At 38.9% G+C, this 127,411-nt stretch overlaps 1 protein-coding gene across 2 annotated transcripts; it reads right to left on the bottom strand.

Annotated features, from left to right (window-relative positions):
* Positions 1-6,205: 6,205 nt before the first annotated feature.
* FAM169A (family with sequence similarity 169 member A) lies at positions 6,206-69,994 on the bottom strand. Of its 2 annotated transcripts, XM_036745881.1 has the most exons (13): positions 69,975-69,994; positions 37,311-37,445; positions 34,272-34,371; positions 33,730-33,815; positions 25,036-25,207; positions 23,503-23,682; positions 20,465-20,593; positions 19,835-19,941; positions 18,436-18,490; positions 17,548-17,698; positions 13,407-13,572; positions 10,727-10,912; positions 6,206-7,581 (listed from the first exon to the last, which is right to left on the bottom strand). In XM_036745881.1, the coding sequence occupies exons 2-13, from the start codon at positions 37,440-37,442 to the stop codon at positions 7,036-7,038; spliced, it is 2,010 nt and encodes a 669-aa protein (XP_036601776.1). In that variant the 5' UTR covers positions 37,443-37,445; positions 69,975-69,994; the 3' UTR covers positions 6,206-7,035. The 2 variants fall into 2 exon arrangements, with proteins under 2 accessions (XP_036601776.1, XP_036601839.1); XM_036745944.1 differs by lacking the exon at positions 10,727-10,912.
* Positions 69,995-127,411: the final 57,417 nt, after the last annotated feature.

Raw genomic sequence — 127,411 nt, 5'->3', positions numbered from 1 at the left:
AAATATTGTTAGAACAGTTAACTCTTTTATTCTTTTGGGTTATGGATTTAATTGTAAAAAGACTAAATATGTAAAAAAAAATCAGTAGCAGATTAGTAACTGAATTAGGGTGTCAGTATTTTAAGTTTTCAGGATCTAGCTCCAGTGCAATGAATTTGCCATAAGAACTAGAAATGGCAAAGGATAAGATTTTTAGAAATCAGTCTCTAATCCGTGTTCTTAAGGAGCAAGGTTGGATAATCATCTCGTTAATCATGTCCACCCACCTTTCCACATAAATCTGAAGGAAGCTCTTACTAAATCTAAACTACATAAATATTAGATATGCCTAAATATTGGTTATTATGATCTATGATTATTATATAAAAATCTTAAATGTTTCCTGGTACCATTCAATTATATAATTATTATTTAATTCAACTATTTACTTAACTCCCTAGGTGAAAGCTCTTATAGATTTTTGCCTGGGGAAACTGGCCGCCTTGCCAGCATTAAATCAAACTCCTTAGGTCTCTTTGCTTGGGCCAAAAGCAGCAGTTCAACTTAGAATCTTAGGATATTTTTGTCAAGCTAACCTGGAAACAGATGTGAATTCAAACTGTAATTGATCCAGCTCTTTAAGGAAGTAGAGGAAAAAGTTATCCAGAACTGGGAATTGACACCATATGTGTGGGGGGGGGGGCAGAGAGAGAGGGGGGAGAGAGAGGGATGGGGAGGGGGAGAGGGGAGAGAGGAGAGAGGGAGAGAGAGAGATGAATTTGTGGATAATAATCTTTTTTTTTCTTTTAAAGTACTAAGAATACTAGGACTTGGAAATTAAAATGTTACCATTTACGATTATAAATCGAGTTAAGCCAAAATCTGTCTGAAGGAAATAAGAACAACATCTGAGTGTGCCCTCCTATCAGAATTGTGTGTAAGTTGATTTGCAGGTTTACAGCAATTGGCCAGTGTTTTTCTAGGGGTCTAAATGAACTGTCACATATTCCCTATCTATGTGGGATTACAGAACTAATTTCTAGTGATATGTTTTATACCAGGCTGGATTTAAACTTTAGGAGTAGACAAAAAGGAAGAAAAGGATATTGAGTAAATTTTTAAAGGCCTGGTAAACTTTGTTATTGTGATATGGCTAATTTAATTGAGTATGTATATATAATTTAATTGAGTGTGTATATATATATTTTGGCTTAGATAAACTGCATCTCCTCCCCATCATAAATATCTTTTGACTAGAGGTAGAGGTGGGGTTCTACTTAGGAATTTGTGATTAGAAATTCATTTTGTTTTTAAGACTTTAGGGATTTTTTATGTTAATTAAAGACAATTTATACCAACTCCGTTTTGATGAATTCCAATTCTAAAGATTTATTTTTGCTTTAAGATTGAATAAGAGCTATCTGTCAGTTTAGAGGTTTCCAACTAATTTACTTCTAAAAGTTTAGTGATTATCTTTTTAACATCAGAATAACTTTTAAAGCTGTTTTTTAAGAAAGGGAAATATTTTTAGAAAGAAATATATGTTTAAAATTTTTTTACAAAAAACTTCTGTGATATTTTATAAGGCCTACTAAATTTTATTTGTAAGCCAATTTGTTACAATAATTTGATGATCTTGATAACTATAGTGCAATTAGTGAGACTTTATTGAGGAGAAAGCTTTTTTGGGACCCTGAATATTATTTTTTTTATGAGGCAATCAGGGTTAAGTGAATTGCCCAGGGTCACAGAGCTAGAAAGTGTCAAATGTCTAAGGTCATTATTTGAACTCAGGTCCTCCTGACTCCAGGGCCAGTGCTCCATCTACTCTGCCACCTAGCTGCCCCCAGTACCCTGAATATTCTTTTTGGAATTTCATTCTTAGGTCTGTTGTACCCTTGAACTTGGCCTTAAATGGGAGCTTTAAAAAAAATGTCAAGTCAGCAGCTCAATGGAAACAACACCTGAGATCTAAAGCTAGTGAATATCTATATGTCCTCGGGAAGAAGGCAGGGAGGTTGCTTTGTGAAAGCTAAGATTGTACTCTTCTTAATTCATTTTCCCATACAAGAAATCTGTCCACCTGCTTCCATATGCCAGGATACTTACAGTGGTGTAGGCCTAGAGGACCAGTTCTGATGCTGTAATAACCATATCCCTGCTTATAACTCTTAGCAAATTTCTATTATCAGGGTAGAGAAAGTAGAAGTTTGCTATTGCAATACTGAATCTATTTTTAAAGCAAAATCTTTTGTGTAATGTTGAACTTAGGGATGAACACTTACTTACCATGAGTACTAGTTATATCAAGATAAGTCATGATTTTTCATGATGAATCTCTTACTGCTACCAATGTAAGATTATAGTCAATACTTGTGATCTAGGATATGTGATTCCTGAGAGCTGAACCCACCTGATGCTCTGATTATTGGAACTTGCTATTTAAGACCCTAAGGGGCTATAACTGATATTATTCTGAGTCTGACTCCAGGTATGACCCTCAAGGCATGACCCTCAAGGCATGCTACTGAGCCAATGATTCTATGAGGCCAGCAACCCAATGGGGTTTATATCTATGAACAGCAGGTCAAGTACTTATGGGAAAGGCTAGGTCCTAGCCACTAGAAGAACAAATCTTGGCATGACCTGAGGTAGGATTCTCCTGATTCAGTTTCCCTAATATTGAAATTCCTCTTGAATGGAAAATATCCCACCTGGCTGACTTTAAGCCTGGCTCAATGCAATTGGCTATCTATATAACTTTTGCCTGGAGTTGACTTGAAGTCAGGGAAGCATTTTCCCCTATTCTTTTGTGGCAAATTTCTATGATCATGTCAGATGATCAGTATGAACACAATATTAAATCTTTATCTTATAGGCTAATACTGGAGCACATCCAAGCTACTATAATAAGATGCAGGTGTAAGATTTGAGCCTATAATTTTAGTCTGTTATGTGTGTGTGTGTGTGTGTTTCAAAATATATAAGGATGACTGGGTATTGATTCAACAGTGTATAGGACCAAGCTGTATTCTATTAATTATTGACTAGATCAGAAACATCTTCCGTTTTGTTTGAAGGAAAGAATTTGGTGCAATTTCCTTAGAGAATAATTTATGGCAACTTATTTGATATGCACTGTTTTGAAATTTAACACCTGATATATTTATATATGGAGACTTTTGTTACAACTGAAGTTAATCTGGAAACTTTTAAATGAATTCACTTTTGCATTAGAGTCCATCTTCTTATAAAAAGTGTTCTGTTAATTCCTTAGCAGAATCTTATCCTCCTATGCCCATCAATTGGGAAATAGCTAAACAAGTTGTGGTATATGAATGTAATGGAATACTATTGTAATACTATAAGAAATGGGGAGCAGACAGACTTCATAATAACCTGGGAAGACTTACATGATCTGATGCTGAGTGAGGGGAGCAGAACCAGGAGAACATTTTATACAATTATAGAAACACGGTATCTGTGATGACTAACTTTGATAAACTTGGCTCTTCTCAGCGATACAAGGTTCAAAGATAGCTCCAAAAGACTCATGATGGAAAAAGCTATGCACATCCAGAGAAAGAATTACAGAGTCTGAATGCAGATTGATGCAAACTAATTTGCTCTCTTTTTCTTTCTCTTCCTTTTCGGTTTAGTTTCTTCTTTCTCATGATTCATTCCATTAGTTATAATTCTTCTTTACAACTTGACTATTGTGTAAATAAGTTTAATGCGAGGTACATGTAGAACCTATATTTGATTACATGCCACCTTGGGGGGGGGAGAGGGGGGAAGGAGAGGGAGGGAGAGAAAATTTGGAACCAAAAACTTGTGGAACTGAGTGTTGCAAACTAAACAATAAAAAAGAAATTTTTTTAAAAAAGAATCTCATCCTCCTAATGGGGGAATGAATAATGCCAAAAATAAAAACTGGGTTCTAATTTTCTGTTTGTATCTGAGTTTCCTATATATAAAGATGACAATTGCCCAACCTAAAATTTTAAATTGCCTAGTCTAAAAGGTTTCAAATTTGATTTTCTAAATAACAGACATAAGTTGAGCTAACTCTCATTATTTGACCTGGTTATTGCCAAAGTAAATTTAAAATCTTATTAAAATCAATTTTGTAGGTAGAGAAAAGCATCTCTACAAATAAACTGAACCAGAAAAGAAACTGCTCTGAGGCCACTCCCAGAGTGCTGCATCAGATGTTTCCAAAGAAGCAGAGGAACAAGACTTTTTGACTGCTGTACCCATTGAGCCTTTTTACCTGTAAGCTCTACCTTACTTATCAATCTACTTTTGATTTTGTCAAAGCATCCATCCATCCTTACATGGTCTCCCAGCATACGTCCCGTATTTAAAAACCCTTGGTGTCTTATCAGTTAATGATTCATTGAGGCCGTGCCTCTCAATAGAATCAAATGGGGGAATGAGAGAAATGATTATTAAAAAGCAAGAGTTTCCCCCTTTTTTCTAAAGTCCAGATTTTAAAAGCTCAGTCTCTTAAAGGACATCACTAGCTAATAATTAGATTGGACTAACTTTCTTGTTAAGATCCCACCCTATTGTGTTCTGCTCAGGCTTGGATGGGAAATAAATTCTTTTGAACAGACTGCCCAAGGTTGGGGTTAATTTAAGAAATAAATTACTCAAAGTTTGGGTCCAAGCCCTCATTGTAATATTCATTCTCATTAATTGTTAACCAATCAGGGTTGTTTCCCAACCTGGGAAACACCTAATTCTTCAAAGGGTATATAAACTATGAGCCTACCACCATGATGGTCTTTGGTCTGAGAGAGATAGCCAAATAACCACCCTTTTATTAATAAATGTGCTGGCCTTATTAATAAAATTATTAAATTACCCAGAAACTGTGTCTCTCAAACCTTTTTAATTACCACATAACTATAGAATGGGTGCTGCTTATCTTTGACTGACACACCATTATTAGTCTTAATCATTCAAGATTTTTTATTTAATAACCATTTGTTAAGAAAACAGATAAATGGCCAAAAATTTGGCTCATTCCTGTTCAATAAACGATGAACATGAAAAAGGGTAGAAAATATTCAAAATCCAAAAAGTTCAATAGTTGACTTGCCTTGAATATCTCTGATCTCTGCGATTTTAGATTCTCTTTCTAAAATATGAACCCCCAAAGGTAAAAAGTCATTGAGTTTAATCAACATTATCTAAATATAGATAGAAGAAAGCCTCCCAACTGAACTTCAGTATCTCTTGTAATGATTCAAAATCAAAACATAACCTAAACCCAGATGGGTCAAATGGCTTTTCACATTCACTATACAAGGGTTCTTGCTTTCTACATGTGCATATTCAAGACATCATCGATAGGCCAAAGAGTATTTAATATGAGGTTTGATATTTTAAGATTATTTTCATTTCTAATAGAAAAGGTTAAGATAACTAAGTCACGATTTGGGGGTGGGAAACAGTCTTAACTCTAAAATGAATCGGCAATCGGTCACCACAACACCATCTATCTGCCTTACAAGCCTTCAAGCAGGACAGTGGGACATAAGCAGGGCCAGAGTGAGGGCTGAAGCTTCCAGCATCCAACTCTGGCATCCATAACAGATCCTACAGCCCTGCTCACACCAAAGTCAGCCCCATTCTGTAACTACAAGACATGGGGCAGGTGAGTAAAACTCATTGAGGGACAAAGACAAGACCCCAAAATAGCTACCAAGGACTGTAGGCCAGAAAAAGGCAGAAGGAAGAAAATTTTCAGATAGAGGGAGACTCAGTCTAAACGTTTAAAGAGGTGATTGGAAACCACGGGGACACTAGGTTAGAAAATTTCTGTAACTAGGTCTCCACAGGCAAGTCAAGGGACCTCATGACAGTGAAAAGATTTCTCTGCAACTGAATTCATATGATTTAATAGTGGAGCAGGAAAAGATATGCTACCAGCTGGGCTGGTAACTGGACTCAATTAATGGACTCAGGGGTGATACTTAAGCCCTAATGTTTTTGTCCTGACACATGGGACAAATCTCTACCTGACACAACCGAAGGTATGATAACTCCAGTGAAATCAAAGATAAGGTCTTGAAATGAGGTACACAATCAATAAGTGAGAAATTTTAACATAGCACATGATTGGGGTGAAAACTCCCTTTAAGGCTCTTAGCAGCTGATAAATTCAAGCGTTAGGGACCACAAAAAAATAATTTATAGCAAAATAACAAATTTAATATAATTTAAATATAATTTGTTTACCCAACACCAAAGGATTAATGCTCCTATCACTGGGAGTATCAGATCACAACACAGAAGAATGACTCAGGAATTGATGTGTGTATCTATACACCAACACAAATGGAAGAATAAGCTTCCATGATTAGAATCAGAAGTCAGGGTAACACTATTTACATACCTTTGACTTAATATAGTTTTATGGTCATGCTGTCAGCTACCTGAAGAGATTACCTTTTCAATTCTATTTTAGTGATATTTTTAGATTAGTTGTTGCCATTTTAAGGATTCCTATCTTTTAAAAACTGCTTGGAAATGAATTTTGCTACTTAAGAGTAAGATTGTGAAACATTTTATTTTGTATGAAAACTTCTTAGTATAAAAGTATAACTTGTAGTACAAAAGATGATTTCTGTGATAAGCAGTGGAAATTCTGCTACCTTCACAGCAGCCTTTGTATTTATCATATAGTTAAAAAAAAAAGTAATGGCCATTTATCTCCACCTGCTAAAGATGAAATCATCTTTTTTTTCCCCTAAAAAAAGATAAGATGAAATCACATTCTGATTTGGTGATCCAAAATAGGAATGTGGGGGGTTTAAAAAAAAAGTTTTTCTATATAGTGCAGAAAATGTCTAGAAAAACTTAAGAATGGTGAATTGATTCCTACAAGAGGGAAAAAAAATGCATCATAAATAATTCTGACCTGAAATTATGGAACAACAAATGTGTTTATCTTATCCTATGTGGTTTTGTTAACTGCCATATTATAAAAAACTACACTGACTTTGTTACAAAGAGGATTTTCAAGACTGATATTTCTCCCACCATTCAAGCTAGCTTGGCCTTTTTCTTGGTGGCTCCTTTGTACCCTTTGGCCTTTCTTCTTAAATTCCGCCTGTCTATTACTGGTACTTCAATTTCTACCTCCTCAGAACTGCTGTCCGCAGCCTTCTCGGTTGATGGGGTGAAATGATCTGGAGGCTCCGAAGATGCTTCAGACTGTTCTTCTGACTGATTCTTTTGTCCTGTATTTTGGCAATCTTCAAGTTCAACCACTACTGAGGAACTCTGAGAAAGGGCTGTTGTTGCTGGGTTTTCCTGAGAATCAGGGACTATTTCCTCCCCCTGATCTTCCAATGAGGAAGATGTATGGGGTGACACATTTTCAGAAACAGATTCTTCTGATGTTTCACCTACCACAGAGTTTGAAAGACCATTATCAGATGGTTCTTCCTTCAGCGTTGTGGCAACACTATCAGAACCTACCAAAGGAGGTTTCTTTTGTGGAACTAGGAGAGATTTTTCTTCGGCGCTCTCTTTTTCATCATGCAGGCTTTTGTCCTTCACCATTTTGGAATCAATCACATCTGTGGCCTTGTGGGGGGAGGGAAGGAACAAAATTAAACACTAAATAAACGGAAAGATCAATTCAGATCTAAGAACTACAATTCTCAGATACCGGTGACTCTTAAAGAGAAAGCTGAACTCCAGCACTTCTCCTTCCCACGCCCCACCCCCATATTTCTAGAGCCTGAGGCTTCAAACTTGGCCACCACCCTAATTTTCTCAAAAAACTGCTGGTTCAGAGAAATGGAAATATAAGGGAAGCACCACAAAGAAATGGTATCTGGAAACATGAGTTTCAAAAACAGCCGTTATAACCACAAAAACAAGTCAGAATCTGATTCTTTAAGATGGGGTAAAATTTCACCCATGTGGATTATAATTTGAAGGAACTTGTAGGAATTTGAAGGTAGGCTCAAGCTTAAGTTCATCTCTGCCCTACCTACAAAGAAAGGATTTGTTAAGCAAAATAAACTTACAACCAGATGGCAGAGGGAACCTCTGCATCTATAACCAGAGGAAGAACTGATAATAGAAATATGTATAGTATTTTTACACGTACATACACACACACACACACACACACACACACACACACACACACCCTATTTGTGTCTAATGGCAGCCATCTTTAGGGCAAAGGTGGGGGGAAGGAAGAAAAAGAGGGAAAAAGTTACACAATAACTTTATTACGTATTTAAAAGGAAAAGAAAGTTGTACATAATAGATTTGCAGTTTTGTGTACAATCATCTTTTTTTTTTCTGTTCTACTATGTCATGGAAATGCATTTTATTTTTTAAGTTCATAATAAAATAAATAAAATTTTTAAAAATTAGTTGACAACAGGGGCAGCTAGGTGGTAGAGTGAGTAGAGCACCAGCCCTGGAGCCAGGAGGACCTGAGTTCAGATACAACATTAGACATGTGACACACTTACTAGCTGTGTGACCCTGGGTAAGTCACTTAACCCCAATTGCCCTGCTTTCCCCTCTCTCCCCAAAAAATGAAATAAAAAATTAGTTGACAACACATTTTTCAAGCACCTCTTTATATTCAGAGGATATTCTATTTAAGAAATTTTTTTTCCTGATCTTTTAAAAACTAGTCTCTTAAGGCTTTCTCCTAATACTTGGTCAATACTCTGTCCTAAGTATTCCAAAGTACTACTAAGTTAAACAAAATTCAGCTTGATTCAGCTTTCCGTAAAGATTTTTTTTTTACAGGTACAGCCAGGTGGCACAGTAGATATGGCGTTGGTCCTGGAGTCAGGAAGACCTAGGTTCAAATCCAGCCTCAGACACTGCCTATGTGACAGTGGGCAAGTCCCTCAACTCTTGTTTGCCTCGGTTTCTTTATCTGTAAAATGGGAATAATCATAGCATCCCAGGATTATTGTGAAGATTGAATGACCTAATAATTGTGAAGCACTCAGCAAAGTTCCTGAATGTAGTAAGCGCTATATAAATGTTACCTATTATTACTACTGGTAATCCAAACTGGCAAAATCTCTAATTACTGGTTTTCCTGCATTCATTATGCTTTATCCACTAAATGTATATTCCGTTAACCATGTTATTTTGCATAAATATGCTTTTCCTTCAATTCAACATTTATTAAGGATCTACATGGTATTGCAGTGCTGGGGGAGCAAACACGAAAACTAAACAGTGTCTGCCCTCAAGGAGTTTATGTTATATTGGGAGGATTCAATATGCACAAAAATAAGTGTAAGGAAAACTGAAGATGGACAGAACGCTAAGTGGAGGGAGGATGAGCTCTCAAAGAAAGACAGAACTGCTGAGCTATCAAGGAAGATAAGGTTTCTTGGAGACAAGAGTTGAGGAGAGAGCGCACCCTAGACAAGGTAAATAGTTGTGAGGATGCTTGGAGGTGGAAGATAGGGCACTAAGTTTAGGGAACGGTACAGTCCGGTCAGAAAGCAGAGTTCATAAAGGGCAGTAGTTATATGAAAAAATACTGGAAGTCCTGGCAGCTCACTTCACCCTCCTCCTCTGTAGAAAGGGGGATAATACCTGCAGCCATATCACAATCATGGTGTTGTTACGAGGATAAATGAAATAATATAGAGGGTGTCCCAAAAGTCTCAAGGTCATTAAGCTGTTTTAGCTTAATTTTATGAGCTATTAAAGCTCAAAACAGCACTGAGACTTTGGGGACACCCTGTATGTAAAGCACTATGTGGATTTTAGCTGTTAAGAAACAGGATTGCAGTGATGATCATCTTTGGATTTGATTTTGTCACTACATTAGCCAGGATATGACCAAAGCACAGGGAGGAGACCATGGTGAAGGAATACCACTATCAGGAATTTCTCTAGAACTAACACAGGAAGTCCATAGAAACAGAAATTTTACTACAGTGCACAAGGATCAGTTACAAATGCCAAATACGAGTCAATGAGTCATACTGAATACGGCAAGTGTTTGTTTTTTAGCTCTTTGCAAAATGTTGACTGAAACTAATTTAATGCCCATTCCATTGTCTTATACATACTGCCAAAACAAACGATGCTCAAGTGCCAGTAGAATTTGTACACTCCTTAAGGACTTTTTAATGCGTCTTTGTATTTCATGGCACCTAGCACACATAGTAGGTGTCTTTTAAGAGATGATTGAACTGAAATAAATTAATAGAACTCACCAAAATGAAAGAAGAGTAAAGGGCAGGTCGGAGCCAGATTATGGACAGACTTAAGCACCAGGCTAGTTAAGGTAAATTAAGAGCTGCTGAAGGTTTCTGATTAGGGCAGTGACATGTCAGCTCCCACTCTCAGAAAGATTGTTCTGGCAGCTGCATGAAGGATTGATCAGACAGGAGAGAGACTAGCAGTAGGGAGACTGAGTAGGGGCTACTATAGTAGCCCAGACAAGAGGTGATAGGGTCTGAACTCTGAAGATGGCTGCTCCCCTGGAAGAAGGGGAAACACAGAAAAGATGCTGTGGAGAAAGAACTGACAATGCTTGTAACTGAAAAGCGATCACTATTATTCTCTGGAAATGTCAAAACACCTGCAATCTATTTTCTGGGCTGACTGATACTTTAAAATTTAAAAGTTAATGCAAATTCTGAATCAACACCAACAGCATCAGAAACACATGATGGTTGTGAGCTCACTTCCTTATTAGTAAAGGAAAGTTAGGTGTTTCCCCTACCTGATCTGGTGCTGCATCCTCAGGAGCCTTTGTAGATTCAACCTCGGGTGGAACAGATTCTTCACTGGAATGACCAGGTGGCCATTTTGAATTTCCATCCAAAGCATCATGAGCAGTGTCCTCTTCAGGTGAAAATATTATGGCATCTTCCATGACCTCACCGTTCAGGGGTTCTAATTCAGATTCCTGTAGCATTATTAATTTTTTTTAAGTGAAAGCATACACAATTACAGGCTATCTTCCTAAAAGTAGGGAAGGACCATCCTGATAATTCAGTTTAAAATAAACTGTTCTCGTTACATCTAACATTACTAATTAATCCACAAGATGTTCTTATGAAGTAACTAGGAGGAATTTTATATCCATTTTTAAAATGAGATTAATGCCTTCTAAAAATCAAACAGAAGCAGAGCTAGGCTCCAAAATGGGACCTCAAAAATGATTCAGGGCAAATTTAACCTTATCTTGATAGTGACAGCGAACTATTAAAAGTCTTTGAGTGAGATAGCAATACGATAAAAACTGAGTTTTAGAAAAAGCACTCCATTCTGCACATTGCTTTTTGATTAGGCCAGTTAAGATATTACAGTAAACCAACTGTCAAGTGATAAGATCCTAAAACAGAGTGGCAGTAAGTAGAAACAGAAATGAATGAAATGTTTGAAAGTAAAAGCCATAATAGAACTTAGCAAATGATGAAAAATGGGAGATGAGGTATAAAAGTATAGCAACATTTTGAGCCTGGTTAAGAAATGTGGAAGCTGAAGACACGTAGGCAGAAATGAGAGGTTTAATTTGGGACATAAAATGTCCATGAGGCAGCCAAGGGTGAAATGGGACATGTGTCTGATTCAAAATCAGGGGCATAATAAAGTTCAGCACTCATCCCTTCTACTCATTTAACCCTCATAGGCCTCACTTTACTTATTTGCAAAATGAAGGGGTTCCAGACCAGAGGATCTCTAAGGGGCCTTCCAACTCTAAATCTTACCATCCTATGATTTGGGCCTGGAATGCAGGTCAGGACTGGAGACAAAGATTTGGAAGCTATCTACATAGAGCTGAGATGAAGCCAGAAGAAGAGAGACATTTTTACAAACCAAGAAGGAGGATTTAAACTGTAAAAAATGACAGGAAAAAGACAGAAGAGAATGTGGAGAGGAAAAAGAACCGTAAGAGTATATTGTGCCAGGTAGCCAAGGTAGATAAGTAGGTGGCCCACACTTGAAAATTAAAGACTGACTAGAGACCACTAGCCTTAGCAAGATGGAAGTCTAATATAATTTCAGTATAGTGGTAGGGATGGAAGCAAGATTTCAAGGAGGAAAAGAACGGGGAAAGATGATACCATAGACTACTTTTTCTAGCAGTCTGGTAATGAACACAAAGAGAAATAAGATAATAAAGAAAAAAGACATAAACCAATGAAAAACTTTCCCCAAGATAATGAAGCTTTCAGCATGTGGTGAAGAGGAAGAGAAAATTGTTAAAGAAGAAAGGGCTGGTACTGGGGGAAAGATTGTGCAATAGTCTATTATACCCAGTGTCCAAGGTATAGAGGAGGAAGGGTCAGCATAAGACCAACTGACATCTCCTTCCTCTAAGCCTGCCAGAAGTGAGGGCAAATAGGGTAAGGAAAGTAAGAGGGAAGAAACAAAGAGAAGGTATACAAGATGACAAGCAAAGATGAGGATAGTGAAGGGAGGCCAGGTTTACAGAACTGGCAAATGATGTTTGCTTTTTATAGCAATTTTTCCCATGTTTAATTACATCCCATTCCTTCCACCAAAATAAAGACACCAATGAGGGCTCAAAGTGTCTGATGGCTAATATCTATATTCCACAGAAAAGTTGTTAGCATAAAAATGCATTATTTTCAAAAGCAGCTTGGAAACAGACTCTCATCTGTTTGCTTAAAACACCTGGTATATACCAATATTTCAATAACTAGTGAATCACAAAACAATAACCTTTTAGGGTCACATGATATTGGAGTTCAAAACAACTCTTCAGCGATGATGAGAATGGGAAAACTTACTCGTGAGTCATATTTCAAAATTATTTTTCCTCTATTTCAGTCAGATTTAAGGCCTCTAGGTGAGAGATCTGGTTATCAGCCTAAAACGTGACAACACCTCCTTCTGGAGAAAGGGCTTCCTTTTACAACAATGTCCACTATCATTTGACATGAATATGTGCACACACATAAACCTAGGCACTGTTCTAATGTATATTTCAAATTTTATATAAGATGTATGGAAATGTAATTTTGTAAACTAACTTAGATTATAAATGCATTTGAGGATCTCACTACTCAAATAAATCCTATGGCAAATCTTATTAGAAGTTGTGTAATTAACCCTCCCAACCTTCCCCCCACCCTCATTTTTCTTTTGATTTCATTCAAATCTTCCATGGTAAAGTGTTGTGGGTTTTAGTTTGGGGTTTGTTTTTGTTTTTTTTGTTCCAAATGAAGCAACCTCTATTTCTGCCCCCTTATTAAGTTGTATTCATTTTATTATATGGATAATCAGAATTATCTATCTATATAATATCATATGGATATGTAATTCTATTATATGAATGAATAACTGCAAACAGTAGAACTTAAGTTTATTTCGTCACTGCATTTTATTAAGAGGAGCAAAATAATTTGGACTTTTATGTTGTGGTCTCATACCTCTTCATCATCTTTCTTCTCCGGGACTGTTTTATTCAACCCTTGTGTTTCTAGGATGTGTTGTTCTTTATCTTTTTTTTCCTGCTCAAAATCAACCACTCTCTCATCTGGTTCATCTTCAACTAACTCTTCTGAGCTCTCAGATGTATATGCAGTAGATTCCAGTCTGGGGAAGAAAGTTATTTTTGTTTTGTTTTCTTAGAAAGGGCGATAGAATAGAGAGATCTTAAGAAGTGGACATGGCCTGAGAAGCCAAGTAGTTCCACCCCTCCCTTCCCCATGAATGGATGGATCCTCTTCTACAAAACTTCCCATAAAGTCATCATTCAACTGTTGCCCATAAATCTCTAGCAATAGGGGACTCACTACCTACAGCAAAACAACTCATTCCATTTTTTTAACTTCTACTTGTTAGCTTTCCTTTTTCTAACACAAACAAAATTTCAACCCCTATAACTTCTATACATTGATCCTAGCTCTGGCCCTTTGCAACCAAGCAGAAATCAGTTCTTAGAAAGTCTTCTATATGCCAAATTACAGCAAAAGGTTGCAAAAACAAGGAAAACAAAGAAGATATTGTCACTGGACAAAATAGTATATGAATGTAACGGAATTAAAAATAGTATATAAGTGTATTAGAATAACAAACAACAAATGTGAAGCATGGGGATACCCTACTGGAGCTGGTACTGACACAATAAATGTGAAGCATGGGGATACCCTACTAGAGCTGCTACTGAATGAAGTAAAAGCAGAATAATACAAACTGTGACTAAAATAACATAATAACAAAAATGAAAACAATACAAAGTATTGTAAGTAACTGTAATGACCAATATCTAGACCCATCCAACAAGATGGCAAAACATACTTCCTTCATTCTGTCAGAACTGAGGGAGAAAAAGAGGCGATGGAAAATTAAACCACATCCAGAGAAAGAACTATGGGAGTCTCAATGCAGATAAAAGCATACTACTTTTTCCCCCTTTTTAGTGGTTTTTCCCTTTTGCTCTGATTCTTCTTTCACAACATGACTAACGTGGAAATACGTTTATTATGATTGTACGTGTATAATCTATATCAGATTGCTTGCCATCTTGGGAGGGGGAAAAATTTGGAACTCAAAATCTTATAAAAGTGAATGCTGAAAACTAAAAATAAATAAATGAATTTTGCAGAATGTTCAACACATTGCCAGACTCAGTCTACACTGATAAGTTTTGCTTAAATGGCTTTTCTATGTTAAAAGCAAGAGTTCAATATTGGTGTGAAGAAGTTGTGTGTACTGGGAGATGGGGGTGTGTGCACACTATCAGGAAATTACTATTATAAAAACAAAAGCTATCAATAAACACCTCCCCCCTTCCAAGTCCTTTCCCTTTTGACAAAATAATCCACACAATAATCACTTAAATATTAGAGGATAACAGTTATGTCTTTACTATCTTCTCCCTCCCCTCCAGCAAAAATTCCCCAAGTTCCCTCAACTGATCTTTGAGATGGCTGGATTTCAAGGTGCAATTCATTCAAGATCCATCCTTCCCTTGGTTAGTATTCAGGAAGCTCGACTGCTTAATAAAAAATTCTTGGAATATACTGCCTGGCAGGCACTGTCTGTCCTCAATTGTGTGCCGATTTTGATGGAAGGAATAGGACCTAACTGAAGGAGGGGGGTGGTGGAGGAGGGAGATTGCCATAAAATGCAAGAATGCTTAGTCATTTGTTAATAGCTTTGACCACCGCTGGCCCACCCACTCATTCTGAGGAACACAGGCTGTCGCCGTATCTCCCCATTCTATGTAGCAATGTGTGGGTTGGTATATAGTGCTCTTAATCAGTAAATCTGAGGCTCTTCATAAAAGACATGATAAATGCAATTAAACTGCCTGCCTGAGAGCATAAGTACTCTCGATAGTCTGGTTTTCTGCTTTCTGGCTTGTTCAGTTATGTCAATGACCATTTCTAAAATATGATGCCCGAAACTGGACACAATACTCTAGATGAGGGCGAGGCAAAGTACTCTGGAGCTGTGCCCTTCCTCATTCTGGACACACATTCCAACAGCCCTGCCCAAGATTTCATTAGCTTCTTAGACTGGCATACAACACTGTTGACACACACACACACAAATATTAAGAAAATTTAAGCATTTAAGAACACACACATACATACACACTTACATATATATATATATATATATACACACACACACACGTACACAATGCATACATATATGTATGTATTCTTAAATGCTTAAATTTTCTTAATATTCCTATATATACACATATACACACGCGAAATTATCAACTATTTTCATAATAAAGTACAGAAATATTTTTTGAAAATCTGAATGGTATCATGAGTACTAGAGGATCTTGAGAATTAAGGGACTCCTACAGCAGTAATTCATTGAAGTAGGAAAACATAAGAGCCATAAAATAAAATGGAAATCAACATCTTTAAAAATAGCCAGTTTTCTTTTCCATCAGTCAAAGTATATGTCATTATTAACATATTTGTGGTAGCAAAGTCAGGAAAACAAGATAGTTCATGGATTAAGGAGTAGATAAAAAATTTGTGGTTCATGAATGTAATAGAATATTACTGTGCCATAAGAAATAATGAAAAAGAATTCAGAAGCATGAAAGACTTATAAGAACACCATATGAACTGATGCAATGGTAAATAGAAAACTAGGAAACCAATTTATATAATGACAACAGTGTAAATTGAAAGAACAAAACAAAAACAAACTCAAAATGAATTCTATGAAATAATGACCAAGCTTAATTCCAAAAGAAGAAATGAGAAAATGTTATTTTGTGTTCTTCGCAGAGGTTGAGGGGAAGGAATGGGGATGGACTATGGGTGTGGAAAATTGACTGCAAAGACTATCAGATTTGGGTAATACTGTTAATTTTGTTGGATTCCTGTTTTTCTGTTGCATTTTAAATCTTTGTTACAATGGATGGCCTCTGGGGTAGAGAATGGGGAAGCATATAAATGGAAATGGAAGAAGTTTGTTCTCATCTCTCTTTGGGGTTAAGCGTGGCCACTATAAATTTTTTTTTGAGGCAATCAGGATTAAGTGACTTGCCCAGGGACACACAGCTAGTAAATGACCAAGGCTGAATTTGAACTCAGGTCCTCCTGACTTTATGACTGGTGCTCTATCCACTGTGCCCCTACCTGCCCCACGGCCATTATAATTTTGAATGCTTTGGTGGTTATTGTTCTTTACACTGTTGCAGTAATTGTTTTCCTGGTTCTACTAACTTCACTTTATATCAGTTCATATCAACCTTCTCCATATTCAACAGGTTCATCATTTCTTAAAGCACAGTGACATTCCATTATATTCAAGTCCCCTTTGCCTTCAGTTCTTTACTATCACAAGTGCTGCTATAAATATATATATATATATATATATACATATATATATATATGTAGCCTTTCTTTTTGTTTATGGACTTCCTTGGGCACATACACAAGTGGAACTCCTGGATGGACATTTCAGAGACTTTCTTCACCTAATTCTGAACTGCTTTCCAGAATGGTTGGACCAATTTACAGATCTTCCCGAGATTTCACAGTTCCAAATGGGCAATTGACCATTCTTCGCCATCTATGCCAATTTCCTGGGTACAACTTCAGATTAGTTTTGATTTGCATTTCTCTTGTTAGCAGTATATTTGGTGCATGAAAACTATTTGTATCCTTTGACTTATTGGAAAGTGGATTTGGGTCTTACATACTATATTTCTTCTAGTATTTCCCTATTAGATTGTGAGTTTCCTGAGGGCAGAGATTGTATGTTGCCTCTTTTTGTATTCCTCAGTGCTTGGCACACAGTAGGCTCGTAATAAATGTTTATTGACTGAGCAGCAGCATTTAATATTTTTAAACCTGTGAATTCTTTAATTTAAGGGAGCTCCTGGTGAGGAATTCACCACAGTTGATCAGCATCTGCTTTGCAAGCTGAAAATCTTTGAGAGCCAGGGCATTTGACGGATGAAGTGACAGCCCCAATATTATTCAGCTAGTATCTGTCAGAGGTAGGACTCAAATCCAGGTTTTCATGAGACCAAATATCTACTGTGCTCCATACATATATAATGAAAGTGTGTGGTTCGTCCTTTACCTGCTTACTGGAGCCACAGATGAAGCCTGGGGAGTGTTTTCATCCGCATCTTGAAGAGGATTAATTTCTGAATCATGAAACCTCTTTCCAATCTTTGGACGCTTCAAATGAATACTTCTTGTTTGAGCATTAACAGGTGTGTTATCAAGTCCTAAAAGACAATAAGCCTATCCTAAAGCAGACATCTAGGATGACACACTTCCAGCACACACTGAAATACAGCAACTAGATTTTGTTTATATATTGACTCTACATTTCTCACATTCCTTACTTTTGAATAACTAACTAGGCATAAATGAATAACAAAGTCAATTATATCAATAACATTAATGGTTGGGGGGAGGGAGGGAAGGGAAGAAAATGTGAAACTCAAGAAAGTGAAGAACTAAGTATTGTAAATTAAAAATAAAAAACCTAATTAAAAAAAAACATTAGTGGTTTACCTTACAAGGCCAATACTTCATGATTTCCAATTTTTTAAAAAAATCAGATTTTATTGATGGTTTTTGTTTCTTATATCACACTACTTATCCCAAGTATCCTTTCTCCCTCTCCTTGCAGAGAGCCATCCCATGTGACAAAGTGTTGTTTTTTTTTTTTTTAAAAGAAAGAAAAATTAGCACAACTGGTTGATAACCAACATGCTTCTAAATCCCATTTCATTATTTGGTATCTCCAAGTTGGGGGATGAGTAGGGCAGATAAAGCATCTACAAAAGAGGAAGCAGATGCTGAAAAACATTAACTGAACGACCCAAATTCATATTCGCTAGTTTAGTGGTAGAGACAGAATGAAAGAACCTCCAGATCCTAGGAGAGATGAAGAGATGCTGAGAACACAGGAGGGTCTCAAACATTTGGTAACTGACTGACCAGTAATATTTCTTACCTTCAGATGTACTTGCATTGGTATCTGAGATATCTTTTCCTCTTACAGGATCAACCTAAAATAGAGTGATAGATTAGATTTCCAAACGTTTTTACCTAGATTTTCCTTCTTTGAGGAATATTAGTTTCTCCAACTGCAACTGCTTTATATATGTTGTTTTATCTGTAGCTTTGTGGTTACGTATAATTGCATGTCAATTTGTTTTGTTCTAAGACAGGGGTGAGGAACCTGTGGCCTTGAGGCCAGATGCGGCCTTCTAAATCCTTGAGTGCAGCCTTTTGACCGAATCCAAATTTTACAGAACAAATCCTAAAGGTCACCATGTGGCCTTAAGGCCACAGGTTCCCCACTCCTGTTCTAAGATATACATAATTTAAATGGTTATGATATTCTATCAACTTTTAATAAACATTTTATCAAGTCATTCTGCTATGAAAGTTTTTTTCTCCCTACAACATATGCATACATGTATGTCCACACTCCCACTTCCAAGAATCCTGAGTTCGACTGTTAGTGGATTTCAAAAAGCTACAAGGAACTCTTATTTTCTTTCTTTCAAATTAAGCATGAAATATCTAAGAAAGCTAAGTCTATCCTAATATAAAATTTAGCATAAAAATTTAAGGAATATTTCCAAAGGAGCTTCTATGTTTCTAACTCAAACAGCAGTTTTAATCTCAGTTATATAGATATATGGCCAAATACCATATAACTTAGTGTTAAAGCCATAGTAGGTACATGTTCCTAATGGGTTAACATAATATTAAAAAAGTAATAACTGTAACTTTGTATTTTGGTTACAGAACAATTTAGAGCACAGACCAATACAAAAAGACCCTACAGGTGACCTAAACTGAAGAATTTATCATTTCTTATAAATGTTGAATAAAAAGACTGGATAAATTCATAGAATCTCAGAAGATGGAAGGGACCTTTCTCAAAGGCCATCAAGTCCAACCCATATTAAAACAAAAATTCACCCTATACCTTTTCTGGTAAGTCTTAGCTTTCAAGACCTTTAATGAAAAAGAGGTGACCATCACTCATGGGCACCCATTCCAAATGCAAATTAATCTCTTATTTTGTATAGTATGTCAACTCAAGTTTACCTCCATTTGCTTTTCTTAAAGCAAAGAATGTTTCTATTTCTCAATTCCACTACTTTCTCTTAGGATAAGATGTAAGCACACTATCATTTCTGAACAACTAAGCAGTGATAGTTGAAAATCTGTTAAAATCTGTTATGCTTTCCTCCAAATGACCATTTTCACAGAAGATACAAGAAGTATTTGCTGAATATACTACAACATTCACAACCATAAGCTGCTTTGAGTTTTTTTTAATCACATACACAAAAAAATCTTTTATTTTAGAAAGAAATGTGAGCACCTACAGTTACCTGCATTTCAGTAGGCTGGTTTTCTCCACATCCTATCTCATCTTCGGGAGTAGGTGTAGAGTGACAGTCTTCATATGTAAGTTTTCTCACTGCAGTTTGAGAAACCTCTGTGCTTAGAAGAATTTAAAAAAAGAAAAGCAAGCCCACTTAACATATTTGGTTATAACATCACCATCACAACCACTATAATGTTACATATAATATTTGGTTACAACAACCACCCAATCCTCAGGAGTTCTTTTCTGCAAACTCTAAGTAAAAGAAAAGATGCCCATAAGGATTCTTATGTAGGTATTTTGCACTTTGAATTCCAGAAGAATTCATGAATTTGTGAATTCCATGGAGACTGTGCCCTTGGATCCCAGATGATAATAAACATACTTGTTTTAAGTTAAGCACCCTACCTCTTTTCTCTACTAATTCCTAATTAGCATATTGAGTAGTTAGTTGAAAAGATGAATTTGAATCATTCAGGTGATTATCAGCAGCCTTAAGGTTAATACATAAGAACAGTGAAACTTTAGAATATCTTTGTAGTATCTGCTGTTGTACACACTGTGTATTATATAACCAGTGGACATTTGCTTTCTAACTACAGTGGGATTGTAATCAACTTATAAAAATTCTTACCTGCATGTCTGAATGCTTCTCTCTGCAATGCATGGGTGATGGGTATTCTCTGATGCCACTGTCCAGATCCTTCAACCTCCCAAAGAAGATCATGATCCCCTGGGTACTTCTCAAAATACTGTCTACAAGCTACAAAACACATGTACAATGGTTTTTCTTTTCTTTTATATAACCCAGACATTTAAAAACGTGACTTGGGAAGAATATATGCTAGTGAAAATAATTTAAAAAAAAACAATTTAAGTTAAAAATGCCAATGATTACCCTTTCAATGCTTAATGGTTTCAACAGAAGATAGCCAAGTACAAGTGGAAGTATGCCATAGTAAAAAGAGCAATGGAACTGGAATTGGCAAGTGGTTATGATATTTAATATAAACTGAGAAGATTAAATTGGTTATGTATCATTTTTTATTGATCCTATTTATAGTTAATTGATTTTGTCCTGTAACTGCCACAAACCATAGTTCTTTGAACTTAGTTCAGAAATTCAACTGCTCTGTAATGAGTTATGTTTAGAAATCCAGTTCTCTTGCTAATCACTGTTCTAGTCTTGCCTCAAACAAATCTGCTGTCTTGAGAGAACTGGAGTGGATACCAGGGAGTCTGGTCTAATATCTTTATACCACCAGGTTATCCTTCAAGGATGTCTTGTTTGCCATCCAAAGAAGTCTGGTCCACTATCTTTAAGCTTGCAGGCGAACTCAAATAATGAACACTTCTTAGTCACAAAAGGGAAGGAATGGATTATTACTAGACTTCTAACCAATCATACTGTTCTCCATGCCTCATAGCTATGTAACCAGAGTCATATTGTCCTCAAGCCTACAGCCAATTGTATAATTTCCCCACCTACCCTGTTCTATTCTTTGTTCTAATTTTAAATCTCACACCATATAGCAGGATAAGGTCAAAATGAGTACGTGATTTAGACATAAAGGATGATACCATGAGTAAATTAGGGGAACAAGGAATAGTTTATTTTAACCTGTCAGATCTATGGATAAGGGAAGAATGTGACCAAAAAAGAGATAGAAAGTATTATGAGATGTAAAATGGATAATTTTGATTATATAAAATTAAAAAGAGTTTGCACAAACAAAATCAATACAGCTGAGATTAGAAGGAAGGCAGTAAACTGGGGAAAAGTCTTTGTAGCAAGTATCTGTAGTCATATGAAAAAGGGCTCTAAAACAGTATTGATTAGAGAAATGCAAGTTTAAAAAACTCTAAGTTACCACCTCACACCTATCAAATGACAGTAAAGAAAAATGACAAATATTGGGAGGGGACAGAATAATTAATTGGGACACTGATGCATTGTTAGTGGAGTGGTGACCTGATCCAACCACCACTACCACCGCCACCAACATGACCACCACCCCAAAAGGAAAAGGACCTACATGTACAAAAATATTTATAGCAGCTCTTTTTTGTGGTGGCCAAGAAGGGAAGTCCTTCAACTGGGAAATGGCTGAACATGTTGTTGTATATGAGTCTGATGGAATACTACTGTGTTCTAAAAAATGACAAACAGGATGGTTTTAGAAAAACCTAGAAAGATTTACATGAACTGATGCAAAGTGAAGTGAGCAGAACTAGGAAAACATTGTACACAGTAACAGTAACATTGTGTGATGACTGACTTTCATAGACTTAGCTCTTCTCAGCAATGCAAGGATCTAAGACAACTCCAAAAGACTCATGATGGAAAATGCTATCCACATTCAGAGAAAGAAGTCTGAATGCAAATTGAAGCAGACTATTTGCTCTTTTTTTGCTGTTGTTGTTTCTTCCTCGTGGTTGCTCCGATTGATTCTAATGTGAAAATGTTTAATATGAATGTGGATATATAGCCTATATCAGATTGCACACTGTCTTGGAAGGGGGGAGGGAAGGAAGAAAATTTAGAACTCAAAATCTTATGGAAGTGAATGTTGAAAAATAGTAATTTAAAAAAAAAAAAAGACTTACATGAACTAATGCAAAATGAAGTGAGTGGAACCAGAACTTTGTACACAGTAACAGCATTATTATATGATGATCAACTGTGAATGACATAACTATTCTCAGCAATACATGATCCAAGGCAATTCCAAAGGATTCATGATAAAAAATGCTATCTACCTCCAGAGAAAGAACTGATGGTGTCTGAATGCAGATTGAAGCATACTATCTTTCACCTTCTTTATTTTTTCATTGTGGTTTTTTTTGGTCTGTGTTTTCTTTCACAGCATGTCCATTAATATGGAGATGTGTTTTGCATGACTGTGCACGTATAACCTATATCAAATTGCTTACCATCTCAGGGAAGGAGAAGGGGAAAGAGAATTTGGAGCTCAAATTTTTTTTTAAAAATGTTAAAACTGTTTTTATTAAAAAAATAAAAAGACAGCAGCTTACAAACTGACTTTATTCAACTTACAATTCCTTATCTATTACGATTCCTTAATTTAAAGAAATCAAGATTAGGATGATTAGGGGCTGAGAGGTGGGGGGAAAGTGAAAGTGGCACAGAATTTTCTCCCAAATAATGAGAACTGGGGGAGGGTGGATAGAATCACTGTAGGAAGAAGTTTAGAGCACCTGTTGAGCCCCCGAGCTCCAGCTGCCATCCCAAAGGTCAACAGACCTTGGGATGGGCATTCCACATTTGATCCCCCTCCTGCCAGCCAAAGTAGTGCTACGGTCCTTTCTAATAGCAAGCAGATGGCCTGCCTTAGGATAAAAATATTTTCAGTGAGAGTGCATTTCTGATATTACAGTGGAAGTCAATAAGAAAATGTCTCATTTTTATAGACCTGCTTTATAAATTATCTTTGTAGAATGCCAGTGAACTCTAAAAAGCTGTTTTAAAATATAATAATGATATGCTAGGGAAATAAATTAAGCTCTGACTTCCCAAAGAACCTAGTATATCATAATAAATCTTTTGAGAGAAATTTAAATTCTAAATGTTAAAATTGAGATTTAAGAGATGCTTTTAGTGTATAAAAACTTAAATAACACAATAAAAACTTCAAAAAACAATTCATTTACCTGTATGCATTAAAGAAGATAGTGGAAAGCGTAAACCAAGTTTGTCTTCTGTAAAGGAATCAACAAAGTCTTCCAGCATCAGTAGCTCAAAATCTTTTCCACGATGTTTCTTTCTTACAAACATTGTGTCAAGTACTGGAAGCTGGTAACTTCGAGTAAGATAGGAGGTACATATGCTTCCTGCGATCATAAGAATGGATACCAATATATCACTATTTTTAACCAGTTGAAGGCTATATATATATATATATATATATATATATATATATATATATATCATCTGGATCGAGATCTAGATTTAGTATAAATTTATTGAATACAATGAAGACAAAGGAGTTTTTAATTTAACCCCAAAGAATCAGCAAACTGAGAAATGCAATTGTCACTCAAAGGCTGGCACACACCTTTGCTAAACAGTGATTATTATATTGGTCTTTCTTTATTAGAGAGCATATCCCGTCAGAATTAAGGAAATGTCTAGGTACATAAGGGAAAGATGGCTACAAAATAGTTCTTAACCACAGACCCATGCTATCCAAAGTAAGTTAGGAGACAATATCCAAAGCTCACAGAACAAGAGTTGTAATAGGTAGAAAACAAAGTGTTTTTATGAGAGGGAGTAGGAACAGAAAAAGGCAGGAATGGTGGGAATGAAAAGCTCATGGAAGAGGGTTTCTGAGACAGGGGGACCAAGAAACTGCTGGGGACAAGGGGAAAATGGAAACTGGTGTTTACTAATCCCTGGGGCCAACGACTAAAAGAAATTGTAAGGAGAAAATAATTCCCAATGTTAACTAGAAAGATATGCTTTTTTAGTCTGAGAGAATGAACAGAAAGAGGAAAGACCCGAACCCAGGGTAGAATCTTGGACTGGTTCTTTTTTAAATTTGGTGTATTTCATTTGTTAAAAGTTAGCTCCTTATAACACAATCAACCTTTCAATTCCCATGGGAATTGCTCTACAGCAATACCACACAAAGCATGTCCAAACTCACCACCAAAATGGAGACATTTTGAAAGACATGCTAAATTATTTAAAGAATATCTTTTATGGTATAAAACTGTTACAACAAAAACACAAGTATAGAAAATATTTACCTTCCCAGACTTCAATATCATGTTCCACAAACAACCTTTTGCATGTTCCCGCACCCACCTGCATTTGCATTTGTTCCAAAATGAAGCAAATATTTGGTATATATGGCTTGGCTTACAATTTTTAAAAATGGGAATGTAGTATAGGAAAAAGTTTCCAGTTAATAGGGTGTGGAATTCTACCTGAATGCTGATCCTAATCATTGTTCCTAATTGAAATTCAGAAAGTGAACAAACTAAATGAGCTTACTTTAAAAAAAAAAACTTGCCGATGAAAAAAAGATTCCTATTTTCAGTTCTGTGGATTAGTTAAAAAAAATGCCCCTAGGAGTACTAAATAAAATCACTTAGAATCCAAGTGATTAATTTAATAACATTTTTGTATTAATAGACCAACCTACTTAGGTAGACATAAACAATATACTTTAAAATACTCACCTGTAGGTTTAACTGAATAAAATCCAATGGCTTCACCTTTCTTCCACAAAATTTTAGCATAATCCGTACTGCTATGGCATAGGAAGGGAACCTCATTTCTTTCCATTTCCCGTTTTCTATAAATAATTCGATTCAAAACATACAGCACCACTCTCTCCCCAAGAGTGCTCACCTAAAGGGAAGATCAAACACCAGTTCTAACAGATCAAGAGTGCTGCTGCTGACCCTGCTCTTGGCTCCCACTCCTTGGAATTTACATCAATGCTAATAAATTAAATAAGAGTCCACAATGAATGCTGCATACCTTGTCAGGTGCGGTCACTATGTCAGCTGTTAACTTTTGCTTTGTAATAAGGAAGTGTTAAATTCCCAAGGGATGATGTTGGGAAGATCTATCCAAAAATGATTATGAAATTTTTTAAAAAAGGCATTAAAAGCTTTTTAAAAATACTCATTGTATTTCACTAAATTACAAATACATTATCCATCCATCCATTCTAAATACCACCTATTTAAACAGACTAATAGCACCAGCTACATTTAGAGACCTGATTCAAGAAAAAAGTTTGTCTTAAGTATGTCCACCTTCTTTAGTAGCCAGGGTCTTCATCTGTCTTCTTGCTTGTCCATCCAAGGGTCCCTATATTAGCTGTCCTTGATGCTCTCAAATCTTTTCCACCCCTGCTCCAACCTCTGTGTTTGAACAAAAATTTTGTGTGCCTTCCCATGAAGATGTAGAACTCTAGGGTCTCACCAAAGTAAGGACTCATTACAAATTAATTCGTGTTGGTGTTAAGTACTGCTGTGAACGGGTAGGATGCTTGCCCTCCCCATTGACATCACAGTGGCCTTAAGAGGACTTTACCACCACCCTTAATATCTAATCCAAAGAAGTGGTTCTAACAGTAGGAAACTCAATTTAGATGAAGGTTGCACCATGGATGGCAGCCTGGTAGCATGCACTTTTTGAACAAGCAGACTCTGTATTACTTGTCAACAGATACCATGTAACGAACATCTAATCCTTGTCAAGATGGTGTGCTTTGCTAGACACATTATTATCCTTTCCTACAGACATGCCAAATGGCTATGTCCAAATAGTCTAGCTCAACTTTCTTCAGAGGACAAGAGATTTCTTTAGAGATACTGACTGAGAGGCAAATGAATAGAAAGTATAAATAACTATAAAGAATAAATGAATAAAAAATAAAGAGGCAAATAAATAACGTCACCTGCCCTAATAAAATGACACTTAAAAAGCCTCTCCCCCATCAGAACGTAAATGCTTTGCCAGTAGGGATTCTTTCATCCTCTGTACTTGTATCTACAGCACACAGTAGGTGCTTAATAAGTATTTGTTGAATAAGAGTACAAGACCTTCCAACTCAGAGAGTGACATTCCCTGTCCTACAAGCAATGTCTCCATTCCACCCTATACTCCTCCTACCATTCCTGGGACCATGGTTGTAGTTACCAATCTATACCCAGAAGCCATGTTTCTTTTAAACTGTTAAAGATGACTATAAATTGTCCACAGCCTCCTACCTAAGGGCAACTACTACAACTACAAACAGCTTTGACCCAGGGCCACCTTAAACTTCCTCCCTTCTGTACTGGACCACTCCAAACCACTTGCCCTCAAGACCAGCCCCTCATTATTAGACTTTTATTTCCTCCAGAGACTGTGTACAAGCTAAAAGAGAAAATGGGAGGACTGGGCACCTTTTATGGAAATAAAAGAAAGTGAGAGGCAGCTAGGTGGCGCAGTGAGTTGAGCACAGGCCTGCCCTGGAGTGAGGAGGACCTGAGTTCAAATGTGACCTCAGAAACTTGACACACTTACCAGCTGTGTGATCTTGGGCAAGTCACTTAACCCCAACTGCCCTGCCTTTCCCCCTCCAAAAAACAAAAGGTGAGAGGCAGGGAAATGGGACAGACTTAGAGGAAACGTCTTAAGAGCAAGTAGGTATACAATACCGAGTGATGTGTCCTTGTGACAAATACTTCCTCTCTGTAAAAGGACTCAATTATAGTAGCTTAAAAAAGAAAACTAAAAGAAGATAAAGCAGCTTAAAGCATCATTATGACCCCAGGCTATCAGAGAGAATGATAATTTCCTAAAAGCAACAGAAAGAAAGAGTTTAAAAGTAAAAATAAGGAAGAAAAAGGATTCTGAAGTAGCAGAAGAGAATCCTGTCTGTGGCAGGAAGTTGGAGGTCTGAAGAACATGACTTGATACAGAGAGGAAGGAAGGCAAAAGAACCTGGAGCTTTCTCTAAAGGGCCTAATTATACATACACCACCACCATCGACTCCTGGGGCATCCACACCTTTGATCCTTCTCAGACTTTGTTACAAGATTCACAAACACAGACATTATGGAGAGAACACTAGTGTTATAGACGTGGGTGGTCATGTGGGGAGCAGCTTATACCACTTCTAAAATACAAACCGGTTTGAGTCCTTCTCCCCATTCAATTCTGGACCCACCTCCCTGCCTATTTGTAATATCTGTCCCAGGTATAGAAGCTGACAAACTAGTATCTCAGTATGAGGACAAAGTACTTTTTTTTAACCACCCTTTTGATTTCTATTCTGTGGATTGTGAGGCTATTCTCTTGAGTAATCATGGATCTCATTGAGAAAGACTTTTAATGATCTTGGGTCACCGTCTAGAGGGAATCCCTCTTTCATTTGGAGAATATTCCTCCTGACAGTGAACCATGCTTATGAAGTGGCTAAGGTGCCTAACGGGCCCATGTTTCAACTCTATGTCCAGAGCTCTTTTATTATATCAGGCTTCATTTGAAAGCCAGGATAGCTGGGGGTGGAGCCAAGATGGTGGCTGGAAAGCAGGGACTTGTGTGAGCTCCCCACCACATCCCTCCAAAAACCTATAAAAAATGGCTCTGAATAAATTCTAGAACTGCAGAACCCACAAAATAGCACAGGAAAGCAGGGATCCAGCCCAGAACAGCCTGGATGGTCGCTGAATGAGGTCTATCATGCACGGAGTGGACAGGAGCGGAGCTCAGCGTGGAGGCAGCAGGACCAGCCAGACCAGGAGCCGGGCAGAACAGGCCCTAGCTCCCTGAATCAGTGAGCTGTGGCAGCTACCAGACTTCTCAACCCACAAACACCAAAGACAACAGAGAAGGTTAGTGGGAAAAGCTGCGGGGGGGACAGAATTCACGGTTTGGCCACCACCCCAGGGGCAGCAGGGGAGGTGCAGCTACAGAACTACAGCTGCAGTTACTTCCAGCCCTAGGCCCAAGTGGTGGGAGGAATTAAGTGGCGGATCAGAGCAGGAGTGAAGAGCCTGCTGAAGATTTGCGTCAGGTCCAGGTTGGTGGTTCTTGAGGAAGGAGGAGTGCTGGGGTGGCAGAGCTGGCTATATAGAAATAGCTCTGAAATCAACGGCGCATACCCTCAAGCCTGGAACAAAGTACTCTTTGCTCAACAAGCAATCATACCCCCACGAAAAACTCAAGGATCAAGTAAGTTGGCTGGGAACATGGCCAGGCAGCAAAAATGCACCCAGATTCAGTCTCAGACTTTGGAATCTTTCTTTGGTGACAAAGAAGACCAAAACATAAGGCCTGAAGAAGTCAACAAAGTGCAAGAGCCTACACCAAAAGCCTCCAAGAAAAACATGAACTGGTCTCAGGCCATGGAAGAGCTCAAAAATAAGTTGGAAAAGCAAGTTAGAGAAGTAGAGGAAAAACTGGGACAAGAAATATGAAAGATGCAAGAAAACCATGAAAAACAAGTCAACCACTTGCTAAAGGAGACCCTAAAAAATACTGAAAAAAATATTGAAGAAAACAACACCTTCAAAAATAGATTAACTCAAATGGCAAAAGAGCTCCAAAAAGCCAATGAGGAGAAGAATGCCTTGAAAGGCAGAATTAGCCAAATGGAAAAGGAGATCCAAAAGACCACTGAAGAAAATACTACCTTAAAAATTAGATTGGAGCAAGTGGAAGCTAGTGACTTGATAAGAAATCAAGATATTATAAAACAGAACCAGAGGAATAAAAAAATGGAAGACAATATCAAATATCTCATTGGAAAAACCACTGACCTAGAAAATAGATCCAGGAGAGACAATTTTAAAATTATTGGACTACCTGAAAGCCATGATCAAAAAAAGAGCCTGGATATCATCTTTCAAGAAATTATCAAGGAGAATTGCCCTGATATTCTAGAGCCAGAGGGTAAAATAGAAATTGAAAGAATCCACAGATCGCCTCCTCAAATAGATCCCAAAAAGAAAACTCCTAGGAACATTGTCGCCAAATTTCAGAGCTCCCAGGTCAAGGAGAAAATACTGCAAGCAGCCAGAAAGAAACAATTTGAATATTGTGGAAAAACAATCAGGATAACACAGGATCTGGCAGCTTCCACATTAAGGGACCGCAGGGCTTGGAATACGATATTCTGGAGGTCAATGGAGCCAGGATTAAAACCAAGAATCACCTACCCAGCAAAACTGAGTATCATGCTCCAAGGCAAAATATGGACTTTCAATAAAATAGAGGACTTTCAAGCTTTCTCAGTGAAAATACCAGAGCTGAATAGAAAATCTGACTTTCAAACACAACAATCAAGAGAAGCATGAAAAGGTAAACAAGAAAGAGAAATCATAAGGGACTTACTAAAGTTGAACTGTTTTGTTTACATTCCTACATAGGAAGATGATGTGTATGATTCATGAGACCTCAATATCATAGTAGCTGAAAGGAATATGCACATATATACATATGTGTATACATATATATACATGTGTATCTATGTATGTATATGTATAGGTGTGTGTGTATGTATATATATATATATATATACATACACACACACATACACACAAAGGGCACAGGGTGAGTTGAATATGAAGGGATGATAGCTAAAAAAATAAAATCAATTTCAGGGATAAGAGAGCAATATATTGAGAGAGGGAGAAAGGGAGAGATAGAATGGTAAATTATCTTGCATAAAAGTGGCAAGAAAAGTGGTTCAGTAGGAAGGGAAGAGGGGGCAGGTGAGGAAGAATGAGTAAATCTTGCTCTCGTTGGATTTGACCTGAGGAGGGAATACCATACACATTCAATTGGGTATCTTACCCCACAGGAAAGAAGGAGGAAGAAGATAAAAAACGGAGGATGATAGAAGGGAGGGCAGACGGGGGGAGGAGGTAATAAAAAACAAACACTTTCGAAAAGGGACAGGGTCAAGGGAGAAAATTCAATAAAGGGGGATAGGTTAGGAAGGAGCAAAACAGTTAATCTTTCACAACATGAGTATTGTGGAAGGGTTTTACATAATGATACGCATGTGGCCTATGTTGAATTGCTTGCCTTCTTAGGGAGGGTGAGTGGGGAGGGAAGACGGGAGAGAATTTGGAACTTAAAGTTTTAAAAACAGACGTTCAAAAACAACAACAACAAAAAAAAAGTTTTTGCATGCAACTAGGAAATAAGATACACAAGCAATGGGGCACAGAAATTTATCTTGCCCTACAAGAGAAGAAGGGAAAGGGGGATGAGAGGGGAGTGGGGTGACAGATGGGAGGGCTGACTGGGGAACGGGGCAACCAGAATATACGCCATGCTGGAGTGGGGGGAGGGTAGAAATGGGGAAAAAAGTTGTAATTCAAACTTTTGTGAAAAATCAATGCTGAAAACTAAATATATTAAATAAATTTAAAAAAAGAAAAGAAAAAAAAAAGAAAGCCAGGATAAGGAAGAATACAATGAGAGCACCTCTTGCTGCCTTTGAGATCTAATTACTAGGCCCAGACATACTACCTTAACAGAACACTAAAAGATCTGGCAGGTATGACTGGCTGAGATACTGTCTGTGACTTTTAAAAGATCCCAGAGAATGGGAGAAGAGATGCCACAGAACCAGAGATGGGAAAGGCTGTCCTCATTTTCAACAAACTGTCGAGAGTGAAGGGTGCAAACCAGAGGCCAGACAGACAGCCTCACCTCAATTCCAGGCAACATTCTATTACACATTATCAATGGTGTAAGAATATTTAGAAAAGGGAGTGAGGGGTAATAAAGAGCCACCTATAGGACATCAAGAGTAGGCTATCCTGTACCGATCCCACCTTCGTTTTTCGATGGGACACTACACTGACAAATCAGGAAAATGCTGTCTACATCATGTACCTGTTGTGGTTATGTAGACAATTAGTTGTGCCCGACTCTCTGTGATCTCATTTGGGGCTTTCTTGGCCAAGATACTGGAGTGGTTTTGCCATTTCCTTCTCCAGCTCATTTTACAGACAAGGAAACTGAGGTAGACAGGGTTAAGCAACTTGCCCAGGGTCACAGGTAGTATCTGAAGCTGGATTTGAACTCAGGTCTTCCTGATTCCAGGCTTATCCACTGTGCCACCTGCTTTGCCATTAACATAGACGGCATACTTATCACAGATACAAAATTTAATTCACAGTTTATTAAGCAGAAATGTGCCTAAGCACACCACTACGCTACTAAGCGCTGGGAATACAAAGACAAAACTAAAACAGTCCTGGCCCTCCAGAAGCTTTTCTTTTATTTGGAGGTGGCAACAAAGGGGGGAAGGATACATATAGAAACATGTACACGGATTAAATCAATCAGTTTTGGCATGACATCTTCTCCAAAGGGATGTGCAGATAGCAACCTTGATCTCTTTGTTCAGTCATTCTCAAAATTCTAAGGAAAACTGTTCTTTTGCTTTACTCTTTCTGTGAAGAGTCATCTTTTGTTTCTCAACTGCAATAAAATGTGATTTGGGAACCACCTTACTGGGGGTGAGGGAAGGAATTATTTTTTTCCTGCTGATGTAGTAAGACGAAGTCTGCTGGTCAGACCTTTTCCCTAAATAAATAATGTCTTTGACGGATCTGGCTAAAATACAAGTAGAATGTTTTCTTCTACATGAAAGAACTATTTATACTAAGGCATGATAGGAAAGGTATGAAGTTTTCTAATAGGGAACCTCAAACTATCAAAATCATAGGAAAAATGCACCAAATTACTAATAATTAGAAAAATTCAAACTATACAACTCCTGACGTTCTGCTTCACACCCATCACACTAACAAAAAAGGAAAATGACAAATTATTGCAGGCTCTGAGGGAAAACAGAAACATTAATGCACTGTCGCTAGATCTATGAATTGATTTAGCCCTTCTAGGAATCAATTTGAAACTATGCCCCCAAAGTCATTAAGTTGTACATATCCTTTGACTCAGTAATATAGCCACTAGGTCTATCCTCCAAAGAGACCAAAGGAGAAATAGATTCATATGGAAAAAAATGTCTTTCTGTAGCAGCAAAAAAAAAAAAAAAGGGGGGGGGGGGCCAAGAAAGTGCTCAGGGGAATAGCTAAACAACTTATGGTATATTAATGTAATGAAATAGTACTGTACCATAATAAGCAATGAAATAGATGGCTGCAAGCAAAGCTGAGAAGATTTGCAAGAGTGAAGTGAGCAGAAGCAGCAAATTTTATACAATACCAACATCATTCAAAAATGACTTTGAAAAGGTTGAGGAACTCTTATCGATGGAATGCCCAACTACAATTCCAGAGTACTGAAGACAAGGCATGCTAACCACTTCCTGACAGAGAGATGATATATTAAAGATGCAGAACGGGAGGCACAATGGGGCAGCTAGGTGGTGCAGTGATACAGCACCAGCCCTGAAGTCAGGAAGACCTGAGTTCCAATGCGGCTTGGACATTTACTAGCTGTGTGACCCTGGACACATCACTTAACGCCAAATGCCTCAAAAAAAAAATTAAGAAGAATGAGAAATACTTTTTTGGGCATAGCTATGTTTGGAATCTGCTTTGATTGAGGTTTTTGTTGTTCACTCGTTTTCAGTCATATCAGACTCTTCATGACCCCATCTGGGATTTTCTTGGCAGAGACACTGGAATGTTTTGCCAGTTCCTCCTCCAGTTAATTTTACAGATGAGGAAACTGAGGCCAACAGGGTTAAGTGACTTGCTCAGGGTCACACAGCTAGTAAGTGTCTGAGGCCAGATTTGAACTCAGGAAGATGAGTCTTCCTAACTCCAGGCCCAGCACGCTATCCCCTGAGCCACCTAGCTGCCCCTAACACAACGAAATGGTTGGAATCTGCTTTGCTTGACTAGGCAAATTTATAATGAGGTTTTTTTCCTTTTCCTTTGATTCATAATGGGGAGTAGGGGGAGGAAAATACATGCTTGTTAACTGAAAATAAATTTAATTTTTAAAAAATAAAGGAAAGAAGGCAGGAGATGAAATGTCACATAGAATGGATGTTGAGCAACCAGAAAGGGAGAATCAAGAGAGCGAAGGGCCTCAATCCTATGCTCTTGGGGGCGCGGGGGGGAGGGCGGAATGGGGACAGAAGCAGGGAATGGGATCACACGTGGCAGTTATTTTCAGATATTTGAAAAGCAATCACAAAGAAGGGGTGGACATGCCCTACCTGGGCCCGGAAGGCAAAACTGGGCACAATGGGTTTAAGTTTCCAAGGGGCAGCCTTTGATTCTTTGAAAGCAAAGATTTCCCAAGATTCTACTCAGATTGAGCAGGGGAGAGAAGATAAATGCCACTGATGATAATCAGTCTACATCAAAACACTGCATGAGGAGAAAAGGTCTTAATAAAGCAACATAACTAGAAAATTTCGAAATCTTGTTACCTGCTGAAGCCCTTCTCTAGAAGGGATTGACGTTTTCACAATGTCATCAACAGCCCACCACTGATCAGCGAGGTACAGAGCCACAGCTTCAGAGCAAACCGATCAAAAAGGAAGGAAGCACAAGAGTATTATTAATAATTATATCCAAGGTGCTATTTATTGTATTTACTGTGGCTATTTAGTTATAGGGCTTTTTAAATGTTTATCTCTAAGACCATTAAAGAAACCCAAAATCAAGCCATGAACTACAAGTTCTGTAAATATTTTTTTTTAGAGTTTTAGCCAATATCTTCAAGTTGGCTCATTTGAACACTTGGTAAAACAAAGCCATAGTGGCCAGCTCTGCTCAGTTAAGGAGAATAATTTCACACACTGGGCTAAGGCATAAGGAAGTAACCAAAAAAGGAATAGGAGGCAAGTGAGGGTTTCTCTAAATTATGGTCAGAAATATACTGTTTACAAATGTATATATAACTAGTTGTAAATGTTTCTAAAAGTTTAGAGAAAAATCTATTGGTTTATAAAAAACAAACAAGAGATACCTGTGAAGTAGTCCTCTGGTGCAAAAAGAGCAAGAATTTTGTGGGTCTCATCACCACCATAAAGAGGCACGAAGCCAACAGTTGACAGGCTGATTGGAATCTGAAAGAAATAAGAATGGCTTTTATTATGAGGAGCTAAGGGGAAAATACAACAAAACCATACACAGTCATAATGTTAAGCTATATACTACATCAGTGAACATTTGTTTGTGATCAGATGGGTAGGTGGCAGAGTGGATAGAACAAAGAAAACTTGGAGGCCTGAGTTCAAATCCTGCCTTGGACTTTAACTGGATAACCATGGGCAAGTCACTTAACCACTATCTGCATCAGTTTTGTCTGTAAAATGGGATTATAGCACCTACTTCACAAGTAGGATCAAATCACTTAAAATTGGTAGAGTGCTTTGTAAACTTTAAAAAAATGCTATTATTACAAAGAGGTTATCTACTCAATTTTAATAAAATTAACCATTTTTCTCACATTCATTCCAATTATACAAGGTCTTTGAAGAAGTACAAAATCAGGGAGAAAAGTTTATAAGAAGCAAAACATTTCATAAATAATCATAGTTTGTCACTAATTAAACCCCAAAAAGAAGTTAGGGACAGAAAGGAATTTTTTAAAAATAATAAGGTTAAATAAATGAATGCCCTTTTTCCAGCATAATGAATATTATCAACCTAGCATCTCTTTTCGTTATCCAAAGAGGAATTCCCCAAGTGACGGAAAATATTACCAGAGGATTCCAATCACAGCAGCACACTCCCTTAGGAGTCAAACACATCACCAGCTGCAGCCTGGATCTCCCACCCTCTGCAACGTCCCTGACAGGCAATCATCCAGCCTCTACCTTGAACCTCCCGTGACACAGGCCTCCACCTCCTAAGGTGGCCAATCCACTCTGGCAATTCTAAATAGCCTAAATTATTAGGAAGTTTTACTATACCTTGGCCAAAATCTCTCTTCAAAAACATATACCCCTTTTTTGCTCTAGAGTCAAGCAAAACAAGCTTTCTCTGAATCAACCCTTTAAGTTTGTGAAGACTAAGAACATGGCCCTGGGCCCCAAGGCCTCCATTTAACAAGGAAGGGCTTAACAGTTTTTCCATTCATTTCCCATTGGAATACTTCTGGACTTCTCTGGAACTCTCCAAGAAGCACCCCACCCTACCCTCCAACATACACTCACACACACACACACACACTTCCTCTTCCTTTCCAGCTTCCTTTAGATTATAAGCTCCTTGAGAGCAAGACTTAGTTATTATTTGCATTTGTATCCCCAGCTCTTTGCACACCGCTTGGCATACACTAGGCACTTAATAAATGTTGATTGATTTGATTGATATACCCAACTGAGTCTAAGTTTACGGAAAGAGCACAGGGCTAGATGTCAGAAGGCCTGAGGGAGTACCATCTTTGCCATGTCCAGTGTGACCTAGACCAAGTCACTTAACTTCTCTGAGACTGTTTCAAAATAATCCTCCAGCCTACTTCAAAGCACCATATTATAAGGACCAAATGGGACAAGAAATGTAAAGTGCTTCATCACTATTTCAAAGATTTAAAAAGGTGTGAGAGATAGTTTTGGGGTAATGTGATCATTTTACTAATAAGGCCAGCACATTTATGAAGAAAAGGATGGTCCTTTGGCCAGCTCTCTTAGACCAAAGACAATCAGGGAGGAGACAGGGAGAGGAGAGACAATTCACAGTTTTACCCTTTGAAAAGCAGGTATTCCTCTGGGTGGGAATGAACCCTGATTGTTAACATTTAACCAGAGAAAGAATACTACAATGACGGACTGAGAGTGACATCCAAGTCACCCTTGGACAGAGAGATTATTTCTATGCCCAGACCACCCGAATCTTCAACCTATCCTTATTTGGCATAGTTCAAGCGTTTGCCTACTGTGCCTTCCTCCGCTGTATCCCCTTCCTGCTCTCAAAGCACTTCTACTAGTCAATGCCCTGTCCCCTACATCACAGTTTCACAAAAACAGGCATGTGCTGGAGTCAGCTCTAACTGGCTCCCAGGAGCTAACTGTTAGATTTTTAGAAATCAGCAAACTATAAGCCAAAGCTTGATTTATTATTCTCTGTTGATTGTCTAGATTTAAGTGATGTGAGAAAGTGTTAATAAAGCGCCTTAAAGTGTGTCATGTGTACATATTTTATTCCCTAGTATAGTCCTGGCTGGCAGGGACTTTAGAGATAACCCAGTCTGGAGCCTAGGTTAGTGAGGTTAAAGGTTCTGCCCAGATTTACACAGATGGTAGGAAACTTGGCTTTAGAGATCTGCTCTACCAATTTTTGCTTCTTCTTTTCCCCCCACTTTATCACACACCGTTGTTGTGCCTGGTACATTCAGTTCAGTCATTTTTTTTTTTGGCCATTGTCTCACTCTTCATGACCTCATTTGGCATTAGAGACCTGGTCTATCAATTTTTGGTTCTTTTTCCCCCCACTTTATCACACATTGTTGTTATGCCTGGTACATTCAGTTCAGTCATTTTTTTCAGTTGTGTCCGACTCACCATGACTCCATTTTGGCAAAGATACTGGAGTGGTTTGCTGTTTCCTTCTCCAGATCATTTTACAGATGAGGAACTGAGGCAACCAGGGTTAAGCGATTTGCCTTCGATCACACAGCTAGTAAGTATCTGAGGCTAGATTTGAACTCAGGAAGATGAGTCTTTGTAATTCCAGGCCCAGCACCCAGTCCACTGAAGCCCTTATCGCACACTGCCACATACTAATTACCACTTTGCTTTTATTTTCTGATGAGGTAAGCTCTTTTTTAAAAATTGTGAATATATATTTTTTAAACATCCAAAATTCAGAAGTTGAGTTTGTTTTCTTTTTAAACCATCAATCTTATAGCTCACAAATATCTAAAAAGTATCAAAGATTTACAATTAGCATTTGAAAACTGTAAATTAAACAATCTAACACCTTCTGAGGGATACTCCTTGGAAATAGTTTCACTTCTAAAGTCATTCATTATTAAATAAAAACCAGGACTAGAACACCTTACCAGATTATTGAGAAAAGGAAAATGTTCTGGGTTCTCTGGGTCCCCACACCTGAGATCTAACAAGTAATCTTCTCCAGAACTTTCTAATTCTTCATGACTACAGTTATTCAGCATGTCCACAGGAAATGCCATTCCCTTAAAAAGGAAAATAACACGGATTAAAATTTGTAAAAGCACCAAATTACCAACTATAAATCATGGGTTTCTTTTAAAGGCAGGAAGAAAAAGGATAGCTCATTTTTGCTATAACTTTTTTTTTAAATCAATGAGGAGTTTCTTTGTCACAAGGGATGGTTCAATGGTTAGGGAAGTAGGGAGCTATCCATTCAGACAGAAAAGTAGTGTAAAAACAAAAGTCAGATCCAATTCTAAGAATAAAATCAGAGTATATTCTGAAAACTTGGGCTATCGAGTCAGAGGACCCCTTTACAATATGTCATGCAGCTTAATCAATCAATAAGCACTGATTAAGTGCTTAGTAGGTGCCAGCCTGGGTGCTAAGATCTACAAGAGCTCCTCGGGTACTAATGTGTAAATTTAATTTCTACTGTAGCTGATGACTCAGGGAAGCATGGGCAGACTTAGAAGCAATCAACCTCTGGAGCAAGATAACTAAGGGTGAAGCTCTTCCCTCAGAAGATAGGGCTGGAACCTCAGAAAAGGCAGCAGTTTCAAGTGTTCTAAAGAAATGATGAAAATACACAGTTGCCGCAGGGAAGAAAAAAGAAGGAACTTCAGAGACTCCCAATTTCCTCTAGGCTAGACTATCAACTCTTCTATTAGCATTCAAAATCCTTCACAATCTTTCTCAAACCAATTTTTCCAGATTGACTTCACAATTTTCCCCCTGAGGCAGGCAGGCATTCCACATTCCATCAAAAATGATCTGCTGGCTATTTATTGTTCCTTCCCCATAAGACATTCCATCTCCCCTCTCATTAGCTGCTCTATGTCCAGTGTCCCCCTCCCTAGCTTCCTTCAAGGCCGCAAAATGAATAGAGTGCTGAAACAGGAGTTAGGAAGACCTGAGGCCAAAGCCAACTGTAGGGTCTTACTGGTTGTGTAACTTTGGGGCAAATCACTTAAACGCTCAGCCTCAGTAGCCTCATCTGTAACATGGGGGTGATGACAATAGCATCACTTCCCAGTGTTGTAAAGATAATATATTATGTTTGTGTTTTGCAAACCTTAAGGTGATAGATAAATGCTAGCTACTATTATTATTACTAAAGGATAAGCAGTATTTCATTTGTACATATTTTCTACTGATTTATCTGCACTGTTATTTCCTTCCATAAAAGGTCAATTCTAGTGCAGGAGTGGGGAACCTGTGGCATAAAGGCCACATGGGGCCCTCTAGGTCAAGGGCGGCCCTTTGCCTGAAAACAAACTTCACAGAACAAATCTTTTTATTAAGGGGATTTGTTCGGTGAAGTTTGGATTCAGTCAAAGGTCCTTGAGGACCTAGAGGGTCATATGTGGCCTAGAGACTACAGATTCCCCACCGCAGGAGTAGAGACTATTATGTTTTTATACTCCCAGAACTCTTAGTAACCTCATGAATTTGTCCATAGGGTTTTCTTGGCAAAGATACTAGAGCAGTAAGTGCTAATTGCTTATTATTATGACTTTTAAAATTATTACTTTGTACTCAAACAGTGGCACCTCCTGCTCTTCTTTTCCCCAAAAAATCAAAGGACAGAGTTCAAGGAGTGTGAACATGACAAAAGATCTGAGTTTCCTGAAGTACTAAACACTCCCTCTAATCATTAAGTTACATGTATTTCTATTTTATAATTATGTTAAGAACTTATTGAAGCTCTATACCCTGATGCTCAGGTCATACCTTGGGGGAGCTAAGATGCAGAGACCAGTGAAACAGTCATCCTCCTTTTAAAGGACAGACAGTTTGGAATCAAAATCATCTTGCCACGTTAACAAAAGAAAGCAGCCAGCCCAAGCCATTGCCTTCCCTTGTTTGGGCAAAAACATTGGGGGTGGGGGGACCTGAATTGTTACTATGCCCCCAATCCAGAGAGCTAGAAGGTAATGAGGTATCTGTTAAAGGTAACGGCTAACCGAGCAGATGCCTAACACCTATCTTCACATAAGGGCAAAAATAGAGGAGACAGGAAGGGAGGTGATCTGTAGAGCAAATATATGTTATCATAATAAAACTCATTGCGCATTCTGCTCTCTTTTATATGGTTAAGCTTCTGTGTTGCATGACTGCAAATCTGTCAGGTCAAATGCTTGTCATGTATTGTTTTTTTGTACAGTTCATGAGATAAACCAACTGGCCCAACTAAATTCATACTGAATGACAAAAGCTCACTATAGCCTTAGGCAAATTAACTCATCAAAAGTATTTATGTGGAATGACCAGTGAAGTGTAAAAGAATGTCCAAATTAATTTTTAAGCAGGTGGAAAACTCATTAGAACAAATCTGAATCTGGTAAAAATTCAATGCAGGACCTCTTACATAAGAGCATTAAGATGCTTACTAGCTTTATTATATGCTTTACATACAAATCAGCCTTTTGTTTTCATCTATTTCCCTTGAAAACACAGCAAGAAAAAATTTAATTCCGTTCTTGGGTACATGTACCACAGAAGGTACACAGGAAGATGGAAATTAAAATCCCTTTGGGATGTCAAAGATAGAAAGGTCCCATATACACCAAAACATTTTTAGCAATGCAAACTGGAAACAAAGTAGACACTCCATTGATTGGGGAAAGGCTGAACAACTAGTGAGAAATGAATGTAAGAGTATTTGCTGCACAGCAATGAATAAAAACGCAGAGAATCCTGTAAAACGCATTAACCAACGCAGAGTGAATTAAGCGGATGCAGGAAAACAGGAGGTAACATAGGCAGTGACTACTACAATATAAATGGAAGGAATAAAAAAGGAAAAAGAAGTTAGTTAAATGATAATAAGCCCAGCCAGATAGACTAATAAATAACTTAATCATATATTTGCTTGAAAGCAAGCAAGACAGTACTGGCCCTAAAAAAGACTGCATTGCAATTGGGGAAGACAGAAGACTAAGGGGACCAAACAGCTAAGAAAGGGAGTTAGGGAGAAGGGATGCTGTGGGGATGGGTTGGAAAGTGGTAGAGATCTAGTTCCAAGCAAAATAAGGTAAAAATACACTTTCAAAGTCCAGTGTCCCAACGGTAGAATCTAAGTGCACCTAGGTGGTACAGTGGATAGAGCATTAGACCTGGAATCTGTGACCTCAGACACATCTTAGCTGTGTGACCCTAGGCAAGTCACTTAAGCCTGCTTGCCTCAGTTTCCCCATCTGTAAAATGAACTGACGAAGGAAATGGCAAACCACTCCAGTTTCTTTGCCAAGAAAACCCCAAATGGGGTCAAGAAGAAGTTGGACATGACTGAAAATGACTTGAACAAGATGTTTGGGAAGTGGTCAAATGGAAGAATATATCTCCTTCCCTTCATTGGAAAGATGAAGTTCCTACAGATGGCAAAAACTGTTGATGAGCTAGTTTTGCAGAACTGCTTCCCCTCCCCCCCTTATGCCGTAAAGAATGGCTCAGGTCGAAGAGACAAATGGGGACACATTTGGAAATGAAGATAGAAAAGATTTTTTAAAAAGAAAAAATATTTATTTTTCAGATTTGTTGTATTAAATGGCAGGAGTCACTCACTTCCAGGAGTCGGTTACACACTAGGAAAAAGAACTGTTTCACATATCAATTTTTAAAAAACTATCCCAAGTTTCATTTAGTTTATTACTGTTTCTCTATTGAGCTCTACATTCAGAGGTAGGTCCAGTCACGAAATTGAGATGCAAGAAAGGTAACAGGGTTTAGAAGTAACACTTGGCCCAAAATCAGGAAACCTGGTGTGGCAAGAACTGCCTAAGATGGTAATCACCAATTGACACCCCATTGACCTCATTGATGAGGGGCATCATTTCTAACACCTTGGAAAACCCTACCCCACCTTGGCTCAGCCAGGAACCAGGATTTGGAGAGCAGCTTTCTGTTGCTAACAGGACAAGACCTTATCAATAAAAAAAAACAAAAAATCTGAATCTTTTAGAATGAGTTAGCAATGGCCCCCAAATATTTGTCATATTTGTCCTACAGCTTGAAAAGGCAGTAAATACAATGTTGCCTTTAACAGTCATGGCGGTGGGGTGAGGAGGGAAGCTAAAGAAGATTATATAAGCCCTACCAATAGGAAAGCTAAGCGTATGTGAATTTACCAGGCTACAAATTATGGGATGGGCTTTTGGGAAGCCCTGTGTGGCTTCCCTTAACAGAAGATACTGGAGTGGTTTGCCATTCCCTTTTCCAGCTCATTTTACCAGAGGAAACTGAGACAAACAAGACTTGCCCAGGGTTACTCTGCTAGGAAGTATCTGAAGCCAAATTTGAACTCAGGGAGATGAGTCTTCCTGACTAGCCCGGCATTCTGTGCACTGGCCACCTAGTTGACCCTCTTGCTCTGGACAAGTGGCCTCAATTTTAGCACTAAAGTCCTCTGCTGAGACTGTCCTTTGCCATGTTCAAATAACAAAGAGTGATTTTAAAAGTTGCAAGGTTTAATATTTTTACAGTAATCCTACTTTCCTCATACTCTGAAATAGCTTTAGCAATGGCTAGAAATTGAGGCAGCTGGGTGGTGCAGTGGATAGAGCACCCACCTGGAGTCGAGAGGACCTGAGTTCTAATCTGACCTCAGACACTTGACCCTGGCTGTGTAACCCCAATTGCCTCCAAAAAAAAATAGCAGTTATCTAAAAATTTATAGACACCTACTGTTTAATAATTCGTTTCTCAATTCAGCAGGCCCTAAAAGCAAATAATCATTCCTCAACCATTTAACTTACATAGTCAAAAGAAACAGATTGAAGCCAGTCTGAAGAAAAAGCACTATCTATGACCCAATAGAGAGCTAATAGATTTGTTATGAAAAGTGCTACTACAGGTCTAATTAAAACAGCATTTAGTTAAGTCAGATACGGGGTATCCCAAAAGTCTTAAGCTTAATAAGCTTAAAACTGCATTAAGACTTTCAGGACTCCCTGTATTACACTATGATAGTCACCTGGGAAATGTTTGGATGCCTGATGCTTAACAATAATTATAAGACAGCCTAAAAATGTCACAAAATTTAATGTTACTAAAAATCTGGTCTTGGATATAGCTCTCATATTCATAATTTATCAAAAAAAACCCTATTTTTCCCTATGAAGTTAATATTTATATCAAGCTAGAAAAAAAATATTCTTTCCTTAATTCAGAAAATGGAACTTAAAAACAAAAACCATTTTTTTCCACCTCTTAACACTTTTCAAATTTCTATAGCAGGTATCAGGGAATTCCCTCTACTAACCCAGATCAGATGTCTTAAGAAAGGCATACCTGTCAGCAGGACAGTGATTGTGGGTCAAAGATAGGCAGCTAGGTGGCGCCATAGTGCATAGAACACTGGGCTTGGGAACCAAGGAGACTTCCTAAATTCAAATCTGGCCTCAGCAACTTCCTAAACTGTGTGACCCTGGGCAAGTCGCTTAATCCAGTTTGCCTCAGTTTCCTCACCTGTAAAATAAACTGGAGAAGGAAGTGGTAAACCACTCCAGGATCTTTGCCAAGAAAACCCCAAATGGGGTCACGGAGGACACAAAAGAACAAAACATCACCTGTCAGTAGGCACCACAAAGTTAGGAGGCTAAACTGAAAGCAAAGAAATTTATTAAAATGCTAAGTAAGATTGCTGATTGCAGCATCAGTTTACCAGCGTACAGATAGATGTAGTTTTTCTGATTTTTCAGACCTGCTTAGAGTGCACAGCCCATCAGAAGCATTCTGTGGCAACGCAGGAGAATGAAGGGGAGGCAAAGGAAGAATCATTCGAGGGAAAAAGGGGGGCTTCCAGGGGAATATCCCCCATGAAGCTGCTAAGATTTGTTAACAGAATGAGAAGAAATTCCCTGTTCACAGGCAGAAGACAAGGGTGGGTGACCAAATACTTTTACAATAATGAAAGAAGTCCTTTTGGACAAAACTGCAGGTTATGGTAACCATTTCAACAAGAGGCCAAGTGTATCTTACCCAAGAACAACAGATGGTGGTTACAATAGTGGATGACATCAATGGTTTTACCACGTCCTTGCACAGTCTGCTTTGCTTTATTTCTCCTTCAAAGTTATTGGGGACTTTATCTAGTATCAGGTCACCAAGTGGGTGGGGTGTACGTATGGTTCTACATCCAAATATCATGATTGTGGTTCCAATTTTTCCACCAAATAGACTAGGGTGCTGAGCTTAATTTGCCCTTCCAATTATGCTTCTGAAAAAGATACAGCTAGACGATGCCCAAGGCAGCTTGGCGGATAGACTGCTCAGGAAGACCTGAGTTCAAATATGGCCTCAGACACCATGTGACCCTGGGCAAGTCGCTTAACCTTGTTTGCCTCAGTTTCCTCATCTTTAAAATCTGACTGATTTGAACATACACATGTTTGAAGATGGAGGTAGATTCTTCTTTCACAACATGACTAATGTGGAAATATGTTTAATACCACTGTACATGTAGAGCCTATATATAAGATTGTTTGCCATCTTGGGGAGGGGAGAGGAAAAGGAGGGAGGATGAAAAAAAATTGGAACTCAAAATCTAATGGAAGTGAATGTTGAAAAGTATCTTTACATGTAATTAGAAGAAATAAAATACTATTAAGGGGAAAAAAAATAAAGATGGAGGTAGCTAGGTGGCTTGGTGGATTGAATGCTGGGCCTAGAGTCAGGAAGACCTGAGTTCAAATCCAGCCTCAGACACTTACTAGTTGGGTGACCCTAGGCAAGTCACCTAACCCTGCTTTGCCTTAATTCACCAGAGAAGAAAATGGCAAACCTTTCCAATATCTTTGCCAAGAAAACTCCATGGACAGTATTGGTACACTATGGTCCATGGCATCACAAAAAGTCAGACACAACTGAACAACAAGAAGACGGTTCCTATGAAAAAGATCTCAGAGCTTCCAGTGAGCTATAAGTTCAGAGAGTTAATGTGATCTGACAAGCACAAAGCTAATTCTGGTCTGCGTTACGGCAGGCACCATAACCAGAAGTTCCACAATATTCTTCTGCTTTGTTCAGGTCACCTCTAGAGTACGACATTTAGTTCTAAGCATCAAATTCTAGGAAAGACAAGCTGAAACACATCTAAAAAGGGGTGATCAGAAAGGCGAAGGGACTAGAGAACATTCCATGAAGGAAAACTAGTTGAAGAATTGGGGATGTTCAACCTGGGGAAGAGAAGACTTTAGTGAGGGCATGGTGGATGTTCTCAGGAAGCTGAAGAGTTGTAGTCCAAGAAGGCTAAGATTTGTCCTGTTTGGTCTACAGGCACAACCAGGAATGAGAGGCGGGTGGTGCAGGGACACAGATTTAGGCTTGATGTAAAGAAAAAGTTCCTAAGAAGTAGGAACTGTTCCAAAGTAGAAGGGGTTGCCTAGGAGGGGGAGGGAAGGCGGATCCCCTTAGGAGGCAGAGGCAGAGACAAAGGCCATTTGTTGGGGCTGTAACAGGGAAATCTTACTCCAGGGCAAGCTGAACTAGAATGACCACCTCTGAGGTCCTTCCCTGCTTTTAGATTCCCCTATGAAAGAGAATGCGAAATAACACAAATGCTCTAAAACAAAGAATACCAAAATCTTTGGAAAATAATAACTTACAATCAATATAGCTTTGCTTTACAAGACACCTATGAGAGAGAATAATTATTATAAAGATGAACAAAAAGTGAGGAAGGTTAAGTCACTTGCACAACTGAAAAGGACTAGGAGCCAGGCCTTAAAGCTGGATCTTCTATCACTAAGTCTAGTACTCATTCCACTAGGATACACTGTACAATAAGGTTGGTTTTTGGTTGCTTCTTTTTTTTAAAAATCCTACATATTAGGACAGTAAAGTCTCACTTATAGGAAAGCACATAAACACTTAAGAATACTCAAATTGTTGATGTATACAAATAACATTCTATCAAAGCTGGCAAAAAAAATCATGTGTATCAAATGACATTTTGCAAATATATTTCACTTAACCATGGGAAGTATTGGCATAAGCAGAGGAATGCCAGCAAATGTTTAACAACTGGCTCTCTAGAAGAAAAAAAATGTGCCTATGGCACACTTTAAAATTTAATCTGAATCATTAACATTTTTCTCCATCACTTTCTTAAGTCTAGACCAGGGATAGGGAACTTGTGGCCTCGAGGCCACCATGTGTCCTAGGTCTTTGGGAGCCGCCTTTTGACTGAGTCCAAGTTTTACAGAAAAATCCTTTTCTTAAGGGGATTCAGGCAAAGGGCTGCACTTGAAGACCTAGAGGGCCACATGTGACCTTAAGGCTGCAGGTTCCTCATCCCTGGTCTAGGCAATTAGCAAAATGATAAATTGAGGGCTGATTTCTAACACTTAAGACAGATTTTTGAGGTGTAAATACAAAGAAAATTTAACAACCAGCTGTCAAGATTCTAACTGGCTCCAATAAACTCCTGTATCAAGGAAGAAGTAGCTGGATAACAGAGGACCCTAGTCCCCCAAAGAAAAGATACTAGATAGTTTTGCTGTCTGTGAATAGCAAGTATTTTTTTTCCAGACAGAACACCTCGCACACCGCCCCCCAAGTCCCCCTCTCACTCCTTCAACCAATCACCACAGAATATTCTCTAACCCTTTCACCACATCAGGCCCCATCTTTTAAACAAAGTCTAACCTGTCTTTCCTAAAAGGATGCCTGGGATTGAAACACAGGATTGCAATCCTGTCATTCTCGGCCACTTAAGAATCAGCCAATGAATGGCCTCGGGCTTCTTGAGAAGCCCTGGCAGTCCGTGGGATAATAAGATAACCTTGCTCCACGCCCCCAATGTCAAATATGCTCTGTCCCCCAGATATCGGGGTTCCTATCTAGCCAGCACTGCTGAGACAGGTTACAGTGGCACCAAAAAAAAAAAGCACAAAACAAAAAAACTAATCCCCCTCCCACCCAGGTTCTCTTCTGTTATAAAGTCAAAGGGAGTTATAAGATTTTAACCATCATAGCACTAATCATTTTTAAAATAATAAGTGGGGGATGGGGGGAGAGGGAGGAAAGCGAGCGAATAAGCCTTATATAGCTTACTATGCAGCTTTATATACTCTGTACCAGGCACTGTGCCAAGCACTTCACAAACACAATCTCACTTGATCTTCACCCCTAAGAGGTGGGTGCTCCATGCCCAGTTTACAGAAGAGGCTGAAGCAGACAGAGGTTAAGTGATTTGCCTAGTCTTACACAGCTAGTAAGTACCTGCAGTCAAATGTGACCTTAGGTCTTCCTGTGTCCGAGGCCAGTGCTCTACATCCACTGTGCAACCTAGGGGCCTCAACAACTGACCCTTATATGTATGTACAATTGTGCTTTAAGATTAGTGAAGCCTTTAAAATACATGACCTCACTTGTTCCTCAAAGCAACCCTAAGTACTACAGATATTATCCCCATGTATAGACAAGAAAACCGAGGCTCGGAGAGATAAAGTTGTCACAACTAGAAACTCTCCGAGGTATTGGAATCCCAACCTGGATTTCTCCTGACTTGAAGCGCTCGGTGCACTCTTCACTGTCCACTACAGTACAATGACAAGCAACTACTGGGCACAAGGCATTGAGTGTACAAAAAGGCAAAATAAAGAACAAGTCCCACTCACACGGAGCTTACATTCTACTGGCGTGAATAAACTAACAGAATTTGGTTTGAATTGTCTAAAGATTTCATTCCAAGATATGTGGTTCCCCGATTGATCGGCTTCATAATTAGGACAGTTCCACAGACTGCCATACCCAGACATGGATGCTAGATCCTTATCTTACTGAATATAAACAATTAGCAGGATGTCCAGAATCAAACCAGCACTATTGTAGTTACACTGGCATGGGCATTACGATGGACGTCCAATAGATAACAGATATGGTGAACATGCATAATATTAATGAGAGAGAAATGCACTTTATACCTGGACAGCCCTGCATTTATCCCTTGCACATGTGATATTACGGAAATGAAAATAACCCCCTTTATCATGAAGACGTCAGCAACTACTGCATGACCTAGATTGCTGCATATTATTTATGTAATCACTTGGAAGCAGCTTACAACAGCTCAGAAAAGCCAAATCAAAACGACTAAACCCAACACCCCATGCAATCCCATCCTTTCCCTTTACCCAGGCTGTTCAACATTACATAATTAATCTAAAATTATCTTTCTCCTAGCTCCAAGGATACCCAGACTTTTAAGATATATACAGTGTTTCCAATTTTACAATGCTTTCTCTCTCACTCAAAGTCAGGAGGAGTTATGTGCATGTTTAGCAGCCTTGGATAATTTTAGGGCCATTTTAAAAATTAAAGAGTTTAAACAGTAAACGCATTGTTTATAAACATCTTCAGCCCAAGATCACAGGGATTCATTTTTAAGAAAATCAAATTCTTAACTGAAATGCAAAGAAAATAAATGCTTAACTATTTTACAGCAGAAAGCCTAGCTCAAAACAAGATAAAAAAAAGGGGCATTTCACTGCTGAGCATTTTGTACTGGGGTGCACAAAGTCTTTATCAACTTACATAAGTACAGATACCTACATTCTAAGACTAGAGTGGTTTCTCAGATGTCTGCCTGCCTACTGCTATTTTCTGGTCTATCATCAGTAGTTTCAGTGGTGTCTGACCCTTCATGACTCCACTTGGGGCTTTCTTGACAAAAGATCCTGGAGTGGTTTGTCATTTCCTTCTCTAGCTCATTTTACAGATGAGGAAACTGAGGCAAACAAGTGACTTGCCCAGGGTCATACAGCTAGTAAGTATCTAAGGCTGCCTTTTGCAGAACCAATTATCTATTTTTCCTTCCTCCCACTTCAGCTGTGCTTAGCCCCTACTTCCACTCCCCATCAGCTTTCATAGTGATTCCCACTCATCACCATCACATGAACCTGCCTATGCTTTCCCAGCTAATCCCAGCTTCTTTTTCAACTTCTTTTGCCAAGAAGGAGCTTCTCCTAGACTTCCGGGGAAAGGTGATAAGCAATATAACAAGGCCTTACCACCTGTAACTCTGGTCAATGATGCTCCAAATAACACCTTGAGTGCTACTCATGGGAGCATAAAACCTTGGAAGGAAATGATTTGCCTCAACTGGACATCTGCAAATTAAACCAACTGAGGTTCTACTTCATACCCTAGAAATTAGCAAAGAAAGACAAAAAACAGTGGGGGAAAACACTCAGGGGAGGAATTATGGGAAGCCAGGGACACAATAAAATTGGTAAGGCTATGAATTTGTCCAATAGCTCTGGATAAAAATTTGCAATTGTACAAGAAAAGTGACTAAACTATTTGTAACCTTTGACCCACCAGGTCACATGAGCAACAAGACTAAGGCCTAGACATTTTCCTTGGATCTCTCTATAACCCCTCAAAATCAGAAGATAAAGCAACTTCAAAGATGTCTCTCTGGTCTAGAATACCCATAATACAAAAGAGTTAAAAAAACAAACCTCAAACCCAGGAACTAATGGTTCACTGACCCTGAGCTCACTCAGCACACCTCCCCCACCTCAGTGAAGGATAGTGAGGCTGCACTAGCAGACCCAAGGACAGGACACAGACTTAGCCAAAACTCAACCCTTCAACCCAGTCCCCTTTCCTTTTCTCCAATGCCATGGACACTGGCCATGGAAATTAGCTCCAGGTTCAAAAGCCAGCTTGGTCACAGCCATTCAGGATCAAAAGCCTGCCAGGGACAACAACCCAGAAGCACCAGTGCTGCAAGACTTTTAAACTGCTAGTTAGAGGCCAGAACTGAGAGAACAGCACAGGTCCCCAGGACAGGATGCCATGTATGTGGGGAGCTATGCGGCACTCCTTCAAGGCTGAGACAAAGAATGCAGCACCCAGATGGGATCAAGTGGAGTCAAGTGAAGCTGAGACAGGCTGGTGCCAATTGCCCAGTATGAAAAAGGTTGAGATGCTTTGAGATCCAGCCCACAAGGAAACCAAAGAAGGAAGGGAGTCAGGAAGGAATAGGAGAAAAAGCCTGAAAGTACCAAAGATTTCAGGAGAAGAAAACTCAAAAGACCTTGAACATAAACGGATAAATCAATGGGAAAAACAGTAATACCAGAAGGAAATATGGCCTCTAGAGCTAGTAAACAAGTTCAGGCATCTATCAATAAATAATGCAAAATAAAGGAAAATGATCCAACATTTGATGAGACAGAGCACCCTGTGGAATTTGAGGAAGACAGAGAGCCATAATGTTACTCTTGAGTGGTATAAAAGAGAAATGAGAGTTATGAGAGCAGAATTTATGTCCTACGCAGCAAAAACAATGGTCAGAATAGAAAAAAACTTAAGATCTGCAATGGCAAGCTTCACCAAAGAAACAAATTACAGAACAAGATTGTAAGAAGGCAAATACACAGGACAAGCTAGAAGAGAAGCAAAAAACAATAACATTAAAAGAAAATATACTCATTATGCAAGCAAAACACTGAACTCAAAGACAAGATGCACAGAGACAACCTAAAGATCATAGGTCTCCTATAAGAACAGGATAAGTAAAAAAAAAACAAAACAAAACCCTAACACATGTCAACCCAGAAGTTTGGTTAAAAGAGGCAAAGAGGCTAAGTGAAATATAAATTCACATTGTTTTATTCCCTTACAGCTAGCAGATGCATGATCATGGACCCAGAAGAAAACTTCTGACTGATAAAAGAATGAACAGCCTTAAATACATTTTAGAACAATTCAGGATGTCTGTATCCCTCAGATTTATGATCTCCATATGTATTTAACCATAGCACGAGAAAGGAAGTTTCTTGGTTGAATTAGTCATAATTACAATAAGACAAGACAATTGAAAAAGGGTCAGTTGAAATTACGTTCCCAGGATGTGTGTTTCCCCTATATAGCATGTGTCCATAGGATACCAAGATAAGAAAAGTCCCACTATTCAAAACAATGTCTTCTCCTAGGCATCCTGTCTTTTAGTGGTTACAAATGGAAAGAATGATCCTGGTCAACCTTATCTGGTCTTAAAGTTACTGACACAGGAAAGGGCATTTTTAGAGCAAAGCAAAGAACATCTGGTTGATTAGTTCAGGCTTTGGCCCTTATTGGGGTTCAAATGATCTTAAATGATTATCACACCATAATGAAGGAAGTAATAGAAGGGAACTGCCCAGAACTTCTAAACATAGAAAGTGAAATTCTAATTACAAGAATTCACAGATCTCCTCCAGAAAAAAAAACAAAACCCAAGACTACAAATTCCAAGACAAATTCCAAGTGGTTAAATTTAACAATTCAACTCAGAAACAAGTTCTGCAAGCCACCGAGAGAAACACCTTCAAATACAAAGGAAAGGATATTCAAATAATGTAAAAACATTCTGCAACCACTAGAAAAAGGTTTATTCTAATGATGTGTTCAAAGAGCAATGGTGCTCACTCAGAGTGACCTCGCCTGCAAATCTGAGCTTAACCACACAGGACAAAAGATGGATAATATGGAAGAGTCTGAAACATTTTTAGAAAGAAAACCAGAAATGAAGAGATCATTTGCCTCTCAAACACCCCAAACAACAGAGATGCAGGAGTGAATAATAAATTCAGCAGCCAATGAGAGCAACAGAGAGAGTGACAGACTTCTTTCTACATGAGACAGAGGTGAAGGTGGAAATCCCGAAGAGGTGACAGTAAAGAGAGGAAGATGGAGACATTATGGACAGAATATAGTGACATCTTGTCTACTAGTGAAAGCTTCTTTTGTAGGACTACATTACAACACGGGAAAGGTATATAAAGGATGGCAGGGGAGTAGGGAGGTAAGAATGATTTGTGGGGGTGAGGGTCAAATGAGAGGGAAAGGTGACCTCTGTGGTCTCAGAAAAAGAACCTGGGGGGGGTGAGTTAGAAAGTGGGGGAGGGAAGGAAGGAGGCCTTACTTTGGAGGTGAGAGAAGATTCCATTAAATGCTCCTACAGGTGAGGAGAGATGAGAACCTTATACTGGATGAGGCCTGGGGGATTTGGTGCTTGAAAAATCTATTTGTTCTGGGGAGGAGAGGGAGTAGAAAGCTGGAACTCTGCAACACAGGCAGCTGGAGGAGTGGGAGAACACAAGACACCAGGAGGAGATTTCCAGACTAATGTAGAAAAGAGAGTCAACAAGATCAGATATAAATCATTAGTAGACTGAGTAATAAGGGATGTGGTGGGGGAGGGGCCCTACAATGGGGCAGTGTCTTTTATGACACCTACAATAATGCACACTGTTCCATAGGTGAGGCCCAACAGAAAAGGGGGATCCATGGAGTGAGCTCTACAAGGCAGTGGCAGAAAAGTGTCTAGAGAGGAGAGCCTAGAATGAATACCTTGGAAGCTTCCATCGCATGAAGAAGACAGGGATCATTTCAGGAGTGATGAATCAGAGAATGAAGGTCTAGTAGACAGAAAGAGAAGGTGGATAATGAAGAGAGAAAAATATCTCTTGAAAAGAGAATAAAATGAAATGTAAAAACTAAGGAACCAGACTAGCTGAAGGAAAGGCGAGGAAGGGGAAATATCAAATAAGGGGAGGGGGTGGGGTAAGGGGAAGAGAACCAATGGGAACAGCCCCACCTTAAAAAAAATTAAAGTTAACTTTTGTTATTCAATCATTTTTCAGAGTGTCTGACTCATTGTTACCCCATTTGGGGTTCCCGCGCCCACAAAGATACTGGGGTGGTTTGCCATCTCCTTCTCCAGTTCACCTTATAGATGAAGAAACTGAGGCAAACTGGGCTAAGTGACTTGACCAGGGTCACACAGAGAGTGAGTGTCTGTCCAGATTTGAACACAGGGAGATGAGTCTTTCTGACTTCAGGCCTGGTACTCTATCCACTGCACCACCTATTTATTTAGTAAAGTAACTAAAAGAACATAATACTATGTTTACAGCAGAAGAGGGAACCAGAAGCTGTAAAGTTTCTAAGCAAAGTGGTCAAATGGGAAAAAAATCTTTGCATCAAATTTCTCTAATAAGGGTTTGGTATCTAAGATTATATTTAATAAATTATATTTAATTATATTTAATTATATTTAATAAATATGTAAAATATCCAGTCCCCAATAGATAAATGGTCAAAGGATATGAATCAACAGCTCTCAAAAGAACTGCAAAGTATAACCTTTGACCCAATAATTTCACTAATGGCTATATAGCCCAAGGATGTCAAAGACAGAACATTCCATTATGTACCAAAACATTCACAGCAGCACTTTCTGTGGTAGCAATGATGGAAACAAAGTGCCCATCGATTAGGGAATAGCTGAGTATGATATAGTGTATGAAAGCAATGGGATATTACTATGCAGGAAGAAATGACAAATGAATTCTGAGAAACATGAAAGATGTAGAGAGAAATAAGCAGAACCAGAAACACAATATCCAGCATGACTCCAACTATGAAAATTAAGCCAAGCTCCAAGAAACTGAAAAACCAATAATGGGTCTGAAGAACAAAAATAAATTGGTGTAAAATAAATACAATAATAAAAAATACCCTATCCCTTTCTCAGCAAAGAAGCAACAGACTATGAGAGGAGAAAAAAGCACCCATACATTGCCAGAAGCAGCCATGGTTCAGCTGATTTTCTGTAATGTCTTCTTTAAGAAAGAATAGTAAATGGAGAAGGGGATGGAGGAATGCCCAGAAATCCAGAAATAACAGTGACATAAAAACAAAATGTATCGATTTTTAAAGGTATGTTTCATCCTGATTTGAACCCTTACAGTGAGCACCTTCTTTCCATTCACATGAGCACAATAATGTAGACCCTTATCACTTGGACTACCACAGTAGATTCCCAAATAATCTCCATTCCACTAGCATCTTCTATCATTCACTAATCTATTCTTCACACAATGGCCAAATAATTTCCCTAGGTACAGGCTGGAGCATGCCACTACCTGCTCCAGAACCTTAAATGGTTCCCTATTACTTCTAAGATAAAATATAACTGCTAACTGGGTTCTAAAAGCCCTTCTGAAAACCACTCTAGTTTTCTCATATCACTTTCATAGTTCACACTTGGCATACTTGCTTTTTCCCTGAAGTCCACATTGTCTGCCTATCTCACAATCAATAGTATGTAAATTCCTTGAGGAAAGAACTAATTCATTTTGGTCTTTATAACTCCCGTACCTATAGCACTGTGCCTGGCACACACTAGGTGCCTAATAAACCTCAATGCTCAGCTCAAGTTCCTCCCACTCCGTAAGACCTCTGATTACTGCTAGCAGTTAGCACTCTCATTTGTTTTTTGGATAGTCCTTACTTCTTGCCCCTCTATTCCCTACCCTGTGTTATATTTCCTTATATACATGTCACAGAAATAAATTCTATACCTATTAAATCTTACCAAATATTTACTAAGTTTTTATTTATATCAAAATATTAGCAAATATTTATTAAAATCTATATATGATCCTATGATCATACTCCCCTTCTCAAGAACCTTTAACAGCTCCCCATTGGCTAGAAGATAAAATATAAATGTTTTACCTTGGTATTTAAGGATTTCTATTCTAGACATTTCATAGAATCAGGGACTTTGGAGGGGACTTCTGAAGCCATCAAGTCCAACTCATACCCTAAAAGGAATCCCAACTATACCAGACCAAACAAGGGCTTATTCAACCTTTACTTGAAGACTGCCAATAAAGGAAACCCACTACCTGCAGAAGCAGCTGGATTACAATTCTGGACAAGTTTTCCTGGGTTCAAGTCTAAATTTGCCTCTTTGTAACTTATACCTACTGTTCCTGGCTCTGCCCTTCGGGGTCAACAGGTCAAGTCTAATCTCTTCCACACAGAAAGACCTTCAATATTGAAGAGTTATCAAGTACTCTCCCAAGTTTTCTCTAAGCTATAAATATCCTCAGTTCTTCAACTGATAATAGCCTCCCTCCTCGTGGATTGCTCTCTAGCTGGCCAATATCCTCCTTAAAATGTGCAAGGAAGACCTGAGTAAAATACTCCAGGATCAAATGAGCTAACATGTAAAGCATTCTGCAAACCTTAAAGCACTATATAAATGCTACCTATTATTAAAGATTTGGCTAGGTGGCCCAGAGGATAGAGCTTGGAGTCAGTTAAACTCATCTCCCTGAGCTCAAACCTGACCTCAGACATTTACTAGTTGGGTGACCCTGAACAAGTCACTTAACCCTCTTTGCCTCAGTTTCCTCATCTGTAAAATGAGCTAGAGAAGGAAATGGCAAACCACTCCAGTATCTTTACCAAGAAAACCCCAATTGAGGTCATAAAGAGTCAAAAACAACCGAATGAGAGAAGCATGGAAATATCTATACAAACTGATGGAGAGTGAATTGAGACAAGAAAACAATACACACAACGAATAAAACAAAGTAAATAGAAATACCCGCTACAAAAAATCAAAAGTAAATGTTGCAAAATAACAAAGAACAAGTATACCTCCAAAGAAGATATTGAAGACATACCACACCCACCCCTTTAAGAGATGGAGGAGGTCCATGGGTGAAATATTGCACATATTTTTAGGCTTTTCTGATGTACTAGTCAATTTTGCTGACTTTTTTCTTTTTCTTTTTAAAAATATTACATGGCATGGCTCTCTGAGAAGAAGAGGAAGGAGAACACTTGGGGAAATTTTGGTGATTTTTTTCTAAAAGACATCATTGAAAATTTATTTTAAAAAATAAAGCCTGGGAAAACATATAGGAATTGATGCAAAGTGAAGTGAGCAGAACCAGGAGTACACTGTACACAGTAACAGCAATATTGTAATGATGACCAACTGTGAAAAGACTTAGCTACTCTGATCAAGACAGTGATCCAAGTAATTCTAAAGGACTCAAAAAAAATGCTATCTCCTCACAGAGAAACAACTGATGAACTCCAAGTGCAGTTTGAAGATACTTTTTTCACCTAATCTTTCTTGCTTTTTTGTGGTTTTGGGGGGTAACATGACTAATATTGAAATGTTTTGCATGATTTCACATGTATGATTGATATATTATTTGCCTTCTTACTGGGTGGAGGAGGGGTGGGAGAGAGAAAATTTGGAACTCAAAATTTTAATAAATGTTAAATAAATTTTAATGAAATTGGAAAGTATTCAATGAAATACAAATATTTAATAAGAAAAAAAATAGAGTAGAAGGTAAAATGAACTCATGCAGAGTGAAGCAATCAGAATTAGGGAAATGACTTCCATAATGACAACACTGCAGAGGAAAAATATCTTTTAAAGACTCTAGAACTCTGATTGATACAATGATAAATCAAAAGTCTAGAAAACTGAAGATCAAACATACTGCTGCTACTCACCTCCTGTCAGAGAAGTGGAAATATTTAAAATGAAGACATTATTTTCAGGTAGGGCCACTGTGGAAATGTGTTTTGCTGGACTCTTCATGAGTTGTTTTGGGGGGATTCTTGCATTCTTGGGAGGAGGGGAAGGGTAGTTAAATGGCGGATTATAAATGCACATAAAAATACACAAATGTATTAAAACATTTTTAAAAGACAAAGACTAAAGAAATGTGGCCTGGATTAAGACATAAAAAAAAAAAGTGGAGAGAAGCAGGAATGTTACGTATGGGAAATGCCAAGCAGGCCAATTTGGCCAGGCTGTAGAGTGCTCTAGGGGGAATAATGTGAAATTAATCAGCAAGGACAGGTTGGAACCAGGTTGTGAGTCTGAACCACAGGATTTAACACTCAATTATGTCATCCTTGATTCTGTAATTCAGAAGGACAGACCTAGAGCTGGACTCCACTTTAGGGGCCACCTAATCCAACACCCTCATTTTACAGAGAAAACTGAGGCCCAAGCAATTAGTTATTAGTCCAAGGTCAGAGGTGGGATTTGAACCCAGGACTCTGACTCTAGAGCCAATGTTCTTTGTACCATCTGTACTACTTCCTAATAGCTTTCATGTGTAAAATGGAGTTAGAGAGATGACTTGGGTTCCAATCCCAGCTCTGCCTTGTTTGTTTATATGACCACTGGCAAAAAATCACTTAAACTTCTCTGGACTTGAGTTTCCTCATTGGTAAAATGAGGTGTTAACTAGATGGGCTCTGAGGTTCTTTCCAGCTGTAATCTATGAACCTAGTGCCCTGCACTCCCCAACCCCTTTCCTGCCTCCTTTTGGGTGCTGCTGTCTTCCCCTTCAGACTGTTAAAGCTCCTTGAGGGCAGGGACTATCTTTCTTTGTATTGGCTCTATCCTCGGAGCTTAGCACAGTGCTTGGTAACATAGTAGGTATTTGTTGCTGCTGTCCTTTCAGTTTGACTCTCCGAGACCCTCCCCCATTTGGGGTTTTCTTGGCAGAGATACTGAAGTGGTTTGCCATTTTCTTCTCCAGCTTAATTTAGACACAAATTTTTAGTTTTGTATGAATGTATCTACTATTATCTTATTCTTCATGTTTCTATATCACATTTGCCTCTGCATTCTGTTAAATAGGCAGATCTTTACAGATGAAGAAACTGAGGCAAAGAGGGTTAAGTGACTTGCCCAGGGTCAACCAGCTAGTAAGTGTCTGAGGCAGGATTTGAACTCTGGTCCTCCTGATTCTGGGCTAGCTACCTGGCTGCCCCAGTAGAGATTTAATAAATATTTATTGGATTGGGTTAGTACAGTGCTGGACAGAGCTGTTAAGTGCTTAATCAAAACTGTTGATGACCTTTCATTTTAGTTGAAAAATTAATCTAATTCTCACGAAGATCACTCAAATAAGAGCTTGCCTTGGGCAAGTAAAAGAAAATTTCTAAGGATTATTTCACTTCCTAAATATTTGGGGGAAAAGAATGGAAAAGGAGGAATTTGAAATCAAATGGATTTTTTTCAGTTTGCAAGGGTGAGCTATATCATGCTGATGTTTAAATCATGAAAATTCAAGCAATAAGTTTTATAAAACCATGACTCCTACCTTTTCAAAGCAGTTAGGAAAAGAAATCCTTTCCCAAGGCTGAGCAATTTAAGGAAAAACTTACTTTTTTATAAAAAGGAAGAGGAAACAAAAAGGGCAACAAAACACCACTGACAAGTCACCAGAGTCAGAGACCACCCAGATGCTTCATCAATCTATTTATTCCAAAATGGAGCCCCAAAGTACAAAAAAGCAAAGACACTTGTATTTGCAGCTTCATTGCTGAAAAATGTAATCCTGCATATGTAACAGGATACAGAGAGAAACATGATGTAGAAACACAAGAGTAAGATAATAGTAGATACATTTATACAAAACTCAAAATTTGTGTCTAAATTAAGACTAAACAGGACTTTGCTACTGTTGCTGTAGAGTTGTTTCAGTTGCGTCCAACTCTCCATGACCCCACTTAGGGTTTTCTTGGCAGAGATACTGGAGTGTTTTGCCATTTCCTTCTCCTCCAGCTCATTTGACAGATGAGGAAACTAAGGCAAACAGGATTAAGTGACTTGCCCAGGGTCAGACAGCTATGACGTGTCTAAGGTTGGTTTTGAACCCAAGTCTTCCTGACTTCAGGACCAATGTTCTATATCCACTGTGCCACCTAGCTGCTACTAAAAGGAATTTTTTTTATAAGGAAAGGAAAGCCCTATTTTGCCTAAGTATGGATTTTCACAAGTTTGTGGCAAATTACGCCTACATGATTAAAAAATTTGTAGCTACCATAGTAATAACAAAAATTCCAAACACTAAATTACATTACATGGAATAACCTTTTGAGTCAGATGCAATGTATCTCCCCCCCATGATATGAATTCTCTATTTTCCAACTTATCTTATCTTAGGGTACCCTTTTCAGGTAGGGCCATTGCTAGAAATTTGGACAAGAAGACTAATGGTAAAAATCTAACAATAATATGCTATATGACATACTACATGACACAACTGAACAATGACATTTAGGAAACAAACTAGAGATATTTTCTCAATGTAAAGGCTGGTTGTATTCTAGACAAGTTGGTTGTAAATGAAATTTCCATATAACAAACCAGATTTCTCTACTTCCTCCATCTTATGAGTAAAGCAGGTGGTCTCCAATCCAGCAAAGAACATAGATATGGCTCTTTCCCAATTGGCTGGGTTCTCTTTTACTCAATCCTGAAAAACAATAGCTGAGATTGGATAAGACTGGCCCCAAAACTAATTAGCCCCTTCACACTCCCTCTCCTTCTAATCAGGGGCCTTGCATGGACCAGAAGTAAAAGAAATCAATTTAGTAGCACATTTGTGAGAACACCTCAGCAACTCCACCCAGGACATGGAACAGGTTCCTGATTTCAAAAATGTTTTAAACTAGAATCACAGATTTAAGGTTGAAAGGTACCTCAGAGGTCCATTGAGTCCAATTCCATTGTTTGACATGCGAGAAAATGGAGGTCAAGATACACTGAGTGACTTGGCCCAGAGTTACCCAGCCTGTAATTGCCTAAGGCACCGTTAAAACTCGGGTCCCTTTAACTGTTAAGTTCACTGAGCTATTCACTACACCATGTTTTCCTTCGTTTATTGAAGCGTTTATGTCATTGACATACTAACGATTAAAAAAAACCAGAAGTCTATTTGAAAAACTGTCTCATTGGCAAAGGCAATCTGAGTTCCAAACACCATAAAAAAAGGTAGTTAGGGGTCGCAGGTTGGTACACTGACAGAGTTTAACTACCTTCAGGTTAAGCATGTATCAAAAGCCTACTATGTGCAGAACAAAGTACTGTGTGATGTGAGAAAACAAAACTGAAGAAAGACAAGGTCCCTGCTATTTTAAGGGAATTTACATTTTATAGATCAAGGGCTTCTTAAAGCACAGGTCTATTTGGTTTGCTAGGTGAGCTCTTAAGTTTTGGATTATCATATTACTGCAGATAAATAAAATTTATAATTTTAGTACAAATTTTACCTACTCAAGCACAGAGTTGGTAAAGGGGTAGGGAACTGACAGTTTTAAATGGAGGTAGGGAAGCGATGGTCCAGGTGATTTATAAATCTAAGTGTTCATTGTATTCACTGCCTAGACAGCCAATCTCATAAAATAGTATTCATTTTTCTTATTAAAGATAGTGTCTAAACTCTTCACAGTTTATGATAATTACCCAAATATAAAAAAGCCATCATTCCAAGTTAGCAATGTCTTCTTAAAACACCAAATACAGAATAATAGTCACTTCAAATAAAAATCTCAGTTCTCAGCTGGAAGAGACTAATCTCAGTTACTTCAATTTATGCATTTTTTCATTATTTTGAAAATGTAACATTTTTGTCGAGTTCAACATCCAAAAATAGCCATAATTTCTGCAAAATTTGCATAATGTAAAATTTCAAATGATATTCCAAAAAGTGCTATTTCTAAAAATAAAGAAATGAAAATTTTGAGGTTACACAGTTCGATATAAAATTCTTCACTATCTTTAAGTCATCAATCTTCTACTCTGTCACACTCAAGGGAAGCAAAACAAACCTGACCAAATTCTGTCAACTTGCCAGCTAAGACATTCGTACAACAAAACACTCTGGGATTTTTTCCTTAGGAATTCTGCTATAGGAGAACTACTCACAATTAAAATATCCAAAAATAAACTTCGCCAGATGTCAGATGTTGCATTCTAGTGGAATTCTAGAAGCTAATTAGCTTAGTTTTTGAAAAACTTGCAAATATAAATATACCAATACTGTATTACAGTGCTTCTCAAAGTATGGTCCAGGGAACCTTTAGGGGATCCACAATGTCAAAAATATCATGTGCCCAAGATTTTTCATTTGTAATACTGTAAATATCAAGATATAATCCATATCAACGAAAACTCTTTAGGGAAGTCCTTAATAATTTTTAAGAGTGCGTAAGACTCCTGAGACCAAAAGCTGAGTGATAAACACCTGAAAGATTATGGCTCTTCCTTTGCCAAGGAATACACACAAAAGGAGATTCATCTCTAATTTCGAGGTTCCTAAGCTAAAAACAATTAACAACTGACATTTATATAGAACTTTGAAGGTTTACAAAGTGTTTTATTTGATTCCCACAACAATCCTATAAGGAAAGGTGCTAGCCCCATTTTACAGAAGAGGACATTAAGGCTCATACAGCTACCTAGTGAGTCCCTGAGGCAAGATTTGAACTCCAGGGGCAGCTAGGTGGCACAGTGAGTAGAGCACGAGCCCTGGAATCAGGAGGACCCGAGTTCAAATCAGACCTCAGACCCCTGACACACTTACTAGCTGTGGGACCTTGGGCAAGTCACTTAATCCCAATTGCCCTGCCTTCCCCCCTCAAAAAAACAAAACAAAACAAAACAAGCAAGATTTGAACTCCAAGTTTTCTGACTCCAAGTACACAATTTAACCACAGCACCAGTTGGCTCATAATGGAGGTATGGCCTACTTACTTCCTAAACCTGGAAAGCAATAGTTTAAAATTTAGTAGACTATCTTTTCTAAGCTTCCTTAAAGATGGGATTCAGGACTTCTCAAATAGTCACCTTCCAATTATTCCCCAAAATCCAAGTGTCTTCACTATCCAAGAGTCCCACCACCACCACCTGTCCCAACCAGCCTAGAGCTGGACACAGCAGAGTAACACTAATGAGTGTCATCTTGGATTATATTCCAGGGCTGGGCTTATGGCTGTTTCCTATTAGCCATACTAGTTCTTCCCACATTAATACAGACAGCAATTACAGTATTACACAAGAAAATAAAATCACATCTAAGATCAGATACTAAAACTCACCAATTTCATGCCCTTTGTCTTTCTTTCAATTGTAAACATAATGCTTGGGATATAGAAGATGCTCAATAAATGTGTGTCCACTGACTAACCAGATGGCCTCTGAGCCCCTCCCAGCTCTAAATTCACCAATCTCATCAGTTCTCTAAGGGAAATGCTATATACATCTGAGTTACTATTATTTTCCCAGCCATTTACAAATGACGCTCCATCTCAAAGACAGTTGAAGAAAAACATTTCCAGATCCCACAGACAATGCAGTAGCACAGATTTAATTACGTTATTCTATCACATGGCATACGATGAAATGGTACGGCTGACAAAGCATGGAATTTAGTGGGAACAAAAAGCTTACAGATGCAGAAGGTCCTAGCCAGGGCCAGGCTTTATCCAGGGAATACCTGGGAGGCCAGGGCAATTCTAAGGCTGTCCTTGTTACTAGTTAAGAATCACATGAGGTAACATAGGTACAATGCTGTACAATGCTCAAAGCATTACATAAAGCCTCGCTATCAGAGTTATTACTATTTAAAGACAGGCCTTTCCTAGGTTATTTTTTTCTGTTCTTCCTCTTCTTTCTTTGAGTATTCATTGTTATGTGGGATGGCTTTCTAGGTGGGACTGAAATGCAGGTGATGTAAACACAACAAAAAAATCAATAAAAATTTGTTTTAAAAAATAAATCCACTTTCCAAATATAAAAAATAATGCTTTTTCACTCTATGCTAAGAGTTAGGGATAGAAAGACAAAAAATCAGGAGGTTCTCATCCCTCAAAGGTGGAGTGGATAGAATTCTAGAACATCTGATTGCAAATCCAGCCTCAGATACCTATCTGTGTGACTCTGTGATTCTTAACAACTGTCTGCTTCAGTTTCCTAACCCGTAAAATGGGGATAATACATCCCTTATCTCCCTGGGTTGTTGCGAAGATAAAATAAAGTGTGATAATATTTGTAAAGCAATTTGTAAATCTTAAATATATAAATGCTATCATAATCATTATCCTCATCATTATTTTCTACTCTGAGAATATGATGGATATGAACCATTGTCCTGCAAAAATAGACCTATTTTTTCATTCCCTTACCCCTAAGACTCTTTATAAATCACCACCTTCTCCAGTACTCAATGTACCTTCTCTCATGCCTCCAACACAACAGGCTTGAAGGAGTAGGCATCCTACTTCTGGTTTCTACTGCCAGACCGTCCCTCTGTTGCTTTGTTCAGCAAACTTTCCTCTTCCAAGGTCCACACCAATTCAGATATCATAGATATATATAGATAAATCACCCTATCCAAATTCTGGTAGCATGACAACCCCCAGATCATTCTCCTTCCTTTGTCAAGGAGTTCAATATTAGGCTTGGTGTTCCTCTTCACTATACTGCCTGCCTTTATATTTGGAGACGTTGATATATACATGTGATACCTCTACATACTATGGTTTCCCAGTTCAATCAACCTTCTCAACTCCAATGACCTCCACCTTCATTCTATCTCAACCACACACAGAGACAGATGGTCGTACCCTTGATAGTATCAACCACAAACAGTCCAACTGCAAAATACGGAGTGCTGAAAAAATCTTTTGACCATAACCTGCCACCCTTCTGTCCTATTCTATGCCTCACCTATTCTTAGTTCTCATCAAAACCTCTCTGGTCATTCTACCCCATCAGCCCCTATTCTAGTCTCCCTTTCCTCTCTTAGAAATCTTTGGGCTGGAAGAACCAAGACGGTGGAATAGAGGCAGGAGCTCATCTGAACTATCCCAAATTCCCCTCTAAACAACTTTAAAAATAACTCCTCAAATTGAATTCTGGAGCTGCAGAACCAACAAAAGCTCAGGATGAAACAATTTTCCAGCCCAAGACAAGCTAGGATTAGGAGGTTGGCAGGAAAGTTGTCACACTGAAGTGGAGCATAGCACAGGCAGCAACAACACAACCTCTTCAACACTAGCAAGCCTTAGACACAGTTGTATCAGCGGCGTCGGCAGCTTCAGAAGCTCTCAGCACACAGACTGTAAAGGAGTTGGACAACTGCTCAGAAAGAGATTACAGGGGACCCTTTGCTGGCACTGGGTTCAAGATTCTACTGCATTCCTCATCTGTAGTTCCAGGTAGCAGTCCCAAGGTGAAGAAGAGCACTAGGGGGTGCAGCCACAAGGGACCAAGGGCCATAGTCACAGTTATAGGGCAGAGAAGAGTGCTTGTAGTCCCTCGCAAGGCAGCAGGGACCCTGGTCTCAAAAATCCACTGAAGAGATGAACCCCTTAAAAGTAGAATTGGCCAAATAGAAAAAGAGGTACAACAGCTCACTGAAGAAAATAATTCCTTAAAAATTAGAATTGTGCAAGCGGTAATCTATGTGAAATATCTCACTGGAAAAACAACTGACCCGGAAAACAGATCAAGGAGAGATAATTTTAAAATTATTGGACTACCTGGAAGCCACGATCAAAAGAAAAAAAAAAGAGCCTACACTTCATCTTTCAAGAAATGATCAAGGAAAACTGTCGTGATATTCTAGAACCGGAGGGTAAAACTGAAAGATTCCACCCATTACCTCCTGAAAGAGATCCCAAAATGAAAGCTCCCAGGAATATTATAGTCAAAAATTCCAGAGCTCCCAGGTCAAGGGGAAAATTTTGAAGTGGCCAGAAAGAAACAATTCAAATACTATGGAGCTACAGTCAGGATCACATAAGATTTAGCAACTGCAATGTTGAAGGATCAGAGGGCTTAGAGGAGCTAGGATTAGAACCAAGAATCACCTACCAGCAAAACTGAGTATAGTACTTCAGGGGAAAAATGGATATTAAATAAATGATGAAAAAAACCAAAGCGAAATAGAAAATATGACTTCCAAATAGAACACTCAAGAGAGGCATAAAAAGGTAAACATGAAAAAGAAATCATAAGAGATTCAATAAAGTTAAAACTGTTTACATTCCTTTATGGAAGATGATACTTGTAACTCTAAGAACTTTATCATTATTAGGGCAATTAGGAGTATACATAGACAGAAAAGTGTAGGAGACAAGAGATATTTGACTGCCTACCAAACTGAAGGTCTACAGAGCCATTATGCCGATCTCATTTGTTGTATGTCTGTGAAACCTGGAAAGTCTTTGAGCATCATGCCAGAAAACTGAATTGCTTCCATTTGAATTGTCTTAGGAAGATTCTGAAGATTACCTGGCAAGATAAGGTACTAAACACTGAAGTCCTTTGTCAAGCTAACTGCCAAGCATTCAACCTCTGCTGTAGAGAGTCCAACTCCAATGGGCTGGCCACACTGCTCAAATGCAAAACCTACATTTGCCTAAAAGACTATTTTACCGAAAACTCACACAAGGTAAGTGCTCACATGGAAGTCAGAAGAAGCAATACGACACTATGAAAGTCTTTCTGAAGAACTTTGGAATGATTGTGAGACATGGGAGACAGTGACACAGGACCCCCCCCCACCCCCACCCCAGCATGGTGTGCCTGTGTTGAAGAAGCTATTGTGCTCTATGAGCAAAGCAGAATTGCAGCAGCTCAAAAGAAACGTGAAATGTGCAAATTTAGAGACATCTCCCCTCATATGGACTACTTGTGCTCAACCTGTGGTAGAATCTTCCCAGCTTGCACTGGTCTGATCAGCCACAGCTGGACACACTGTACACCTTCACCTTGACAATAGTGATGACATTTGGGTCCTATCTGAGGAGGATGGACAACAACCCAACCAACACAGAGTACATGGGTATGCGCCATTTGAGATGTGACTATGATGGGATGATTTCAAGAAATGTAGGGTTATAAAAGTAACCAGCTCAACTTTAAGCTGTCCTCTACTCTTGCATCTCCTGCCCTCTTACCTATTTAACACTACTCATCCCTTTCCATGTCCCAACCCTAAACTATTCCTACCAGGTGATTTCCCTGCTCCTACATGAGATGCCAACCACCTCTGAAGGAAGTCACACAACTGCTGATGACATCATCTTATTTCAACTGGATCTTCACTGCTATACAGAAATTCTTTTTACTCTTCCCTAAATGACTCCTGTTGCACTCTCTCCACAGGTGTTCGAAATCTGCTCTCCTCAAGCCACCTACCTACACATCACCACCTCCCTTCTTCCTCCCAGCACAAACCATCACCTCATGCCCAGATATCCCCCCTATAAACAAATAACCCTTCACTTGACCTGGCCATTCCCTTCCTATATTCTGCCTACCTCTATAGCTATACCCCACTGGAAAAAAAAAAAACTTGTCTACACTCATTGGTTCTACTTCCTCTCAATCCACACTTCTGGCTTTGAATGCCAATGTTCTGCTCTAAGTCAATGATCTTTTCCTAGTAGCCACTTTTCTTGATCTCTCTGCAACTATGTGACACTGAAGACCATTTCTTCCTCCTGGTTACTCCCTGGGTTTTTTGTGACACTACTCTCTCTGATCATATAGGGCCTACTATGTGCCAGGCACTGTGCTAAGCACTTTATAAATATTATCTCATTCGATCCTCATAATAACCCTGGGTGCTATTAATATCTCCATTTTACAGTTGAGAAAACTGAGGCAAAGTTTAAATGACTTGCCCAAGGTTGCACAGCTAGGGTGTATGAGTAATATCTATAGTAGTAAGTAGTATCTGAGGCTAGAATTTGAACTCAGGTCTTCCAGACTCCAGGCACAGTGCTCCATCTACTTCACCACCCAGCTGCCTCTCAGAAGGCTATCTCCAGGTGAATGATCCTTGACTCTACATATCTTTCATCTCCCAAAAACTCCAGTCCCACATCATCCATTGACTTCTAAAAGTTTTCAACTGGATGTCCCACTGACATTCCAACATTTTCCAAAAACAGAAGTTACCCTCCCTTAACTTCCCTATTTCTTTCAGGAATACCAATGTCCTTTTAGCTCCTCTACAGAGAAGGATTTGGAGGCATCCTCAACCCTTTCCTCTCCTTTGCCCTCCATATCCAATCGGTTGCCACCTGCTGCTTCTATCTCTACAACATCTCCAGAATTCATCTTCTTCTCTCCTTGATACCACCTCTCAAGAACCTCTCATCGCCTCTTCTCTAGATTATACCTATTTCAATAGCCTGCTAACTGGTTTGCTTCCAGTCTCTTCTCTCTATAATCAATTTTCCACACAGCTGCCAAATTGATATTCTTAAAGCACAGGTCTGACCATGTTATTTCCATGCTCAAGGAGTTCCAGTATCTCCTTATCACCTTTTCAAAAAAAAAAAAATACAAAGTTCTACATCTGGTATTTGAAGCCCCTCACAATCTAGCTCCAACTTGGCTCTCTAGACTGAATCCACATTACTCCCACACTCACATACTCAAGGGATCTAGCCAAACTGCCCCTGCCTCTGCACAGGCTGTCCTTGACGATGCATGGAATGCTCTCTCTAGCTCCTTCAAGGCTCAATTTCTTCTCCAACAGGAAGCCATTCCTGATCCACCAGATACTAGTGACAGCCCCCCCCCATTACTTTATTACATCTAAAATTTAATTTCTTTAAGGAATTAAAGGGACTGTTTCATTTTTTATCTTTATTCGTAGCATAATGACCAGCAAATAAGCATTTTATAAATGCACAGACTCATTTCAACAAGCAACAAGTATTTATTAAACACCTACAAAGCATAAGGCAGTAGGTCAGAGTTTTGGTTTGGTTTTTTTTTTGCCTTCCAGTAGTTTATATTCCACAGAGGTATATAACATGGGGGAAATAGAAGATAATTTGAGGAAAACATTAACAATAGCTATAGGAGTTGTTTATTCTTCCTTCCCGAAGAGGACCATGACATCTGGGAGGTGATGCCATGACATGCAACTGAATTGGATTTAAGTAAGGGAGGGCTGTGCAAAGTCACCAGCCTCACTCTCTCCTCCAAAGCCATCTGAGTCCAGTGGCAAGATATAGATCAGGAATGGAGATGGCCCCGAAACAGTGGAAGACGTTGGCCTTTTTAAGCTAAGGTCTTTCCTAGGTCTCAGTTTGACTGAGACAACACTGATTCAGTGATTAAGGCTAGGTAACAAACCCAGATCACTCTGGCTCTCAATGATTGGCCAACAACAGGTGCTAGCCCAAGCCTCATTTGGTCATTGTTTGGTCCCTGATGGCTCAGAGCAGAGTGTTAACAGCGATTATTTTGGTTTTGGCCAGAAACCAAAAGGGTCTTCCCTTCCCAGATTGATTTTTTTTTGACTAGGTAAAAGGGGCTCTAGGAGTATTTAAGAACTCAAAGAGGAAACAGTAACAGAGATTATCTAAAAGGAGGATAAGAATTCTGAGAAACTGAGAGGAGGAGGAAATGCATTCCAGGCAAGAGACAAATGCACTGAGGAAGAAATGGACAGCTAGGTATTAGTCCAGTATGTCTATAACATACTGGAAATGAAGAAAGACAAATGAGAAATTTGGCTTGAAAGATGGCAGGCATAACTAGATTTTTAACTAGATAGGGAGCCATGGAAGATTTTTTGATCAGGGGAGATCAGACCTGTCACTTGGGAAAATTATTTGACATCTTCATATAAGAAAAATGGAGATTGGAAGCAGATGACAAACTAGGGCACTATTCCAACAATCCATGCTAGAGAAGGGATGAGGGACTGATTTAGTATGGTATTGGATAGGAGATGTTTAAGAGCTAATACTAATCAACAAGACCCTGCAACTTGGAAATGGGGGGAAGAGGAGGATGAAGTAGAGGAAGGCGACAAGGATAACTGACTCAGTGGTTATGATCTGGGATGGTGATCTCATGAGGAAATAACAACAAAATTTGGAAGAAGGGCAGGTTTAGGGGAAAGGTAGTCAGTTCTCCTTTTTAGATATGTTGAATACAATTTTATATATTCCCACATCAAATTTCTATTACTATTTCGTTTTTATCTGGGAAAGAATACCATTTGTAAGAACTTAGACAATATAAAAACCTCTCAGGAACCCACAACCCATGAGCTATTAGAACTGTCCCTGCGAAAAGGTCAATGTGGCTACTCGTAGCTTATTTATTATTTCCTGGGTTGCTAATAAGATGGCAGCTTCTAATAATAAATCTACAAATTTTCATCAGAAAATTGTAGCATGTTAACTTTGTATTTGGAAGTCATCACAATGGAATTTTCCCCAACTCCTCCCACTTCCCCCAACCACTAAAACCAAACCAAAACGCATCTCAGTAGGTTCTATCCTATCAGGAAAGAATTTTCCTCATGTAAATACTCCAGAAGAACACCAAGATACCGTATCACCTACAAAGGTCAACTGTGAATCTTTATAATGTAGAATAACAGAAACTAACAGTGCCTGGAACTGACTCATTTTGGTGAATCTTCCATAAAACTAACCTACACAAAACGTAGACAATTATGCAACAGCCACTAATCAACATTGTATAATTTAAATTGTGTGCACAATTCCAATCCCACATTACCAGATATAATCCAAATTATGGCCCAAATAAACAATTTATCATCTCCTTGGTAGCCCAATAAATTTAAGATAAGCATATAAATAAACAATACTACATTTAAACAAAATTTTCTGGAACCAAGCAAATGGCACTTGGTGGGTTAATAGTACTAAGACACATACATAAACTTTTCCTTGTAATGGTCCCTAAATTTGGACCAGTTAATTTTAATTCTAATCCCACTCTCCTCTTTCAGGAGGTAGAAACCAAACCTCCAAACCCCACCAAACCAGAATACATTCATTTAATTCTATTTTTAAGAAGACCAAAGTCTGGGGGAGTAGGGAGAAGGAGACGATAGACTTGGAGGATAGAAGAGAAAAGACAATCTACATCCGTTTCCTGTATTCGGACTGCTTTAGCTGAGCTGAGGAAGGAATACTTAATCCTTTCTTTCCACTGGCAGAAATAGAACTATGACCCCCAACTCATAAATTCATCCCTAAAGCTATCTAGCTTTCCTGAGGGACAGGATGATCCTGACAAGCCATCTCTAAGATTGTAAAGAAGCAGTCAACCAGCAAGTCAACAAGCACTCATGAAACGTTTAGTACGTGCCAAGCACGGTGCTCACTGCTGGACACACACACACACACACACGGAAAAAAAAACAAGTGTGGTCAAGAAGTCACAACCCGGGGGGGGGGGGGGCGGAATTCAACGCTTTGGATCTCCAGTTCCCTTCCACTAAGCCAAGGGTTCTTGGTCCCTTTCCGAAGTGTAGTGAAGGTGATGAACCCCTTCTCAGAATGTTTTTAAATGCACAAAATAAAATGCATAGGATTACAAAGGAAGCCAATTGTATCAAGAGAGAAATCAACATACTTTTAAAAACAAGCTCACGAACCCCAGCGAACCCTTGGGTGACCAGCCGAGAGTATTTAGAGGTGACTGATGGGGTAAGTAGCCTAAAGGACCACACGGCCAGCCCTACATCCCCAAAGGACTGAGACTCGAAGGGTACGGTGTGTTTACCCCCTTCACCAAGTCGGAGTGGGGGGGGGGGGCAGAGAGAAGGGATGCACGAGAGGGTTACTAGCTGCAGAGACCCGGCTAGAGGAGCGGGATGAAGAAGGAGAGATTCCCTCACACAAAATGGTGGAGCTTCCACGAAGCTGGGAGCACCTGGGGCCGGACGCACGGCTGCCCCTCGCCTCCCACGCTGGGGCTGTCTCCCGGAGCTCGGCCTTGACTGCCCGCTCGCCGCGCCCGGGGCGTGGAGGACGCTTCCCGGGGACCGGAATGCCGAGGCTAAGGACAAGGCCAGGAGAAAGTGGGGGGAGGGTTTGCGGGCCCGGCGAAGGAGGCCACCCCGAGTCTCACTTACCTCGGCTGGGCGCGCCCTCCGGACGCACAGGAGAGGAGCCAGGGAGGAGGCGGAGCCTCGGAGAATGAATGGAGCTGGAGGCGGCTGCGCTGCAGCAGCGGCGGCGGCGGCGGCTCCGGGCAGGCGCGCCCCAGGCCGGTGGCGATCGCTCTTCGCCCCGCAGTCCCCGTCCTCCTCCTCCGCCGCGGGGGAGGCGGCGGCAGGGACGCCGAGGCTCAGCGGCTTCGCTGCGCCCGGGGCCCCGTTCTGCGCCTGCCCCTCCTCCTACTCCCAGGCTGCGCCCACAACTGTGCCCGCCCCCAACTCCCCAGCTGGCTTAGTTCCACCGTCTGTCTATCATTCAGGTCGCCCGTCCGTCCGTCTGTCTGTCAGGCAGCTTGTGCCCACCGCTTGCCCCCTCCGCCAGCCACTGACGCACACTCTGCAACGCCCCCAGCCTTTAAAGTCGTTTCTCCCCCCACCCCACCACTACCACCGCCACCAACCCCTCCATCGCCTCCCATATCTTTAATCCCCTAACCCGCCCCCCCTCCACCGCGATCACGGTCATGATCACGAGGGGATGGCAGGCGCAGATACATTCCCAACCCCCACGCATGAACCCGCCAGTGGGAGCCACGGACTGGGAGGAAGGGAAAACTGGTACAGGAGAGACTTCACCATCACTACTGTGCCCCTCGGCTCTCGGAGTAGCTGTCCACACCAGGAACTGTGCAACACCTACTCCCCACTCCCTCTTCACCCCCTAGCTCTGGGCTGCAGCCTTGGACGGGGGAGGGGTGACTGACCAAGGCGTCGGCGCAAAAATACATAGAAACATATTGCATTGGCTGTTATGCCTGATTTGCATATTATTCGTTTCAATGTCAACATGTCAAGGATGTCCATTCCTTCTTGCTCCTGCTGCGCAAAAATAGATACGAACGTATTGCATTGGATATGCCTAATTTGCATATTCTTCCTTTGAGGTAAAAATGTCTAGGATGTCCATCCCTTCCTGCTTCTGATGTTTCGCCCCACACCTCCCTCCCAGGTCTCCCAGATCCTAACTGCTGTGTCATAACTGACTCCTCTGGCAGGGAAATGTCTACTCAGGAATTTACCTAAGTTTGCCGGGCCTTTCCTGCTAAGCTGTCCCCAGCCTTAATCTCCGGATGGGGAGAGTCCTTTCTATCTTCACCAGTGGGACGAGGGAAGACACAAAGCTACTGGAAGACAGCCACAACTTTAATCAGAATGGGAGAAGCAAATCCAACTTTCATCTTGGATGCAACGTGGAAGAGAAATCTTGGGCTACATTTGCGTTTAAGAAGGTGTTGCAACAATCTGCTTGCAGCTACTCTAGGGGTGTAAGACCCACCAGCAACCAGCACACAGAAAGCTGCCAACACAGGTTCTTTTGATCTGTTTTATTAAGGAAAGCAACGTTAAGGGGTTAACAATCTTACTTTAATCCAGCATACAAATATCATTCACTTAGTTCAGGGGGAAAAACCAGCATCCTGAACTTCAGAGCAAATACAAATTACAAACATCAACAGACAGACCTTGCTCGATTCAACTCTCAATGCATAGTCAAGTCCCAACATTGCTGGAGGACTCTTAACTACAGCTGCCCGGTGTCTCCACATCTACACATCTCCAGGACTAAGAGCCCCCAGCAACTAGCTCTGTTCTTTCTTTTTATACACTCTTTAGCCATCATTAAACCTCATCTGAGCCACCAGAACTCAGGGTCCTACTATTGGCTCTGGTCTTAGGGATTCGCCTTAGGACCCCAAAGGGCTTCACGCCCACATAGGCTTAGCATCTAGTAAGGCTCAAAGACAATTAATCATTTTAAAACAGTAAGAAAGTCCCAACTTAATTGATATTACAGAAGGCTGAAAATACTTTCACTTCAAAGAAATCACTCCAGCCCTTTACTCCATACTTTCAAACTGATCTTTCCTCACAAAAGGCCCCTACATTTCTTCCTAAGGGCAGAGGAACATTGTCTTCTAAATATTATTCTTGAAAAGAAGGAATTTTAAGAAATACTCTTCAAGTAAATAATAATGATCATGATAATAACCATGATTTTTTTCAGGTAACAGGTTTTATTGAAAAATCCACGTGTGTCATACTTAAATTTTATTTTTAAAAATTTATTCGTATGTAGTATGCCTACAGAAAATTAACTTAACCTGGTGTCAAACTCAGTGGACTGAATCTTACCTTGTAAATGTCCTAAACTCTCTGCACCAGGTTTCCCTCGGACTTTCTCCACAGACTTTCAATAGTTATGCAAAACAATTTATCTTGTGAAACCAGGGAATGTCTACCCCCTACCAACTGCAGCCACTTTCCCTCTGCCTAATCTCCCCCACCGGCAGGTCGGCCATTCCCTGTCTTAGTACCCTATAGAAGCCCTGTTCCCAGTCCCTCCTTGGGTACCCCAGCCCTTGCTGCGTGACACCCCAAGCTACAGATCACTGGCCCTGGTCAAAGACCTCACTTTTGCTTTATTGGCTTGTTTTCTCTTGAATTCAGGTTGACACAGGCATCGAAAAGCCTCCCAAGTTTTCAGTCAGTTTGAAGGTAAATTCTTTGTCCTAAACTGGAAAGAATTTAGGATTCTTGACTGTATTTCAAAGGTCAAAATCTTAACTTTCTTCGAATATTTTTCAGTGACTCCAGTAATATAAGTATTCAAAAATATTTGTTGAGCGATAAATATTAATCCAACTCTTTCTGAGTTTTGTATTTTGTAACATATTTCTGTGTATACACACACTGTACAACTTTTAAATTTGGAAACAGACCTCCCAAATATGCCATTTTAAACTTTTCTTCTTCAAGACACTACCCACTAATAAACTTTAGTTAGGAGCAATTTTGTGATCTCACAATTTAATATTTATCATTTTTTAAAAAGACAGGGAATGACAGTATAACAGACCAACTAGTTCTGACTTCAATATTTGGGGCTCAGACTGAATGACCCTGCCTCTGTGCACCCATATCTCCAGCTGTAAAATAATCATAATTTCCATCAAAACATTTTGTAAGATGCTTTGAGGCACTTCAGAGAAGAGCTTTATAATGATTATTTTTCTTTTTATTGCATGCTTATTTTCACTGTTCTTGCGTTCAACTGAAAAGCAGAAGTGGAGGAAAAGGGCCTTTTGGGATCTTCCTTAATGATAGTGCCTTCTCTCTGATTATCTCCCAGATGTACCCTATCTGTATCTTGTTTGTACATGATGGTTTCCATGTTTCTCCCATTAGACTGTGGGCTTCTTGAGAGCAGGGACTGGATTTTTGCCTTTCTTTGTATCTGCTGATCTTAGCATAGGTCCTGACACCTAGGAGGTGCTTCTTGGTTTGAATTGTTGAATACCCATTTAGCTGTCTGGTATATTGGAGCCCTTTTCCCTGAGATTATCTCAGAGTCAGGAGAAAAAAAATGAGGAGGAGGGCAGTTAATCGTGAAAGTTATTTTCACAAGCAAAAATGCAGAGAGTTTCTGTGGTGATCCCTAGGGGAAAGGTGTTGGGGAAGCTAATTGAAAAAAAAGGAAATCATGGGGCTAGCAAAAAGGCTTTAGACCAGAGAGAGCCAAAAGGTTCATTTTAGGGGTGGGATGCTCTATCAGAATGACTAAAGTGTTAGAATTTAAGACAATAAAGACTTTGGCTCAGTTAAAAAGCCAGAAATGAGATCATTTGGAGGATTACATAAAAGTCTTAATCAGGATTGAGAGGGGTGGGAATGAGATCAATTAGGTCTCCCTCTGGTAATTGTCCTGAGCCCTCTTTTCTTCTGCCTTTATCCTGCTTCACTAGGTGATCTCATCAGCAATCATATATTTAAGTACTGTTTCTATGCTGTTGATTCTCAAATCTATCTTGCCCCAACTTTTCTTGTGACCTCACTTTGGAGTGGATGTCCAGTATACTTAAACTCAGTATGTGCAAAACAGGACTCATTCTTTTTCCCCTAAATCCTCCCTCCTTTTGTTATTTAGTCATTTCCATCATATCTGACTCTTTATGAGGTCTCTTGGGGTTTTTCTTGGCAAAGATACTGGAGCGGTTTTCCATTTCCTTTTCCAGCTCATTTCACAACTGAGGAAACTGACGCAAACAAGGTTAAGTGACTTGCCCAGGGTCACACAGCTAGTAAGTGTCCAGGACCAAATTTGAACTCAGGTCTTCTCTGACTCCAAGCCCATTACACTGTGCCACCTCACTGCCCCCTTCCTACCTTTCCTGTTAGATTAGAGGGCAATATGCTTAGGGTAGACACCCCTCTTACTTCCCTTGGCAGAATGAGAACAATTTGCTCCAAAGGCCATGAAAGCAGCTGAAGCAGGCAATGTGAAGAACTTAGAACTTGGTCAAACATAGAAGATGCCAAGGTCATCCACTGCATCCTGGGCCATCACCAGTCATCTTGGGTTTTATCTTGCCACAGGACTTGGATGACTCTGGAAGAGAAAGTGAGGCTGACAGCTTTGTGTAACTGTCTTAAATCCAATTCATGAAGGAGCCAAGATATCATTGTGTGATGTCATTGGTCCTCTTCAAAACTGAAGAACAAACAACAGAGGGGGCAACATCATCTTCTCAGTCCCTCAGGTTAACAACATAGATGTCATCCTGGATGCCCACTTATCTCTCAGCCCCCATATTAAAGCTGTTGCCAATGCCTGCCAATTTCACGTTTGCAACATCTCTCAAATACTCTCCCTTCTCTCTTCTGACATTGCTACCAGCCTGGTGCAGACAATCATCACCTCACACCTAGAGCCTGCTGGTGGGTCTACCTGCCTCAAATCTCTCCCCAATAAAATCCATCCTCCATTGATCCACTAATGCAATTTTCCTAAATTGAGGATTGGATCTTGTCACTCCCTCCCAGTAAACTCTAGTGGCTTCCTATTGCCTCCAGGATCAAATACAAAATCCTCTGTTTCATGTTCAAAGCCAATTCTAATCCCATCTCATCTTACTCCCCACAGCTAGTCTTCCTTCCACTGATACTGACTGGCCTCCTGGCCCTTGAACAAACAATCTCTGGGTTCCTAGCATTTTGTCTGGCTCTCCCCTATGCCTGGGATGTTTTCCCTCCTGAATTTTGCCTACTGACCTCCCTGTCTTCCTTTAAGTCACAACTAAAATCTTACCTTCTACAGGAAGCTTTCCCCAACCCCTTTTAATTCCAATGCCTTCCTTCCATTAATTATCTCCAATTTATCCTATATATAGTTTGCTTTGTATATATTTGTTTGCATGTTGTCTCCCCCAGTAGACTGTGAGCTTCTTGAGGACAGGAACTATCTTTTGCCTGAGGCTCTTAATAAATATTTATTGATTGAAATAATATTTGTATACTTGATAATACAAAAAAAAGGTAAGGAAGAGAGGGTCAAGAAGTGTTTCTATTTGAGCTCCACACATGCAAGAGGAAAAGGGTAGGTAAGTGAATAAACTTAAAAGCAATGTTTAAATGGAGAAAAGGTAGAAGGAGAAGAAATTAGGGTAAAAATCTTTAAAGGGTCATGGGGCAGGGCTTTTGGCACAGGGATCTGTAGAGTTGGTCCATTCCATTTAGAATCTGTTGTTGGTTCTACTGTTGGATTTATTTATAAAGAAAGGGAGTGGGGGAGAATAAGGGAAAGGCAGAAACACATACAAAAACTTCCAGTGGCAATAAAATGTAGATCCCTATTAAATGTGAAATGCTTGACAACAGCTATTTCTTTCTTTTTTAAAATTTTTATCTTGGCATCCCCAGCTCCTATTAGACACTGAATGAATGAATGTTTGATGCTAGATTGAGATTAGAAATTCTCGCCATTCTCCTTGACAGAAAACAACCTAACGAATGTAGGAAAGCTCGTGGAGCATGCAGAAGACAGCAAACATGGTCATGAGGTACCTCGAGCTCATGAGGATTGCTGAAGGATCTTGGAATTTTCATGCTGGAGAACTTCTAGGGGAAGACTTATATGGGACATGATAGCTATTTGATCTCAGGGGTTTTCTGGAGGATACTCAGTCAGGGTCAGAGGAAAATGGGAAGACCTCTATGAACTGAGGGAGGTCAAAGGGAGCAGAACTAAGGGAATAATTTAACAATGATATAGAGAAAAACAACTTTGAAAGACTAGAACTCTAAGCATTGCTATAATAAGCTATGAGTCCAGAAGACTGAAGAAACACACGACTTACCTCCTGCTAGAGAGGTAATAAATGCAGAGAGAGACATATATTTTTGGGCCTGGCCAATGTAGGAATTAGTTTAGTTGGATTATGTATATTTATGATGAGGGTTTTCTTTTTTTTCCTTTTTTTAGTTGTTGTTCACAAAGGGGTGGTCAGAGTTATACAGCTAGTAAATATCTGCACCACCTAGCTACCCACTTGGGAAGATATTGATGAGTTATCAGATGCCTTTCTCACAAAGGATGAGAAGGCAAAGTTCCTGTCCTGTGCTATAAAGTTAGAGAATGAATAGAACATGGCCCAGAATGGCCCACATTGGAATTATAACAGTGGGAGGAACTGGGCAACATTCAATAATGCAAAAATCACCCTCTATGACAATCCAGAGTAGGTGGTATAGCAACCAACAGACTGAAGAAAATTCCATGACACTACACAGAATTCAGATGCACATCCTGATACTTTCTCTATTTTTTTGTATGCTGCCACCCAGAAATTTGTTCAGTTAGACCCAGAAACTGATGATGATCTAAAAGTCATGATTTCAGCTGACATTAATCAATTCGCAGAAGTCATTCGTGTTTACTTTCATAAATCCTGCCCTGGCTGGAGTGGGAAAACTATTAGTGAACTTAGGGGAATTGTGTCGAATGTGTTTGGTGGATAAAAGGAGAGGGAACTTAAGAAGGAAAAGGAAAATAAAGTTAAGGGAGGGAAAATTTTGGTGGCAAGGCTCCACTGTAACTGCTTGATGTCTTAGGGTGCCAAAAAACTCATTTTTATCTTATTTCCTGAGTTTGCCTTTAATTGCCCAGGGTGAGGCTCAAACCAGGATTTTTCCTTTAATAACTAGGATTTGATTTTTGTCTCAAGTTCTGGGTAGAGTAGTAGATAGAGAGGGAGCCTCACAGTTTAAACCCAACTTTGTTGTTCAGTCATTTTCAGTTGTGTCGTTCAGTACCCCATTGGGGGTTTTCTTGTCAAAGATAATGGAGTATAGGGCAGCTAGGTGGTGCAGCAAGCAGAGCAGCAGCCCTGGAGTCAGGAGGACTTGAGTACAAATCCAGCCTCAGACACTTGACACACTGTGTGACCTTGGGCAAGTCACTTAACCCCAATTGCCCTGACTTCCTCCCTCCGAAATAAAGATACTGGAGTGGTTTGACATTTCCTTCTTCAGCTCATTTTACAGATGAAGAAGCTGAGGTAAACAGGGTTAAATGACTTTTCCAGGGTCACACAGCTAGGAAGTGTCTGAGGCCATATTTGAATTCAGATCTTCCTGAATCCAGGCCTGGTGCTCCATCCATCGTACCACCTAGCTGCCCCTTAAACCCAAGACCTGGGTTTAAATCCTGCCTCTGATACTTACTATGTGACTTGGGACAAATTCTTAACCTCTCAGTTGGCCAGACAACTATATAATACTATAGACTGTGGAAAAACTGCCTTCATGAAAGAGCAAAGGAAGTTTCCTTACCTGGAAGTTCTCTATACCAATGAAATCATAGGTCCTTGTAGGTGCTTGATAAAAGTCTCCAAAAAAAAATGTATACTTTTTAAGTTTAATCTGCATTATTGACATTTTCTTAAGTCTGGATAACCAACAAAACAGAAAAATCAAGCCATTTTGTAGTATTTGTGGATTTCTGAGGTGTAACTAAAAATTCAACAATCAACCCTTGTAAGCCAGTTAGGGCTGGCTGTAGCATACCACTGGAGTTGGGCTGCCATCTCCTACTTTTTTGGGCAGCCATTTCAGCCAGAACCTAGATTTTTTTGACTTACATGAACTGATGCAGAGTGAAGTATGCAAAACCAGGAAACTAATATTCATGCTTGCTATAACAATGTAAGCAGAAGGAATGAGATAATGAAACTCTGTGCTGTCTAATAATGACCAAGGTTGGTCCCAGAGGACAGTTGAGAAAATGCACCTCCCTTCCCCCTTTGCAGAGTTGGGAACCACAAATATGGAATACTGATTATTCTGTCAAACATGGTTGATATAGTGATTGATTTTGAGTGTTTTTTTTCCCTTTCTTTTAAAACTTTTTGATATAAAGGTATGGCTTATTGGGTAGGAGAGGTGGAGAAGTATAAACTCAGAAATAAAAATAAAGTTAAAACAAAAAATATGAATCAAAATAAGATTAAAAAAACAATGTCCTTTTTAGACGAACTTGGTGAGAAAAGAGGTTAGTGGCTGAGGCAACCCAGAGCCTTTATAATGTAGAGGGAATTCTGATTTGTGTAATAATGGATATGATATGTCTAATGAATATACTAATAGATTAGACTTTTCAGAACTGCCTCTCTTGTGAGAGAGCTCACAATGCAGCTTGAACTAATCAATCAAATTTTGACAAGGCTCACAGTCATTGGCATCCTTCTGCCTGCGTACCTGAAGTGAAGCAAATCAAAGACTGGAGAATCTGTTCCTGTCACAGAACTCTGGTCCTTGACCCACTAAGTAAGGACCCCCAAGGACTCAAGCAATATTGCTCCCACAGGACTCCGGAATTGTATTGTCTTCCATTTGTGGGTTTGTCGTGGGAAACCACTCTGGCCCTGAGAATGATCATTTCTAGTCCATCTTCTCCCCTCCCTTCCCACTTGTGATTTATGTAGATAATCTCTATCTTCACTTCACTGGAATTCTGATCAGAAGAATTCCTGATTTCCTTATAATGTTCCTTATAATGAAACTAATTAATTAAATGACTACCTGATTACTGGCTCTTTGTCTCTGGCCTGCTGTTTCCTTATTCTCAGGTTAGAGACTGGCTCAGTAAAATCCTGTTAACAGTAACCTTGATAAATCAGTTAACAAGTATAATAAGGTGGCTGTCCAGTTCTGGAAACAAAGATCCTTTCAAAGAAGGGGACCTGGGTACAGAGAGAGTGGGAGACATGCTGCTATGGCACCACAGGGAGAAAGAAGGGAGGGAATACACTTTCTAGAATGTTTCCATAAAAAATTCTACCTCTAGTAATGAAGGTTCTGATAACAGAAAGTGAGTTTGAAATGCATCCTCTTTGTGAATAGAGGTACTGCCGTTTTCATAGAACACTGACTCTATTGAGGCATTGTCCTGTATGTCCGATGAGGGATTCAAAGAAGTATTTATACAGTCTCTGCTCTTAGTGAATTTGCAGCTTCCTTGGAGAGACATTCCTAACGTACATGATACAATGAGAAAACATGCTAAACTGTAGAAATTCAACAAACTCTCTACGTTGCATTTCTACTTGTGACTATTGTTTTTTTCAAAGGTTTTGTTGTCCATTAGTTTAAGTTGTGTCTGACTCTTCATTTGGGGTTTTCTTGGCAAAGATACTAGAGTGGTTTGCCATTTCCTTATACAGCTTATTTCACAGATGAGAAAACTGAGGTAAATAGGTTAAGTGACTGTAGTAACAATCTTGCTAGCAGCCGCTGTGGGGGTGTAAGATCCACCAACAACTAGCACCCAGAAAGCTGCCAACACAGGTTCTTTTGATCTGCTTTACTAAGGAAGGGGTTAACAATCTTATTTCAAACCAACATACAAATATCATTCACTTAGTTTAGGGGAAAAAGCCAGCATCCTGAACTTCAGAGCAAATACAAACAAATTACAAACATCAACAGACAGATCTTGTCTGATTCAAATCACAACACACAGTTACTAGAGAAGAACCAACATCTGGGTTGTAAAGCTGGGGGCGCAGTTGCAGCTTGCCCAGAGTCTCAACACTCCTTCCATGTGTGTGCCCCAAAAGTCAAATGCCAAGCTGTCCTCAATTATATCCTGTTCAGAGCCCCGAGGGCTCTGACCTCACCCAGGCTGGGTGTGGGATAGTTCCTCATCCCCTAGTATCACATCATATACAAATCAATGACTCCCAATTGTCTCTGTGCCAAGACAAAACGATCCCACTTTATCTGCCCCATTCAAACAAAGGCCAGAATCATTAAAGGCACTTAAGAGAAGAAAAGCAAAAAGTCCCACCTTAATTACTATTACAGTGACTTGCCCAGGGTCACACAGCTAAGTGTCTGAAACTGGACTTAAACTCAGGTCCTTGTCACTCCAGGCCTAGAGCTATATCCCCTTTGCCATCCAGCTACCCTTTTCAAAGGTTAGATAATTTTAAAGTTTATGTTATCCAAAGAGTGTCCAATGAACAAGAAAATAGTCTCTTGAATATCAGAAATTTCAGGAAAAAGGGACAGATTTTCTGTGAAGTACTACTACTTAAGAAAAATGAAATTGGAGTTGTTTAGAGCAGTGGCTCTCAGAGCGTGGTCCATAGACCCCTGGATATCATCTAGCTTGTATGGTCCCTGTCTCTTTTATGTCAGTAGTTTTTAAAAAGGGGTCTCAGGGAAACTGTGGGCATCTTTCAGAGGGTTTCTGAGGTCAAAACTATTTCATAAGAATACTAAGACATTTAAATTTCTAATTCAGTAAATATCAATCTGTCTCTCTATACCCACCCCCACCCACCCCACCCCCTATGTGGACAAGTCCCATATAAACAAAAGCTCTTTGTGAGGGAAGATCCTCAATAATTTTTAAATTATTGGTAAAGAAAGGGGTCCTGAGAACCAAAAGTTTTAGGACCACTGGTATAGCAAAGGATATGTTGATGCTGACTTGCATACATAGCTACAGAGTTACCTACAAATTTTAAATTGCTAAATGGCATTGTGAATGGGAAAAACTCAAAAGAACCAGGGAATGACAAGGATTGAAAAACCTTTTGGTATAACATGTGGGAAACATTAAAGACTAGAATATTCAATAAATATGTGTCATGTGGAATTAGTACTGCTATATGTATTCATATTGCAGAATTTTAGCACTATTTTCATACTTACTAATAAAAGCCAATATGTGTGCCTATAACACATACCTTATAGTTCATATTCAGAGATGATCACTATCTCTTTGCATATGAGTGAAAAGTCTTCACGATCCTGGGTCTTTGGTCTCATTGACATAGACTTTCCCATCACCCATGTAAATTGTAACTCTATGCCTTCTCATTCCATGTATTTATTTATGTCTTCTCATAAATCCATAATCCGTCAATTTTCCATCTACTCAATTTGCTTGTGACTTTCTTCTGCTTCTTATTCTTTAAAATAAGTTAATTCATATTTTGTCCTTTCCATTCCCCCACCCCTTTGTGAACAACAACTAAAAAGTCTTCTGGACTCATAGCTTATTATAGAAATGCTTAGAGTTCTAGTCTTTCAAAGTTGTTTTTCTCTATATCATTGTTAAACTATTCCCTTAGTTCTGCTCCCTTTGACCTCCCTCAGTTCATAGAGGTCTTCCCATTTTCCTCTGAAACAATCCATCTTGTCTCGTTTTTTGTTTTTTTTTTTTTATGGTACAAAATATTCCATTAGATTCATATTCATGTGCTGTAATCTATTTAGCCATTCCCCATTAGGACATTTTAATTTCTCATTTTTAGCCGTTGTGAAAATAACTGCTATAAATATTTTTGTATGTATTGATCCTTTTAAAAATATTCTTGGGGCTTAGGCCTAGTATTGTATCAATGGGTGAAAGGATATGAACAGGTTAGTAACTTTTTCAGCATAGTCCCAAATTGCTTTCCAGAATGGTTGGGCCAACTCATAATGTTTTCCCACAGCCTCCGCCACACCCAGTATTTGTCACTTTCTGCTTTTTGTCATACCTGTCAGTTTGAAGGCTGTGAGGTGAGAGCTTAAGGTTTGTTTTTTCTAATATTTTGTACACACCAGTGGTCATAGTCCATTCAGATCTAAGGAAAAACATAGTTCACACTCAAGACAGAGTTTGTACTCACAGTGAACTTGCCTAGATGTGATCTATTGATATTCAAGTAAATGACCTAGTGAGAACACTGACCAGCCTATAACATAGCTATCCAGGGTCCCTTCCATCCTGATCCTGGACATGCCACAGCATACTATCTGAGGGCAGGTTAGCACTGCCAGGATTGCAAAGTGACTTGAGTGACTTTTGAAAGTTAGGGCTGACCAGACGCAAGTCAGAAATATTCCAGTGTTGATGGGGGAAATAGGTATTTTGGGAGGAGATACCTGGGGCCAGCTAGAACTCTTTGTTCCATCTTGCTGCCCACTGTGGGACTATGCAAGTCCTGATTCATGCTTTTTCACTGAATTCTTTCTCTCTTCAACCTGGACTTCTTTGCTTCCTTCAAGATTCAGCTTAAATCTCATCTTCCATAGGAGGCCATTCCCAGAACCCTCCCAAGTCCTCCCCACCATCACTGCTGGCACCTTCCCTCTGATACTTCCTCCTATTTACCTGTAAATTTCATGTATATAATTTTGGCATGTTGTTTCCCCCATCGACCTCCTTGATGGCAGGGACTATGTTCTGCCCTTTTTTTGTATTCCTACTACTTAATATAGTGTTTGGCACATAGGAAATACTTAATAAATGCTTGTTGGGTGACTGAAGTTTTCCAGGGTAAATATGTTTTTGGGGGCTTTTTGGAGGAGGAAGGCAGGGCAATTGGGATTAAGTGATTTGCCCAAGGTCACACAGCTAGTAAGTGTGTCAAGTGTCTGAGGCCTGATTTGAACTCAGGTCCTCCTGACTCCAGGGCTGTTGCTCTCCTCACTGCGCCACCTAGCAGCCCCATAAATATGTTTTTGATTTTGCAAAATTAAAGAACACCAAAGACTAACTTCAAATCTAAACTCCACCAACAAAGCATTGGTGTTCCAATTTTCCCATATCTTCTCCAACATTGATCATTTTCCTTTTTGGTCATATTAGCCAATCTGATAGGTATGAGGTGGTACCTCAGAGTTGTTTTAATTTATATTTCTCGAATCAATAGTGATGTAGAGCATTTTTTCATATGACTATAGATAGCTTTAATTTCTTCATCTGAAAACTGCCTGTTCATTTCATTTGGCCATTTATCAATTGGGGAATAACTTGTAGTCTTATACATTTGACTCAGTTCTCTATATATTTTAGAAATGAGGCCTTTGTCAAAGACACTGGCTCTAAAAATCGTTTCCTAGCTTTCTGATTTCCTTCTATCTTGATTGCATTGGCTTTGTTTGTGCAAGACCTTTTTAATATAATATAATTAAAATTATCTATTTTGCATTTCATAATGTTCTCTATCTCTTGTTTGGTCATAAATTCTTCTCTTCTCCATAGATCTGATGGGTAAACTATTCCTTGCTCTCTTAATTTGATTATGGTATCACCCTTTATGTATAACATATACCCATTTTGACCTTATCTTGGTATACAGAGTAAGATGCTGGTTTGTGCTTAGTTTCTACCATACTGTTTTCCAATTTCCCCAGAAATTTTTGTCAAATAGTGAGTTCTTATCCCAGAAGCTGGAGTCTTTGGGTTTATCAAGCAATAGATAACTATAGTCATTGGCTACTATGTCTTGTGTACTTAACCTATTCCATTGATCCACCACTCAACTTCTTAGCCAGCACCAAATAGTTTTGATGATTGCTGCTTTATAATACAGTTTTAGATCTGATGTAGTTAGGCTACCTTCCCTTGCATTTCTTTTCATTAATTCCCTTAATATTCTTGAACTTTTGTTCTTCCAGATGAATTTTGTTATTTTTTCTAGCTCAATAACATAAATTTTTGGTAGTTTCATTGGTATGGCACTGAATAAGTAAATTAATTTAGGTAGAATTGTCATTTTTATTATATTAGCTCAGCCTATACAGGAGCAACTGATATTTTTCCAGTTGTTTAGATCTGGCTCTATTTACATGGAAAAATGTTTTGTAATTGTGTTCATGTAATTTCTGGGTTTGTCTTGGCAGGTAGACTCAAAAAATATTTATATTGTCTAAAGTTATTTTAAATGGAATTTATCTTTCTATGTCCTGTTGTTGGGCTTTGTTAGTAGTACATAGAAATGCCTATGATTTATGTGGGTTTATTTTATATCCTGCAACTTTGCTAAAGTTGTTAATTATTTCATGTAGTTTTTAGTTGATTCTCTAGGATTCTCTAAATATACCATCATATCATCTGCAATGAGTGATAGCTTTGTTTCCTCATTGCATATTCTAATTCCTTCAATTTCTTTTTCTTCTCTTATTGCTAAAACTAAGATTTCTAGTACAATATTGAATAATGTGGTGACTGGACATCCTTGTTTCACCCCTGATCTTATTGGGAATACATCTAGCTTATCCCCATTACATATAATGCTTGCTGATGGCTTTAGATAGATGCAACTTTTCATTTTAAGGAAAACATATTTTTGATAGGAATGGTGCTGTATTTTGTCAAAAGTTTTTCTGCATCTATTGAGATAATCATATGATTTCTGTTAATTTTGTTATTGATATGGTCAATTATATTGATAGTTTTCCTAATATTGAGCCAGCCCTTCATTCCTGGTATAAATCTCACTTAGTCATAGTGTATTAAACTTGTGATAAGTTGTTACAATCTCTTTGCTAATATTTTATTTAAAATTTTTGCATCAATATTCATTAGGGAAATTGATCTACAATTTTCCTTCTCTGTTTTGGCTTTTCCTGGTTTAGGTATCGACACCATGTTTATATCATAAAGAGAATTTGGTAGGACTACTTCTTTGCCTACTTTTCCAAATAGGTTATGTAACATTAGAATTAATTTTCTTTAAATGTTTGGTAGAATTCACTTGTAAATCCATCTGACTCTGGTGACTTTTTTTCTTAAGGAGTTTATTGATGGCTTGTTCAATTTCCTTTTCTGAAATGGGGCTTTTTAAGCATTTTATTTCCTCTTCTGTAAATCTGGGCAATTTGTATTTTTGTAAATATTCATCCATTTCACTTAGATTGTCCGATTTATTGGCATACAGTTGGGCAAAATACTTCCTAATTATTGTTTTAATTTTCTCTTCATTGGTGGTGAAGTCACCCTTTTCAATTTTAATACTGGTAATTTAGTTTTCTTCATTCTTTTTTTTAAAATTAAATTAACCAAAGGTTTATCTATTTTATTGTTTTTTCATAAAACCAGCTTTTAGTTTTATTTATTAGTTTAATAGTTTTCTTGCTTTCAATTTTATCAATCGCTCCTTTGATTTTCAGAATTTCGAATTTGGTATGTATTTGGGGATTTTAATTTTTTTTTATTTTTCCAGATTTTTTAGTTGCATGCCCAATTCATTGATCCCCTCTTTCTCTATTTTTTTCATGTAAGCATTTAGAGATATAAAATTTCCCCTAAGAATTGCTTTGGCTCTATCCCATAAGTTTTGGTATGTTGTCTCATTGTCATTTTCTTGGGTGAAGTTATTGATTGTTTCTACAATTTGTTGTTTGACCCACTCATTCCTTAGGATTATTTAGCTTCCAATTAATTTTTAGTCTATCTTTCCATGGCCCTTTATTACACATAATTTTTATTGCATCATCATCTGAAAAGGATACATTTAATGTTTCTGCCTTTCTGCATTGGATTGTGAGTTTTCTATGCCCTTGTATATGGTTAATTTTTGTGTTCATGCCATGTACCACTGAGGAAAAGGTATATTCCTTTTTATCCATTTCAATTTTCTCTGGAGGTCTATCATATCTAACTTTTCTAAAATTCTATTCACCTTCTTAACTTCTTTTTTGTTTATTTTGTGGTTAGATTTATCTAGTTTTGAGAGGGGAAGTCCCCCACTAGCATAGTTTTGCTGTCTATTTCTTCCTGTAACTCACTTAATTTCTCCCTTAACAATTTGGATGCTATAATACTTGGTGTATATGTGTTTAATATTGATATTACTTCATTGTCTATGGTACCTTTTAGCAAGATGTAGTTTTCTTCTTTATCTCTTTTAATTAGAGCTATTTTTGCTTTTGCTTTGTCTGAGATCAAGATTGCTACCTCTGCAGAGCCAGAAGAACATTATACACAACCACAGATATATGGATTCTGTGAGGACTAATCCTGACAGACTTTGCTTGTCTCAGCAACACAAGGTACAAAGACAACTCCAAAGGACTCACGATGGAGAATGCTATCTACATCCAGAGAAAGAACTATGAAGTATGAATGCAGATTGAGGCACACTTCATGCTTGCCTTTTTCTCCCCCCTTTTTTTTCTCTCTTTTATTTTTGTTTTTGGATTGTGGTTTTTTTTTTTTTGGTTCTGTTTCTTCTTTCTCATGATTCATTCCATTGGTCATAATTCTTCTCCACAACTTGACTAGTGTGTAAATTAATTCAATGTGAAGTTATACGTGGAAGTTATATGGGATTCCATGTCATCTTGGGGAGGGAGGGAGGGAAGAAAATGGGGAACCCAAAATTATGTAGAACCATGTGTTGTAAACTAAAAATAAAAAAATAAATAAAATTTGAAAAAGATTGCTACCTCTGCTTTTTTTTTCTTACTTCAGCTGAAGCACAATATACTCTGCTCCAATATATTCTTACTTTTACTCACTTCAAATGTGTTTCCTGTAAGCAACATATTTTAGGATTATGGTTTTTAATCTACTCTGTTATCCACTTCTATTTTATGGGATAATTCATCCCATTCATATTCACAGTTATGATTACTAACTGCCTCTTTCTCTCCATCCTATTTCCCCTCCTGTTTATACTTTTCTCTCTCCTTTTACCCTTTCCCTCCTCACCAGTGCTTTGCTTCTGACCATTGCCTCCCTCAATCTGACCTCCCTTCTATCTACTCCCCTTTTTTCTTTCTTCTTTCTTATCCTGCTTTCCCATAGGGTAAGATATATTTCTATACTCAACTGAATGTGCTTGTTATTCCCTGTCTGAGCCAAGTCTGATGAAAGTAAGGTTCAAACGATGCTCTCCCTCCTCCTTTTTTTCCATCTACTGTAATAAGTCTTTGTACCTCTTCATGTGATATAATTTACCCTATTCTGCCTTCCTCTTTCCTCTTCTCCCAGTACAATTCTTTTTTCACCCCTTAATTAATTTTTTTTATCATCACATCAAAATCAATTTATACCCACATCCTCTGTCTATGTATACACCCTCCTAACTGCCCTAATAAAGATACAATTTTTGAGAGTTACAAGTGCCATGTGTCGTATGCCCATAAATTTGATGATCTTCGGGAAATGGATGAATATTTACAAAAATATAAATTGCCCAGGTTAACAGAAGAGGAAATAAAATACCTAAATAACCCCATCTCAGAAAAAGAACTTGAGCAAGCCATCAATGAACTCCCTAGGAAAAAATCTCCAGGGCCAGATGGATTTACATTGGAATTCTATCAAACATTTAAAGAACAATTAATTCCCATACTTTATAGACTATTTGGGAAAATAAGTGAAGAAGGAGTCCTACTAATACCTAAAGCAGGAAGAGTCAAAACAGAGAAAGAAAATTATAGACCAATTTCCCTAATGAATATTGATGCAAAAAAATTTAAATAAAATATTAGCAAAAAAATTGCAGCAACTTATCATGAGAATAATACACTATGACCAGATAGGATTTATTCCAGGAATGCAAGGCTGGTTCAATATTAGGAAAACTATCAGCATAATTGATCATATCAACAACAAAACTAGCAGAAACCATACGATTATCTCAATAGATGCAGAAAAAGCTTTTAACAAAATGCAACACCCATTCCTATTACGAACACTAGAAAGCATAGGAATAAATGGAGTCTTCCTGAAAATCGTAAGTAGCATCTACCTAAAACCATTAGCAAGCATTGTATGTAATGGGGATAAGCTAAATGCATTTCCAATAATATCAGGGGTGAAACAAGGATGTCCGTTATCACCCCTATTATTCAATTTGGTACTAGAAATGTTAGCTTTAGCAATAAGAGAAGAAAAAGAAATCGAAAAAATTAGAATAGGCAAAGAAGAAAGTAAGTTATCACTCTTTGCAGATGATATGATGATTTATTTAGAGAATTCTAGAGAATCAAGTAAAAACTACTTGAAATAACAAATAACTTTAGCAAAGTTGCAGGATATAAAAATAAACCCACATATACCCTCAGCATTCCTATATATTACCAACAAAGCCCAACAGCAAGAGATAGAAAGTTACTGTAGACACTATAAAATATTTGGGAGTCTGCCTGCCATGACAAACCCAGGACCTATATGAACACAATTACAAAACACTTTTCACACAAATGAAGTCAGATCTAAATAAATGGAAAAACATCAGTTGCTTGTGGTTAGGCCAAGCTAATATAAAAATGACAATTTTCCTAAATTAATTTACTTATTCAGTGCCATACCAATCAAACTACCAAAAATTATTTTACAGAGCTGGATAAAATGATAACAAAATTCATCTGGAAGAACAAAAGGTCCAGAACATCAAGGGAATTAATGAAAAGAAATGCTAGGGAAGGTACCCTAACCATACAAGGTATTAAATTGTATTGTAAAGCAGTAGTTATCAAAACTGCTTGTACTGGCTAAGAAATAGAGTGGTGGATCAGTGGAATAGGTTAGGTACAGAAGACACAGTAGTCAACGACTATAACAATCTACAGTTTGATAAACCCAACAAGTCCAGCTTCTGGGTTAAGAATTCACTATTTTACAAAAACTGCTGGTAAAACTGGAAAATAGTATGGCAGAAACTGGGCATAGACCAATATCTTACACCATATACCAAAATAAAGTCAAAATGGGTTCATGATTTAGGAACAAAGGCTGATACTATCAGCAACTTGGGAAAGCAAGAAATAGTTTGCCTGTCAGATCTATGGAGAAGGGAAGAATTTATGACCAAACAAGAGATATTCAGCCTTATGAAATGCAAAATGGATAATTTTGATTGTTAAATTGAAAAGTTTTTGTACAAACAAAGCCAACGCAACAAAGATTAGGAGGGAAGCAGAAAATTGGGAAAGAATCTTTACAACCAGTGTCTCTGATAAAGGCCTCATATCTAAAATATACAGGGAACTGAGTCAAATTTATAGGAATACAAGTCATTCCCCAACTGAGAAATGGTCAAAAGATATGAACAGGCAGTTTTCAGAGGAAGAAATTAAAGATACCTATAGTCATATGAAAAAATACTCTAAATCACTATTGATTAGAGAAATGCAAATCAAAACAACTCTTAGGTACCACATCTCTCCTGTCAGATTGGCTGACATGACAAAACAGGAAAATGATAAATGCTGGAGAGGATGTGGGAAAATTGGAACATTCTTACGTTATTGGTGGAGTAGTGAACTTATCCAGCCATTCTGGAGAGCAATTTGGAACTATGCCCAAAGGGCTATAAAAATGTGCATACCCTTTGACCCAGCAATAACACAAAGAGATCACACAAGTGGGAAATGGACCAGTACGAACAAAAATATTTATAGCAGCTCTTTTTGTGGTGGCAAAGAATTGGAAATCAAGGGGATGCGCATCAATTGGGGAATGGCTAAACAAATTGTGGTATATGAATGTAATGGAATACTATTGTGCTATAAGAAATGAGGAGCAGACAGACTTCATTATAACCTGGAAAGATTTATATGAACTGATGTTCGGTGAGGGGAGCTGAAGCAGGAGAACATTATACACGATTACAGACACACGGTATCTGTAAGGACTAACATTGATAGAAGTGGCTCTTCTCATCAATGCAAGGTTCAAAAACAGCTCCAAAAAACTCATGATGGAAAAAACTTATGCATATCCAGAGAAAGAATTATGGAGTCTAAATGCAGATTGAGGCAAACTATTTGCTCTCTTTTTTTTCCTTCTTTTTTTGGTTTCATTTCTTCTTTCTCATGATTCATTCATTCCATTTGTTATAATTCTTCTTTACAACTTGACTATTATGTAAATAAGTTTAATGGGAAGGTGTATGTAGAACATATATTGGATTATATGCTGTCTTGGGGGAAAGGGAGGAGGAAAGGGAGGGAGAGAAAATTTGGAACTCAAAAATTTGTGGAACTGAGTGTTGTAAACTAAAAATAAAAAAATAAATTAAAAAAAAAAGAGTTGCAAGTATCATCTTCCTGCATAGGGTTATAAACAGTTTAACCTTTTTGATTAATATGGTGGTTGTTTTTTCCTTTCCTGTTTACCTTTTTATGCTTCTCTTGAGTCTTGTATTTGAATTTCCTATTCAGCTGTGGTTTTTTCATCAGGAATGATAGAAAGTCCCCTATTTCATTGCATGTCCATCTTTCCTCTTGAAAGATGTAGCAACAATGTGGCTACCAGCTACTGTGGCTGTGTAAGACCAATAACACCAGCATACAGAAGGGCTGCTAACACAGGTTCTTTGATCTGCTTTTCTAAGGAAAGCAACTTTAAGGGGTTAACAACCTCAGTTAAATCAAACGTACATACATCATTCACTTAGTTCTGGGGGAAAGGATCAGCCCCCTGAACATCAAGGCAAATGCAAACAGAAATTACAAACATCAACAGACAGACCTTGTCTGATTCAAATCACAATTCATAGTTACCAAAGAACCAATGAGTGTGGGTTAGCAAAGCCAGGGGGAGGGTAAAACAGCTTGCCCAGAGTCTCAACACTCCTTCCATGAGTTAGCCCCAAAAGTCAAACACCAAGCTCCCCTCAATTATATCCTGTTCAGAGCCCTGAGGGCTCTGACCTCATCTAGGTTGGGTGTGTGAAAGTTCCCCATCCTCTGTATCACATCATATACAAGTCAATGACTCCTGATTGTCTTAGTGCTGAGAAATAGCTGAGAAATATTCCAAGACAAAGACAGCAAAAGGTTTCCCACCAATTCGACAAAGGGGAGACTTGATAGTCTTAGCATTCCAAAAGGGGAGAACAGCAAGAAGTCCAATTGCCATAACAAAAGATTATGCTCAGTTTTCCTGGGTACTTGATTTATGCTTGTAATCCAAACTCCTTTCCCTTCTGGAATATCATTTTCCAAACTCTCTGATCCTACAGTGTAGAAGGTGCTAAGTCCTGACTGTGGTTCCATAATATTTAAATTGTTTCTTTCTGGCTGCTTGTTGTATTTTCTCCTTGACCACATAATTCTGGAATTTGGCTACAATATCCTTTGGAGTTTTCATTTTGGGATCTCTTTCAGGAGGTGATTGGTAGATTCTTTCAATGACTATTTTAGCTTCTGATTCTAGGATGTCAGGGCAGTTTTACTTTATAATTTCTTGAAAGATGCTGTCCAGGCTCTTTTTTTGATCATGGCTTTCAGGTAGTCCAATAATTCTTAAATTATCTCTCTGGGATCTATTTTCTAGGTCAGTTGTTTTTCCAATGAGGTATTTTACATTTTCTTCTATTTTTTCATTCTTTTGATATTTTTTTGACTAAATCTTGATGTCTCATAGAGTTATTAGCTTCCACTTGCCCAATTCTAATTTTTAAGGAATTCTTCTCTTCAGCTAGCTTTTGTACCTCCTTTTCCTTTTGACCAATTCTACTTTTTAAGGAGTTGTTTTCTTCAGTGGATTTTTTTTTCATTTGGCCAATTGTATTTTTTAAGGAATTGTTTTCTTTAGTCAATTTTTGTCCTTCCTTTTCCAAGCCGTTGACTCTCTCTTGCATACCTTTCATTTCTTTTCCCAATTTTTCTTCTACCTCTCTCATTTGACTTTTAAAATCCTTCTTGATCTCTTCCAAGAAGGCTTTTTGGGCTTAAGACCAATTCATATTCCACTTTGAGGTTTCAGATATGAGTATATTGACAATGTTATCCTCTTCTGAGGTTGTGTTTTAACCTTTCCTATCACCATAGTAACTTTCTATGATCAATGTTGGTTTTTGCTTTTTTTTTGGCCTATTTATTTGGCTTTTAATGTTCACCTCTCCTGTTGGAGCTTAGTGGGTACTGTCCCAAGCTTCTTGTACTGGGGGCCAGGGGCCTGGTTATTGGCTTTGCAGGTGCTGGTGGCTGGAGGTTGTAAAGGTCTGGCAGCTTACTTGATGAAGAGTTGGGCTCCTAGTGCTAGTATCTGGTGTGTGCTGAGGCCAGGTGGGTTTTTCTGCATTTCCCTGGGCCTACATGGAAGCATGTGGAGGTCTGGCCTCTGGAAGATGCCTGTTTGCCCTGGGCTATGCTGAAGCACATGGAGCTCTGGCCACTGGAGGATACCTGCCTACCAGGGGCTGTGCTAAAGCATTTAGTGGTTCTCAGAACTGTAGTCTACCAGTTCCCCTGGCTATGCTAAGGTACATGAGGGGTTTTAGTGTACACACTGGGGCTCAGGATCCCCTGCTGGTTTGCTGAGTTGGGGCTTGCTGATGGCTTGCTGGAACGCTTCCCATCTGGGCTGTGCTCCCCTTTTACCTGAGTGATACAGACCTGTCTTGCCAATCGTCCAAGTCTCCTGGGCTAAGAGACTGCTCCACCCTGTCTTTCTACTCACTTCACTTTTCCAGGATTTGTTCTGGGGTGCTATTTTGTGGTCATTTAGAGGTGAATATGGGAGAGCTATAGTGATTTACTGGCTCCCAGAAGTCCTGTTTTTACATTTTAAAATAAAGTTTTATTGTATTAAAAAACACAAAAACCAGATTCTGCTTATAGTCTGAGGGTCTGGGGCACTTACCACTCCTACCCCCCAGCCTAGACAGCTCCCAGAGCTCTGGATTCTAAGCTATCAGATCTAGCTTCATATATCTGGGAACCTGACCTCTAAAGACAGAGGTCTGGCTCTTTTCTTACTCTCTTCCTCTTTCTGCCTTCTCACCTTGGAGTCTTAGGGAAAATCATTGAAAGTTTAGGTATAGTTTATGTCTAGGGTCTCCCTTAGAGATTGATGACTGGATTCAGTCGGAGGTTATCCTGTTAAAAGGAAAAATCTTTGTTCTGGCTTTTGCCCTGATTAATGAGGCAACACTCAAGAAAAAGAGAATTAAAAGTTTATTTAAAAATATTTCAAGGCAACAACATGTTAATGGGATGATTGTTTGAGATTAGCAAGGGATTCAAGATGGAGCTAGATTTCATTGATAACTTTCGTAATGAGGTAAAGACAATTTGGATAGATCTATGTCAGCAGAGGAGGATGGACCACTGCATTTCAGCTCTTCCCCACTTGCTGCATCATAAGGAAAGGAGATTATAGATAATGACCTGCTACATGCTGGATAGCAGGTAATACAAAAGCTGTAGACTGAGTGACCACAGAACCTCTCTCAACACGGCCTCCCCCAAATCTGATTGACAAGTAGTACTGAGAACAATGAGGTCACTAAGTCAGCATGATTTTCAATAATCCCTTCATCTTCAGATGAGAAACGAAGTTGTCCTGGGTGAAAATACCCTGGCAGGTGCCTGTCGCACAAAGGGCAGCCTGGTGTTTCCCCTCCAATTTATACAGGAAATTTACATTCTCCCCCCACCCCCCACCTCCCTTTACATATGACAATCTAAATGGAATTTGGAGAACCTCTTTCCAGATGTCCTTGAAGCACAAATAGCATATCGAATTCATTAGAGGTGGAAGAAAAGTTGGAAACCAAAAAGTCAGACTCCTTCATTTTACAAATGAGGAAATTGAGGACATCTAGTAAGTATCTGAAGTAGCATTTGAACTCAGGTCTTCCCCAGTCCAAATTCAGCACTCTATCCACTACCACAGAGGAGTAACTCTCTCCACTGCAGGCAGAACCAGATTAAAATATAATTGGGAAATATTTAACAAAATAAATAAAAATACAATAAAGCATAGATAACATTACATTTTAAAACTAAGTTAATATGTAGCCTGCCATGATCCTTATATATAATTGCCATTGCCTCCCCTTTCTATTTGACACCCTTGAACTACACCATGCCTCTTCTTCACTGATGCTAGGACAAGCAGGCCCAACTTAAAAGAAAGACATTAATTCAGGTGAACTCCAAATGTGGGGGACTCTTGGAAAGGGATTAAGCACTTGAGGTTCATTGGAGTCAGTCCCTCTGATTCCAGAAAAGGAATTGGGGATCTTTTCTAGCACTGTTCTTCCTAAGTCACCATCTACTGTGCTCCCCCTAATGACTGTCAAATAGGCAACCAGAATTAACTGGCTTTTAGAAACTGGCATTTACTAGGGTAGTATAGTAAGAACACGGCTAACAAAAACATTCCCCTGAACTGGGGGCATATTTCTCCTTTGCACACACAGGGAAAGTGGATTCAAACTTGGAGAGCACATATGAGCACATTCCTAGTTGGGTGGCTGTCCCTCTCTCCCCTACTGTAGTCTTCATAAAGTTTCCCTGAGATTTTTCTCCCTCTGCTGGGCTCTAAGCACTTTGTCAGGGTCCTTTTAGAATCTCAAGGTTACACTTCTCTTTTCTCTGAAGAGGTAATGCTCATATCCCTACTAGGTCTGTATCAAAGTGATAGGAAAAAATGGAAAAGGACTGACATGTACAAAAATATTTACAGCAGCTCTTTTTGTGGTGACAAAGAATTGAAAATTGAGGGGATGCCCACCAATTGGGGAATGGCTGAACAAGTTGTGGTATATGAATGTAATGAAATACTATTGCTCCATAAGAAATGATGAGCAGGTGGATTTCAGAAAAATCTGGAAAGACTTACATGAACTGTTGCTGAGTGAAGTGAGCAGAACCAGGAGAACATTGTACACAGTAACAGCAACATTGTGCGATGGTCAGCTTCGTTCTTCTCAGCAATACAATGATCTAAGGATGATTCCAAGAGACCTATGATGGAAAATGCTGTTCACATCGAGAGAAAGAACCATGGAATCTGAATGTAGATTGAAGCATGCTATTTTCTCTTTTTTGTTGTTTTCTTTCTTTCTTGTGGTTTTCCCCTTTTGTTCTGTTTTTTCTTTCACAACATGACTAATGTGGAAATATCTTTAATATGATTGTACATGTATAGCTATATTAGATTGCTTGCCTTGTTGGGGAGGAGGGAGAGAAGGGAGGAAAGGAAAAAAAAATTGAAACTCAAAATTATATAAAAAGTGAAAGTTGAAGACTTAAAAAAAAAAGAAATTAAAAAAAATGAAGAGATAATGCTCTCCAAAACTGTCTTTCCTCATTGTGTCTGTTTGCCCTCTCTCAGCTCTAGGCTGGATGCATTTTTGGTTACTGTCTAGTATCTCTGATAGCTTAATCGTGTCCTCTCCAATTGTAACATATAATTCTCTATAACTTAAAAGGTATATTATTATATTTCTTTTAACTTCCCTCTGTTAATTATTTCCTATATATAGGATTTATACTGTATGTAGCTTGCTTTGTACATATTTATTAGATGTTGGCTCCCCTATTAACTTCAGTGAGATCCGTTGTTCCTTTCTGAGCATTTCCTTCACAAGTGCAGAAAACAACCAAGCAGCAACATCAGAGTCATTTTGGATTCTTCCCTAACTTTCACCCCCTGCCTATATCCTATCCATTACAAATCTTGTTATTGCTACCTTCACAACACTTTTTCCATCCTACTCCCTTTTTCCATTCATATGACACCAGATTTGGGCCCCATGACCTCTCACCTTCATTGTTGCATTAGTTTCCTAACTAGACTTCTTCTGTCCAGTCTATCTCAATCAATAATCAATAAATCGATAAACATTTATTAAGCACCCATTATGTGCCAAGCACTGTGCTAAGTGCTGGGAATAGAAAAAAAAGAAGCAAAAGACAATCCAGGGACTCAGAAGGGGAGATGACATGCAAACAAACATATACAAAGCAAGCTATACACAGGACAAATAGAAGATAATTAATAGAGGGAAGGCACTGAAATTAAGAGGGATGGGGGAAGTCTCCTTTATAATCATCCTTCACACAGCTGCCAAAGTAATCTTAAAATGCGAGTCTGACCTTGTTCCTCTACTGCTCATGCATCTTTAGTGACTCCCTACTGCTTCTAGGACTTAAAAAAAAAGTCTCCTAAGGTTGGCGTTTGAAGCCTTTGCTAGTGGCTCCAGTCTCCTTTTCCAGACTTATTTTGTAATTTCTCTTCACACGCTCCACATAGTCTTGCCAAACCAGTTCCTAAATTCAGCATTCCATTACCTACAAGCTATCTCCAATTCCTAGATGCATTTTCTCCTCCATTTGTCCTCTCAGAATTCAAAGCTTCCATCAAGGCTTGACTCGGGCCACATGGAATGGGCAACCTTCCCTGATTCGCATAGCTCCTATTCTCTCCCTTCTCAAATAATTTTCTATTTACTTTTTGGTGCATATGGTGTTTTCTTCCAGGAGAAAGGAAGTACATTCATGTCAAGTCATTTCAACAGTCAATGTACAAAGCACTTTTGTGAAAAGCAAAAAATGATACTGTCTTTACTCTTAAGGAACTTAGATTCTAATTGAAGAATATAATATGTACACAGAAGAGTAAATACAAGGTATATGGAAAATCATTCAATGTAATTTCAAGAGGGAGAGAGTGCTAACAAAGAGGGGTGAAGATCAAGAAAGGTCTCATATAGCCTGTGCTTTGAAGGGAGCCAGGAGTTCTGCAAGGTGGTAGTGAAGGAGATAAGGGTCGCCTAGACAAGGGAAGATAGAATGCTGAGTCAAGTTTGGCTGGAATGTGGAGTACTTGAAGGGGATAAATGTGAAATGTCTAACTGGAAAGGAAAGATAGGTTAGAGCTAGACTGTCAGAAGTAAAGTGAAGTGTATAGGGAAAAGCTAGCAAGCCAGTTTTTCTGGAATGGTAAGTGCATGGAGGGGAGTAATATGAAAGAACATTAGAAAATCAGCGGGGAGCCATATTGGCGGCTGTAAATTCCAGGCTGAGGACTTTGTACTTTATTCTTGAGATAATCTTTGAGCCACCAAAAATATTTGAATCAGAGTGATATGTTCAATTTTGTCTTAATTAGGTGGTTGTATGGGGAGAAGAATAAGAGAGGAGGAGAGACGAAAGCCAGGAGGCTATTAAATTTGTCTTATCTCTAGTTATGCCTTGCCAAGCCCCAATCTTGCATCATTCCCACTGTCTTGCCTTCTTTGCTCTTACTCACGTAAGTTTTGGGCTCAATATCTTAAACCACCCCCGTACAAATTAGATTAGTTTTTCCTTAAAAAATATTGAAGCCATCCATCCCGGAGACTTAATTGACTCAAGGCTTGTCATTACTTTCTGGTCATTTGAATACAAATAGACACAAAATGCTCTAGGTAAGCTCTGAAACTTAGAAGCAGGGGAGCTTGATTCTTCTGAATCAACTCTATCTGACTTTCCCACCTTCTCCTCGTTGAACATCCTTCCCCTGTTATGGCTATGTAAATCTCCTTTTGTCAACTACTGAGTGACCTACGAGTATCTCATTTCATTACAATATTGGATCTCAGAAAGGAGAGCAAGACTGACTTTTCATTGAACTAAAGAGCCATATAAGCAAAATGAACTTGCTAGCAACGTCAGCTACAGAAATTGTGAAATAAAATGTTCTGGAAACTTTCTTTTCTGTTCCGGGTTAAGATAACAAAACCCACAAAGTGTTCCACACATAGCAGATATTTTCCTTATTGATGGAGTAACGCTCACCTAGAAACCTATGAAAGGTGTGTCTCTATTGGAACAATACACAGAGCAGTCTGATGCTATCTCCCCTTCTTAGCAAGCAAACACTTTCTAGGATTATAAATCTGGTGTCCAATTAATTACACACTAGCAAGGGACCAACCTGAGCTGGATCCAGCCCAGAACAATTGGTATAGCTGTTTGGAATGATGTCCTTGATGGGTGTCTTTATTACTTAGAATAGTTTTTGTATCACAGATGTTAATTGTTCCTTACATATATGATATAATTTACTTATACACCCCAGGTTTTTTAATTCTTAAATTTCACTATTTATTTATTTGTTTTTAGCATTCTTTTTTCTAAATTTTTGAGTTCCAAGTTCTTTCCCTTCTTCCTGTCACTCCTCCACTTATTGAGAAAACAAGCAATATGATGTCAATTATATGTGTGAAATCATGCAAAACATATTTCCATATTAACCATGTCGGGAAAAAAAAACAAGAAAAATAAAGGAAGTTTTAAAGTTATGCTTCAATTTATAATAGAGTTCACCAGTTCCCTCTCTAGAAGTAGATAGAATTTTTCATCAGGAGCCCTTTGGAATTTTTTTGGATCATTGTATTGATCAGAAAAGCTAAGCTTTTTTCATCATTACAATATTGTTGTTACACAATACAATGATCTCCTAGTTCTGCTCACCTCACTCTGCACCAATTCACATAAGTCTTCCCCGGTTTTTTTTTAATCCAACCTGCTCATCATTTCATTTCTTTTTTTTAAATTAATTTATTTATTTTCAGTTTTCAACATTCACTTCCATAAGTTTTAAATTTTCTCCCCCTCTTTCTCCCCCCTCCCCAAGATGGCCCGAAATCTGATATAGGCTCTATATATACATACCTATTAAACATATTTTCACGACAGTTATGTTGTATAGAAGAATTATTAGGAATGGGAGAAACCATGAGAAAGAAAACAAAACAAAAGAGAAAATAGTCTGCTTCACTCCGCATTCCTCCATAGTTCTTTCTGTGGATGTGGATGGCATTTTCCATCACGAGTCCTTTGGAAAAGTTTTAGGTCCTTGCATTGCTGAGAAGGGCTAAATCTATCAAAATCAGTCCTCGCACAGTGTGGCTGTTACTGTGTACAATGTTCTCCTGGTTCTGCTCACTTCACTCGGCATCAGTTCATACAAGTCTTTCCAGGTTTTTCTGAAGTCCTCCTGTTCATCATTTCTTATAGCATAACAGTACTTTATCGTAATCATATACCACAACATGTTCAGTCATTTCTAGATTGATGAATATCCCCTCAATTTCCAATTCTTTGCCACCTCAAAAAAAGGTGCTATGGTAGCATCTGGTGATGGATGCCTTTGGTCACAGTTACTGCTTACCTGGAGCCATCTCCCTTCTGGAAGATTGGACAGCAAACAATCTGTGGCCATTCAGCAAGGAGATACCGATGTGAATATTCTCTGCATGATTAAGAACTGTATCTTGAAGATGATTGTAGTAGACTGTCTTCTACGTACATCAACTATGTTGTCGGTGGGCCTTCTAGTCTGACAATTTAAGCCTTTGCAAGGTTCAACTAGAGAATTTCCTCAGAACTCAGTTTACCTCGAAAGCAGCCTAGAGGAATCTAATTGGGGGGATTTAAAGTAGCTTTTTTTCCCCAGCAGGACAATGAAAGGCTCCCTTCCAGGACCTAGTCCTTACAGTAAATTATGTATGTAAATTGAGAAATAATTGCTTGCTTTTGAATATCTTTTGAAATGACAGTGCATGTGAGCAAGCAGTCCTTAGTCCTGTAACTGGATATGGACACAGCCAGACAATAGAGAAGTTGTATAAGGGACTCCAATGAAAGTAAACCAAGGTGGATCCCTGGAATTTTAGGATTGTTTAACCATTATGCCATAAAGATATATAGATAAAGACATATAGGTATATAGATAAATACACACATGTATATATACACATACATTTATACTGTATACAAATATGTATATATAGAGAGAGACATACCTATATAATCTAAAGATATACATACACATATATACACATATTAATATCATAATGAACATGCCATTGGGAATTATGCCACACAGACTTGGTTGTGATTCTTTAGTATAAGGCATTAAGGGAGGTAATTCAAAGTGTGATAAGAGAATTTCTGATAGGCCACATAACTAGCTAGAGTCTGCAGAATTTAGCTAAGACATCAACATTTAGATCAGGTGACTAACTGGTTAGTGCTAAGAGGATTTCTGGCTTAGCTTTTATTACTTCTATTTACTTAAGGTGAGCATGTCACATAAATAGCTATAGTTCTGGGGTTAATGGTTAGTCTGCAAATTCCGGCTAACTACTCAGTGTTTACTGACCAGTTTGTTATTCTACCTGCCATACATCTCCACCTTCTTCTAGCTCTTTTTAATGTATGAAATTTTTTGATGTATAAACCTTTACCTTCTGCCCTCTATAAAATTCTGTTGTGTCCATCCTGCTTATGCAACCATAACCTACATAATGTAGCTTAAGACTGCTTGCTAAAAAAAAAAAAAAAAGACTGCTTGCTGCTTAGGGCCTACTATTTTTGTTTTGTAAGTTTTTTATTGATTTTAAATTTAAATATAAAAGGAAAAGAAAAAAAAGAACCATTTCCATGTACACAGCAGAACTAGGAGAGGATTCAATATAAAACAATAAATTTCCATTTCAAGAAAACCTACATAATCAATACTACTATATAATAAATACTTTGCTTCCTTTTAGGTTTTCTTTTGTTCTCTGTTCTTTTTACTTTATTTTCCCACCACCCCCACACACCTATCCCTTCCCCCAAAGAAGGCTACAATTAAATATGGATATATATATGTATATATATATATATGTAGATATCTATAAAGATATATATATATATATATACTCACATATATGTATATATGTGTGTGAAACTATACTATGCATATTTCCACTTGTTATCTCTTTCTCTACAAATGAATGACATCTTCCTTCATTGGTCTAAGTCTTTCCATGTTTTTTGAAATCAACCAGCTCACCATTTCCTATACCACAGCAGAATTCCAGCACAATTGTATCGTATCTGGGAGACTGTCTATGAAAGTTTCTTCCCAATTTTCTGTATTCCTTCTGCTGCATTGGCTTTATTTCTACAAGAAATTTTAATTAAAAATAATCCAAATTATCCATTTTACACTTCAACAATACTCTCACCTCATAATGTAATTTAAGGTCTGATACTGCTGAATCTCCTTCCTTTACATCTTCCCTGCCCACCCCCGCCCCTGCCGCCCCCAGTTTCTTTAACATTCCTGACCTATTGTTCTTTCAGATGAACTTCGTTATTATTTTTTCTAACTCAGTGAGATAATTTTTTTAGTAATTTAACTGGGATGGTATTGAATAAATAGATTAGTTAGGTAAAATTGTCATTTTTTAGTATATTGGCTTTACCTACCCATGAATGATAAATATTACTCCAATTATTTAAATCTGACTTAATTTGTATAAAAAGTGTTTTATGTTTATGTTCATGTAGTTTCTATGTCTGTTTTGTCAGTTATACTCTTGGGTATTTTATATTGTCAAGTAATTTTAAATGGTCTAAAACAATATTGAATTATATTGGTGACGCATAGTGTAGTTTCTCTATTTTTCTCACTATTTTTTTTTATATTGTGGGTCTGTGCTCTAAGCATATAGTAAATTGTTTTTTTCCAGATATCTTCTTATGGATAGTTTTTGATTGGCAACAATATTTATCAATAATCTTTGGATAATTTTTGTACCAAAAGGAGGATACTTCATTCTCCCCCAGAAGCGCAGATATCTTTCTGGAATGGGGTTATGGATAAATGTGCCAATTTCACTGCACTTGATTTGCTGAGGACAGGTTGTGTAGCACCAGTTAAAAAAGTTTTTAAAAGAGAGACAGGTTGTGGTCTCAAACTCTGTCTTTCTCTCTCCATCTCTGAGAGGCCCCTGCATAGCTTGGGTCCCCAGGCACCATCACTAACTCTGGCAGAAATGGGTACTGCTTAGACAAGGCAAATAAAGCTTATGTCTAGTGGAGTCTCTGGTTTCATGTCTTTCTGACTTTGCTTTGTGTCTCTTTCCTAGGCCTAGATCTTGAGTTGGTGGCAGCCTTGAAATTTCAAGATATCAGAATCTCCTATGTTCCTCACTAGGGGCAGCCTAGCAGCAGGAGGAATTTTCTGCATTGGAGAGCATAGTCACTAAAAGGAAGAAGAACCTAAGCCCTGCCATGATTGGCCGGAATCACCCGGAATTGCCTGGAGCATCCTATGTGGTGGTTCTTAGCTTTATCAACAATGATGGACCAGCCAAGGATAGTGACACTCTGGTCTGCAACACTTGGCTAAAAAGAGGGGAGTAGAGTCAGGCCTGGGCATAGAGTGACAGAGTCATCCACCAGGATGGGGGAATAGAGTCAAGTAGCAGTAGCAGCAGCAGCCAGGATGCTGCTATTCCAGTAAAGTAGGGCAGTGGGAGTACAGACCTTTAACAATGCTTTTCCCCAGCAGACAGGGCCAGAGGCAGGCACAGGTAGTGGCAGTTATCTTGCCTCTGAACAGAGGATAACATTTAAGCCTGGCAGAACAGATGGCACAGTGAGTAGAGCCCCAACAGGGTGGGCATTGGTATATGAAGTGGCAAAAGAGGGCCTAGTGTAGCCATTTGCCTTCTGTAATCTAGAACTGAGTGGCCCTTCGTCATTGTTATCGATACAATACCTAGTGATACTATAGAACTCACTGGGAAGGGCTTGGGGAATCATAGGGTGGGATTGCTGGGAAATGGCTTGCTTTTTGGACACCAAGGGGAAGTAGTCCCCAAAAAAGAAGGGAGGTATCTCTCCAGAGGCCTGTAACGAAGCTAATATTTGTCATTCCCTCCTCCTTTGCAGTCCCCAAGGAGGAGAAGGTATTGGCTAATGGACCAAGGAATACGAAGTAAGTCTAGGATAATTTTACCTGACCCATAATTAGAATCGGTGATTGTGCAGGAAGAGGCATCACTCTTCTTATAGTTCTGATGTTCCAGATGCTATTTCTGCTCAGGTCCACCTCCACACCAATCAATCAGTAACATTTAATAAATGCCTACTATGTGCCAGGCACTGTGCTAAGCCCTGGGAACACAAAAAGAGGCAAAAGACAATTCCTGTCCTTAAGAAGCTAACAGTTTAGTGGGAGAGACAACATACATGCTTCTTCAGGGTGTAGCTACAATGTTTTGTTTTGTTCTTGCTGTCTTTCTGTTTTCATTTTTCTCTTTCTCCTTCAGTGATGTGTCTTATGTTGGGCTTCTTGCATACCCAAGATGAGGGTTGACCAGTAACATTCCTAGTCATATAAGAGGTGAAAGGTCCTCTAAAAGACCTTGAGGATCTTACCACGAAAGTGGTAGAGTGTTGTGGGAGCAATATCCTATCCTGTAGTTGCCCTCTTGCAAATTGGGCTAATTTTTCTTTAAAAGGGATTGAAATTGAGCTGGGGACTTAATTGGCTCATGGGACCAAAGATTCAGGTCATTGACATCCCTTCCTGGTAGTCTGAGTACAAAAAGCCACAAGGAGCTCCAGCACCATTCAGATGCTTGGCTAGAGCACCTTCATCTGAATCAACTAATATTGTCCCTGATACATATCTTTATTGAATATTCTTGCTCTGATACAACTAAGTAAATAACCTTTTACTAACTATTGAATGACCTAGAAGTACCTCATTTCATTCTAATATTAATCCTGAACTTCCAGGAGACCAATCTAAGTCAGACCCAGACCAAATCAATTGAATGTTGCTGGAGAAAAATCATGCAATGGTTCCAACCAAGTTCACTACAGAAAGGTTACTGTAGAAGAATTGACCTTCAACCAATCCTCCAGCCCAAGAACTGACCACGATAAGTTAGGGGCCAATAACAAAGTATTAAATTGACCTTAGATATGTGATTCTATGTAATAACCCATTTATGAAGCAGGAACAAATTTTCCTTGATTGAATAGAAAGGAGCAATGCCATTGGCCAGGCAATGTCTGGCTGTGCCCTTGGCAGCTCTTAAGAGCCAGTGGAACACTTCAAAAGTCAGTCAGTTCACATGAGTCCAGGCTGGAAGCAATTTTGAGGAATATGGCATGTTAACCTGTGCCAGAGAGAGCGAGGGTTTGAGGAAATGTTTTCTCTCTGCTCCCCTTTCACTGGCCACGACATCTAGCAGTAGAGCTACTTGCCCAGTAAGTGACACCCATCCTTCAGATCAGAAAAGTTCAAGCAGAAGCCAGCAGCAGAGCAGAGACATTTTTGTTAAATCTTTTTTTTAATATGGAAATATGTTTTACACAAAAGACAAACTTGATAAGATTAACAAATATAGAAGAATTCAGCAAGGTGTTCTGCTACATCAGTACAGACCTTTCAATTTATACCCTGCAATGTGTATTTCAAAGGAGTGCTATGTTTATACACTTTCTATAAAGATACAGACAAACCATGTTGCAGGTTCAATTCTAGACCACCGCAATAAAGCAAATATTGCAATAAAGTGGGTCACATGAATTTTTGGTTTTCCTAGTACATATAAAAGTTGTATGTACTAGTTATATGCACTATACTGTAATCATTTAAGTGTGCAATAGTATTATGTCTAAAAAAACCAACCTACATACCTTAATTAAAAATAATTTGGGGGGTAAAAAATGCTGTCATCTGAGCCTTCAATGAGTCATAATCTTTTTATTGGTGGAGGGTCTTGCTTTAGTGTTGATGATTGATCATAGTACTGATCATAGGCTGAGGTGAGTGTGGCAATTTCTTAAAATAAGATAATGAAGTTTGCTGCATTGATTGATTTTTCCTTTCACTTGAACACTTAGAGGCCATCGTAGGATTATTAATTGACCTAATTTTAATATTGTTGTGTCTCCAGGAATAGGGAGGCCCGAGGAGAGGGAGAAAGACAGGAGAACAGCTGTCAATGGAACAGTCAGAACACACACAAGATTTTTTATTAAGTTTTATTAAGTTTTCTTATATGGGTGAGGTTTGTGATGCCCCAAAAGGATTATAATAGCAACATCAAAGATCACTGGTCATGGATCACCATAACAGATACGATAATGAAAAAGTTTGAAACATTGCAAGAATTACCAAAATGTGACACAAAGACATGGTATGAGAATGTGCTGTTGGAAGAATGGTGCTGATAGATTCACTCAAGGCAGGGTTGCCGCAAACCTTCAATTTGTAAAAAAAAAAAAACCAAAAAACCGCAGTATCTGCAAATTACAATAAAACGAGGTATGCCTGTGCAGACAGAGAGGCAGTCATTCCAGGGAGGAGGTAGCTTCAAGCAGCATATCAACTTACAGAAGAGAAAAGAACTGGGCTTGGATTCAAGAAAGATTTGGGAAGTGAGCTGCGGCAAGAATTCCATAAGGAGAGAAAGAACACTTCAGGCCCTGGAGTATGGGACGCACAAGTTGCTTTGGTCATATGTATTCCCTTAATGTGTATTTTCTTGTTTGACCACCAATGAACTAGATGAAATGAATGGTTCTAGCCAGTCAGAGCATAAGGATTTCAAAACCCATAAACAAGCATTGGTTTTAATTTAAAATCTCTGTCAACATTACCTCCCAATAAAAATGTTAGGCTTGTCCTTATGTTAGGGATGGGAGTTCAGAATGCTATTGTATCACCAATAGGAGCAGGGCCAGACTCTTAAGGAATCTGAGCCGTTGGCTAGACTCAAGAAATCTAAGAATTTGTGAAGATTGAGGCCTAGGGGTGCTCGGACCCTGAAATTCAAGGGCAAACGACGCCCTGGTGCCACTTCGACTAAATTCAGTTCAAGCCTTCTTTCAGACAGAGATAAGATTTATTAGAATACTGGTCTGCGTGGGTGAGAGCACATTTGACCAGACTTTTAAGGAATCTGAGTATTTGTGACACTTGTATTGATGAGCCAGCCAGATTGAATCTGAGCAATTAGATGGACCTTCTATATAAAAAGACTGTGGGAAGGATCTAGGAGTGACCAAGTAGTCTGTGGTGACTGGGAAGTAACAGAGAAGGACCTGGAAGGGCCGGGTGCCCCAGGCAAATATCAAGGACCTGGGCCATTTTCCTTTTGGGGGCCCAGATCCCTAAAACATGGTGTTTTCCTTTTGAGGGTTCAGATCCCATTCCCATCACTTACAAACTTTAAATTCAGGTTGAGTTTTTTCTTTCTTAGAAATTTCAGTCCTCAAAGACATCCTTTATTCAGAATAAGCCCGTTTCATCCACATAAAAAATTTGTTGAACCTTTATTGATTATTTTCTTCAAAACAACAGGATTTTAGGATATTTAGAGTTCTCATCTTCACTGGCTACTTCTCTAGTAATTTTAACATTATGCAATTGAACTAGATTTTTAGTGATCTAACCCCAGAGGTCCTAAAATAACTCCTGGAGAGTAATTCCTCCTACCTGATCTGTTTCACTGGAGGTCAATAAATTAAGACACAAGGCTAGAAGATAAAAAGTTTAATTAGCATCAGCTGATCAGCAGTTGCCAAGTAGATTGCAAGGAAGGAAGATACAAGTATACAAAGTATCACACAATCTTGGAGAGACATTTTGTGGCAAAGGAAAGGTTCAATCAACCTCTCAGGTGAGGCTGCTTAAGCCCTTTCCTTATTTGGGAGGTTGAGTGATAAGTACGAGATGTCCAGTGGTTGTGGGAAGAAAGTATTCACCTTGGTGTCTCAGGAGTTACAAAGATCAGGTTTGTTTCTGTGTGATAATGAATTTTTTTCTGAGGAGACTCTTATCAGAATATCCTGCCACCGAAGACTTAAGATAGAAAGAGCTTCTATTAGGAGAAAAATCAGTAAGGCTTATCTTATCCTGGTCTCTGTTTACACAATCCTTAACTGTTTCTTTGACCTCTAAGATTACTAAGGTTTCCCCTCCCAACTCGCACTACATAGGTTTTGTCCATTCTGTCCATGCAATGAACACTTGGCAGTAAAAGTTTCTTCACTCTCCACTTCCTTTCCATTTTCTTAAAAATAAACTTGAAGATTCCATGTGAATGGGTGTTCTACTAAGAGAAATGTGTTTTTGATTGCAATTTTCAATTCATTCAGCTAAAAGATACCTCGTTTCTATCATTATAACAGTTCTATTCCTTGTTGTTTGCAAACCACAAAAAACTGATGCAACTTTGACTTATTCTTTTATGTTTTATAATATTCTGTACTGTAGATTCTGGGCAGCTAAGTGGCACAGTGTGTAGAACCCCCAGGGCCTGGAGTCAGGAAGACCTGAGTTCAAACCTGGCCCCAAACATTTACTAGCTGTGTAACTATGGGTAAGTGACTTTACCCTGTTTGCCTCGATTTCCTCATCTGTAAAATGAGCTGGAGAAGGAAATGGTGAACCATTCCAGTATCTTTGCCAAGAAAACTCCAAATGAGGTCATTAAGAGTCTGACTCATTAAGAGTCAGAGATGACTGCACAATGACAACAACTATAGATACTGGCATACTAACATTTCATTCTGTTTTAAAGTGACTATGACCACATTCATGCAGTTCAGCTACATCAAATTTTTGTTCTCTTCTTTTTTGCACCAGTAGTGTTTCCAGGTGGAGTATTCTCCCTCTTGTCCATTTTGTTAAGGACTCTTTAAAAAAAAATAACACAACTCTTGGTAATATGGTACAAAACAGGACATCACCTCCACATGTTATAATAGACAAGTGAAGACTGATGACGGCTAGAGTTAAAACCCTTGTCCGGATCACACTCAATTGCATTAATTAAATTGTGGCTTGAATTAAATGTGACCCAGCATCAGCTTATCATTTACAATCTGTAAACCAAATTTTGTTCTGTTTGAACTTGGCATTATTCATGACCTAGCAAGCTGTGCGTTTTCAAGTGTGGCTACTGTATGTGATATTTTCACTTCACTGTTTTCTTTGTAAATAAGAGAAAATCTAATCTGGGTAGGATTGGGAGGTCTAGAAATGATGTAAAGAAAAAAGCATAACAATATTAAAATAACTTTTTAAAAGGACGTGTACAAAAAATGGAAGCAAGAGCTGATTAGATTAATATAGGAAAGTGGCAAACTAATGTAAAGGGATGATAAAGATCAGAATGAGCTGAGTCTGCTAAGGACAAAATAAGCACTGAACTTAAAGCTAAACTGGCGGAAATAAGAGGAAAAAAGAAGGTATGGGATCCATACTTAGGGTGGATGGGATTATGCTGACTAGAGAGGAGGCAGATCTGCTCAATCTCATTTTGCTTGTTTTCTCTGCCAATGAGACTGACCTTTGATTAGGAAAGGTTAAAACAAAAATAGCTAATAGGGAACTGATAACCAAGAGAGGTAAAAAGATTTTGGGAGAGCTTTTAGCTTCAGGTCCCTTGGCCCAGAGGAATTACATCATCAGTTAGGGAAAGAATTGGCAGACGTGATCATTGAACCACTTTGACATATGAAAGATTTCAGAGAACAGAGGCACCCCAAGATTGAAAAAGAGAAAATATTGACTTGATTTTTAAGAAATGTGGTGACATTTAAAAAACTTCCATTTCAATTTCTTTAGAAATTTTAAGAAACATTTTTAATGTTTTTTGATGAAATTTTAAGAAACATTAAAAAAATTTTAAGGTCTCTGGTCTGAAAGCTCTTTTGTCTCCTTAGGTGGGTTTTCTTAAGGAAACAGATTGAGAGCAAAACCAAACTTTTTTTTTTTTAGAAATAACATTTTATTTTTTATTCCCAATTACACGTAAAAACAATTTTTAACATTTAAAAAAAATTTGAGTTTCAAATTCTCTCTCTCCCTTCCCTGAGACAATAATCAATTTGATGTTATATGTGTGCAATCATGTGCAACATATTTCCATACTAGTTATGAAACCAAACTTTTTTATAAATGGCACCTCTAGTTCAGTTAGGATTTTTTGTCACACACTCCTTCCTTTCTCCCTCAGGAGACCAGTTTAAATGAAGACTTACCTGGGACCAGAAGCCTCTTTTTTATTTAGAAAGAATTGACTTTGATCAGAGGGAAGAGGTCCCTTTGTTTACTCTGAGATTTCTTAAGAAGAGTGGCAGAGAGAAGAATTGAGTCTTGACTATTGTTCTGGTATATTAATCCCAATCCACATTTTTAGCATATTATGTAATCTCTTCCTTATTCAAGATTCCTATAAATCCTACCTCATATCATCGGGGTAGAGGAATGCTCAAGAGAGACACATGCCAGTTTTGGACATTTCTCTCTGAGAAAGAATGCTCAGATGTCGAATTAATAAATAATGTCTAACAGATAAATAATTCAAATGATAATGTTAAATTAATAAAAAAATATTTCTGGTAGACTTGTGCTTAAAACACAGAAGATGGCATTGTCATTGTCTTCTTTGACAGAATAGATTCCACAAACCAAAGACCAATGATCTTGCCTGTAGTCATTGGTAAAATTCTAGAATAGATAATTTAAAAAATGGTTCCTGAACATCTGAGAAGGAAGAGGTTACAAAGGGTCAGCAGGCTTCATCAAGAAAAGGTCCTGCCAATCAACCAGCTATGGTGAACAGAGCAGGGCTGTGTTACTTTATTCCATGAAGTCGTGCAGATAACAATAAGCAAATGAAATCTTGTTGGATTACTTCTTTTTAATTGTTATAGGATGTCCCACACAAAATATTCACATGATTTTATATTTAGAGTTTTCATAATCATAGAATAAATATTTCATTTTATAAATATAGAATATAAATTTTAATTTGAGGCTTTGGGAGGGGGGCAAAATTTACCTTCACCTTCCTTTTGGTAGCTGAAATTTCCTTGAGATTCTCTCCTTCATGTGCCTTTCTCAGTGTGTGTGTGTGTGTGTGTGTAATAGATAATGGCCACTAGTACACCCTACTATATGATAACTCAGTGCAAGTTAATTAATTATTCCAGGGCACTTCAGTGGATGAGCTCTCCCCTCTCTGTTCTCAGATATTATTAGAATAAATCTTCCACTTTTCTCTGTTTGAATTTTGAGTCCTCTACTGGCAAGTTTATGGCAAAAAAACCTAAACAAACCAGTGTAATCTCTTTTCTTTCCAGGGGTTCCCTCTCTGATTGCTTTCTCTATGCTGCATAAAGACATGGATACAATAGTTTAACTCATAAACATGGTTCTTTAATAGCATAGAAAATTAAGCTAATTCTAGACTTAAGAAAATGGCTTATTTTGAGTAGGAAATGGGGATAAATCTTTCTATACTTCAGTCAAAGGAGAATGAAGGGATGAACTTGTATGGTGCACTGCAGTGGTTCCCCAAATTTTTGTTCCATGAACCCCTTTCAACAACAACAAAAATGTGAACTCCCAAGGATAACTTATAATATTCATTTTTTTCTTTAAGTGCTTGTAATAACTACAATGATGTAATAGTAATTAAGGTGGGACTTTTTGCTGTTGACCTTTAATGATTCTGGCCTTTGTTTGAATGGGGCAGATAAAGTGGGATGTTTTTGTATTTCTCAGCACTGAGACAATTGGGAGCCCTTGATTTGTATCTGATGTGATATTGGGGGTGGGGAACTTCTCCATGCCCAGCCTGGGTGAGGTCTCCGCCCTGAACAGGATATATAAGCACAGAGGTTAGAGTTTTCACTCGGAGCTCTGAGCCACAGCAGGAGTGGCATGTGACTCTGGGCCAGCCGTTATGATGAGCTCCCCGGATGAACACTCAGATGTTGATAACTACGAATTGTATTTGGTCTGTAATTCAGGGTGCTGGTTTTTTCCCCTGAACTAAGTAAGTGATATTTGTATGCTGGATTAAAGTAAGATTGTTAACCCCTTAACGTTGCTTTTCTTAATAAAGCAGATGAAAAGGACCTGGGCTTGCAGTGTTCTGTGAGCTGGTTGTTGTTGGCTTTACACCCTCACAGCAGCTGCTAGCTGGATTGTTGAAACAAATGGTAAATTTTGCCCCCCTCCCAAAGCTCAAATTAAAATTCATATTATGTAATTACAAAATAAAATATTCATTCTGCCTATGATTATGAAAACTCTAAATATAAAATTATGTGAATATTTTGTGTGGGACATTCTATAAGAATTAAAAAGAAGTAATCCAACAAGATTTCATATGCTTATTGTTATCTGCAAGACTTCATATTAAACTCCTTTACAAATTTTGTTGAATACAATATCATTTTAATGAAAAAGTTACAACTTGGAAGATGGTTAAAATAATATAATAGTCATATTAAACTATTTTGATATTGGACTTTTTATTTGAACAAAGGTTTACAATATTTGGCTTAATATAAAGCTGGCTGCACATCAAATTTATTACAATATTTTTATTTAAAATAAGAATAAAGTAAAAACACAAATATGGGGTAGAAAATAATAAGATATTTTACAAAGTCACTTTTCTACTGGCTAATGATAAGTGCTGTATTAAATTATAAATGTACTTAAAATTCAGTTGTATACACTACATTGAGTTTAACAATGTTTATATATAAATTTGCCTTTTTAAGAAAGGAGTGTCTTTAGAAATTTGACTGTCTTCTCTCCTACCATTGACACACTGGCTATGGTCTCACAGAAGCTCTGCTAACTAATGTTGCCAAACATTTGAAAATTTGCCAAATAGAATAGTCAAATAAGTTGAAGATAAGTCTAAATTGGAAAATAGCTTTCATACTGTAATAAGAGGCAATGTAAGGTTCATTTTTGCAGAATGTTTGTGGTAGTCCCAGATAGTTTCAAAATGGCTTGTAATGCCCATGCCCAGCAATTATGATTTTCAAAAAGATATTTGTGCTGCAGGAATGCAAATATTTTAATATTCTTCCTCATTCCTCTCCCGGCTTCACTTTACACTTCTTCCCCCATGCCCCAGAAACCTCTTGTTCTATAGACTCACTGCAGCCCTGAAATTCATACATGGAAGTATCTTCTGCCTTTGTGGCCTCTCCTTCTGATTGGATGGCTCCTCCCAGAACTTCCATTTAGGGGGCCAGCAATGTCTTATCCTCTTATTGCCTGAACTCCAGACATTTTTTCCACTATGCCCTCCAGGGTGCTCCCCCACCACAGCCTCCCCCATTTCAGCTCCCTTTTATGTGTTGTCTTCCCCCATTAGAATGTAAGCTCCTTGAGGGCAAGAGCTCCCTTTTTCATATTTGTATCTCCATATTTTCATATTTGTATCCTCATATTTTTATATTTATATCATATTTGGATTCATATTTGTAGCACAGTGCCTGGCATATAGGAGGTGCTTATTAAATGTTTATTGACTGACTGACTAACAGAGCCTTGCATCTAGGTCTCAGTCTTAGTCTCCTCACCCCCTACCTCACCTTGGCCAGAGGAGCCTTAATGAACCTTGAAAGGTCTGAAGAATTTAAACTTTTTCATCAATACCTTACCAGAATCCCAAGACAATAATGGGCACCAGGAGCCAGGAAGAGACTGGGCATAATGAAATAAGGCAGATATAGACTCAACAAGGACCCCAGCAGAAAAGTTAGACCATATTGTGGAAAAAATACTACGTTATTCATAATTTATTAAGATTGTTTGAATGTAGCTTTATGCAACTAGGAATTGTCTAACCAAAAGCTCACTGTAGAGGTCAGGCTGACCTCAGAGAGGCTTCAGGAAGCTGGATGGCTTAAGGAATGCTTGGATCCCACCCAGTGCTTGTTTTGTGTCTTTGTGTCCACGGTCTGCTCACATCTTATTTTAGGGTCCACCCAAAGCTTGTGTTTTGGGTTCCCAAAATTAGATTGACTTACCTGCTGATATATCTCAATATATATGATATATCTTAAATTTTCCTTCTCTGGGGACTACCTATTGCCTATGTGAGGCCTATCAGGAAAATGTCTTTATGCCCTTGTCCAAACTCTATGTAACGTAAACCTCAAAGGAACTTGACAGAGGAACCGCATCTTCTTCCAGCTCTCACCTTTGCCAAGTGACCAAATACATTTCTTTCTAAAACTATTTTAGATTTAGGCGTTTGTTCTGGTAACTAACAATAGCTACTAACTAACTTACTAACAATATGTAAATATAAAATATGTATAAAGCAATTCCCCAGGGGGTGACTCAGGCCTAATATAAATGATAGTTTGTTAACAATAGAATAGGGATTCTAGAAGGAACACTTGGAAGAGGAGGCATGGTGCTGACATGAATGGGTATGTGGGAGCCAGGAGTGGCCATAGATTGCCACCCTCTTCACAGGAGATAATGTTGATTTGATTATTGACCCCTGAATGGAGCTGCCAGTTGCTGTTCTTGCCTCATGGTCAAGGCAAGAGTAGGTGGAATCCAAGGGCAAGGCTGATTTGAATCCTCACTCTCAGTCAGGTCAGCTTTGCCCCAGGACTCCAATGCTGAATGGATTCCTGCCCCAGGTTGGAATGACATAGGGAAGTGGGGGTGGGGAGGGCAGGAGACAACATTCTGTTTCCGGACTGGTGACATATGAGGAGTGGGAGGGACACTGGGGGCAGACATCCAGTCCTTGGACTTACCTGATAGTCAAAGCAGGGATTTCACGCTCTTCCTTCCACACTTAACAAATATCCTTAAAATCCATATACTTCTCTTCTTGCTACTTTTAAAAAATGGTCTTCAATCCCTGTGCTTTCCTTCTCAAGGCAATAGAAAAAGCCAGTGCTTGTTCTTACATAATGAATTCCTATTTATACCATGTTTTATACCTATTTATACCCTGCTTCTTCCATATCCTATATAAATGCTGGCTATTCTTATTATTATAATCCTTGGACTGTATGTGCTGAGCGTATTTTCCTATTCCTTTTACTTTTGCTTAAGTGTTTTATTTTTAAAATTCATGTGTCTCGTCTGGTCTGTTAGCCTGTTGTGAACTAAATTTAGATTACCTTAGACGTTCCCAGCACAGCTGGAATGGGCACTTAAGACAAATGATTCATTCTATTCCTCACACTCAACCCAGCAACTCATATGAATGCAGGGCTGAGTGGCAGGCAGTTCAACACAGATTTTCAGTACCAGAACAGATCTGGCCATGCATTGTCAGGGACTGAGCCCTGGGCTCTGTGTCAAAAATCTTGAGAGTCAATCCCAGCAATGCCACTTGCTAGCTGTGGTAGTGTCACACCTTTTCTTGGAACCTCAGTTTCCCTATCTGTAAAAAAGGGGTGAAACGGGGAAAAAAATTATGCTTATCTACCTTAAAGGGTTTTTATTAGAAAATGCAAAGTGCTATCAAAATATGAGCCATTATTATTATTTGGTTCAGAATAGCTCTGCAATCTCATCCTGCATACACAAAGGAAAGCTATAATAGAAAGTGAAAAGCCCTGTGGACTTTTCAGAATATTGGACTGAGAGTCGGTAGAGTTGGTTTTCTTCTGTGCCATGGAGGTTGGCAAGTTAACTGGGCCCTACCTCAGCTTTCCTCCACATTTGTAAACTGATCAGGGTAATGAATGCTTTACTTTTATAGGGAAGTTAGCAGGATGAAATTAAGGGACATGTGTGCAAGATTCAAATCTTGGGAAAGACAAATTCTGTAGTAATTAAAGGTCACATTATGCCTTATCGTACTGTATCAGGTCAACAATAACTTTCAAAAATCACTCTGCTGTTTGGAATCAGTAGTGTTTGAGGATCATTTTAATGTTCTCAACAGAAAACAGACCAGGGCATTGTGACCAGTGACAAGTGGGAAAGAGCAGCAGCGCAGTTAGCCTGAAATGAGCAGATGTTCTTCAAGGGGACTTGGCTCAAGGCTGTCTTTCATCTTCTTTCATTTTTGGTTCTGTCATTTCAATTGTGTCTGACGCTTGTTGACCCCATTTGGAGTTTTCTTGGCAAAGATAATGGAGTGGTTTGCCATTTCCTTCTCCAGCTCATTTGACAGATGAGGAAACTGAGGCAAACAGCATAAAGTGACTTGCTCAGGGTCACACAGCTAGGAAGTATCTGAGGCTGTATTTGAGCTCATCTTCTTGATACCAGGTTGTGATGACTAAAAAAATCTGAGAGACATAGTTTCTGGGTACTTTAATCATTTTATTAACAAGGCCAGCATATTTATTAACAAAAGGTTGATGACCGTCTCTCTTAGACCAAAGATCTCTAATGGTGGTAGGCTCACACTTATATGCCTTCTGAAGAGTGGGTGTTCCTGAGGAGTACCAATTGACTCTGATTGGCTAACACAATGGGAGGTGGGCTATATTAAAATGAGGGTCTTGGAATAGTGACTTTGGTCACCCAAATCTTGGTCAGTAGGACTTATCCATTTCCCTATCGCCTGTCTGAGAAAAGAGAGAATCAATATTTTCCCAGCCCTGTCTGAGCAAACAAAATGAGCAGGAATGTACCCATTAGCCCAAACTTAGAATTTGTTTTACTATTTAATTAGATCTTGGCCTGGGTAAATCTCTAAAAGAGATTCCCCACACTGGTTGGGTTCTGGATGAGGAAGTAGAAAAGAGGAAAAACTTGGTCCTGATTCAATAATTAGTTATTAAATATAAGAGAGAAATATTCATTTCTCACAAGGCCCAGTGCTCTATCCACCGAGACACCTAGCTGCCAAGACTTTGTTTTGGGGAACTGTAATGATAGTGATAATAAATAATAGCTAGTATTTAGATACTGCCTTAAGGTTTGTAGAGTACTTTACAAATATTATCTCGTGTTATTCTTATAGCCACCCTGAGAAGTAGGCGCTATTATCATCCTCATTTTTCAGATGAGGAAACTGAGGCAGAGATCAAGTGATTTGCTCAGGGTCACATAGCTAGTAGAATTCATGTCTTCCTAGCACTACATCCAGTGTTGTAAACATTGAGCAATGCTAGCTGCCTCATTATTATTATAGATTCATATAAAAGCACTCCAGCAATCAGCTAGTCCAACCCCTTCATTTTATGGCTAAAGCTGCAGAGGGACCAGGGCCATTCTAGGCCAAGGCGCTTGCCCATGATGGCACAAGCAGGGAGATGGAGGTTTGAGGCCACACTCTCTGATCCCCAAGCCAGTCCTCTAGCCACTGGAGTAGATGCTGCCTATCAGTATTATTTACTGGCCAGTAGAAAAATCTACACAATGAAACTAAAAGCAGGTAGAGGATCTGTGAGATAAGAATGTGATATCAGTGTAGGATGAAGGGAAAAATTGAACTTTAAATTAAAAGGAAGCTTTTATGTCAAAAATTAATTTCAAGTTTGAAGTGATTTCATGTCCTGGGCATGCGTGTATATATATATATATATATATATATACACACACACAGGACATGAATATATATATATATATATATTATATATAACATATTTATATGGTTTCTATATATTATATATAATATAATATATAATTTCATTATATATATTTAATATATATTTTATTTTATATATATTTATATATACTTTTTCTTCTGGATCTCAGTGATTTGCATATTATACCTTTATATATTTAAAAAATGTTTACTTGTTACGAAAGGACCTGAGTTCAAATACAGTCTCAGACAATTACCAGCTATGTGACCCTGGGCAAGTCATTTAGCCCCAACTGCCTCCAAAAAATAATTACTAGTCAGTGCATATGTCCTCCTCTAGTAGAATGCTAGCTTTTGAGGCAGGGTCACTTTCATTTTTGTCTTTTTCTCTCAGAGCCTGAGGTCCTGGCACATAGTAGGCGCTTAAATTCTCACTAAATTGAACTGCCTTATCACAGCAAAAATTAAGATTAATTTGGCACTTTGATTCAAACATTTTGAGTCATAGAACATTGCCAGCATGATCTCAACTGTTAATAAGACCTTAGTGTGAAAAACAGGCAACCTCCATCAATTGTGGAGTGGCTCAACAAATTGTGTGATGGAACATTGTTATGCTATAAGAAATGAAGAGGGGAATGGTTTCAGAAAAACTTGGGAAGATTTATATGAACTGAAACAAAATAAAGTGAGCAGAATGCTGAGAATACTGTATCCAGTGCAATATATAATATTGTTACAATATAGTAACTGATCAACTGTGAAAGATTTAGCTAATCTGATCAATACAATGACCCATAACAATTCCTAAGGACTCATGATGAAAAATGCTATCATCTTCAGAGAGAGAAGTGATGAACTCTGGGTACAGATTGAAGCATCATCTTTTTCCTCTTTTTCTTGCTTCCTCCCTCCCACCCCCCATAACATGGTTAATGTGGAAATATGTCTTTCATGACTTCATTTATATGATAGATATCATATTTCTTGCCTTTTCAATGGCTGGGAGGGTGTCTGGAGGGAGGGAAAGAATTTGGAACTGAAAATAGAAATTTTAAAATTATAAAAAAGAAAAACAGGCTCTCGCTCTCTCTCTCTCTCTCTCTCTCTCTCTCTCTCTCTCTTTCTCTCTTTCTCTCTTTCTCTCTCTCTCCTCCCTCTCTTCCTCTTTCCCCCTCTCTCCCCCTCTCTCCCTTGCTGTTTGCCTTGTGCCTGGTTCACTCTTCTTCCCCTTCCTTAATCATTACTTTTCTTCCCTTCACTATACCACTGCCTTTTATCAGGGGAATCCCACTCTTCAGTCTGGGAATTGCCAGTCAGTATCAGTTTTGGTCTTCCACTTCTTTTAACCCTGCTTTGGCTCTTTCTCATCCTGCTCATTTCCCTTTACCTGGAGTGCATTTATGAGAAGTCATGTGGCAGGCACAGAGTAGAGTAGGTTAGCCTCAGAGTGCAGAACACCTGGCTTCATTCAGGTCCCGCCTGTGATACATTTAAAAAGAACACTTAAAGTAACAAATCAGGCATGAACAAATCTGTATACACCTCACTACTTTCACTGGAAGCTAGAAAGGTGATAAGCGACTTTCTCTAAGAGGAATGATGGTTTGCTGGGAAATGTGACCCTGGGCTAGTCACCGAAGTCCCCCAGACAACTCTTTAAAGACTATACATTAAAAGTGAGAGAAATGATTATTAATAACCAATAATTTGGGGAGATTCAGATTTCCCTCTTTTCTTAAACTTCTCCTCTATGCGACCCCACCCAACCTTACAAGGAGTGTCAAATCTAGGTGAATTCCATTCAATCATGTTTGGGTGGAGACAGACCCTTTTCTCTAAATTGCCCAAGGCTGATGATGGTCTGAGTACAGAGACAGTCTCTCAGTCCAAGGGCGATATGATGTCACTCTCAGCCTCTCGTTGTAATATTCATTCTCTCATTAATTGTTGTTAATTGCCATCTTTTTGAACACTCCTCTTCCAAAGAGGACATAAAAACTGTGAGCCAGCTGCTATGATTATCTTTGTCAAATGAAGTCCTTTTTTAAAAATGTTGGCATCGTTAATAAAATGATTAAATTACCCAGAAATTATGTCTCTTGAACCTTTTTAAAAGCTGTACAAGTAACTCACTAATCTGCTTCTCCACGAGAGTATTCAAGTTTATTTACTTGTCAGTACACATGTTCTCCTCCAGTACGTTATCAACTCCTTCAGGGTGGTGTTTATTTCACTTTTTCCTTTGATGAAATTTCAGGACAAAATAGCAACCGAAAAAAGTATATTTGCATTATGTTAATGATTTTTATTTCAAAGTTTCATTTCTGCCTTTTGTTTTTATATCATAGTAACTTCCTTTTGAGCCTGCTCCCCAATGAACTGTCCCTTATAACAAACAAAAAACACGTAAGGGAAGACAGTGGACCACAAACACTCAGTCTAGCACATTCTACACCTGTAGTTCCAATTTACTAAAGTCATTTCTTCAGGACTGAGATTATTTCATTAGCTTTCATCATTCAACTGTGTTGTTACTCTTTACATTGTGCAGCTAGGTGTGCATTGGATAGAGAACCAGCCCTGGAATCAGGAGAACCTGAGTTTAAATCCAGCCTCAGACACTTATTAGCTGTATGACCCTGAGCAAGTAACTTAACCCCAGTGACCAAAGAAAAGAAATTTAGGGGAAGGAACTGAATCGTAGTATGCACAGTTACTCATTCTTAATCTTTACTTTGGAAGGGGTTCATTGGGAAGAAGAGGCAGGCAGCCATTGTAAACCAGCAGGTGCCTCAGAGGAGCTACAGGAGTAGCTGCATAATGATAAGCCTGGAGGATGTGCTTAATAGATGGGCCAGCAAGAGGCAGAATCATGGTGGGCAGCAGGAGGTGCCCAGCTTGTAGACTGAGGAGCTAGGACTGATCTTGTGTTGCAGCCGGGCACCAGGAATAAGAACAGGACCTCAGATCTGTAGCCATCAGGGGAATGAAAGAACCATTCACCTGGCTGTTGTCCTTTCTTTCTCTGTTCCCCCTAAGAGAAAGTCACTTTCCTGAGAGATGGGAATCCTTTCTTCCTCTTAGAGAAAGCTGCTTATCATTTTTCCAGCTCTTTCTGTAAGTAGCCGGATGTATGCAGATTTGTTTGTTCTTTATCACTTTACATTTAAAAAATTTCCTTTCATAAATTGCACGGGCCAGTGAATCTTACTCTGCTTCATTATTATGCACCACTTGGGAAGGATGAAAATCAAAATTATTATTTTTGTAATTTTTAATGTATTTTTGAGTGTTGTAAATTCACTTGTGGCATGCCAATGTCAACTGGCTAAGGTGGCGGGGTGTGTGTGATTCAGTGCTACATATTTAATAGGAAGGACGGTTCATTGGGGCATTTTAACGAGTGTCTTGCAAGAGAGTGGGAGACATCTCCAGGAAGATGCCCCTTGTTTACACGAGCCAGTAGAGCCCCAGCGGCAGAGGGAATAAGTGAAATAGGGAGCTATTTTCACCTTTCCCAGGAAGGCACAGTTTCTTCAGAGTAAGAAAGGAAGACCGTGGTCTGAGTGAGTTGCTAAGGAAACCCTGCCTACGCACAGGGGAGAAGGATGAGTCCCTCTGATATGCAGATAAGTTCATAGCTCAGTGGTGATTGACAGCTCCATTTGCCTTGCTTGCTAACACCACCAGGTGGCTATATGTGTACGTAAACGTTCTCTCAGTTTTGCTTTGTTAACTGTGTAACTTCATACGGGTCTTCCCGCATTCCTCGGAATTCCTCGTGACATTGTTTCTTATAATAGCTAGCATTCATGTAGCATTTTAAGGCTGCAATTTGCTTTACATGTGTAAACGGGCAGCTACTGATGAGGAAATTGAGACAAACAGGGTGAAGCGACTTGCCCAGGGTCATACTGCTAGTAACTATCTAAGGCCGGATTTGAACTCAGGTCTTCCTGACTTGGGCTTCAGATACTTACTAGCCATTTGACCTTGGGCAAGGCACTTCACCCTTTGCCTCAGTTTTCTCACCTGTCAAATGAGCTGGAGAAGGAAATGGCAAACCGCTCCAGTATCTTTGCCAAGAAAGCTTCAAACGGGGTCAGGAAGAGTAAGAAAGGACTCAGCAACAACAATGTACATGTGCTATTTCGTTTGACCCTCACGATCACCGTGTAAGGTAGGTGCTATTACTATTCTCATGTTACAGATAGGGAAATCGAGGCTGAGGAGTCCTGAGTAAACTGCCTATTTTCACATGGCTTCTGAGGCAGAATGTGACTCAAAGGTTAGTACTCTGCACTACCTGGCTTACCTCCAGGGAAGGGATTGAAACATGTAGAGATGAAGTCACAGGCCAATAGGAAGAACTGTCCAAATCCTTCGACTCCAAACGCAATGCTCTTTGCAATTTCATTCAGACTTCTCTAATAATGCAGGGAATGCGTGAGGGACGGTGCAGAAGGAGAGTTGATTAAACATGAAGTTTGAAGACGAGGGAGGAGCTGCAGTTGGAAGAATGGCTCACGAGTATTAAATACCATGTAGGTGTATAGATACCTGTAGATAACATGTAGACGTCTATAACACGGAGATATTCTAAATTGTTCAGCCACTTCCCAGTTGGTGGACACCTATCTTGTTTCCAGTGTTTGTTTGTTTTTTGCTATCACAAAGAGTGCTACTATGAACTGTGACATTTAAAAAGCTCAAGAGACATAGTTTCTGTGTTATCATTTTATTAATAATGCTAGCATTTTATTAATAAAAGAGGTCAGTGGCCCTCTCGAATGCCAAAGACTCCTCATGGAACCCACTTAGGGCTTATATGCCCTTAGAAGAGTGGGTGTTTCTAAGGTTGGCAATCAAATAATAAGAGAGAATGAAAATTACAATGAGAGGTGGGCCATGTTATAATGAGGGTCTTGGGGTATGTGACACTGAGTGCCCAAATCTTGGTCAGAGACTTATCAGTTTCTGTATCACCTGTCTGACAAAAAGGAGAACCCACATTTTCCCAGACCTGTCTGAGTAAACACAATGAGCAGGAGCCCACCTATTCACTTAAACTTAGAATTTCTTTTACTGTCTTTGATTAGAGCTTAGCCTGGGTAAATCTTTGCCCAAGGTTTCCCACATTGGTTGATTTCTTGATAAGGAAGTTAAAAAGGGGAAAATCCTTGGTCCTAATTCAATAGTTTGTTATTAATGTGACAAAGAAATAATTATTTCTCTCCAAACAATTTGTTTTATATAAAACTTTTCTGTCATTGACTTCATTGGAAGAATATGGCCATTAATGGGATCATTGGGTTGAAGAGCATGAACAGTTTAGAGACTAGCATAATATCCTTCCAAATTGTTTTCTGTTGTGATGGGAGAGGAAACTCACTGTCATTTGTGGAAGTGGTTCACGATGCTGGTAGCAGGTTTTGGTGTGCATTGATTCCTTCTAGTGACTTAGTTGTGAGACCTCTTTATCACTCTAAATATAGGCTCCTCAGACTCTGCTGATCACTCTGGGTCAGGATGACAAGAACAAGGTTCCATCAGGACGTTCTCATGCCTTGCTGGTACAAATGATTGCTACCTACCTCGGATAAGCTCCAGGGAAAACAGTGCAATTCACATACAAATGGCCATGGTCATGTTGGTTCCTCCATCCTTCTCCATCTTTTTCCAGTATTGCTCATCACTTCTTTTGTTTTGCCTGGCTGCTCAATCCTATCCCTGTCCCCATGCCCCTTGTCATCAAGGATATTGGGAAGAAAGGGCAAATGACACTGCAATGGAAATGTCCTACCACTGGCAGATACTAGGAACTACCCAGAGAAATTTGAAACTATTCATTCAGCCCCTCCTTATGTCTAGAAAAGCAAATGGCAATCACAAAGATCCAGAATGGCTTGATCAAGAATTGTTCAGTTGCACCTGACTATTTGTGACCCCATAGACCATACTGTCCATGGGGTTTTCTTGGCAGAGATACCGGAGTGGTTTGCCATTTCCTTCTCCAGTGGATTAAGACCAACAGAGGTTAAGTGACTTGCCCAGGGTCACACAGCTAGTAGTATCTGAGGCCAGATCTGAGCTCAGGTCTTCCTGACTCTATGCCCAGTACTCTATTGAGCCACCTAGCTGCCTCCTGAACAAGAGCAGATTAACTTTATTCCTTCTTTTGACAGGATCGGTAACCTAGTGGGAATGTAGTAGTTATGGTTTACTTAGATTTTAATGAACGAATGGGTGAATGAAGTATTTATTAAGGGCTAACTATATGCAAAACACTGTGCTAAATCCTGGGGGATACAAATTGAAAAGCAACGATCTTTGTCCTTGGTGGGCTCCCTTTCTAATTCCAACGCGTGTGGAAGGTGTCAGCTGCAAGCGGATGGAAGAGTTCCATGAGCCTTAGTGTGCTAGGGCAAAGCAGATGGCAATGCTCCTTATGTAATATTACTTCCACAATAAAATTGTGTCAGCTTTGATGCTGAACTGTTTGATAAGGCCAAGGACTTTTGTAGCAAGAAATTTTCCTTCCTGGATTTGCAGTAGCTATGAACTGTAGTATCTGCAGGAGCAGTTGCCAGGTTGTATCTTCACAGAGGTTACTTCTAAGAAGTGCTTCCCAGCGGAGCATTTGATGCTATTTTAGTGAAAAAGCCGGAGAGATGTGGGCTACATGATGGTACAGTTTTTAGCTGTTGTTTAGTCATTTTTGAATCATGTCCAACTCTTTGTGATGGCTTTTGGGATTTTCTTGGCAAAGATACTAGAATGGTTTGCCATTTCCTTCTCCGCTTCATTTGGTAGATGAGGACAGTGAGGGGTAAGTGACTTATCCAGGGTCACACAGTAAGTGTCTGGGGTCAGATCTGAACTCAAGTCTTCGTGACTCCAGGCCAGGCACTCTGTCCACTGTGCCACCTGGCTACCTAGTATGATTCTCTGTATTTGGAATTGTTTGAATGACTGAACTTGAAGAGAGGTTATTAATTTTTCAGTGTTAGTTTGGAAGGAAATTTCTAGTGGAGTACTCTAGGGGAATCTGTGGATAAACTTCATTCTAGCCACACTTCAGTGACTGAGTAAAGGCATAAATGACATGCTTATCAACCTTGTAGATAGTAAAAAACCAAGAAGGATAATAAAACTATGGATGACAAAGTCAGTATTAAAAAAAGTCTTAATAGGCTGGCCCAGGGGTGGGGAACCAGCAGCCTCGAGGTCACATGTGGCCCTCTAGGTCCTCAAGTGCAGCCCTTTGACTGAATCCAAACTTCAGTCAAAGGGCCAGACCCAAGGACCTAGAAGGCCACATGTGGCCTCGAGGCTGCTGGTTCCCCACCCCTGGGCTAGAACATTGGCCTAAATATATGAAGTCTAACTGATATAAATGTGAAGTCTTATGTATTTTGGTTCAAAAAGTCTCTGCTAAGAAAACCCCAAATGGGGTCATGAAGAGTTGGACATAACTGAAACCAATGGAACGACAACAACAAAATGTATATGTCTCAATCTGTAGACTGAGTCCATTGCCTCCTCTCTTAGGAGATAGGTAACATGTTTCACCATGAGTCCTCTGGAAACACAGTTAGCCATTATATTCAACAGAGTTCTTAAATCTTTCAAAGTTGTTTGTCTTTACAACCTTGTTGTTATTGTGTAAATTATTCTCCTGGTTCTGTTCACTTTGTTCTGCATAAGCTGACATGAACCTTCCCAAGTTTCTCTGAAACCATCCCAATCATCATTTCTTATGGCACAATGGTATTACATTACAATCATATACAGTAATTTGTTCAGCCATTCTCCAACTGATGGGCAGAAGGGAGAATGTTATGTGGCTACTAGTCTTACTGTGTCATCCTATTAAATATCTTTGTTTTGAGCTAATTGTGTCTGCTGACTGACCATGAAAAGGAAGATCACTAGTAAGGGCTCATTTAAGGAAGTACACTGATAATTTGGGGAGTCTGTAGAGGAAAGGGAGAAGGATAGTGAAAGGCTTTAAGATTATGCCACACGACAGGAATTCTTAACCTTGGGTCTATGAACTTGGTTTTTAAAAAGTTTTGATAACTGATTGTTTTAGTAGTATGGACCCACAGAATACTTTCGAGCCAGAGGGAGTAGTAGTTTCTCCTTCCCTCCTTCCTTCCTTCCTTCCTTCCTCCCTTCTTTCCTTCCTTCCTTCTTTCCTTCCTTCCTTCTTTCCTTCCTTCCTTTCTTCCTTTCCTCCCTTCCTTCATCCCTTCTTTCTTTCCTCCCTTCCTTCCTCCCTTCTTTCTTTCCTCCCTCCCTCCCCTCCTTCCTTCCTTCTTCCTTCACTCCCTCCTTCCTTCTCTCCCTCCTTCCCTCCTCCCTTCTTTCTTTCCTCCCTTCCTTCCTCCCTTCTTTCTTTCCTCCTTCCCTTCCTTCCTTCCCTCCTTCCTTCTTTCCCTCCTTCCTTCCCTCTTTCCTTCTGTCCTTCCTTCCTTCCTTCTTTCCTTCTTTCCTTCCTTTCTTCTTTCCTTCCTTTCTTCCTTTCCTCCCTTCCTTCCTCCCTTCTTTCTTTCTTTCCTTCCTCCCTCCCCTCCTTCTTTCCTTCTTTCACTCCCTCCTTCCTTCTCTCCCTTCCTCCTTCCTTCTCTCCCTTCCTCCTTCCTTCCTTCTTTCCCTCCTTCCTTCTCTCCCTTCTTCCTTCCTTCCTTTCCTCCCTTCCTTCCTCCCTTCTTTCTTTCCTCCCTTCCTTTCTCCCTTCTTTCTTTCCTCCCTCCCTCCCTTCCCTCCTTCCTTCCTTCTCTCCCTCCCTCCTTCCTTCCTTCTTTCCCTCCTTCCTTCCTTTCCTAGCTTCCTTCCTCCCTTCTTTCTTTCCTTCTTTCTTTCCTTCTTCCCTCCCTCCTTCCTTCTTTCCCTCCTTCCTTCCCTCTTTCCTTCTGTCCTTCCTTCCCCCCTCCCCCATGACCTACCCTGCAGAGCTGTAAGTGGTGAGTTGGGGAGGTAGCCTGAGGATGAGGGCTACATTTGTAGACTATCTCTATTTTTCATTGCTCTAATGTCTAACTTAGTGTCTTGTATTTAAGAGGTTTTAAATAAATGCCAATTTTTATGTTTCTATTTTTAAAATATCAGATGAATGAAGGATGAGGGCAGCATAATTAGACAATAGCTTGTCTGCAAAAAATTGGGGAGGTTTAGTGGACTACAAACTCAGTATTTTTGCCAAGAAAACCCCACACATAGTATTGGCATGATATTGTCCACAGAGTCACAAAGAGTTGGACATGACTGAATGACTGAACAACAATATGTGCAAATAAGATATATTCAGAATAGATTGGAGATAATCAATAGAAGGAAGGCATTAGCTTTAAGAAGGACTAGGAAAGGGTCAAAAGCTATGGAGAGTTTCATTAGTCTCTTTGCATAATTTCAAAGTGACATCCAAAATGTTTGGAGAAATTTGCAGCTCTACTAACAGGAGTACTGGGCCTACCTTCCTACAGCCCCTCCAGCATTGACTATCTGTGTATGTTTTAACAATCCAGCTAGCAGCTTCTGTGGGGGCATAAGATCCCCCCACAGCCAGCACCCAGGAGGCTGCCGGGCATGCCGAGAAAGCACAGGTTCTTTTTATCTGCTTAAACAAGCAAAGCACGGTGAAGGGGTTGACCAGCTTTCTTTAATCCAGCATTCAGTTAGTTCAGGGGAGCATACAGACAAGCATCAACAGACAGACCGAATACAGATTACAGTCAGCTAGTCCAGGGGAACAAACAGTCAGCACCCTGAACTTTAGGACATTCATTTAATTCAGGGGAAAACAAAACCAGCACCCCGAACTTCAGAACAATGTCTTAAGATTATATTGTACATGGAGTTTTGAAACAGGAGCAAAAGGGTCTTGCTCCATTGATAGAATAAAGTTGGGAGCTAAGGTATGGGTAAAACAGAAGCCAGATGAAGTCATACTCGGAGGGAAGGTGATCTCGTGTGATTCACGGAGGAAAGCTTGTACATCTGGGGAAAGGCTGGGAGGACAATCCTAGTCTCCACCTAGGGTGGGATCCTCTTGGCTTCCTCATCATGTTCCTTTTGAAAAGAAACATTTCCCACCTGAGTTTGGCTCTGATATCTTTTCAGATTTACAGGGTATGACTCAGAGTTCTTTTATTTTGCATTTATCTTACTACTAATGATTTGGAGCTTGATTTTATAAGGTCATTTATTATTTGCAATTCTTTTAGAAACTTTTCTTATCATTTTGACCCCATCTATTGAGGGTATGGCTCTTGGTCCTAGATATGTCCCAATTTCCTACATATTTTAGGTATCCATAACATTTGATGCCAATATTTCCCCATTTTATGGTTTATTATTTGCTAATTTCATCTTCAATAAATTTTCATATGAAAATCTTTTCAATATTATATAATTGAAATGATCATGACAGTTACTTCTTATTCTCTTTCATTTAAAAAATGATTATGATGGTCAAAGAATATGAATAGGCAGTTTTCAGATGAAGAAATTAAAGCTATCTACAATCACATGAAGAAATATTCTAAATCACTATTGATTAGATGAAATGCAAATTAAAACAACTCTGAGGTATCACATCACACCTATCAGGTTGGCTAATATGACAAAACAGGAAAATGATAAATGTTGGAGAAGATATGGGAAAATTGGAACACTAATGCATTGTTGGTGGAGTTGTGAACTGATCCAACCATTCAGGAGAGCAATTTGGAACTATACCCAAAGGGCTATAAAACTATACATACCCTTTGACCCAGCAATACCACTTCGAGGTTTGTATCCCAAAGAGATCATAAAAATAGGAAAATGACCTATATAGCAATAATTTTGTAGCAGCTCTTTTTGTAGTGGCCAAGAATAGGAAACTGAGGGGATGCCCATCAATTGGGGAATGGCTGAATAAGTTATGGTGTATGAATGTAATGGAAAACTATTGTTCCATAAGAAATGATAAGCAGGTGGACTTCAGAAAAATCTGGAAAGACTTACATGAACTGATGCTGAGTGAAGTGAGCAGAACCAGGAGAACATTGTATGCAATAATAGCGATATTTTGTGATGGATGACCAACTTTGATAGCATTACCTCCTCTCAGCAATACAAGGATCTAAGGCAATTCTGAAAGACTGATGATGGAAAATGCTATCCATATCCAGAGAAAGAACTATGGAGTTGGAATGCAAATTGAAGCATATTATTTTCTCTCTCTTTTTTTTTTTTGTTGTGTGGTTTTTCCCTTTGGTTCTAATTCTTCTTTACAACATGACTAATATGGAAATATATTTAATATGATTGTACATGTATAGACCATATCAAATTGCACACTGTGTGGGAGGGGGGGAGCAGAGAGAGGGGGAGAAAAATTAGAACTGAAAATCTTATAGAAGTGAA

Source organism: Trichosurus vulpecula, chromosome 1, assembly GCF_011100635.1.
Source record: "Trichosurus vulpecula isolate mTriVul1 chromosome 1, mTriVul1.pri, whole genome shotgun sequence".
Classification (NCBI taxonomy): domain Eukaryota; kingdom Metazoa; phylum Chordata; class Mammalia; order Diprotodontia; family Phalangeridae; genus Trichosurus; species Trichosurus vulpecula.
The sequence above is the reverse complement of the archived record's forward strand: the minus strand, read 5'-3'. Positions and strand labels throughout refer to the sequence as shown.

Bases quoted from the DNA above. Each gene is read 5' to 3' on its own strand.
- FAM169A (XM_036745881.1), bottom strand. From the start codon at position 37,442: ATGGCATTTCCTGTGGACATGCTGAATAACTGTAGTCATGAAGAATTA. The intron at 19,942-20,464 runs GTAAGAATTTTT...TTCTAAGCACAG, and splicing joins AGAAGCATTCAGACATGCAG to AGGTTTCTCAAACTGCAGTG. The intron at 7,582-10,726 runs GTAGGGGAAACA...TCCCCCCACAAG, and splicing joins AGGATGCAGCACCAGATCAG to GCCACAGATGTGATTGATTC.